Source organism: Haliotis rubra, unplaced genomic scaffold (assembly GCF_003918875.1).
Source record: "Haliotis rubra isolate DU_JTF1 unplaced genomic scaffold, ASM391887v1 Scf2, whole genome shotgun sequence".
Taxonomy (NCBI): domain Eukaryota; kingdom Metazoa; phylum Mollusca; class Gastropoda; order Lepetellida; family Haliotidae; genus Haliotis; species Haliotis rubra.
The window spans coordinates 4417702-4561880 of record NW_025766002.1 but is presented as its reverse complement, the minus strand read 5'-3'; the positions used below and the strand labels follow the sequence as shown (position 1 = coordinate 4561880).

The 144179-nt window shown below is 40.2% G+C and overlaps 5 protein-coding genes across 5 annotated transcripts; 4 read left to right on the top strand and 1 right to left on the bottom strand.

The window, feature by feature from the left end:
• Nucleotides 1-24590: 24590 nt before the first annotated feature.
• Nucleotides 24591-59114, top strand: LOC124275274 (2-oxoglutarate-Fe(II) type oxidoreductase hxnY-like). The gene is made up of 2 exons (XM_046710755.1): nucleotides 24591-24695; nucleotides 57622-59114. The coding sequence occupies exon 2, from the start codon at nucleotides 57655-57657 to the stop codon at nucleotides 58669-58671; it is 1017 nt and encodes a 338-aa protein (XP_046566711.1). The 5' UTR covers nucleotides 24591-24695; nucleotides 57622-57654; the 3' UTR covers nucleotides 58672-59114.
• Nucleotides 39943-43480, top strand: LOC124275386 (2-oxoglutarate-dependent dioxygenase 33-like). Its single transcript, XM_046710919.1, has 2 exons — nucleotides 39943-39996; nucleotides 42081-43480. The coding sequence occupies exon 2, from the start codon at nucleotides 42140-42142 to the stop codon at nucleotides 43172-43174; it is 1035 nt and encodes a 344-aa protein (XP_046566875.1). The 5' UTR covers nucleotides 39943-39996; nucleotides 42081-42139; the 3' UTR covers nucleotides 43175-43480.
• A 7348-nt stretch (nucleotides 59115-66462) lies between the features above and the next one.
• On the bottom strand, nucleotides 66463-66972 carry LOC124275272 (zinc finger protein with KRAB and SCAN domains 2-like). The gene has a single exon (XM_046710754.1). The coding sequence runs from the start codon at nucleotides 66970-66972 to the stop codon at nucleotides 66463-66465; it is 510 nt and encodes a 169-aa protein (XP_046566710.1).
• A 2486-nt stretch (nucleotides 66973-69458) lies between these two features.
• On the top strand, nucleotides 69459-73977 carry LOC124275385 (cytochrome c oxidase subunit 5B, mitochondrial-like). The gene is made up of 4 exons (XM_046710918.1): nucleotides 69459-69613; nucleotides 71560-71648; nucleotides 72359-72458; nucleotides 73618-73977. Exons 1-4 carry the CDS (start codon nucleotides 69496-69498, stop codon nucleotides 73731-73733), a joined length of 423 nt encoding a protein of 140 aa, XP_046566874.1. The 5' UTR covers nucleotides 69459-69495; the 3' UTR covers nucleotides 73734-73977.
• A 7893-nt stretch (nucleotides 73978-81870) lies between these two features.
• On the top strand, nucleotides 81871-143193 carry LOC124275383 (RB1-inducible coiled-coil protein 1-like). The gene is given in 28 exon segments (XM_046710917.1): nucleotides 81871-82013; nucleotides 91839-91982; nucleotides 93354-93480; nucleotides 95316-95397; nucleotides 98553-98573; nucleotides 102173-102258; nucleotides 102672-102787; nucleotides 103327-103413; nucleotides 103610-103775; nucleotides 104084-104140; nucleotides 105551-105721; nucleotides 107164-107348; nucleotides 107975-108161; nucleotides 111328-111409; nucleotides 112336-112394; nucleotides 113174-113274; nucleotides 113840-114898; nucleotides 114900-115761; nucleotides 124304-124420; nucleotides 125562-125649; nucleotides 131353-131446; nucleotides 131864-131983; nucleotides 133270-133315; nucleotides 133826-133873; nucleotides 134763-134824; nucleotides 135473-135600; nucleotides 135730-135800; nucleotides 136877-143193. Coding segments are annotated over 27 exon segments (4422 nt in total). The 5' UTR covers nucleotides 81871-82013; nucleotides 91839-91914; the 3' UTR covers nucleotides 137009-143193.
• The last annotated feature ends 986 nt before the right edge of the window (nucleotides 143194-144179 follow it).

Sequence of the window (144179 nt, the reverse complement as noted above, 5' to 3'; positions counted from 1 at the left end):
CGAGGTCAGATAACATAGGAAGGTCACGAGTTTTGTATAATTCGTATGTAATGAAACCGAGTGTGGTATTTTATTTATAACCCACGTCTTACATGCATTAAATTGACAAAATAGCGGTTTCAAACCGAAACCGGTTTCATAAAGAGGTTGCGGAAGAATATGGAATGTAGTACAATATCTGCATGACGTCACACTGTAATGACTTCGCTGCCTTGGTAACCGACGTCACGATTCATGACAGTTGTCATCGCCTCGTACAGCGCCCTACAGTAACCTACTCCGTAGCACCGCGTTTCTTGGTTTGCAGTTGCTTCATTCGGCTAACATCACTGGTGGAAACATTGCGCTTATGTTTTTCTACCGATGTAATGTCTCAGTTCAACTCACACTTAAACAGCCACACGGCAACGTTCGCAATGTTTACATTCCCACAATGCATGTAAGTTGTAGAATGAATGAATTGCGTGTTTGTTATGAATGAAAAAATAGTTACGTCTGAATGTGACCTAATTGAGAGGTCATCGGTTATCCAATCAAATCGTTAGAATATCAGGTCAAGTCGTTACGACACAGGTCAACGCGATACGACACTCAGATCAGACACGTACGAGATCAGTATGCATCAACCCATACGTTGACCACGTGGGAAATAAATCCTTATTATCACCTTTCAATGATTGGCCAATCAAAGACTCTATGAACTGCAACGGGTTCAGTAACGACTTCTGAAATCTCTCGAAGTTTCTCGTGTCGGCCATCTTGACGTCCTGTATTTGACAGCCTCTCTTGTGACACAGCTGAGTGTAACGTTTCGTACAGTAACCTCCAGTATCTTCAAATGATGGTAATTCAAGCGTTAAAAGTGCAAGTTAACGCTGCACATGACCTCAATCATTCGCGCAGAACGGGCATAATCCCTGCGTGCAATCCACCGCATATCGTCTTCGTTTCAGAAAGGGGAACTCAATGTGGTCGCAAAAGTACACCAAAATATTTTGAACGAGCCAACATATGCAAAGGTGAGTCTTTTACTTTTCTTTCTGTGATAGGACAAGATATATTCTTGCATTTCTGGCCGCGTGTAACGAAGATATTTCAGGAAAAAGGAGACGTGAAAAGGAGGCAAATGGTCAACAATTTACTCGGCATTATACCATATGATATGTTTGTGTTGTATAGGTTCAACCCACCTATTTCTAAGGAGTGCCATAGTGATTATTGTTTAATGCCGCATCAAAAGTTTTGTAACTATGATGATTCTGCATTTTAGTGAGTAAACTGAAGATGGGTTTCCCGTTACTGCAAACGTATTTGCAAACTGTTCTCTTTATTGTTACTTTCTTCAATTATCAATGTGGTAGGCGAAACGAGGAAAGCAGAAGTGTCTGTAGAAGGTGTTAATACATTCTTACATTACATTTTGAGTAAAATTACCGTTGTCCTTAACAAAGGGAGGTAACTCATCATGGCAGTGTATACGGTAACGAACACAAGTTGACTAATCCGGACTGCTTTAGAATCCAGACAAATGAGTCGGTCCCCGGGCCTGTCCGTAATAGACAGATTCCCCTGTACGTATGCAGACATCCAGATAAGCTGCGTATACGTATTTGCTGAAAATACACAAACCACATTTTGAAACAAGGTTAAATTCGAGTTACTTTCGCACAGATACCCATGAAAAGATTGAATAACCGAAAAGTTGAATACCAAAAGCCGGACTGAACACCATTGAAACACACCTTGCGTACGTTTACCGAGATTTCCTAACTTTGGTCGCTTATTTCACGTCCTTTGGCAGTTCGTTAGACAAATGTGAGTGGTAGAAAAGGGTTCCAGATTTTGAGCCCTTATATTAAGCGTTTGATAACGTATTGCCATTCACATTGGGGTTTTAACATAACGGAATGAATGCATTTTATGTTGATAGTATTATAAGGGGCTGAAACTAATGGAAATATAAATGACCATGCCTCAACTGTTTCAGAAGGGTTTGAAAAAGTGATCACACACATTCCAGACATGGTGAAATGGCAACGGAAATGTTTGTCTGTCATCAATCATCTCATCTTGAGTTTTAGAACGTAGAAACATATACTTTAATATTATTGGCAGTGTTATCTGTGTACATTGGAACCTGGTATCAAATCCCAGTGCTGAGTTATATCCTCATAAGGCAAGTGATTGTAGTGTACAGAAGGTTTTAATGAACAGGTGTTCTGTCTCTGATGTATGTGCCTATTAAAAGTCCCTGGACATAATAACATGTACATGTTTATCGGGAGCTCCTGTTACTTGCAGTATATGTCCTAAGCCGATTTGGATATATAGATCTACTATTTAACAACAACTTGGGGTGAAATATCTGTAGTTATCATGACTTAGGGTTTCGACAGGCGGTTGTGAGCATTCGGGACCTGAGTGGTGATTTCAAAATGTTTTATCTGGACTTGATGACGGTACTTCCAGATCTGACGTACCAATTACAAACATGACGCCCCATGCAATAACCACTGGTGATCTGTGCCAAGTGTCACCATGGTTATTGTCATGCCTTTCAATGTGTTTTACTGCGTGTCCCACCGGAGTGAGTGAGTGAGTTAGTTTAGTTTATTTACGCCGCTTTTAGCATTATTCCAGCAATATCACGGCGGGGGACACTAGAGATGGATTTCACACATTGCTTTAACCATTACGCCTCTGGTGCGGGTCATCACTGTTTTACTGTGATTAATTCCCGAAGTGCTGAACGCATGCAGTCGACCATGTCAGGTAGTTATTATAATTATGGAGAAGCTTCGTCCATTTTGTAAACTGCTGAACATTAGAGATACTTTCATTTTAACAACAGTCATTTGAATTTCATTGTACTGCTAACAAAGACTACTATGACAACCATATTCTATACGACCAGCTTCATAAACAAGAAAAAAGCCACAAAAAACATTGCATTAGATCTAAACTTGCTTTTATAAAAACATCGAAATACACATTTTATCGCCAACTTTATTATATTATTATTTAAATAAATCTGAAAAATAAGTCCAGGTAACATATCACTGCTGTATGGGTTAAAATAGGATCATCATAGTAATTGTGTAGGTATGTTTACGAAACGCACATACATTGTTGATTCATGCTTCAGCATCCAGATCTGAGAGGGGAGGTTGAAAAAATCTGATTGTTTATCAGATAGATAGATTGCACTTTTAACATTGCCAAAATTACACATATACATTATGATTGAAAAATGACTTATTTATTAGTAATTTTGATGTGATTGATAAAGTAAGCGAAATTAGCCTATATTCACGAGAAAATGCAACATGCATGTACACGTATATCACAGTCAAACGATGACTGTAACTGCCATCTATTTGATAAGCTCATATTGGTCATCGTACATTTCTGGCACACATTATTTTATTGGGAAATAAACCAGTGAAAAAAGACTCGAAACTTGCTGTATACTTGCTGTGGCAGTGAGTGGCCATTGCTGTGTACTGTCTATCGCCAGCTAACCTGAAACAGCGATCGCCTTGATGATCACAGCATTGCTACGACAACGACCTCGCTGTTTGTGTTACTGAGGTGAGGTGATTTGAAATTGGGTTTAACGTCGTACTTGAGAATATTTCGCTCATATGACGACGTGCATGCGTGTGTATGTGTATGTGCGGCTTCTTGTACTAGCCCAGGCTTAAGCTGGTTTTATAGTGCTAGCCCACTGAGATACCATGCCGCAGTGAAGCATGAATACCCAACTCAGACACATTATACTGACTCCGAGCCGACCAGTCCTTGTTGTACCCATTAATGCCGAGCGCCAGGCAGGGACCAACAAGTACCATATTTTAACGCGGTCGAGGATCGAACCCGCGATCTTCCGCTCTCCGGGCGGACGCTCTGCACCATGGAAGCGGTGACGTTTGTGATACTATTAGAGGCACTAAACAATGTTGTCTTACTCTCCATGAACATGTTTGTGACACAGTGTGAAACAGCGTTTCCTATAGGCAGCCTGTGTAAATGAATGAAAGCTGCGGTCGTCTTTGTTTGGTTTCCGAGACGTATATGTATATCCAACAATTCATTTACTACCCAAATTGTTGTGTGAAGAGAATAAAATAGGGGACATTGTGTTTCCTGCAGCTGCCTATATGTCACTGTACCTCCATAGTCGCTCATAACATCAACCAGTCATTCATTCATTGTATTTGAATTGAATGTTCATCATTGTGTTTCATGAACGTGCAATATATATGTGAAGATTCTAAACAGTCACACAACATTTACAGTTTCAGTGCGCTGTAATATGTTGGATATATTGATTTAAACTAGGAATCAGATTGGTAAACAAGCATAAACCTATATGAACTCCGCTCCGGGATACATTGGAAGAGTAAACATGTCATGATGAATGTACAATGTGAATGATACGCTCGTATATAAATGTTGCAAAAGCGAGAAATAACGCCAATCACTGTTACAAACTATATGTCATACAAACAAATTATTTTGATCAGATTTTGGATATACTAACAACATTATTATTGCTTAGTGTTAGCAACAGTTACTACAGTTGCAACATGCAACTGTGGTGGAGATTGACGTATCCACTAACAAGACTGTGTGTACTCCAGCACTCTCTTCATGATTAAATAGAATACATCTACAACACATCTTACTATTAGCTTTTGACAGAGCTCTCGACTACATCTCTTCCGTCGAAAAGGCATTCGTATCAATATTTGCATACTATTCACACGAATATTTGCATACTATTCACATGAATATTTGCATACTGTTCATATGAATATTTGCATACTATTCACATGAATATTTGCATACTATGAATGAATATATTTCGTCAGATATGGCTGAGATATTGCCAATGTGACGTTACATATTAACTCACTCACATGGATATTTGTATACTATTCTTATGAATACTTGCCTACTATTTAAATCAATATTTGCATACTATGCATGTCAATATTTGTATTATAATCATATCAATATCTGCACACTGTTCATAACAATATTTGCAAACTATTCACATCAATATTTGCATACTATTCATGTCAATATTTGCATACTATTCATATCAATATTTGCATACTATTCATATCAATATTTGCATACTGTTTATGTCAATATCCAGATTGTGAATACATGTACATTCAGAACTCGTGTGCGTTATTAACCTGAATCCTTCAGACGAAGCATTCCAACAAACAGCTGCATGTACGTCGTTTTCGCATCCTTCTGCCTTCGGAAGGCTTATTCGTCTTAAATGAATTTTGCGACATTTTATATTTGGGATTACACTTCCTCAGTAAAGTACAATACTAGTGCTTTTCCTTTCGGATTTCGAACCCACACTCTCAGTGTAAGGCACCGGGTCGCCAGCACACAATGTCAGCAGAGGCTGAATGGTGATAGATCGCTGACCTTTTCTGAGAGTGTGGGTTCGAATCCCGGATGGACTCAACCAAAACAGTCCTAGATTCTGTACATTGCTGAGAAAGTGTAACCCCAAACATAAAACATATTGTATTTGACCACTTTCTAAAAGGCGTATACGGAAACGAATTTTGTCTAATAAACATTTGGTAGTTCATTTGTATGCCATATGTTCACCTAAACATTATTGACTGAAATAGCAGCAAACACAGCCCGAAAACTGTCCATCCAAGGTATCCTCCTATCAATATAAGTTGAATCCTCGAAACAGAATACACGTATGTGCAAATTCTTCACTGACGCATTCTAAATTCTGTTCAAATTATCAGGTACTGGCAAAAGGTTCGTTGTTTCATATTACGTTAGCCTAATAGTATGTAAGTCAGCTAGATGTGTCTGGTTGTCAAGGCATGTTAGCTTAAGCGCCATGCTGTAGTCCTTACTTGGGTCTCTAAACTGAAAGAAATACAAGGAATCCCTTTGTGTGATTGAAGCCTGGAGTTTGTTTGTAGCTCAAGACATCTATACGTGATAAACTATTTTAGGTTTGCATTATAGGTATTTTTTTTCTCGTTCTATTTCCGGGTCTCTTTGACAGACAAATCAGTTCGGGTCATCGGCTACTGCTTCGTGACTAGTAACTGATAGTGATTACATGTAACTTGATGATGGCCAATTGTGTTATTTACAATTCCCGCTCTAAGATTCAGCGTATGCAGAGACCAGCTGTTATTGCCAACAAATGTAAATGTTAATTGTCTGTCATGAAATTTAACTACTGGGAAATAATCTACAATCCAACACGGACTTCTATACCATGGCATGTATTCACTAACCTATCTCTTAGGTTCTCTGTCAAAATACATGTAAATGTGAGCGCTTATCTCGATTCCGAGATAAACAAAATATGGCGCTCTCTTGAACCTTAGACCCAGTCCGATTTTAACTTTACTACATAGTATTTACCAAAATTGGACATTGCCTCATTACAAGTTTGGAGAAGCGCATCTCACCGTCTGATGTAGACTAACATTTGGTCTCCGAAATAAACATATTTTACAGACGAAAAACGGTTAATAATAATCGTATAATCAGGGAGACTCTATAAGGGGGAGTGGTCACTCCTCGGAAAGCTCCTAAGCTATGCCTCGGCTCGTCACGTGACCAGTGTAGCCAATATGGCGGCAGCGTGGTTTTTAAGATTGAGCCCGGTTTATTTTCAACAGCTGATTACATACGCTGAGTGTTGTGACAACTGAAAACCTACATGTAGAAGATAAGTTACCTATTCTGTCACTTCATTTCAAGTCAAATAATTGTTATTAGTGTCAGTATAAGTACAGTAGCTTTGTAGTAAAGTTTCAAGTGGGCATGTTGTAGTTCACTGGCTTCAATTCTCAGTACACAGCGAAGAAAGACTAAATTATATCGCTAAAAACTTCTTTCACATATTCGTTTAATTTTTAGAAGGGAAATATACCTTTAGTTGAAAGGTGTTTGCAAGTAATAGTGATAGTTTTATAACTAAAAAATTTGTTAGGGTGTATTTGAGGTGTGTGAAAAATATGACATATCGCCGATCTGCCATTGAAATACTACAGGGCGTTGTTTGAGTGTTTCTAGTTAGTGTTCAAAAACATCTTTCACATACACCTTCAATTTTTATGAGGGGAATATACCATCTGGTGAAAGGTGTTTGCAAGTAATAGTAATAGTTTTATAATTTTAAAAAAATTGTTAGTGTGTATTTGAGGTGTGTGAAAAATATGACATATCGCCGATCTGCCATTGAAATACTACAGGGCGTTGTTTGAGTGTTTCTAGTTATTGTTCTAAAACATCTTTCACATACACCTTTAATTTTTATGAGGGGTATATACCATCAGGTGAAAGGTTTTTGCAAGTAACATTGATACTTTTATTATTTTATTTTTTTGTTAGTGTGTATTTGAGGTGTGTGAAAAATATGACATATCGCCATTGGTGCTTGTGATGCTTGAGTGTTATAGTTCTAAAACTTCTTTCTTTCTTGTTGATCTTAGTATTTGACAAAACTGGAAAGGTGTTTACAGCGCTTTGTGATAGTTCTAAACTTTCTGTTCTTGAGGGGTCTGTGACAGTGTCAGTTAACATTCTGTCAATGCCCATGTCATTCCACACATGCAATAAGATATCTGAATTAGTTACTAATGTAAAAACATGTTTCAAAGTATTTGTTTTTTTAAAATGGACAGCTGATGTTAACATATGTGTTCTACCGATAGTTTTGTGTTCTTTAACATGTTTGGGGAGGGATGGCCGTGGTGTATCCTTTATTCTTTCATTCATTCACATATGTTCTTTTTCTTTTTTTCTTTTTCTTAATTTCTTTCATTCATTCACATAAAATTCTTGCTCTTAATTCATTCATTCATTCATTGTAAAATTCCGACTGATACAATACACTGGCTGAAGTACTGTTAAACGCAGCCGAAGTTGCGCTGGGACCGAACCAAGTCACTGTGTGCGTTGGAGCATGACGAGGCACACGTTAATTAGTACAAATGGTAAAGAAAGCAAGCGAGTGACCTATCCCTGTTGTAGAGTATCCCTGGTATAATATAATGAAAAGGAGACGAGAGACTTTCTGTATTTTCATGAAACTGGTCATCTCGACTTGCTACATATTCTAGACTTTCTTGTATATATTTGTTTCAGAGACTGTATGACAGACTCATACATGACAAATCTTATGGATAACAACTTCTTGATTTATTTTACACAGCGTTTCTGGGCTAGTTGTTGCCCCTTCGTCAGGTGGATAATGATCATAGTGAACAATACAGTATATATATATATATATATATATATATATATATATATAAAAGTTTCCTTTTCTTCGGGTTCTATATATATATATATATATATATATATATATATATATATTGATGTACAGGAAGCCAGATATGTAAATAAGTATATACAAGCGCAAGGGGGGAGGAGATATAATTGGGGTCTCCTCACTGTGCAGGCACCTTTTGTTCATAATTACTGAAGCACTCAGGCGTATTAAACAACTAAACAAAGGGATTACTGGGGGACCGTATCAGTATTTTCAGTCTGGCAGAAAAATAGTGATATAAATTTATTCTTCATACAGGCAATAGTGATACAAAGTTTAGTGATACAAAGTTAATCAAAAAATTTATTCTTCAACACGTCAGACTGGATCATATGCTTCAAATTGGCCAGAAATTTGTCCACTGTGATCTTGCTATGGTTTGCCGGACAGTTGTCTGTGTTTCAATATATCGTAATAAAATCATTGGCAGTGTTGATGTTGCGGGACAGCCTGTATTGCAACATCTCCAATGCTCACTGGTGTTGCTTCTCTTCTGTATTCTAAACTTATAACCTTGATAGACAAGGTTACGAACACCTTGCGTATTCGGAATGAACTCTAGAATTTACTTGAACATTAGCCATGGTGATGAATGATAGTGACTAAGCATTTTCCTGCGTAATATTTAGCTGTGAACAAGATGAATTTTATTCAGCGACATTAACCGAACATGGATAATTGGTGAGTTGATATCAGTCTGACAATCTGTCAGCTTGGAAACTGTTCCTTGATCATGAGTTAATTTCAGCTAAATCATGGGACGACCCCTTTCCTTAGAACAACATCACTATTCCTAATCCTCTGCAGGCTGCCTGCACAGTGAGGATAAACCATATAATTAAGTATGTACAAACAATGCAGCGAGATGAAAGAGAAGAATACAATGATAGGGTATGTTTTTACAATAAGAACAAGAGTATGTTTACACAGCTGAGTGGTTTGAAAGTCTATGATTTCTTGGTGATGCACCAGGCGCTCGGGAGGTAAACCCCTTGATCCCGGGTACTATTCTTCTGATGTTGATTGATTCAAGAAGTTTTCTTTTGCGCCACTTACTGATGTTGGAAGCCAGGATTTCAGTGTGTTGCCAGTTGATAGAGTGATTTGGATTTTTTGATTATGTGTTCTGAGAGGGCAGATTTGAGATCAGATTTTTCAACTGAAGTTTTATGTTCTTTTATCCTTATGTTGAACGGCCAGCAAGTTTCTCCAATATCACTGCTTCCACAATCACAACAAATTTTGTAGATACATCCTCTGGGATTGGGTTCCGTCTGGTTGCGGCCACCTCTTCCATTCGCTCCGTTAGTATGACAAACTACTTCTAATGGTAATGATCAATTTCCTAGTCATATCTAGTACCTAATGATCGAACATAGCAATTACATGATCGTGCAGTTTGAACCGCCTCTTCGCGTTGTATCAATAGTCAGATAATGGTGATTTTTTAGACGTATTCCAACACCATCATTTCATGAGATGATATTTTTCTTGAATGACTATTGTATCGTTAGATCGTATTGCTACGACAACGTCCTCACTGTATTTGGTTACTGAGGCAACTCAGACACATTACACTGACTCCGAGCCGACCAGTCCTTGTTGTACCCATTAATGCCGAGCGCCAGGCAGGGACCAACAAGTACCATATTTTAACGTCTTTTGGTATGACGCAGCCGGGGATTGAACCGACGACCTTCCGCTCTTCAGGCGGACGCTATAACCACTACACCACGGAGGCGGTTCATGTACAAGGAGATTGTTTAGTTAATGCACATACCTCCAGTCCTCCAGATAACCTACAGCGTTGCTGAAAATACTAAATCATAACATTTGAAAATACGCAAGGAAATTTGAAAAGTAAAACAACACTGTGTGAAAGTACCTGTGAGTAGTGCAGCTTTAAGCAGGTTTCGATCACAAGTATTTTTACTGATGTTTTGATGTTGTATTATAAATTGAATGTATGAATCATGAATCAAGAACTGCATTGCATAATGCATGGATACGAAACGTGTCGCAAATTGTAATGTTGTTTGTTAACACCCAGTAAACCAGGAGAGAGTAATAACATATTGCATAGGCTAAACAGCTATCAAACCTCAATGCGAATGACAACATTTAAGCCTGTAACATCTGTAGCCCTCTTCTCCCACTCACATTTGTCACAATGGGTTGAAGCGAAATGATTAAGCTGTGACCTAATGGAAACCTGTCCGCTTGCATACCAATGTTTTGCGTAGCCAGGCCTTCGGTATGAGCCTTGATTTCAAATACATGTACTTCACATGTGAATAACACAATGTGAATGTGAAGTCTCTCTGTGATCATTTTGTTTTAGTACTGGTAACATGAACATATAAAAAGTGTTCAAATGCATATCCTTGATATCCGGAATGATGCACAAGTTTTTAAGCCATGAAAACATTTGAAATTTACAAATGTTCCCCCACCATATATACAGTATTCATATTTCGAACCCAAGTAAAGTCAGAAATGAATCGGAAATTACATTACCTATTACAATCAAAAGGAATGTATTGGGAATACTGTGTATTTCAGAGGTATATGAGGGGTGTGTATATTTGGTGGTAAGATACAATGCGCCTTTCTGATCAGTGTGTTATATCTTTTACAATGTATTAAGGACTGCGGGTGTAAAATAGATCAAGAAAACCGAAACTCGTAATATTTCACATTGTAAACAGAAATGATGGCACACCACAATGTCACTTGCAAACCTTCCATTAGGATGCCAGTTTTTAACTAAGTTAACTTTTTTCTACAAGATGTACAACAACCAATTGCCCAAATATCTTTGTGACCTGATTCCAAACTCCGTCTACGGAACTACAAATAACCAAGACACAACGTTTTAAATTTTCTCAGGAAAATAATTAAATTTACTCAACAACCTTCTCATGATTGATTTATATTTCTACAATGGCTTGTGAGACACACAAAACTGTAACTCTCTAACTTATCCCTACTTAGAGAATAGTTGTATTTCATGTAATCTGTATATATTTATACATTTAAAAATATTATATTTATGCAATGGTCAGTATCGATGACGTCAAATCCTCCATTTTCATGTTGTATTATATGTTGCATGGGAGCGGTGTTAATATAAGCAGTAATGCTTGTTCACCAATCCCAATTCATCTTCATGAATAAAAATATGTTTAAATCATGTCAGTTTTTAGAGTTTCACAGCATGTCACTGCAGCTTGAGCGTGAAGTGACACAAATATCTCCTTCTGACATTAGCCGAATTGTTGTTTCTGCCAGAATGTCAATAAACGGACATCTGTATGATACTAGTAGTTCAACAGTATCTTCGACATATTTAGTATTGTTGATACTTTTGTAAAGCATGGAGCTGGAAATATCTTATACTTTGCTGATCTTAATACAGCAACTTCAGTAGCTGCTGTGTTCAGAAAACAAACGAACGGTTTCCATTCAAGCCGGCAATTTATGCCTGAAGGCATGCATGATGCACGTGCATTTCGATTTCAGTGTCGTGTTTCCGTGAACACTTCCCATTCCACAAACAAAAACATGTCATACCTCAATCTCAAGCAATACTTTATTAGGCAATATAGGCTATACGACCATGATTCAAACTTGACTTCGTGTGTATATTTATAAAAAAAATAAGTTAAAATACTCCATTGATACTTAAATGTCATTTCCAATATTACGACGTTTCGTTTGCCTTTCAGTATACTATTTGATCAAGCTGCCCATGATAAACCCAAAACTTACTTCTTATTGTCAAATGAGTGTTTTTTCATTTGTTTTAAAGTATTATATAAGAAATAATAATATGCACGCAAAATATTGGAATACATAAACTGAAACGGCCACATTCAAAGCCTCAGTAAAGATTCCCTGAGGCCTTTTATAAGATATCTCGAGGACGCATTGGTAACAAACATCGTGTCTGATGCAATTCCATTTTGGCTTCTACAAATATTTTCCGTTGCCTTATCATGTGCTGGTTTCCGACACCGATTTTCATTTCGTTTAGCCAGACAAAGTGATGGTAGGGATGAAGCAGGATAAAGTGGTGGTTGGGATGAAGCCTGACAAAGCGATGGTACGGATGAAGCTTGACAAAGTGGTGGTCGGGATGAAGCCTGACAAAGTGGTAGTTGGGATGAAGCCTGACAAAGTGGTGGTTGGGAAGAAGCCTGACAAAGTGCTGGTGGGGATGAAGCCTGACAAGGCGATGGTAGGGATGAAGCCTGAGAAAGTGATGGTAGAGGTGAAGCCTGACACAGTGATGTTAAGAATTAAGCTTTACAAAGTGGCAGTTGGAATGAAGCCTGACAAAGTGGTGGTAGGGATGAAGCCTGGCAAAGTGATGGTAGGAATGAAGCCTTAAAAAGTGGTGGTTGGAATGAAGCCTGACAAAGTGACGGTAGGGATGAAGTTTGACAAAGGGATGGTAGGGATGAAGCGTGACAAAGTGGTGGTAGGGATGAAGCCTGACAAAGGGATTGTAGGAATTAAGCCTTACAAAGTGCTGGTTGGAATGAAGCCTGAGAAAGTGATGTTAGGTATGAAGTCTGACAAAGTGAGGGTAGGGATGAAGCCTGACAAAGTGATGGTAGGGATGAAGCCTGACAAAGCGATGGTAGGGATGAAGCCTGACATGGTGATGATCGTGATGAAGCCTGTCAAGGTGATGGTAGGGTTTTAAGACAGGCAAAGTGATGGTAGGGATGAAACCTGACAAAGTGATAGTAGGGTTGAAGCCCAACAAAGTGATGGATGATAAGGTTGAAGATTGACATAGTCATGGTGGGGATGAAGCCTGACAAAGTGATGTTAGGTATGAAGCCTGACAAAGTGGGTTGAAGATTGACAAAAAGATGGTAGGGATAACGCCAGACAAAGTGATGGGGTGTTGAAGTCTGAGAAAGTGATGGTAGGGATGAAGCCTGACAATGTGGTGGTAAGGATGAAGCCTGACAAAGTGTTGGTAGTGATGAAGCCTGACAAAGTGATGTTAGGGTTTAAGATTGGCAAAGTGATGGTAGGGATGAAGCCTGACAAAGTGGTGGTTGGGATGAAGCCTGAGAACATGGTGGTTGGGATGAAGCCTAACAAGGCGATGGTAGGGATGTAGCCTGATAAAGTGATGGTAGGGATGAAGTCTGACAAAGTGATGGTAGGAATTAAGCTTTTTAAACTGGTGGTTGGAATGAAGAGTGACAAAGTGGTGGTTGGGATGAAGCCCGGGAAAGTGATAGTAGGAATTAAGCCTTACAAAGTGAGGGTAGGGATGAAGGTTGACAAAGTGATTGTAGAGTTGAAGTCTGACAAAGTGATGGTTGGGATGAAGCCTGACAATGTGATGGTAGAGTTGAAGTCTGGAAAAGTTGTGGGAGGGTTGAAGTCAGACAAAGTGATGGTAAGGTTGAAAAGTCATGGAAGCCTGCAAAGTCATGGTAGGGATGAATCCTAATACAGTGATGGTAGGGATGAATCCTGACAAAGTGATGGGAGGGTTGTAGCCTGACAAAGTGGTGGTTGGGATGGAGCCTGACAAAGTGATGGTAGGGTTGAAACTTGTCAAAGTGATGGCAGGGATGAAGCCTGACAAAGTGGTGATAGGGATGAAGCCTGGCAAAATGATGGTAGGGTTGAAGTCTGAGAAAGTAATTTTAGGGTTGAAACTTGACAAAGTGATGGTAGGGTTGAATCCTGACAAATTGACGGTAGGGATGAAGCTTGACAAAGTGATGGAAGGGATGAAGCCTGATAAAGCGATGGTAGGGTTGAAGCCTGACAAAGTGTTGGTAAGGTTGAAGCTTGACAAAGTGATGGTAGGGATGAAGCCTGACAACGTGATGTTAGGAATTAAGCCTGACAAAGTGATGGTAGGATTAAAGCCTGACAACGTGATGGTAGGGTTGAAGCCTGAGAAAGTGATGGTAGGAATGAGCTTGACAAGTGATGGTAGGGATGAAGCTTGACAAAATGATGGTAGGGATGAAGCCTCACAAAGTGGTGGTGGGGTGAAGCCTGACGAAGTGATGGAAGGGATGAATCCTGACAAAGTAATAGTAGAGTTGAAGCTTGACAAAGTGATGGTTGGGTTGAAGCTTGACAAAGTGATGGTATGGATGAAGCCTGACAAAGTGAGGGTAGGGGTGAAGCCTGACTAAGAGACGGAAGGGATGAAGCCTGACAAAGTGATGGTAGGGTTGAATCCTGATAAAGTGATGGTGGGGATGAAGTTTGACAAAGTGATGGTAGGGATGACGCCTGCTAAAGTGAGGGTAGGGATGAAGCTTGACAAGGTGATGGCAGGGATGAAGCCTGACAAAGTGAAGGTAGGGTTCAAGCCTGATAAAGTGAAGGTAGGGTTGAAACATGACAAAGTGATGGTAGGGTTGAAGCCTGAAAAAGTGACGGTAAGGTTGAAGTCTTACAAAGTGATGGTAGGGTTGAATACTGACAAAGTGATGGAAGGGGTGAAGTCTGACAAAGTGATGGTAGGTTTGAAGCCTTACAGAGTGAGGGTAAGGATGAAGCCTGAAAAAGTGGTGGGAGGGTAGAAACTTGACAAAGCGATGGTAGGGTTGAATACTGATAAAGTGATGGTAGGAATTAAGCCTTACAAATTGATGGATGGAATGAAGCCTGACAAAGTGGTGGTTGGGATAAAACCTGACAAAGCGATGGTAGGGATGAAGCCTGACATGGTGATGGTTGGGATGAAGCCTGGCAAAGTGATGGTAGGGTTGAAGCCTGACAGCGTGATGGTAGGTATGAAGCCTGACAAAGTAATGGTAGGGTTTTAAGACAGACAAAGTGATGGTAGTGATGAAACCTGACAAAGTGATAGTAGGGTTGAAGCCTGATTAATTGATGTCAGGGATGAAACCTGACAAAGTAATGACAGAATTGAAGATTCACAAAGTGATGGTAGGGATGAAGCCTGACAAAGTGATGGGAGGATTGAAGTCTGAGAAAGTGAAGGTGGGGATGAAGCTTGACAAAGTGATGGTAGGGATGAAGCTTTTGACAAAGTGATGGTTGGGTTGAAGCCTGACAAAGTGATGGTAGGGACGAAGCCTGGCAAAGTGATGGTAGGGATGAAGCCTGACAAAGTGATGGGGTGTTGAAGTCTGAGAAAGTGATGGTAGGGATGAAGCCTGACAATGTGGTGTAAGGATGAAGCCTGACAAAGTGTTGGTAGTGATGAAGCCTGACAAAGTGATGTTAGGGTTTAAGATTGGCAAAGTGATGGTAGGGATGAAGAGTGACAAATTGATGGTAGGGATTAAGCTTTATAAAGTGGTGGTTGGAATGAAGAGTGACAAAGTGGTGGTTGGGATGAAGCCCGGGAAAGTGATAGTAGGAATTAAGCCTTACAAAGTGAGGGTAGGATGAAGGTTGACAAAGTGATTGTAGAGTTGAAGTCTGACAAAGTGATGGTTGGGATGAAGCCTGACAATGTGATGGTAGAGTTGAAGTCTGGAAAAGCTGTGGGAGGGTTGAAGTCAGACAAAGTGATGGTAAGGTTGAAAGGTCATGGAAGCCAGGCAAAGACATGGTAGGGCTGAATCCTAATACAGTGATGGCAGGGATGAAGCCTGACAAAGTGATGGGAGGGTTGTAGCCTGACAAAGTGGTGGTTGGGATGAAGCCTGACAAAGTGGTGGTTGGGATGAAGCCTGACAAAGTGGTGATAGGGATGAAGCCTGACGAAATGAAGGTAGGGTTGAAGTCTGAGAAAGTAATTTTAGGTTTGAAACTAGACAAAGTGTTGGTAGGTTTGAATCCTGACAAATTGACGGTAGGGATGAAGCTTGACAAAGTGATGGAAGGGATGAAGCCTGATAAAACGATGGTAGGGTTGAAGTCTGACAAAGTGTTGGTAAGGTTGAAGCTTGACAAAGTGATGGTAGGGATGAAGCTTGACAAAATGATGGTAGGGATGAAGCCTTACAAAGTGGTGGTAGGGGTGAAGCCTGACAAAGTGATGGTAGGGATGAAGCCTGACGAAGTGATGGAGGGAAGAATCCTGACAAAGTAATAGTAGGGTTGAAGCTTGACAAAGTGATGGTTGGGTTGAAGCTTGACAAAGTGATGGTAAGGATGAAGCCTGACAAAGTGAGGGTAGTGGTGAAGCCTGACTAAGTGACGGAAGGGATGAAGCCTGACAAAGTGATGGTAGGGTTGAATACTGATAAAGTGATAGTAGGAATTAAGCGTTACAAATTGGTGGATGGAATGAAGAGTGACAAAGTGGTGGTTGGGATGAAGCCTGGGAAAGTGATAGTAGGAATTAAGCCTTACAAAGTGAGGGTAGGGATGAAGGTTGACAAAGTGATTGTATTGTTGAAGTCTGACAAAGTGATGGTAGGGATGAAGCCTGACAAAGTGATGGTAGAGTTGAAAAGTCATGGAAACCTGGCAAAGTCATGGTAGGGCTGAATCATAATACAGTGATGGTAGGGATGAATCCTGACAAAGTGATGGGAAGGTTGTAGCCTGAAAAAGTGGTGGTTGGGAAGAAGCCTGAAAAAGTGGTGATAGGGATGAAGCCTGACAAAATGAAGGTAGGGTTGAAGTATGATAAAGTTATTTTAGGGTTGAAACTTGACAAGGTGATGGTAGGGTTGAATCCTGACAAATTGACGGTAGGGATGATGCTTGACAAAGTGATGGTAGGGATGAAGCCTGACAAAGTGATGGTACAGTTAAAGCCTGACAACGTGATGGTAGGGTTGAAGCCTGAGAAAGTGATGGTAGGAATTAGCTTGACAAAGTGCTGGTAGGGATCAAGCCTGACAAAGTGCTGGTAGGGATCAAGCCTGATAAAGTGATGGAAGGGATGAATCCTGACAAAGTAATAGTAGGGTTGAAACTTGACAAAGTGATGGTTGGGTTGAAGCCTGACAAAGTGATGGTAGGGACGAAGCTTGACAAAGTGATGGTAGGGATGAAGCCTGACAAAGCGATGGTAGGGATGAAGCCTGAGAAAGTGATGGTAGTGATGAAGCCTGACAAAGTGATCGTGGGGATGAAGCCTGAAAAAGTGATGGTAGGTATGAAACCTGGCAAAGTGATTGTAGGGATGAAGCCTGACAAAGTGTTGCTAGGTATGAAGCCTGACAAAGTGATGGGAGTGTTGAAGACTGAGAAAGTGATTATAGGGGTGAAGCCTGAGAAAGTGATGACAGGAATTAAGCTTGACAAAGTGATGGTAGGGGTGAAGCCTGACAAAGTGATGGTAGGGATGAAGCCTGACGAAGTGATGGAAGGGATGAATCCTGACAAAGTAATAGTAGGGTTGAAGCTTGACAAAGTAATGGTTGGGATAAAGCCTAAGAAAGTGATGGTAGGGACGAAGCTTGACAAAGTGATGGTAGGGATGAAGCCTCACAAAGCGATGGTAGGGATGAAGCCTGAGAAAGTGATGGTAGGGATGAAGCCTGACAAAGTGATTGTAGGGATGAAGCCTGAAAAAGTGATGGTAGGTATGAAACCTGGCAAAGTGATTGTGGGGATGAAGCCTGACAAAGTGATGCTAGGTATGAAGTCTGACAAAGTGATGGGAGTATTGAAGTCTGAGAAAGTGATGGTAGGGATGAAGCCTGACAAAGTGGTGGTAGGGATGAAGCCTGGCAAAGCGTTGGTAGTGATGAAGCCTGACAAAGTGATGTTAGGTATGAAGCCTGACAAAGTGGGTTGAAGATTGACAAAATGATGGTAGGGATAACACCAGACAAAGTGATGGGGTGTTGAAGTCTAAGAAAGTGATGGTAGGGATGAAGCCTGACAATGTGGTGGTAAGGATGAAGCCTGAGAAAGTGTTGGTAGGGATGAAGCCTGACAAAGTGATGGTAGCAATTAAGCTTTATAATGTGGTGGTTGGAATGAAGATTGACATAGTGGTGGTTGGGATGAAGCCCGGGAAAGTGATAGTAGGAATTAAGCCTTACAAAGTGAGGGTAGGGATGAAGGTTGACAAAGTGATTGTAGAGTTGAAGTCTGACAAAGTGGTGATAGGGATGAAGCCTGACAAAGGGGTGTTGGGATGAAGCCTGACAAGGCGATGGTAGGGATGAAGCCTGATAAAGTGATGGTAGGGTTGAAGCCTGACAAAGTGATGGTAGGAATTAAGCCTGACAAAGTGGTGGTAGGGATGAAGCCTGACAAAGTGATGGTAGAGTTGAAGCCTGAAAAAGTTGTGGGAGGGTTGAAGTCAGACAAAGTGATGGTAAGGTTGAAAAGTCATGGAAGCCTGGCAAAGTCATGGTAGGGCTGAATCCTAATACAGTGATGGTAGGGATGAAGCCTGACAAAGTGATGGTAGGGTTGAAGCTTGATAAAGTGATGGCAGGGATGAAGCCTGAAAAAGTGGTGATAGGGATGAAGCCTGAGAAAATGAAGGTAAGGTTGAAGTCTGAGAAAGTAATTTTTGGGTTGAAACTTGACAAAGTGATGGTAGGGTTGAATCCTGACAAATTGACGGTAGGGATGAAGCTTGACAAAGTGATGGTAGGGATGAAGCCTGACAAAGTGATGGTAGGAATTAGGCCTGACAAAGTGATGGTAGGGTTAAGCCTGACAAAGTGATGGTAGGGATGAAGCCTGAGAAAGTTATGGTAGGCTTGAAGCTTTACAAAGTGATGGTAGGGATGAAGCCTGATAAAGTTATGGTAGGGATGAAGCCTGACAAAGTGATGGTAGGGTTGAAGCTTGACAAAGTGATGGTAGGGTTGAAGCTTGATAAAGTGGTCGTTGGGATGAAGCCTAACAAAGTGGTGGTTGAGATTAAGCCCGACAAAGTGGTGGTTGGGATGAAACCTGAGATAGTGGTGATTGGGATGAAGCCTGACAAGGCAATGGAAGGGATGAAGCCTCACAAAGAGATTGTAGGTATTAAGCATTATAAACTGGTCGTTGGAATGAAGCCTGAAAACGTGGTGGTAGGGATGAAGCCTTGCACAGTGAGCGTAAGAATCAAGCTTTACAATGTGGTATTTAGAATGAAGCCTGACAAAGTGATGGTAGGGATGAAGCGTGGCAAAGTGATGGTAGGGATGAAGCCTGATAAAGTGATGGTAGAGTTGAAGTTGGACAAAGTGATGGTAGGGATGAAGCGTGACATAGCGATGGTAGGGATGAAGCCTGACAAAGTGATGGAAGGGATGAAGCTTGACAAAATGGTGGTTGGGATGAAGCACGAGAAAGTGATGGTAGGGTTGAAGCCTGGCAAAGTGATGGTAGGGATCAAGCCTGACGAAGTGATCGTAGTAACGAAGTCTGACAACGTAGTGGTAGTGTTGAAGCCTGACAATCTGTTGGTAGGGTTGAAGCCTGACAAAGTGGTGGCTGGGTTGAAGCCTGACAAAGTGATGGTAGGGTTGGGTGAGTGAGTGAGTAAGTTAATATTTAACGTCACATTGGCAATATCTCTTCCATATCGTGACGAAAACCATAATTATATAATATAAAGAGAAAACATTTTGAAGATTAAAACCTGTCGACGATGGACAGTAAAAATACAAGAGAATCACAGATATGAATAAAAATAGCGAGCAAAGCTAAAACATTTCAATTAAAGAGGACAATACAGTATAAAACACGGGCTATAGATCGCCAACAACTGAAGGTAGATCACCATATATACTACGAAACATGGGGACTTACATTTCTTTTGCTACCTGCATGGACCCTAGCTGGGTTTACACTATCCCTTCAGTTGCTGGCGATTGTAGGAAAATGTAGCCGGCAGTTAAAAGAACAAAGATACTACGTTTAAAATATGGTAAATTTACATTTTACTTTGAAAGTTTTGGGACTTACGTACCCTCTCAGGAGGACAATAATTTTACAGTACTTTAAGGTTACAGCCACTAACAATCTAAGTTACTAATCTTAATTACCAATCTTTAAAATGTATCTATTTACAAAACGCATTAATCAGAATTCATCAAACGAATCAATTTCTTTTTAAAAACGAATAATTAAATGATAATTAACATTTGTAAAAATATCCTTCGTTGTTTTTACATTGAAATATTTATCCCTTATGATGGAGAATTCAACACAGTCAAGCAGGACATGCTTGACCGTGGTTCTCTCATCACAAGGATACAAAACGGAGGATCTTCACCTTTTAAAAGGTATTTGTGAGTATAACGCGTATGGCCAATGACCTCCTCAAATCTGGACTGACAACCCAAGTAGGTGTAACCAATATAAGGTTTTATTTCATGTAATTTGTTAATACCTACTTGGGTGTCCCACTTCTTTTGCATCAGATCACGGATGTAAGTTCTAATGCTAGCTTTGTAATCAGAGTATGGAATAAGAAGTGGTGTCACAGATTTATTGAGTGCTGCCTAGGCAGCAAGATCAGCCATTGTATTCCCAGAATGTGGCTGGGTAACCAACAAAAGACGATGTCGCGTTGGCTAGTAGCAAGCTCATTATACAATTCAATAATTTCTATTAAAAGTGGATGTTTACCAGAAAGATTTTTGATAGCCTGAAGACACGAAAGAGAATCTGAAAAGATTATGTATTGTTTATATTTGCGGTGTTTATTAATATATTTAAGAGCTGTTAATATGGCGTTAGCTTCTGCTGTGAAAATAGAGCTAGTATTTGGTAATCGGGAAGATATTGTTCTGGATCCAATGACAGTGGCACAAGCAACCGCGCCACCATCCTTGGACCCATCTGTAAATAAGCGTTTATTTGTATTATATTTACTGTTTAATTGATACTATTCTTATTTATATTGTAAGTCATTAGTTTCAGATTTTTTAAATTTACTGAGTGTTAGGTCGACTTGTGGCCTAGCGAATTGCCAAGGAGGAGAAGAAAGAAGACGGGAAGGAGATATATTTTCCAGCTCAATGCCGCAGCAGAAATGAATGATATAATTCTGAGCCCAAGAGGTGGAAAAAGAGAAGACTTTTTGTTGTATAAATCCTCATAAAGAGGATTGAAAACACAGTTAAATGCAGGATTAGACTCGTTAGAATAGAGTTTTGTTGTATACTGTAATGATAGTTTGATACGACGTTGGTTAAGGGATGGCTCATCAGCCTCAACATAGAGACTATCAATAGGAGAGGTTCTATAGGATCCAAGACAAAGTCTTAGGCCTTGGTGGTGGACAGAATCAAGTAGTTTAAGGTTGCTTTTGAAGGCCCCACCATATACGATGATTCGAGCGGACCAATGATCGATATAGGTGGAGGAGGGTAGCTTGATCCCCTCCCCACTTTGAGTTGGAAACAGCTTTCAACAAATCAAGGGCCTTCAGGCATTTAGTTTTTAGGGATTTAATATGCGGCAAAATAGTTAAATGGGAGTCGAAAATTAGACCCAAGAACTTGGCCTCTTTTACAACTTTGATCGTAGTGCCATTTAAAGATAATTCTGGATCTTTATGCGGCTTATATTTTCTACAAAAGTGTAGACAATTAGTTTTGGACTTAAAATTTAAAGCCGTTTTCAAGACACTATTTATTTATATTCAATAGTATGCATATTTTTACCACAACAAGAAATATTAAAATCATCCACAAAAAGTGATCCATCAATTGAATCGTTTAAAACCTTGGATAAACTGTTGATCTTGATGCTAAATAAAGTGACAGACAAAATACTGCCTTGAGGGACACCCTGATCCTGATGGTAATGATCAGACAGGGTAGAACCCACTCGGACTTGAAATTGCCTGCCTTTGAAAAACTGCGAAATATAAAGAGGCAAACGGCCTCTCAAACCAAAATCATGTAAATCCTTCCAAATGGCATGCTTCCAGGTCGTATCGTAAGCTTTCTCAAGATTAAAGAAAATTGATACAGCATGTTGTTTATTTACTATAGCATTTTTAACAAAGGATTCTAAACTTACCAAATGATCAATGGTACTACGATTTTTCCTGAAACCACATTGGATATTTGTTATAAGGTTATTGGTTTCAAGATACCAAGTTAATATATTGTTTACCATTCGTTCCATGGTTTTACAGACACAGCTGGTTAGAGATATAGGTCTGTAATTCGATGGATCCGTATGATCCCTGCCAGGTGTTTGAATTGGGGTTACAATGGCATTACGCTACGAAGGAGGAAAATTTCCAGACGTCCATATTTGGTCAAATATATCTAAAAGTGTCATCAGACATGGTTCAGGCAAGGGTTTCAGGAGCTGATAATGTATATTGTCATCACCCGCTGCAGTGCCATGAGCTTGCTCAAGAGCTGTATGTAGCTCATGTAATGAAAACACTTCATTGTAATCTTCACCGTTATCTGATTCGAAATTAAGTTTTGTCTTTTCCTGTTGTTTCTGATATCTCTGAAACTCGGGGACATAATTTGTCAATGAAGAGTGTTTGGCAAGAGTTTCGCCAAGTTTATTTGCAATTTTAGATTTGTCAGTTATTAAGTTATCAGCATCTTTAAGATGGTGAACAGCAGATTTTCAACCTTTGCCTTTTATTCTCTGAATCATGTTCCACACCTTAGACATAGGCGTGCGTGAATTAATTTTGGAGACATATTTCCTCCAAGACTGTCGTTTGTTTTGTTTGGAGGGACGATGTGCCTTCGCATTGAGTATTTTGAATTTATTTAAATTATTGACAGTTGGATGGTGGCGGAAATAATGTTTCGCTTTTCTGGCTTGTCAACAGTCTGTATTAAACCATGGTTTCCGTACGTGTGGAGTTGTAGAGGATTTCGGTATACACTCGTCGGCTATTTCCTTTAAAACGTCAGCAAAAATCTGAATGGGATCAGTTACGTTACTGAAGCATTCAGGTCGTAATTTCGATTTACATATAGTTTGAAATAAGGACCAGTTAGCCTTCGAAAAAATCCATCGTGTATATGATGGAGAATCAGATGGAGTTATTTCTGAAAGAATAGTTTGGAAGTGGTCACTTCCACAGAGGTCACTATGGACAGACCAATCAATTCATTTAGGAGGTTAGTGTCTGCAAGAGACAGATCTAGAGAAGAATAGGTTCCGGTTGAAGGTAAGTGCTTGAATCATCATTGTATATATACGATGTCCAGTTCTGACATTTCGGCCAACAAACGATCTCTGTCTCTTATAATGCCTTTACTGGTGTTCAGTGTTCTGTGCGCAGTAACTGAAACATGGATTCCAGCAAATGTTTCTGTAGTCAACAGGTTGGTGGCTTGTTGTTTCCTAATGCATTCGATCAATAATGATCCCGAACGCAAACGTTTTATGTTCTTCACTTCACCTGAAGCCTGACAAATGTGGTGGCTGGGATGAAGCCTGACAAGGCGATGGTAGGGATGAAACCTGACAAAGTGATAGTAGGGATGAATCCTGAGAAAGTGATAGTAGGGTTGAAGACTGAAAAAAGTGATTTTAGGGTTGAAGCCTGACAAAGTGAGGGTAGGGATGAAGCCTGGCAAAGTGGTGGTTGGGATGAAGCCTGAGAAAGTGATGGTAGGGTTGAAGCTTGACAAAGTGATGGTAGGGTTAAAGCCTGACAAAGTGATGGTAGGGTTGAAGCTTGACAAAGTGGTGGTAGGGATGAAGCCTGACAAAGTGGTGTTGGGATGAAGCCTGACAAGGCGATGGTAGGGATGAAGCCTGATAAAGTGATGGTAGGGTTGAAGCCTGACAAAGTGATGGTAGGAATTAAGCCTGACAAAGTGGTGGTAGGGATGAAGCCTGACAAAGTGGTGGTAGGGATGAAGCCTGACAAAGTGATGTTTGGGATGAAGCCTGACAAAGTGATGGTAGGGTTGAAGCCTGACAAAGTGATAGTAGGAATTAAGCCTTACAAACTGTCGGTTGGAATGAAGCCTGACAAAGTGGTGGTTGAGATGAAGCCTTAGATGCATTTGGACCAATGTGCCACAATTAATTTTCCTAACCTTTTGAAAAATGCACGATTCAAACCTGTAACAGCGTTTTTGCTTTTTATACAATTACGTTATAAGTGATCATTCCCTTTTGCCCGGGAAATCCTTAGTACGACTATTTTAAATGCAGAACGTTTGGTTTTTTGTACCGTTTAGGACTTTTAATCTTGGAATAGAGATTTTAGCATACATATGGACCAGTCAGAGACTTCAACCGCATGTCCTTTCAAAAATATGCAAGCTCAGACGGTTACACTGACAAGCGATGTGGATTCAAGCGTGCAAGTGAAAGCTGCACAGGACCTGCATTCGTTCATGCAAGAGCGGACATCATCCCTGCATGCAGTCCACTGTACATCGTCTCGTCTCCGTTTCAGAAAAGGGAATTCAATGTCATCACCAAAGTACACCAAAATATACTAAACAAGCCAACATAAGCAAACGTGAGTATTCTTTGTATTTTGATTATACAGGAAATAGAAGATGAAAAAGGAGACAATTTGCACGAGTGGCGCAAGACATTTTATCGTTCTGTGTGATGGGTATGTCCACCTGTAGATATATCGACAGGGTAACTTGTGTATTTATTTATCATGTATTGTATAGCCAGCTCAGACATAAATGAGGTGAACGGGGTTCCAGCTCAACTCAGGGCGTTTCCTACGAGCGGCTTTTTCCTGCTCGCTGTCGTCCCTCGGCATTTGGACGATAGCTGTCCTGAATTAGTCACTATGACAGGTATATGATATGTTGTACTACAGACACACTGCAAAAGACATTTACACGGCATTATAACATTTCATGCTTGTGTTGTATAGGTTCAACCCACCTATTTCTAAGGAATGACATAGTGATTATTGTTTAACGCCACACCAAAGTTTGGGTGTTTTTGAAGCACAGAGTGAAAAACTGTTAGCCTCAAGGGGCAAACCAAAGTTGTTCTGGAAACTGCTTAAGGACACTAAACAATTAACTATGCTGAACAGTTGACTAAACATTTGTCCCCTCTCTTTAGGCAACGTGTTGCACTCGATAGCAGTTTTTACCATATCCCTGACGGCAGTGTGCTGACATTAAACACCCCTATCTCAGAACAAAAAGTAACACGCCACATTAACCAGCTTGGGAATAAAGGTTCCTCTGGACTTGATGACATTGCTGCTGAATTTTTAAAGTCGGCTGAAAAGGAAATTACTCAAATTTTAATTATAATATCTTACGAGTGGTAACTTTCCAGTATATACATGGGGAAAGAGCATCGTTTGTCCTCTGTTTAAGTCTGATGATATAAATGATGCCAACAATTATAGAGGTATATCTCTCATCGACACTATATGCAAAGTGTTTACATCGATTCTTAACGCCAGACTACAGAGAAGGTGTGATATCATTGTTGAATCTCAAGCTGGATTTAGACCCACTTATTCCACAGTAGATAATATATAGATATATGCCATACAGATATTTCACTACTGGCTATTATCCAAACTTATGCTTGCAAAAAGAAAGGCAGGTTTTATTGTCTATTTCCAGATTTCTCAAAAGCTTTTGATAATGTTGATCATAATACAGTGTTTGGCTGATATTGGTGTCTGTTTGGAAGCTTTTGTCTATTATAACCTCAATGCTCTTGTGTCTGACTTAGAACACCTGATAGGTTATCAAAATAATCTACGTGCAATATAGGTATTCGTCAGAGATGCATCCTGAACCCACTGATGTTTTTAATATTCATACAAAGACTTGTGAATTCTTTGAAAAGGGTATGGAGGACAAACCATCTAGATATCTGAAGATTGTCCCGCAATATATGCACCAATGTTTGCTGATGACGTATCATTCCAAATTTGCAGAAGACGATTTCTGCATTACAACAGTTTTGTTTGAAAAACTAAAGTTCTGGTGTTCAGAAATGGTGGACCTCTTAAACATTATGAAAAGTGGAAATAAATTTGTGTGTATCTCGAAACTGTCTTTTCATAGATTTGGGGGTATTGTGTTCACACCTAAACTTAAATGGACTAAAGCACTAACTACTCTTGCTGCACAAAGCTATTACGATATTTTACAGGTATCAAAAGAAAGTTGACAACATACCATGACAAGATTTATTTAAGATATTTAATGATAGGTATGAGTGTACCTATTGTGTTTTATGGTTCAGTATGGAGCACCTCATATTGTAAAATTATTGAAGATGTACAGCATTCAATGTGTACATGGTTTCTCAAAATGGATAAAACAACAAACAATGCTATGGTTTTGAGAGAATCCGACAGGCCTTTCTCCAGCTTGTTTTTACCCCAAGGGCTATAAGGTACAGTTTGTAAGGTAACCTTACTACATCAAGAGTTATCTCCCCGAAAACGGCCCGAAAGATATTTGGATTTTCCAGCATGGAAACGACCCAAAACACACTGCGGGCTACACGAAACAGTGGTTGTCGGACGAAAATGTTAAAGTTTTAGACTGGCCCAGTTACAGCCCTGATCTTAACCCTATTAATGTGTGGGGACTAATGAAGGACGGAATAAATAAAAAAGGACTTAGAAGTATTGAGGATATGAAGACATTGGATACGCTGTCACACGATTTCCTACAAACTTTGATCGGTAGCGTACCTAGGCGCATTCAGTCGTGTATTGCATTGCAAGGAGATCTCACAAAGCACTGAAAAGACACGTAGACTGTAAGAGAATCATATCCCAACATATTATTCATTTAAGTAAAACTTGTATAGTTTCTATACATGTATTAGATATTTGCCGAAACAACCCTCTCAATAATTTATGTGAATGCTATATTGGCGCAGGCTACTGTATTTCGATGAACAAATTGCCTCGCAATGCTACCTAATACTCAAATCACTGGATGACTCTGGTCGTACCACATACTCATATTAAATGTCCCTGGACATAATTACAACACGTTTATCGGGATCTGCAGTAACTTGCTGTATATGTCCGAAGAGATTCACTCCGGTCTCACCATGAACGGATCCAACAAGATTTAAAGTCAAACAAACTGGAGATCGCGAGGCTGGAACATAGCAAAACCAATTTGCTTGAGGTTGACAGTGTTAATATGTAGAAACATGTAACGTAAAAACAGCTGCATTTTGTCATTTTTCTACATTTTGACCGCCCCTTGTAAGGATATTAAACTTAGATTTAGAAGGATATAAGTAATACGTTATATCATAGGTATGGGTATATAATTTTCACGTAACTGACTTTAAGACGGGCATATTAAGAGAAAGTGGGATACAACATAGTCTTTTATGTTTTTCAGTATTTATATCCCTTCTGGTCTCAATACTTAACTGATGTTAGAAATGTCGAAATGAGTTTTGATGTGTGTCCCACTTTCCTCAAGACCGGGTCATCACCGTTTGCGTCTTTGCTGAGGTTGAATGCATGCATTTCTGGGTATAGTTCTTATAATTAGGGCAGCATTTTCATTTTTTGTATTTCTCATCCCCCGACCGACCCTTTCTTATTTTATTTTGTTTCTATTCCAACACCGCCGACTCGAACCTAAAACGTACCGCCTCGTCATATAAAATGGTTATCTATCTAAACTGTTTTAATCAGTCGCTCCACAAGTCCAAAGAACGCGAGAAATTGTAATACGAATTACAATAAATGAGAATCAAGAACATTATTCGCATAATTTTGTCTTTTTTTAGTTTGGTTTTTTTTTTTAAAAACATTATTCCGGGACTGACCGGCCCATGTTCAGAATTTGGTGGTTACGTGAAACACATAAAAAAGTGATTCCCCTATGGAGAAGATTTTGTCGCTTTTGTAAACTAATGAACAGCAGAGATATTTCATTATAATAATAGTCATGTAACGTCAATTTATTATGGCAACTATATTCTTTACGGTTCCGCTTCATGCACAAAAGGAAAAGCGGCACAAACATCTTTTCAGAATACGCATTCTCGCTAACTTGGATATGATAATTATTAAAAGGCTGAAAAGGCCTATATGGTAGCAGAGATCGATTATGTGGTCTCTAATGGTAGGCTGATGTAGAGGGGCTTAAAATGGGATAGTAATTGTGTAGATATGTTTATGAAACGCACATACGTTGTTGATTCATGCTTCAGTACCCAGATATGAGAGGGTATGCAAAAAAAATCTGAATGATAGATTGAGATAGATTGCATTGTTAACATAATCACAGCATATATAACAACATCAAAGATATAAATCGTGATTGAAAACATATAAAAATGTAGCTTATTGAGGTTACTTGATTGACAAAAGCTTGTTTACAATATTGGTAATTTAAATGTGATTGTTAGTAAGATAATCGAACTTAGCCTATAAACACGAGAACTCAGAACATACATGTACATGTACATCGCAAGATAAACTGACTGTAACTGCCATCCGTTTGATAAGCTGATATTGGGCGTCGTGCAATTCTGGCATGCATTATATCATTCGGAAATAATCCACTGATGAAGGACGCGAAATCGTTAACTTGCCGTGTACATGCTTTGGAAATGTGTAGAAGGTGGAATATTGCTGAGTGAGGCGTTAAACAACAACATCAACTACAACAACAACCAACCAACCATCTCTAAATAACCTAAAACAGCGTGGGAACTGTTCAGCTATAACTGTATTAGTTTCATAATCAGACCAGTGAAATGAGAGCAGTGATAATACTTCCATGCATGATCCTAATTACATGAACAAAACAAGGTTAATAAGGGGTTCTAATGTATGGTTCAAAAACCAGTTTAGTCTTTTAAATGAAATGATATTTTTTTCTTTCGATTTAGGCCCATCCGGAAATCGAACCCACACTATCTGGTTTAAGCACCGAGTCGCCAACACAAAGTGAGCTTTGTCTGAGAGTGTGGGTTCGAATCCTGATGGCCTCAACCGAAAACAAAATCCTAGAATCTGTACATTACAGAGAACGTTTAACCCAAACATAGTATTTGTTGTATTTGATCACTTTCTAAAAGGTATTGTGTATTGTTAGACGAATTTTGTCTAATGAACATTTGGTAGTTTCTTGCTATGCCATTATTTCATCTAAACATTTTTTACTAATTATCATTAGTTGTAACTTCGAAACAGAAGATATGCAAATCCTTCTTTGCCTCTTCTTTGTCTCTTTCAAATTTCAGTTCAGATTGTCAGGTACTGTCAAAATGTGGGCGAACATTCATCGTTTCATGTGATGCTAGACTAATAGTATGGTTGCGTCATATGGGTCAGTCAATATTTATTCCGTACTGTAGAGACCACAGGCCTATAATACATAAAACATGCATGCATTTATATTCCCCCGAGTAGTAACATTTACGTTTTTTCAAATATTATTTTTGTCTTTGTAATGTTGCATGAAATATATACATTGATACATTCTAAAGCATTAAACTGTTTGTACTTGTTAGTATATGATGTAAATTTAATAGCGTTTGGATATCTATAGAAATGATTTGATAGATATTTTCTCCTAAGATCTGAGTACAGCGGACAAACAAGAACGAAATGGTACTGATAGTATTTAAATCACATAGTTGGCATAGTTGCTCTTGTCGATTAATATTAGTATAGCGTCCATTTTCTATAAATAAATCATGGGATGAACATCGAAAACGTGATAGTGCAACTCGGAACTTCTTTACTGTTGTCTTAGAGAGATACCAATCCAAATTTATTTGCGCTTTAAAAGGTTTGTCATTCAAACCATGTCTGCACATAAATATCCTTAAGTCCTTAAGTCAGTGACATGATAAAGTTAGGGTAGCAGCTAAAGTTTTGCTCATTTCATGCGTTACCAAAACCAGTTTTAAACAGCAATGTTTTTACATTCGTTACCCAAACATTTTTTCCATTATTGTCATAAACTATCGTCATATTGTAACACATATTTGGAAATCTATGTGCAGGCATGTTCAACAATCTTAACCAGTATTTGATAACTTGAGAAAATATAACGTTGGGAATCTATCACATTTACCATAAACCATAACAGTAGGTGTATTTACCTTACGCCCCAGATTTCAGATCCATACAGTAGTATAGGGCTTATTTTAACATCAAATATTTAAAAAAGCGACATTTCCTAAAACATTTAACTGCTTATAGATACAAATAGTGTATATATATTTAGTGTGTATATAAACAGGGTTCTGGTGACATAAACATCAGTATATTCTAAATATTTATAGAACGATGTTATTTCTAAAAGTTCACCTTTGAAAAAACATTTAATTTTACCTGATATTTTCCCACCTTTCTTAGAAACTGTAACTTTCGTTTTATCTTTGTTTGCACTTAGTTTCCAATTAATTCTCTAATTCTTCAATTTGTCTCTGTAGACCATTAACAGAACTGGAAAATAATATATCTTCTGCAAATAAAAGCAAAACAGCCTCGTAATATCGGAAAACACACACACACACACACACACACATTACACACATATTATACACACATACATACTGTGTGTATATACTGGTGTGTGTGTGTGTGTGTGTGTGTGTGTGTGTGTGTGTGTGTATTAATGTGGGTCAGTTACCACTGGAACTTAAAATAATGCAAGGAATCCCTTTGTGAGATTGAAGCCTGGAGTTGTTTGACGTAACTGGAGACATCTATTCTTGCTAAACTATTTTAGCCTTGCACTATAGGTATTCTTTTCGTCGTTTTGTTTCCAGGTCATTGGCTACTGCTGACAGTGATTACATGTAACATGATGACAGCCAATTGTTTTATTTACAATTCCCGCTCTAAGATTCAGCGTATGCAGAGACTAGCTGTTATTGACGACCATGACATGTATTCATTAACCTGTCTCTTAGGTTCTCTATCAAAATAAATGTAAATGTGAGCGCTTATCTGGATTTCGAGGTAAAAGTTAGCGCTGGCTAGAACCTTAGACCGGTCCGACTTTGGCTCAATTACATAGTACATGTATTTACCAAAGTTGGACAATGCCTCATAAAGATACAAGTTTGGAGAACTGCATTTAACCGTCTGATGTAGACTAACATTTTGTCTCTGAAATGAACGTATTTTTCATAACTGATAATCATAAAATATACTGAATAGGAGCCGAGAGACATTCTTCAGTTTCCTGAAACTGGTCATGTGGTCTTTCCCCATATTCTAGACATGCATTGGCTTTCTTGGATATATTTGTTTCAGGGTCTGTATGACAGACTACTTCTACTCATAATGATCAATTTCCTTGTCATATATGGCACCCAATCATCGAACATCGCTATATAACATCACGGTGCAATTTGAACCACCTGTTAACGTTGTATCAATAGTCAGATAATGGTGATTGTTTACCAACACAATTGTTTCATGAGATGGTAAATTTCTTGAATGCCTATCGTGTCGTTACATATTGCGCAACACATTGCCAGTGTCAACGACCAGTTCGGTATTGATGGATTGTACAATGACGTCTCTTACTTCAAACCATAACATCGATTCCCCACATGGGTACAATGTGTGAAATCCATTTCTGGTGTCCTCGCCGTCATATTGCTGGAATATTGCTAAAAACTAAATTCACTCACTCGCTCAAACTCGAACTCGAGCGAACAATCAGTCTCGATCATCTGCATACTGATATCTGTGAAGCTAAGCTAAGCTAAGCTACCCGAGAATCAATCCATAAAAGAACCAAGAAACAGTATTACACACGTTATATTTGGGATTACACTTTCTAAATAAAGTACAGATTTTTGTATTTTTGTTGGATTGAGTCCCATCCAGGATTCGAACCCACACCCTCAGAGTCAGGCACCTAATCGCCAGCACACAAAAACAGCCGCCTAACCCACTCACCCACAGCTTCCTCCATAATAAAATAATAAGATAATTTTTTAAAAATTTAAATTTAAGTAAGTTTACAAATTAATACAAATCCCTACAATAGTATTACAGTAATATTAATAGTATATGTCCGCTTATATGACGCTCATATCCAGCACATTGCCTGCTCACCAGGTCATAAGACACTATCGTACTTTCCGATACTTTTTCAACTCCCTGGGGATCATACAGCCATGCTGCCTGTTAGGTGCAAGGAACTAAACACTCACATTGCCAGCACATCCTCACGGGTACCCAGTTTTACAGCTTGGTGAACTGAGACAATGTGGTTCTAGTATCTTGTCCAAAGATACTACGCAAATGTGCCCACCTCGGGACCCGAACTTAGACGCCTCCACCGGGGATCGAACCCGGGCCTTCAGCGTGATAGGCAGACAGAGGCAATAGAAAATAGAGTGGCACTACAAAATCAAAGGTGGTAGAATACAAAGCAGTGATTATAAAAATGAATCCAATGATGGTACTATTTACTTCAATGTTACAATGGTTAAGTTGCATATCCAGGGTAAGAATAATTGCTGGTCTTATTGTAACTTGAGATGTTATGTGAAATAAGAGGCAAGATTTAACTCAATTTACATACCTAAGGAAAGGATTCCAGATTGTTCTATAATGTTCTCTACGTCACTGGACAGGCCTATAGGGTTGTAGTACATTCCAGAATTCTGTCTAAATATAGCACCCACTGCCTCAATGAATATCACAGATACAATGTTTTACACCTGGAAGAATGTTACAAAATGAATATAGCAACAGTACCGTTGAGCTGTCAGGTTGCCCTGGATCATCACCAAATTACTTCTCCTACGGTAGGTGATCTCTCCCCACATCATAACACTGTCCCGGCCGAATCTGTCCATCTGGGGAACGCAAGCGTCGGCGAAACGTTCACGTCGACGTCTGTACACCCGCATTCTTCCATCGCGTCGTTCCAATAGAAATCGTGATTCATCACTGAACCAGATTCTACGCCAAAACGGTAGGTTCCAGGCCTGAACGTTGGTGCACCATTGAACTCGATGTCGACGATGTTGTTGTCGAAGCATAGGGCCAAAATAAGGTCTTCTGGCACGTAAACCAGCCTCTCTCAACCTGTTCCTGACGGTCTGTGCAGAAAACCTCCTCAATCCGGGTATTTGTCGAGCGGTACTGGTCGCCGTAGCTGTTCGATGACGCAGGTGATGTACCCGGATGTAGCGATGCTGCGCCGCAGTGGTCACTCGAGGTCGCCCACTACGAGGGGCATCTGCTACCGAATTCTGCCGGCGATATCTCTCCCAGAGCCGTGAAATGGTGCTTTGGTGAACATTCATGCGTCGGACAACTGCTCGTTGAGACTGACCAGCTTCAAGCAAACCAATGGCGATATGACGGTTGGCTTCACTTAGACGTGGCATTTTGCGTTCGTCAACAATATTCCAAATACAGTGAATAATCGACAGACAGCAATCAAGCTTTCATACCCATCATTGAGACTATCTGATCCCCAACTTTCACGTGCATTGCATGTGAATTGTGAATTCTGTGACATTACACGCCGAAATTGAAAATCATGCTGTTAAATACGGGTATTTTACAGATGGTTGTGTTTTGTTGTGATGTTTCAAAACATAAACACCATAGGACTCATAAACAGAGCAAAACCTTTTGTAAATTGAATCACGTTTTAATTCATTGCTACATGAAATTGCTATTTTCATGATACGTTTCTTTTTGGGGAGGGTATATGTCCCATAGGTGGAATATCTAGTACAGTATTCATGCATTCAGATGGATTTTTATCTACAAATTGGCATGAACGCACCTGTGTTTAATAATACATCTAATCGAAATACATTTACACACATTGTATTGATCACACAGACAGCCGGTTAGTTAGTATGTGTCACGAAACTGTTTCGACACTAGACCTACAAGCAGCTCCGGGTGTCAGCGTAAGTACATTGTATTAGAACCCAGAGTACACGTTGCTTGGCTTCCGTTGCTTGTTGTTCATGTTCATTGTCCTACGGTCGGACAGCGTTAAACCTATCTATGTTTTTATGCGGTTTTCAGCGACGTGTCAGCTCACAAGAACATTCACTAGTATTTAACTTTAATTCTTGAAAACATTCGTCGCTCATGAAATTTGGATCATTTTATCTGAACTAGAAAAGTAATATTACAAACGCTCTGAAATCAAACGGTTCCACTCTACAACAGTCGTCGAGTTAAGGATGAATAACAATATACGGACAACCTCTTTATTACAACTGGAGTGACTTTTCGGTGTATGTATAACACGTTATGAAGCAAATGCTTAGGGCGCCAACTCGTAAATGTCTCTCTCTTATCGTGGAGTTCTCTTTACTGCGGAAAGCCTTCTTTTCTTGAAATTTCAAGATACTAAGTTGAACTTTTAAGACACACATTAAGTTGAAATATCAAGAAAAATTATCTTGAAATTTTAAGATATGAAGTTGAAATTTCAAGATCGGTGTATTGAGATTTCAACTTAATATCTTGAAATTTCAGCTTAGTACCTTGACATTTCAAACGAAATAAACCCCGAATGGCCCTAAAAGGCTTCTACGGTAGTACGGTGGCATAATAGGGCCATCTGTTTTGTTGTTTTTTTTCTTGAAATTTAAAGTGGTAAGTTGAAAATTTCAAGATGTCAATCATAAAATTTCAAGTTAATAAGTTGAAATGTCAAGATATTTTACTAGAAATTTCAACTTAATGATCGCGTAAAAATCTTGAAATTTCAAGATCTTACGCTGGTGGATGTTAAAATTTCAAGTTTTTAACTTGAAATTTCAACATAGCATCTTGAAATTTCAACATATTAACTTGACATTTCAACATAATATCTTGAAATTTCGACATAGTATCTTGAAATTTCAAGATTTTTTTACGCGATCATTAAGTTGAAATTTCAAATGAAATATCTTGAAATTTCAACTTATTAACTTTCAAGTATGACATGCGACAAATGGGCGAAATGTCGCGTTGTCGCGATGTCGCGTGTCCCGTTTTGGTTAATTTCGCCTCATTTTGCTTGTATTTGAGAGGGCGACAACGCGACAATTCGACAACACAACAATGTCCCTTCCAGGATTCCATAAATATCTCTTATCTGCAAGTTGTCAGTTTTATTTCCATCTACTTTCAGACTCTATTATGTTTCATGCATTGTCATTAAAATCGTATCTTGTTCTCGCTATAACTGAATACAGGTATGATAACATTTCACTACTTATCGGGGCGGTGCTTTTAACAGCCGCTTCCCCTTTTACTTCAGCTGGAATCTGTTCTGAGGGTAATAGGGACGGTGGGGTAGCCTAGTGGTTAAAGCGTTCGCTCCTCACGCCGAAGGCCCGGGTTCGATTCTCCACATGGGTACAATGTGTGAAGCCCATTTCTGGTGTCCCCAGCCGTGATATTGCTGGAATATTGCTAAAGGCGGAGTAAAACCATACTCACTCACTCACTACATATCACGTCCGAACGTCACTTGAGCGTCGTTATGAAGGAACGCTGATGACTGCGGCGTGAAACAACACTCACTCACCACAACAGCATACTAAAGCTCAATAGTCTCAAGTCGTCCGATGACATCGTTTGGACTTCTGGCATAATGATATGTCGTTTTGTATACATGGAGCAAACAGTGGTTGATAAATGCAAAGGGTCACAGCTCAATTCCCACAAAAATGTATAATATACTCTCCCAAAAAGAAACGCATATAGGAATTTCAACTGTATTTTTATGCTTATTTTGAAACATCTTGTAGGCTCTATGAGTCAATGAAATGTAGCGAAATTGCACACAGGGAATGCAGACTTATCCGTCTTTGGCACCAACTCGAGGAATGTCAGTTTGAGTGTCACATGGAGACGTGTGGTGGCCCTGAAGTCAATACCTCGTGTGACCACCGTGGGAATCCAGAACTGCACGGCATCGCCTCGGCATCGAACGAATAAGTCTCAGAATCTCGTGTTGCCCAATCGCAGCCCACTCTGCCTGTTGTGCCTGTGCGAGTTGCTGAAATGTTTGGGGCTGAGGGTTACGGCGTCGCACCCGTCTGTCCAGGGCATCCCACAGATGTTCGATCGGGTTTAAGTCCGGTGATCTTGAGGGCCAGGGGAGCACATTGATGTTGTGGTTCTGGAGGAAGTGTCTAGTGTGACGTGCTGTGTGGGGCCTGGCATTGTCCTGTTGAAACAACTCTCTCTGGCGATCAATGATTGGAAGGAGGTGTGGGCGTAGGATTTCGTCACAGTACCGTTGAGCTGTCAGGTTGCCCTGGATCATCACCAAATCACTTCTCCTACGGCAGGTGATCGCTCCCCACATCATAACACTATCGCGGCCGAATCTGTCCACCTGGAGAACGCAAGCGTCGGTGAAACGCTCACGTCGACGTCTGTACACCCGCATTCTTCCATCGCGTCGTTCCAATAGAAATCGTGATTCATCACTGAACCAGATTCTACGCCAATTCGGTAGGTTCCAGGCCTGAAACGTTGGTGCACCATTGAACTCGATGTCGACGATGTTGTTGTCGAAGCACAGGGCCAAAATAAGGTCTTCTGGCACGTAAACCAGCCTCTCTCAACCTGTTCCTGACGGTCTGTGCAGAAAGCCTCCTCAATCCGTGTATTTGTCGAGCGGTACTGGTCGCCGTAGCTGTTCGATGACGCAGGTGATGTACCCGGATGTAGCGATCCTGCGCCGCAGTGGTCGCTCGAGGTCGCCCACTACGAGGGGCATCTGCTACCGAATTCTGCCGGCGATATCTCTTCCAGAGCCGTGAAATGGTGCTTTGGTGAACATTCATGCGTCGGGCAACTGCACGTTGAGACTGGCCAGCTTCAAGCAAACCAATGGCCGGTTGGCTTCACTTAGACGTGGCATTTTGCGTTCGTCAACAATATTCCAAATACAGTGTATAATCGACAGACAGCGATCAACCTTTTATACCCATCATTGAGACTATCTGATCCCCAACTTTCACGTGCATTGCGTGTGAATTGTGTATTCTGTGACACTACACGCCGAAATTGAAAATCATGCTGTTAAATACGGGTATTTTATGGATGGTGCGTTTTGCTGTGTTGTTTCAAAACATAAACACCATAGGACTCATAAACAGAGCAAAACCTTTTGTAAAATGAATCACGTTTTAATTCATTGCTACATGAAATTGCTATTTTCATGATGCGTTTGTTTTTTGGGAGAGTATAGCTTAAACGGGAGCGATTCATACACAGATTCATTTCCATGACCATTCATGTTTGGGGATTCATGTCTGATGGATAAATGATACTGTATCTTTCCATGAAGAGACGCGATATTTTTGGTTAGACAAAATTACCATTCTATGTAGGGATGACAGCTGGTACGACAAAAGTATAATCTAACAGCCTAACATTTATAGAAAACTACTTATCAGACTAAATATATTAAAAGTAATGGTTATTTTTTCACCGAGATTACGTTACGGCTCTGTATATATGTCCAGTCAATATACACTGACTACATCACATTTGTGGGGTAGCCTAATGGTTAAAGCGTCCGCTCGTCACGCCGAAGGCCCGGGTTCGATTCCCCACATGAGTACCATGTGTAAAGCGTATTTCTGGTGTCCCCCGCCGTGATGTTGCTGGAATATTGCTAAATGCGACGTAAAACCACACTCACTCACATCACATTGATCGGTTCTGTGACTTCAAGCTGCCAGATATTGTTGAAATTCCTTCTTGTTGAACTCTTTATAGGAAGGAAAATGCTATATACATAAAAAATATGGTCCTCTTGTCTCATTACAAAATACTGATCTCATTTAAATTATTAATAGCCACTAAAAGTATAAAGCTTTCAGAAATAGTCCAAGCATTCCCACTGAGTGAGTGAGTTTAGTTTTACGTCGCTATTTGCAATATTCTAGCAACATCACGGCAGGGGACAGTCCAAGTATTGGCTTAGTTTAACAAGCACTAAGAGTGTAAGTGACCTGAATCGGGAACGGAGTAAATCCGACATAACATGTAACGTGGTCGTGAAGCGGCACTAGTTATGTAACTACTGACCTATTTTATTATGTAACAGATTTGTCAGTTCACCTCGTTCAAACCAAGATGTATATCTATCACAAACTCTCAAGTCCTCAACAAGGTCTCTCAGTCATTGGTTTTCCCTCCCAAATGTTTGATACGTAACTGACAGCATGATATAGCAATGCGGTGTAAAATAACATTCCACGCAGCTCGTATTGATATGGAATTTTGATATGAAACTTAAACTTCTTATCTTGTGGTTATGAAGGTCAAGGTCTTAAGTGGGTTATAAACATTCTTGTGGGATTGTGTCTTATCTGTCTGTGAATTCTCCTGCCGCTCGCATCATTGACACGTGTTCTAATGATCACGGTATGCTTGTAGAAAATAGACAGAAACCTTGCAGTCACCCGACCTCCTTCTCTGTCACCTCTGACATCCAATACACTCATTTCAATCGCATCTGTTACTAAATGTGGGAGGCCCGTGAAGATCCGGGGTAGAATAGGTCTTCAGCAACCCATGCTTGCCGTACAAGGCGACTATGCTTGTCGTAAGAGGCGACTAACGGGATCGGGTGGTCAGGCTCGCTGACTTGGTTGACACATGTCATCGGTTCCCAATTGCGCAGATCGATGCTCATGCTGTTGATCACTGGATTGTCTGGTCCAGACTCGATTATTTACAGACCGCCACCATATAGCTGGAATATTGCTGAGTGCGGCGTAAAACTAAACTCACTCACTCACTCACTAAATGTGGGACCACATACAGGTTAAATCGTTTCCCGCATGTTGAAGGTCAAGGTTCTACTCTTTACGTGGGCACAATCATTGTGTAACCCTGATCTTCACGGGTCTTGATAAAATGGACCTGTATTGGCAAATATTATGTAAAGATATCTTAACCCTGATACGACTTGAAAAGGCAGTCTCATGTTAAAAACTTACTCATTCACTTAATCAGTTCTATTTACTCGAGTTATCAAAGCATTCATATAATAATCAAAATACATAATGTCAATGCAAATGAATTACCAGTCTCGACTATCCTCAGAGTCAGTGGTTTTAAACCGCTTTTAGCAATATTCCAGCAATATCACGACAGCGGACACCAGAAATGGGCTTCACATATTGTACCTAAGTGGGGAATTGAATCCGGGTTTCGGCGTGACGAGCGAACGCTTTGGCCACTTAGCTACCCACCACCCCTCCTGACATACGTCTTATCAGTGAACTATTTCTCATGTTATTTTCTTTATTAGATTTTTAGTCTGAAGAAGTCTGTGTTCAGTCAACAACAATTTCCCTATTGACTATCAACAATTTGACATTTTATTGAGAAGAATGGTAAAAGATATATTTTTGTTTACTCTTCTTTTGTGTTTCTGCTATACATAGCATGAATCTTACCGAAATTTGTGACCTTGACCTAGTTCTTCGTTTTGTAAGTTGAGAATTAACAAGTTCATTTCCAGCCTCTGTATAATAGCTCCTTCACAAAGATACCCTCCGCATTGTGTCAAGGGTATGAAATTATTAAATATAAATATATATTTGTTTGACTCCTGATTCTCAAAGTCAACCACTACTGCACGTCCACGATTCAGGCTGCAGTCATTCACCAGCTTATCTACTACGATATAGTTCAAACATCGGTTTCTTCCCATGCCGATTAAATAACGTATTTACATTTGGTAAACTAGTTTCAACTGCTTGTATAAGACCAATATATATCTTGAAAACGGACTCATTCACCACGACAAAGCCGATCCAGCTGGAGGGTTGATCAGCAAGACAACTGGAACTCGCCTGGGAAGGTACATTCTTTACCTTTGTAACCAGCAAGCATTTCTTCTTCTTGAATCAATGTTCAAGTCATTGTGTGATGAGATTTTGTAAATGGAAACAGTAATTTCAATTGATAAGTGATACATAATGTTTGATCAGTGAGATATAATGTAATTCACCTCAACAGTATCTTAGCCATTTTGTGATTTAAAATGATAAGACTCGGGGCAGCAACCATTGGAGTTTTGCCGGTGTGTTTGTTTTTAAGATTAGCATATTAGCTTTTATTCTAATATATTTTCCTAAAGAATGTTAAGTATGTATGTAAAATTACTGAAGTAGGTCACGGTTATCAAAAGCAGCTGTAAATCAAAACTAGACATTTTAATTTACAAAACTTGCAGGAAATGTGACACGGGTAACTTTTCAAATTAACAGCTGTAAATTGTTAGCAGAAAACATCCCTCTTTTGTGCTCTCATCCCCATCATCTTATTGAATTGTTTTGGTGGGGTGGGGAGGACACGCGTTGGCCGAGTTGCAGCTGTTCGCTGTATGGATTTACGCACCCTTAGCACGTATGAAATCCTTGCCTGTGGGTTCGAATCCCGACTGCTCCCATCAAGTCGTCCCTATTCTCATGCCCGTGGGTTTCATCCAAGTGATAAATGTCTGAGACCTACATCCTTTCTGGACCAATGAAGATCCGGGTTAGAATTAGAACCCATGCTTGTCGTAAGAGGCAACTGACCCGAATCTGGTGGTCAGGCTCGCTGACTTGGTTGACACATGTCAACGCATGCTCGATGCTCATACTGTTGATCACTGGATTGTCTTGTCCAGACTCTTCCAGCTTTCGTCTCCCATACAGCTGGAATATTGCTGAGTGCGGCGTTAAAAACAAAAACAACCAGCCAACATCCAGACTCTTCCAGCTTTCCTCTCCCATTCAGTTAACATGTCGTGATATAATAATATTAAGTGTATTTATATAGCGCTGTATTCCATGCATCAGCATGCTCTAAGCGCACAGGAATAACACTAAATACAAAGTCTGGATGTACACAGTTCAGAGTTCAGGCACAGACTGCTTGTTGATATGACGATAATAAAGTGTGAATCGGCGTTAAAATAAAGTTACTGACATTTCATCAGTCTCGGCTATTAATATGGACAGGTTCCAAGGTCTCGTGGAAAAATTTTTTTTTTTTTTTTTTTCATGGTCAGTTTATCGCATATTTAAGGAAGAATGAAATATCTCATTTGTAGTGAGTGATTGAGTTGTAGTTTTACGCCGCTTTTAGCAATATACCAGCAATATCACGGCGAGGACACAAGAAATGGGCTTCAAACATTGTGCCCATGTGGGGAATCGAACCCGGGTCTTCGGCATGACGAGCGAACGCTTTAATCACTAGGCTACCCCACCGCCCCAAGATACAAATTATCTAAACTCAATCAGTAATAATGGAGGTAACAGTCAAGACATGCCCCAATGGTTGCTTTTTTGTTCAACGAATCAGTAAGGAATTAAGAGTGAGTGAGTGAGTGAGTTTAGTTTTACGCCGCACTCAGCAATATTCCAGCTATATGGTGGCGGTCTGTAAATAATCGAGTCTGGACCAGACAATCCAGAGATCAACAGCATGAGCATCGATCTGCGCAATTGGGAACCGATGACATGGGTCAACCAAGTCAGCGAAACTGACCACCCGATCCCGTTAGTCGCCTCTTACGACAAGATAGTCGCCTTTTTATGGCAAGCACATGGGTTGCTGAAGACCTATTCTACCCCGGATCTTCACGGGTCCTAAGGAATTAAGAGAAAAACACACAAATATTCTTATGGATATATTTGATTGTATTTGTCTCTGGGGAACATTTATGTTTGCGTCTCCAAAGTATTCAAACAATGAGAGTCCTCCGGGAGGATATATAATTCTTACAAGGAGATAAAGCTCTAGGTATGAACTAATTTCGTGCAAACTCTAGAATATTTGTAATCCATTGTGATAATGTTTAATGCGAACAGGTCAATCAACGTATACATAGTCAAGAATATATTGATAGGTTACCCTACTTGAATTTCACCTTTGAAACTCCGTATGTTGCAGATATCAAAAACATCTGTTCTATTACTCGAGGAAAAGCCATCCTCTGATACAGCGCCACAATGGAGGACCATTCAGAGCTACCAGTTGTAGATCTGAAGAAGGCTCGGGACAAGACACATAGACTACAAGTAGCTAGAGAGCTTGTTAGAGCTCTGGAGACAGTTGGTTTCCTTTACATCGATAACGCTCCAGGAGTAGATCTGGAGACACTTTTGAAAAACTGCGACACATTCTTTGCTCTTTCATCGGCAGAGAAACACATGATGGCTAAACACAAATGGAATCCACTGAATAAAAACAAGTACCGTGGCTATTTCCCTTTACAACCAGGTGAGTCATCGTACAAGGAAGGGTTTGAGATAGGAGTTGAGGACTGTCCATTCAATGATCCCGATATACATCCTATGTTCACTGAGCCTAATCTCTGGCCCCGCTACATGGATGGATTTGACGAGTTCCTGAGAGATATGCAACAGTACTACAAAGCTATCTTGAACACCGGGACAGAAATACTGCGATTGCTGGCTTTGGGATCAGGATTAGACGAGTATTGGTTTGAGTCGATGTTTCTTCCTGATACACTGTCAACTCTTCGTCTTCTTCACTACCCACTGCGGTCCTCCAACCCACCAGACACAGCAAAAGATGGTGACACTGTGCTCTGTTGTTCTGAACATTCTGATTCTGGCTTCGTGACCCTCTTGTCGACTTTCCACTATCGAGGGCTTCAGATACGCAACCAAAATGACAAATGGGTTGACGTGGAACCAAGGCCTAACTCTCTTGTCATGAACATAGGGGACATCTTATCCAAGACTAGTAATGGTCGTTTCAAGGCTACAAGACACAGGGTGGTTGAAACAAGTATGGACCGGTTCTCTGTGCCTTTCTTCTTTGAGCCGAGGTATGGTGCTGAGATTGGAGGTATGATTCCATTTGTACAAGACGTGGAGAAGAAACTGGCCGTAACATCCGCTGACATGTCGACGGTTGAACCAGGGACGAAATATGGACCCTGGCTCATTGGGAAGATGCAGCAGTTTCTCGAGTACCGACACATCCTTACATCGTTCCCTGTGACAACAGCTGCGTGAAACACTTCTGTATCTGATGTACTCATTGCTGCTAAATAGCTGCCATTTACATGTATGCATGACCAGGCGGTAATTTGATTGACGAATGTCAAGTGGTTTGTTCAACATGCCGATTATAGTTTTCTCGGTTTGTGCAATCTGGTTTTGATTCAAAAGAGGATCACTGTTTATGGATAAAGAAGTGGTTATGATTCAACGGTTGTGAGCAAAAAATGTCGAGAACTATTTAGGTGTGTTATTTTTCATTATGTAATACATATCTTTGTCAAGATTTAAATTATTGATAATGAATAAATCGTTTCTCGCGGAAGAAGTCAGCTCTATATGTTAATTGAAAATACATACATATCTGGTTTTGCAACTGTAGGTGAGTATCCAGTATACATATCCCAGACCCCTATGGAATCGTCGGTTTATGATATACAAGCTTACAGACCTACATCCGGTTTTAATTGAATCGTGTAATACCATCACAAGAACTGCCATTAGAAAATCTGTTTCCTTTCAAGCCCAAAGTTCTAAATCAAGATTTGCAGGGTTAAATATACAGTTAATTCAATTCCATCGTTTGGATATTGCTGGTTATGACGTTAAACAACACACACGCGCGCGCGCACACACATGGTAGTAACGGTTAAGAGAGTCATAAGAAAATCCACCTTTTAACAGTTGTCAAACTTCCAAAATAGGCTTAACCAGGCTGGATACCCAGGGTGAAAGCGGCTTGTTCGGATGTAATGTGAAATGCAGGAGGCATTCACTTACCCATTTATATAGTCTAAATACCTTCTAGAAAGTTCCATACAATGGTTCAGTGTTTATCTGTTACAGAATATTCAAGATTGCACTTGAGTCATAAAAAGGATAAAGATAAATTAACCTTTTATGCTCACATCATAATCCCTGATATGGTAAAATTGTAAAATTTCATTGACTCAAAACAAATAACAATATATTAGCTTCAGTATCACTGCTTTCATTCCACAGTCATCTATCCTTGACACCTAATTATTGTAAAATGACAATGTAAGGACCTTCTAATCAATCTTAACAGAAATAATACTCAACAATATATTACACTGCCATACAAAAGAGGGTACTACGATTTACTGAAAAGTCAATTTATTTTTAAAATTTCCTTTGTCACGGAACTGTGCTCCTATGATCCGGATTTCATTAGATAAGACTAAAGTAAGGAGTCGTGGTAAAAGTTCACCGTGATATTTTTCCTCACGTGAATCTTACGTATTTACTCTAGATTTAAGGTGACAAACCGATGCTTGGGACCCGATCCACAAAACGTTCGTAGCACTATGCCATTCGTAAGCTTGTGATAAGGTAAGGAGTTACGACTGGTCGTAACGTTACGAACGCTTTGTGGATTGGGGGACCTGATGAGATTGTAATAACGATACGATACAGCTGATCATGTATGGAATCCAGTCAGATAGGTGGCCTGCCAGGTCAACACACACTCACATGACTAACTGACTGACTTACTGACTGACTGAGTTTGGTTTTACGCCGCTTTTAGCAATATTCCAGCAACATCACGGCGGGGTACACCAGAAATGGGCTTCACACATTGTACCCATGTGGGGATTCGAACCCGGGTCTTCGGCGTGACGAGCCAACGCTTTAACCACTAGGCTACCCCACCGCCCCCCCTCACATGACAAGCTAATATGTGCTTGTCACCGCTCGTTGATCTAGATAACTAAAGACTAAACCCATCCATATTCATACACTATCTTGACCCTATTGAATTTACTAGTGGTCTGCAGTTCGGCTTGTTTCAGCGTTTTCTAACGTTTTGTTTTATTGATTGAAGATATACTGAGAACATTTATCACTACATAACGCAAAATGGGAATGATAGGTTAAGGTGTTCTAATAACTGTTTGCAGATATCGATCGATTTCCGAACTGATGTTCATATAATACAATGCAACCGTGTCTATTGAAGGTTCGCAGGAGTATTTTGTAGGTCGTCTCATAGTTCCTGATCTTATTCTTTACAGTGAGTGAGTATGGTTTTACGCCGCGTTTAGAATATTCCAGCAATACCATGGGGGACACAAGTGTGAGCTTCACACATTGTACCCATCTGTGGAATCGAACCCAGGTGTTCAGCGCGACGACGTACCCATTAGGCTACCCAACCGCCCCTATTCTTTAAAGCCCTTACCGTAATGCTATAGCCCTAGATGAAGAACGACCAGATTTTCCACAGGTTCGATTTCCCAAATTATTATATACACAGTGATCATATGATACCCGCCTCTCTCATGTTGTATGCTATGTGATGAATTGCAAAGCCAAGCGCTGACGCTGTCTGGTAAGTAGAATAATATATAGTGTTAGAATCATCATTGATAGTAATATGATACTTGCTCTCATTTCCTGTTATGCTTATGTCAACTCGTGTGGACATCGTGTGATGACCACACGTTACATACTAAACCAAAACAACTGCAGCCAGCTGTTGTCATGTCTTACAAATTAAATTACCATAATGTTACGTCGACCCACTGATGCCTTGAGAATATCGCACACACGCTTTCTCCCACACATTCTGTCACTGGTGGCACTGGCCAAGTCACGATAATTTGTAGACTGCTATGGTACCGTTTGAATACTGCTGAACATAGAGGTAAGGGACCTCTCATTAATTTTATATGATAATTTATATTTTTGTTTGGGCAAACACAAATGTCGTACTACTAATCTCCAATCTAGTATTTGTTTCTTGTAACCCCGTTCGGCCCATGATGCATTTACCGCGGTTAATTGTCTTGCTTGTCTGGCATCGTCATCTCCCCTGCTGGTACATTCTATTATGCGCAACATCCTTCTAAATACATCCGGTCATGCGCACTCCTGGTTTACATCCCACAATGCTCTCACTTCCTTCTTCCCCAAACGTCCGTCGTAAGCACAACACTCGCAAACGATATTCCAAACCCACCCTCCCACCTGTTATACAATTTAATTGGTTCCCCGTGTTCTCGTATTACCCAATATTTATTCTAAGATTATGGGTCCGCAGACCCACTTAAGCCGGAATCCGCAGGCTACAGGCAATATCCATACATATCCTTGCAAGTATCCTCCTTGTTACATTTTCATGTTTATGTCAATTTCCTTCATGCCATCATCTTCATAGTCCACTTAGTTTGTTGTACTTGGGGGTCCTCACACCCTTGGGACTTTCCTAAGTCCGCGAGGCCATGGTATACTCGTAACATATCAGAAGTACTTACATCTATTTTCCCTGTTATGTATGTCTTTCATTTTCATTCACTATTAGCATGTCCAATCCTAAATCCACAGCCTTCATGGGATCCTAGGTAACTTAGCTAATTACATTTTCATACATTATTAGCATTGCCATTCTGCGAATTCCTCTTCGTGGAGCTAGTTATATGGCATTTATTTTATTTCAGCATTAGCATTCCATTCTGGGGAATTATCCATTTCATAAGCTCATTTTCATGTAGATATTTTCTTCCTCCTACAATTTACTTTGTATTTCAACAGGGTCCGCGTAAGATTATGAGTCCCCCAGGGGTGCCAATCCCATGCTCAGTTTCATGTACGTCATTCATTTCCATTCATTATTAGCATTTCCAATCTTGAGTCCGCAGACTCTATGGGATGCTTGTAACATATCATATAACATATATTTACTTTCCACTTTCATGGATGTCATTCATTTTCATTCTGTATTAGCATGTCCTTTCTGTGAATTTATTCCTTTCATGGAGCTGATTGATATTGGCACTGGCCAAGTCACGATAATTTGTAGACTGCCATGATACCGCTTGAATACTGCTGAACATAGAGGTAAGGGACCTTTCATTAATTTAATATTATCTCTATGTACAAAACTCCTGACCCCCCTAGTACATGTGTACAAAACTGATGACCCTGCCTACCTCCCCAGATCAAAATGTGCCCCCTTAAAAAATTATCATCACCCTCGTCAATTCTTTAAAAAAAATACAAGTATGATTTTGAAATGTTGGAACAATGGCAATAATCTTAAAATCAATATGGACCAAAAACATTAATATCTTCATGCATAAAAACGTTGCAAAGCATTTTATGACATGTTCCCATATGGGAACATTGGCATGATAAAGGTTAAATTATAAACGGTGCGTAAACAGCATACATACTTAATGTAATCAGATTTCTGAAAGCAGGATCCACATGTTCGCTATATCGATGTTGTTTGCCGAATTCAACAAGGACTAGGCTTTCCTGTAGATATGGAGTTAGTAAAAATGGTCGATGTGACTTTGATCAGGTTGAAATCGACTATTCTATAAACCTAAAATGTATACAATAACTGTAAAAGAAGACAATTATGAAATAGAAATGTTAAGATTAGTCGTCAGAAGAAGGATCAGCTTTGAAAAATGAGTGCCATAGATGGAAGGGTATCAGTGGTTTACTGTAATTACACATGTTCCGTCATAATTGGGATAAACGTCAGCGTCACATTCACTCGCATGTAATGGTACTACTTCGCAGCAGCTGAACACAACAAAAGCAACAGCAGCTGTTGATGCTAAAATAGAAGCGACTACAGACTTAAGGTAGGCTAGTGACACCTATAGGAATCGTTCTTCGCCTCCATTACCCCAGCCAGCTTCCGGTTAAACGGAGTGAAGGAACAAGAATACACAGAAATTAAACACAAATATCATATTGCATAATTTTACCGTTAAACTGTTTGGGATAATTTTTCTTATCTGCCGTCGTTATTGTTAGAATTTTCGTAACACTTATTCTACAAAAAACACTTTTGGCGTAACGGGTAAATGAAATCATAATTAAAAAGTTAACTCCCCTGTTTCTTCACTCCGTTGAATCGGAAGCTTGCAGGGGTAATGGGGCCAAAAAACGATTTGACATGCCACGAGTGGCGCTTAAAATGTTGAATTAAATATATTGTACGTGAGTAATTATTAAATATGAGGTTGGAAATCTGAGAGCACAACTCTGTGAGGAAATGGGTGTCTACCTTTGATGATGGCGATATTTTATTTTGATATTAAAAATATTTTTCGAACGGAAGCGAGGGAAGCACGTTGCCAACCATTGCTCGCTTCGCTCGCATATGGGAAGACTGGTAATTTTCTCTTTGTTGCGCAACCCTATTTGTTAAGAACCCTATTTGTTAGTGGCGATTAGAAAAGGCATCATGATTCCAAGGTTGCGCTCACCTTTTCACACACACCTGCTATCATACGATTGTGGGGATTTAAAAACATACAACGTAACGTCACAACAAACCCAGTGTCGATTACCCGTCGAAACAGATTCCATTGGACATAAAAGACACATGTACATGCTTATGGTAAGTCGGACTCGAACCATGGACTTTTAGAAGGCATTTTCAGGATTAAGGAACCGTTTTTGTCGCTATCATTTACCTCCTAGTATTATTGATGGAGCTTATTTGGTTCATGTATGCATTGCTCTGCAGTACAGTTTCTAAAGTAGAGCGGTTCCCAGTCATTTTATATGCATACTTGTACCAGAAAGGGTTTTTGTAGCTTTAAGTTACATACTCAGACGTCAAAATCCTTAAATTAAATCAACCGTAAGATATATAATACTGAATATGATATTTATGTTAATGAGGTATTTGTTACATACATGGCTGCTTCTGGATATACAGTTTGGTAACCAAGTGGTACATATGCGATGGCTTGTCACGTTGGAGGACTGAATGCTAACCCTGCAAAACACGTTACTTGAGCAGCCATATAGAAGAAAAGGAAAACAATTCATCGTCTGGATAAAAATATTTATTTCTGGACAAAACCTATTCATTATGAACACATGATATCACTTTTTGATAGTGTTTGGTAAACATTTGCTCACGAACCAGTCGAAAAAGAACAATCGACTATCCTTACAGCATGGCTTTCTTGTGGTTATGATATAAATAATAGATGGAGAATTAGTCATGGGACATGCATGTGCGGTTATGCTGTATACTACAGTGCATCCGACAGCTGATACAGGTGTCGTATTTCGAGCATATTCATTTTGTTTGTTTTTAAAAATAATACGTAATAATTAAGTTCAGTGAGGACTAGATATCTGAGTGGCATATGGAGTCTGTAAAAGAGGTCGATATGGTTTTGATCAGGTTGAAAAAACTCCTGTAATCCCATAACTGTATATGTACTCTTTAAACAAGTACATTATGAAATATACTGGGTCAAAAAAGAAACTTCACATTCTTTCTTCAGGGCACTATAAAAGAACAAGAGATGGTAAAATATTTAAATTGTTATTATTTCATTGCTGAGATATGTGTGATGTACTCGATACACTGACAGTGCCATAATCAGTTCCATTAGGCTACACCGCCGTTCCAAAACATGGGTATACAGAATGTCAAGTCACGAGAATAAAAATGCGAAATTTCTCAGTTCAATATCGTGTATGGCCGCCCCGCGCATTCACCACTGCCAAACACCGTCTCCTCATCGACTGCCTGATGCTTGTGAACACGTGGTTGGGGATTCTGCGCCATTGCTCTTGCAAGGCAGCTCCAAGTTCCTACAAATTCTGAGGTTGGTTCCTAAGACCACGAAGCCTTCTCCCAAGTGCATCCCAAACGTGCTCTATTGGATTATGGTCAGGGGACCTCGATGGCCAGTCCATGACGTTGATTCCAGCGTTGTGAAGGAAATTTCGTGTCAACATCGCGGTATGCGGCCGAGCATTATCATGCTGGAACTGTAGACCTGGGCCATGAGCCGCCATGAAAGGAACGAGTTCAGGGGTGAGCACCTGGTCGCGGTAAGCAGCAGCTGTGAGGTTTCCACGGATGACCAGAAGTCGGGAACGGTTGTTCCCACAGAAAGCACCCCACACCATGCAACTTCCGCCCCCGAATCTGTCGGCTTCCTGTACACAACATTGGGCATACCGTTCACGACGTCGTCTCCAGACTCTATGGCTGCCGTCCGCGAATCTGAGGGTAAACCTGGATTCATCGCTAAAGACGACTCGATTCCAGTCTCTCTGGGTCCATCGGAGGTGACGTTGGGCCCACAGCAGACGTTGACGTTGATGAAACGGCGTCAATATTGGCCCACGATATGGACGTCGAGAATGGAGATTGGCAGCCCGCAATCGATTTCGAATGGTCTGTGAGGACAGTCGACCTCTAAACATCTCAGCCCTGGTTCCTGTAGCCGGCAGAAATCTGTCACGTAGGTGACGTAGGACGATTTGACGGTCTTCTGCTCGTGACGTCACACGTGGACGACCCGACCTTGGGCGATCAGAAGTGGTGCCAGTTTGTTGTAGACGACCTCGCAAGTCATACACAGTACGACGGCTGCATCCCATTGCTCTTGCGACGTCAATAACAGATCTTCCCGCTTTCAACATGCCAACGGCACGTTCACGTTGCACATTTGACAATCGTGGCATTTCAAGTACCGTTAGAACTGTGGTTTAAAAGTGTTTTTTCAATTCTTGAGGCCAATGCAAACACGTGCATATGAAGAAAACTTCGATGCGAAGATCACGTGATCGACTACACGTGCAAAACCTGATTTGGCACTAACGTCATTTGCACGACGAATGGGTGGGTTTGAGTGGGTTTTGCTAACGTTTTTCTAGAGTCGAAAGATAGGGATCCCATTTCGGATACATAGATGTATCATCAGAGAAACATTATTCATTATTTTTCAAATTACATTTTGTGAAGTTTCTTTTTTGACTCAGTATATTATGTTAAAAGAGGTCGTTGGAAGAAAAGCAGCCATAGGAAGGTTTCGGAAATCGAAACCAAACGCATTACCAGCCCCGAAAATTGCATACATACAATTCGTCTATGTCCGAGGATGGTGGTCATCCTTGATTTTGACACGTCAGTGAAAGGTCGTCACTGGATCAATTGTGTTGATAATATTTCATTGTCCACAGTAACCCGTAAACCTGCTTCAAGGGCGGTGGACTAGCCTAGTGGTTTAATCGTTCACTCAACACGCCGGAGACCCGGGTTCGATTTCTTACATGGGTACAGTGTGTGAATCCCATTTCTGTTGCCCTCTGCCATGATATTGCTGCAATATTACTAACAGAATGAAACTAAACTCACTTGCTCTTTCTTCAATTCAGTGTTAGTTGTGACCAGATTAGTAATGACAAGTACAATGTAATGAATGTCTGAGGGCTGTTGGTATGCTGGAAACTGCTAGGGTTCGGAAAGAGGTAGCCAGTACGTTCCATGTGTTTCAGTCTGCGAATTACAGACTTTGGGATAGGTTTCTTAAGACAACTCGCACAGGGCGCCCCAGAACATGATCACAGGTCCAGGATCGGTTAACAGGAAACCAAGCCGAAACAGCCAGGCAACCCGTTGTTGTGTTACATGCTCACCAGAGTTCAAGTTACGTTCTGCGGTTGTAAGCTATTCTGCCTGCCTGGCGACCTATCGTACCACCGTCAACAAACAATGGCGCGTTCATTGCGTCCAACCAAGGTGAATCGACGATGGTGTCTCGTTATGAGGAGTCTACATTCACATGGTCTTCAGTTGGAACACGGACGGGTCTGGAGGATTAATGCTGAGGCAGCATGACAGAGTTAGGGTCGGTTGTTAAACTAATCCCAATGACTGTCAAGTACTTCATCTTGCCCATGGAAAGGTCAGTGGACAGTACTACCGAGGCCACCTAGTTGTACCACATGCGTGTCATGATGGTCCTAGACAATAACACGTCCTCATACATATCATAACTGACTACCACCATCAGCAAAAATCCAGCAGAATGCAATGTCCAGCTATGTGTCCTGACCTTCCTAACGTCGACGTTAAAGGCCACGCGCAACTTTAGTCGAACTAGTGCAGGAGCAGAAAGAATAGTGGACTCCCACAAATTGAGATTGATGCTGTATTTTGATCAAACGTTATGACATGACTCTTCAGTGATCAGGTCATCTCAAACTTCCCTATCGTGTGTCTTATTAGTTGTTTACATTACATTACAATTAGTGAAGCGGGTACTGTCAAGATACCATTAAAAATGTGCATTTAATGATAAAAGCACAAAAGTTGGTCATCATTTTCAAGAACATTGCTGAAATAATTTCTGATATGGTGGCACTTATCTTTTTCTCCGTGTGCTTACATAGTCAGCATATGCAATCATTACAAACCATAATTTCACAATTAGAGAAATAGTTATTTTACATTAATTAAAAACATCCCCCAAAATATAAAAGCTCCTTCCATCCAAAATGGCAGATAGCAGATAGATTTTCGAATATGGAGCTCCATGACAAAAGATAAGTATGTTATGGTTTCATCTGATCAATACTGACTGAAAATGCACTTACTAATTTTGGCAAATGAACTCCAGGACAATAATTCATAACTTAAAGTTTTTGGATATTTTAAACAATAAAATCTTTTAAGAATCAAGAGCAAGTGTGGCAGATAATCCAGGTTTGTCTTTCGCAAGGGCGCAGTCATTATTTTATCATTATATTCCAGTGAACATCACTAAACCGCACTTTTATAATATTAATATTTTTTATAAAAACAATTAAATTATTGCAATTCAGTGACAATTCGTTTTTACAAATGTCACATGAAATATTTTCTGTAGATTTAGAAATGACCATTTCAGCATAATTAAGTTGTGAGGTTTTTTTTCAAGATTGTTGATGATAATACACTAAGTTTATGTTCATGAAATATTTTATTACAAATTGAAAACCCATGGTGACACATTAATCGTCTTCGCTTACAGGCCCCGTGGCAGTTACACTACAAATGACAAGTTACGATATTGAATTTGGACTTCATGCTCAAGGCAATAATGAAATATATCCACGAGCATTAATCATGCAATAACCACTTTATTAAGATGAGTACGAAGACACAAGTTGGTGCATATGCTTTGAAAACCAAAATTACACGGATACAAATGGTAACTGTAACACAAAACTGAAATTGAAACACGGTAACACATTACTGCAATCTGAGAAGAATACACATAAACGTCAACATCAACAATGCTGGAAAGTATGGTCACCACGACTACCCCAGAAATCGTACAGTTTAGACAGCGGTTGTTCTGATTGTATAATCAGAACTTCCTGTCGAAAACATTTACCCTTGTGTTTCCCAGGAACTATAATGAAATCCAACTGCCAGCCATACGAAACTCAACCCCATACCATCACTGATGGGGTCAGCTGTATAGATCATCTCCTGATGATACGACGTCTGTATAGTGACAACGGCCGTTGGCAACGTGTAGAAGAAAGCGACGTTCATGAGACCAATGAACCCTACGCCATTTCTTCAAGTTGCTTGGAGTTTACAGCACTGTTCCAGTCTGTGGGGTAGGGACGTCTGATCAGACGTCGTACCCTCAGACGTCGCAGCCTCCTTCTGATGGTACTGACGGATTGTCTGAGAGACTCCCACTGTCCATTGCAGCATGGTTTATAATAATGATATCTTGGCAAACGAATTTACACCCGTTCATCATGGTCATTCTAGGACTTGGACGAAACTTTACTTCACCGTCGGCCATGTGGTTCCTCGTAGGTCATAAGATTCTTCGTAAGTGGACTAACAGCCATGTGGTTAAAGCACCAATGTTACGACAGGACATCCCTGCATCATGCAAGCCAATAGCTTGTCATCATGTATTTTCTGAACGTCTACTTCTTGCCTTGTCAAGTACTGCCGTCTTTAAATCATTTCAGGAAATTGTAGCGCACATACTGCAATTGTGAAATGTATACACCACTTTGCTCGGGACCATCGCATCGTGGGAAAATGGGACCCATAGGAAAAGAGCAGTTTGAGACCTTTACAAAGGAAGGTTTGTGGACAGAACAAAGCCGAGTAACAGTACGTGTCTTGAACCTATTATTTTAACTTTGAATGATTTAAATAGCTTTAAAAGGGATAAAGAAGAGCTGGAAACAATGAAGAGTGACGTAGAACTCTTATCAGAGTGTATATTGGGCGACAGTCAGTGAGGACATTTGGATTTGCCACCATATCCCAACTGCGTAGATCGATACTCGTGCTGTCGATCACTTGATTGTCTTATCCAGATTCGATTATTTACAGACCTCTTCCATATAACAGGAGGAAGCAGGGATATTGCTGTTTGTTGACAGGCGCATGCGGAAAATGAAATAATTTTGAGTGCCACCATATCTGAAAATGTTCACTATGCATGAGTCAATTAATGCTTTTATCATTAAATGCACAATTTGTCTGTTTAGCCTCTCCACTAAATTACATTACATTAAATTTCTGTTGACGTCGTGTTACATCGACTCCTTCCTCTTCTTATCCGGGACAGCGGGGTGGCCTAGTGGTTAAGGCGTTCGCTCGTCACGCCGAAGACCCTGATTCGACTCCCCAGATGGGTACAATGTGTGAAGCCCATTCCTGGTGTCGTAAAACCATACTCTCTCACCCACCCTTTACCATAACTTGTTACTTCTTTGTACTTCTGTGATCATAATTTTTCAATAGTTTTGAAAAGGAATTCTTTGTTGGGCAAAATGGAATTTTCACGCTTTTGAACATCTTAGTGTGTTTTCAAAACTGCTTATATTTGTCTTTATCTTATCTTGTCTCCAAACAGGCTAATATCATCGAATTTCCTTTCACCTACCAAGTCTGCAGGAAATGAGCTACGCGTGTTTTTTTTAGAGGAAAGAACACAAATTTTCTAAATAGTATCGATTACATTGATTTCATAATTGTATTCTTACAGCCAGTCTCTTGAACTGGAGTTTAGTTTTACGCCGCACTCAATCAATATTCCAGCTATATGACAGCGGTCTATAAATAATCGAGTCTGGCCCAGACAATCCAGTGATCAACAGCATGCCCAGTCAGCGAGCGAGACCACTTGATCCCGTTGGTCGCCTCAGGCATGGGTTACTGAAGATAAATTCTAAACCGGATCTTCACGGGTTAGTTCCTGCAACAAGTTCCTGTTCCGATGAAATACCATTTTTATATAAGAGTATAAATAGTGTATTTATACTTTATTATGTACCCAAAATTGTCTTATATTTAACTATTATTCGGATGCCGATATAGACAGAGGCAGATACATAAGATACGCTAAATAAAGTGATTTATCATCTTGAAATAGTAAATGTCAAATTAAGAGACAACAACAACAGATTTTCTAATAAATGTTTACAGAACACAGTAAGGTCGGATGTGATTGACACAAAAACAAGCACGTTGACATATCACGTGTATCCATGTGCATGACTGGGATAATTTTTCATGAAATATACACATGCAGCACCTTTTAAAACAGGTAACAGCACATCCGAACAAATTTATATTTACTAGTATATCGATATCTACAAGGGACACATAGTTTCGTGAGTACTTAGTTTGCTAATTGACTAAATTTGCTCGTTATAGTTTATGATGAATCTGCACAGTAAAACAGGTATATAATAACTGCAGGGATAACGGACATGTTTGCTTATGTGCTCACTAGATAATCAATGACATTTCATTTTGGAAGGTTCTTTCGCTGTTGTAAGCCAACACTAAACGCCTACACACCTGTTAGTGAGCTGATTAGCAAACAAAGGGCGTTGACTTGTATTATGAGGAGAAACCGGACGTTTTGGAGGATGTTCTTGCACTTCGTCAGGTGAATGAAAGCTATGAAGAAGAGAGCGTGTATGTATACATGCGAGAACAACAACAGTGACAACAATAATCCAGAAATGTTCCTCCTTCATGTGGTATGGCAGGTATACTGCTGCACTGGGCCAAGTAACGGACACATACTGTTTGTGATCAGATCAGGACATCCTTATCCTTATTGGGAACACCTGGTGTCATCATGGATTTTAGTGATCAATTCGTATTATTCTCGTCAGATAATCGACAGTGGATAGTTTCTGACCTTGAGGTTCATATAAAAAGGAAATATCTTGAATCTACAATTTTTTTATTTGGAAATGATATTCTCCCTATTTCTTTTTTTAAAAAAACACACATACAGTTGATACAATGCACCGTAAAGCTGAAGAAAATGTTAGTATGTAAACATGTATTTGTACTTGTTATCTACCATTATACATGTTACCATTGTCATTGTAAGCAGCTATTGTGACGTCAGCACAACGTCGTGTCACAATGTTTGTGATCGGTACATAGTCATGTCATCATAAAGTTACTGCACAGTATAATCTGTAACCTGTATCAGTAACCTCTCCTTGGGTATGGAAACGCTTTTTGAGGGAAATTCGTGTTGTGTCATTATTTTGTGGATTTATATATGTACAGTACACTGCTGAACTTCACCTTCATTTGATTAACGACATGAATCTCAGCAGATTAGAGTTTAGGAGTCCATCTAACCTATTATTTAGTCCCACTGAGCTGTATATAGCAATGCAACCAATGTATGCATACCCAGCCAAGTTCAACATCGTTTCAACCTTGGTATATGATGTTGATTCAATTTATTTAAGCATTGAAATCCTGCCAGAAAGCAATGCCATTTCAGTTCATTGTATGTATTGCTGGGATATAAGAATAGCTGTGGACAACTCATGAAAAATATGTTGCATATCTGAACAACAGCCTTGAACATGACAAAATTCATTTTTAAACACTCACAGTGTCAGAGCCACCGAAACGTCTGTTACAAACATGAGCAGCCCCTCTTCCCTTGCCATGGTACAATGCCACGGTACAAATATTTTGGAATATTTGTCTGAGACGTTAACACTTCTGTGTAACATTCTAACGCAAGTATTGCGCTGGCAAACACAGAAACATAATTGGGGTTCTAATCCGCATTTACAGGTTTCTGGTGTGTCCAAGGGACGCAACTCTGCTCAGACAACTGGGCCACCCGCCCCCCTATATCAAAGAAACTGGTACAGCTGGTGCTGCATGTCCTGCTGGTATTTTGGCAGATTACAAATTCAATATTCTGGGCCCCGTTCCACAAAGCGATCGTAGCGCTAAGATGATCGTAACTCCCATACTTTAACATAGACTTACGACTGTAGTAGCGTTAAGATGATCGTAACCCTCATACTTTAACATAGACTTACGACTGTAGTAGCGCTACGATGATCGTAACTCCCATACTTTAACATAGACTTACGACTGTAGTAGCACTAAGATGATCGTAACTCCCATACTTTAACATAGACTTACGACTGTCGAACGCTAAGATGATCGTAACTCCCATACTTTAACATAGACTTACGACTGTCGAACGCTAAGATGATCGTAACTCCCATACTTTAGCATAGACTTACGACTGTCTGAGACGGAGCCCAGAACATTGTTATAATTAGCATTTATCAATTATATCCAACTTCAATGAATATTTTAGAGTGGTCATCTAAAAGCCTTCTTTAATATTTTTCAGGTATATTAAAAGGCATCTGTGAACTGGGAATACATGATGGAAACAAATGTACAGCTTCCAGTTATAGATCTGAAGAAGGCTCAGGACAACACACAGAGACTACAAGTTGCTGGAGAGCTGGTTACAGCTCTAGAGACAGTTGGTTTCCTTTATGTCGATAACGCTCCAGGAGTAGATCTGGAGACACTTCTGGAAAATACAAAAAGATTGTTTTCTCTCTCATCAGAAGAGAAACGCATGATCTCCAAACATAAATGGAATCCTATCAACAAAAACAGATACCGTGGCTACTTCCCTTTACAACCAGATGATATATCGTACAAGGAAGGGTTTGAGATAGGAGTTGAGAACTGCCCATTCAACGATCCTGATATACATCCTATGTTCACGGAGCCTAATCTCTGGCCCCGCTACATGGATGGATTTGACGAGTTCCTGAGAGATATGCAACAGTACTACAAAGCTGTCTTGAACACCGGGACAGAAATACTGCGATTGCTGGCTTTGGGATCAGGATTAGACGAGTATTGGTTTGAGTCGATGTTTCTTCCTGATACACTGTCAACTCTTCGTCTTCTTCACTACCCACTGAGGTCCTCCAACCCACCAGACACAGCAAAAGATGGTGACACTGTGCTCTGTTGTTCTGAACATTCTGATTCTGGCTTCGTGACCCTCTTGTCGACTTTTCACTATCGAGGTCTTCAGATATTCAACCAAAATGACAAATGGGTTGACGTGGAACCAAGGCCTAACTCTCTTGTCATGAACATAGGGGACATCTTATCCAAGACTAGTAATGGTCGTTTCAAGGCTACCAGACACAGAGTGGTTGAAACGGGTATGGACAGATACTCTGTACCTTTCTTCTTTGAGCCGAGGTATGGTGCTGAGATAGGGCGAATGATGCCGTTTAAGCAAGTTATGAATAACAACTACACAGAAACAAATGATCATGAATTTGCACCAGAAAATAGTACAAAGTACGGACCCTGGCTTATTGGGAAGATGCAGCAGTTTGCTGAATATAAAGACATCCTGAAGTCGTGAAGGTTTTATCTACTTGGCGATGGACTGACTAGCCGTCAGTCGGTTGACGGAATCTTGGTCATTGGGTCAATGAACAAAAGGACATTTAAGCCATCTCTGGTTGCGATGCTCAAGGGACTCAATATGGTGCAATATATACCTTTAACTTTTTTATTACTAACTAGTATATGCAGTTTTTTATTAAAATATTCTGCTTTTCCATATGCTGCTATCCGATAATCTGATGATGCTTTGCTCGAGGGACTGAATATGGAGCAATATATACATTTAGCATTACTATTTTACAGAATAACTAATATGCAGCAGAGAGAGATGGGCCAGACAATGTGAACTGAAAAGCTATCATGGCGCTCTCGTGAATGCATGACACGTTTGTGGCTAACAAATTATATTTTTATCTTCATCACCATTGTTATGTTTCACAGATTAAAATTAGTATGCAGTAGAGAGGGTTCGGGTAATTTCGGAATAGCCAGGCTCGTTACGCTCATCATTAGCTCAGGGCCCTTGCCCCCATCTCTACAAGCAGCTCAGACAGGACTTCTCCCAGGAAGCGCTGCCTTGTTGAAAATACCAAGACCTTTTCGGAGAATATGGAGACTCAACTTCTGCATCATCCTTACTGTCGGAAGGGCTCGGCGCCAGGAGGTGTCAAACTAAGGGAACAGAGAACAATGGGACGTCCGGCGACAGTGTACTTAGGATTCAATGTATATTGCTTTTCACATTGCTACGAAAGGACAGAAAATTTAATAACATAAATAATTTCATTGGCAAAAGGACTATATCAGGTTTGTTCTGGTTGTATCTGTATTTTGGCCTATTCCAAACAAGTCTTAAAGCATGAGTTGACGCCCTGGACATATTCCGGGTGTACTACCATAGGTGGACCTCAGGGTCAAAGCCACTACGACGGTTAAGATTCACGTTGGACGATTGCAAGAGGGAAGTCACTGGTTCTGGACAGCAAGTAGAAAGAACTCTGTTTGACTTCCACGACCTGTCGAATTCATCCAGGCAATAGTGTCGGTTGGATTGCCACTCCGTTCCACATACTGCATATATATATATATATATATGTATATATATATGTGTGTGTGTGTGTGTGTGCGCGTGCGTGCGTGCGTGCGAGTGCGAGTGAGAGAGAGAGAGGGGCAAGGGGTTGTCGTGGTTACATGACATCTGTCTCCTCTTTATTTAATACTATATTAAAAACTTCTTTGTAATAGTATCATTGCTGGAATTATCCCCACTCTAATAATTCAGACAGTTTCATCTCAGATAACATGATTGGTTTAGGATAGCGGTCAGAAGCAAGGTGTCATGTTTGTGTAATAATGTTTTGCAGCTAAATAGTGATCCATTCAAATGGTTGTAGTGAAGCGTGAGATCAACGGCGGTCTGCAACCTTAAATGGACCCCTTGTGCGGCCAGAAGACAGGCGGTGAGTTCTGATTGGCTAGACAGAAACACCTACTACATGGGCGGCAGTCCAAGACGTTTTCGAATATGTCTTGGCTCGATAATGATGGGAAAGGTTAATGGGATGAGATGGAGTAAGCTCGGGTGACATTATCACTTTACTGAGCATTCATTCGTATATAATGTTAGTTGTATTTAATAAACAGTCACAACTAGCGCGTTTTTCCTCACTCGTGTGGGGTCTGTGTTGTAGCCTTGTGGTTAAAGCGTTCACTCGACACGCCGGAGACCCGGTGTTGATTCCCCGCATGGTTACAATGTGTGAAGACCGTTTCTGGTGTCCCCTGCTGTTATATTGTTGGAATACTGCTAAAAGCGGCGTGAAACTAAACCCATTCACTCACTCGTGCAACATGTCTATATTTGTTTCATCTTTGGATTCTGAGAGGTCACTTTTTTACTGCAGAATCATCGTCACGCCGAAGACCCGGGTTCGATTCCCTACATGGGTACAATGTGTGAAGCCAATTCCTAGTGTCCCCTGCCATGATATTGCTGGAATACTTCTGAAAGTGGCGTAAAACTAAACTCAGTCTCTACTACACAATCGACGTCACACCTGCAGCGCTGGGCATTGCTGTTTAGTGTTTATCCTCTGGATACCATATGTGCATGAGAGTGAACTAACAAGTACCGAGCTGTCGACTCAATTATACCATATATTTTCATGCGATTCTTTTTCATCAACTTAGCGATGATTGGTTGTCCTGTAGATATTATCCTACAGATATTGTTTTGCTTATTAACACTTGTCACGACAGATATATCACCGTCCGTTAAAGACGGCAGGTGTTAGCGTCATAACATGGCAGATACATGCTGTGTAGATAATTGTGAATGCCAGAAAAAGACAGAGAACATAACTGTCAGATACGCCATAACGCTTAGACGAAAATAGATAAATACTAGAAACAGCGTGAATAGTATAGAGAGAATGTGAATGCTAGATATACCGTAGAGAGAATGTGAATAACAAACAAAGAGTAGATCAATACCAGATACGACAAAAGAACAGATAAATGCTAGATTCGACACAAAGAGTAGATCAATGCTAGATTCGAGTGAAAGTATGGAGTTACGCTGCTTTTAGCAATATCACGGCGGGGGACACCAGAAATGAGCTTCACACATTGTGCCCATGTGGGGAATCGAACCCGGGTCTTCGGCGTGACGAGCGAACGCTTTAATCACTAGGCTACCCCACAGCCCCACACAAAGAGTAGATACAGCGTAAAAAGTAGATCAGTGCTAGATACGACAAACAACAGATAAATGCTAGATTCGACATAAAGAGTAGATAAATGCCAGGTACGGTGTAAAGAGTAGATAAATGCCAGATACGGTGTAAAGAGTAGATAAATGCCAGGTTCGATGTAAAGAGTAGATAAATGCCAGATACGGTGTAAAGGTGTAAAGAGTAGATAAATGCCAGATACGGTGTAAAGAGTAGATAAATGCCAGGTACGGTGTAAAGAGTAGATAAATGCCAGGTACGGTGTAAAGAGTAGATAAATGCCAGATACGGTGTAAAGAGTAGATAAATGCCAGATACGACAAAGAACAGATACATGCTAGATAGTAACGGTGTAAAGCTTCAACAGTAAATAAATGATACGTGTGCCGTATGCATCGTTTACATTAAAGAGTAGCACGAAGGTGCTGAAACTACGGGTCAGGGTCTCACTACGTTAGACTGTGTTTGTGGAATCGGCAGCTAAGTATTGCTTCCGAAGTCAACAGACTTCGTCTATCACACTGGCATTGAAGACCTCTTCCTGATGGTGTGAAATGTCATCCACAACGGAGATGACGTCATCGTCATTTGTTTTATGCTTGTCAGACAGTTCTTCCTTCAAGTTTTGAAGCGCCATATATGGAGAATACGGAGGATTGTCAATGAGTTTAGAGCCAAAGCCATGCATTGCCGAGACTTGCAACAGACTGGTGCAACAACACACCTTTAGAGCGCTTTAGCGACATGTAACTTTGATATTCCACCACAGATGCCTATAGGGGCAGGCAAGCATATTATATAAATCAATAATAGTAAGTAGTCCACCAGTAGGTTTCTTTTGCAAGTTTACAAATGAATACAAATGTATGCAAAGGAATTACATTAACAGTGCAAAACAGAGTGACAGTACATATACAACGGCAAAACAATATAACACTTGTGGTTATAGCAATGATAAACTAGCGCACCACGGTCCTCTTCCGAGTCTTAACAGAAACAATGTAACATAATTGCAACATTGTTCTAAATGAATTATACTGTCAAATAACCAAATCCCTCAAAAACAACATCTGTGTCTGCATCTAAACGACATAACATATTAAAAGAGGGGATGAACCGTACTGACCAGATGTCGAAAGGGGAGTAATTTTGTCACGCTCAGTTCATTTCTCATGCTGCCCCTATCTGTCTCATGAGGGATGCCCACTGTAAGTAAAGAGTATAAATGTCATGTTATATATCAAGTAAAGAGTATATGTGGCAAGTTACATACCAAGCAAAGAGTATATGTGCAAGTTACATACAAAGTAAAGAGTATATGTGGCAAGTTACACACAAAGTAAAGAGTATAGTGGCAAGTTCCATACAAAGTAAAGAGTATATGTGGCAAGTTTCATACAAAGTAAAGAGTATATGTGGCAAGTTACATGCAAAGTAAAGAGTATATGTGGCAAGTTACACACAAAGTGAAGAGTATATGTGGCAAGTTACACACAAAGTAAAGATTATATGTGGCAAGTTACATACAAAGTAAAGAGTATACGTGGCAAGTTACATACAAAGTAAAGAGTATATGTGGCAGGTTACACACAAAGTAAAGGGTATATGTGGCAAGTTACATACAAAGTAAAGAGTATATGTGGCAAGTTACACACAAAGTGAAGTGTATATGTGGCAGGTCTCATACAAAGTAAAGAGTATAGTGGCAAGTTACACACAAAGTAAAGATTATATGTGGCAAGTTACATACAAAGTAAAGAGTATATGTGACAAGTTATATACAAAGTAAAGAGTAAATTGGCAAGTTATATTAAGTAAAGAGTATATGTGGCAAGTTACACACAAAGTAAAGAGTATATGCTGCAAGTTCAATAGGACCAGTGGAATCCCGAGCCAGGTTCGTTATTGACAGTAGTGTCATCAGGGCATGTAGGTGCAGCGAACCCGTCCTCATGATCATTATCAGACTGCAGTTGGTCAGCTGGCATACTTTGCACAATTTTCGTTGGTGAGGTTGACGGACGATCTTCTAATACTTCTAATAGTTCACTGTAGTATTTACACAGCAATCTCGACTGACCACTCCTTTCATCTTGTCCCTGAGGGTTCTATAGGTCCTTCGAAGTGTTTTCATTCGTTCTTTGCTCTGGTTAGCTGATTTAGCAAAATCGTTTTCCTTCATGGCATCTGAGACGTTCCGGTAAACCGCCATATCCGAGGATGATGCACAGTCAAGTTGAGCCTGTATGTGTAATTCATTCCAGATATCGAGAAGACACTTTGTTTCTTCGTCACCGCAGGCATTTCCACGGGATCGTTTAGATTTAGGGCCATTTTCGGTGACCTAAGCGCTTGCAAACAAATTGAATGTCTGAAAGTGGTTGCGTGAATTCTATAAATAAATTTCCTGGAACTGATGAGGTAAAGTATACTTTGATGCATAGGTCAGTTCTGACCAAAAACCCAACGCTGTATAGTGTTAAAAGCGCGTTTATATGCATCAAATACCCCTGGGGCAAATATACCCCTAATTGCCCTACCTCTGGATCTAGAGCTGCGTTTGCATGACACCTATTTGCCCCCGGGGCAAAGGGCAAAAGAATTTGCGTTTACATGGGTTTTAAGACAGGGGGGTATTCATCATTCTCATTTCAATCTGACCATCGACAGGTACAGGCGGCTGTCAAAGAAAAGGAGAAGAAACAGATTTTTGCAAGTTATGGTGTTATTACACATTACACAGTGAGCGAAGTGTATGGGAACGAGAAAGAAGACGACACTGGTAGGAAGTGACTGTACAGACATTTGATGATGATCGGTGGAGAGTGAACTTCCGGATGTCAAAAGCAATGTTCAATCTTCTCTGTCAAAAACTGCGACAACATCTTGAAAAACAATCCAGAATTGGCCAAGCTCTTTGTCTTGAACACAGAGTCGCAGTTGCAGTATTAGTCTGTCTCACAGTCCCTGAACCACATTAATGTCCCTACTGCCAAGCCCTCTCCGCAGTGCTAAAGCCCTAAATAAAGCAAGTCTAGATTTCCTCAGGTTCAGGAATCTCTGGTCTCCCTAGGGCCTCTTTTCAATATAAATGGGCTTGTTTGTTACTATCAAATTTAGATATATTCAGAGACTAAGCCTTAGTCTATTGCAGTATATTTTCTCGCTACAACAGGAGAATATCGCACCATCGCCAATCTTTTTGGAATACACAAGTCCACTGTGTGCTGCATTGTGCATGAGGTGTGTAATGCCATTTACACACACATATTCCCAGCTGTGGTCAAGTTCCCTCAAGATGAAGAACTTAAAAGAATTATTTCAGGGTTCCAACAGAAATGGAACTTTCCAAATTGTGGAGGTGCTATAGATGCAACACACATTCCAATTGTGGCCCCGCAGCAGTTCCACTCTGATTATGTGAATAGAAAAGGGTTCTATTCAATTATCATTGCGATGATAAGTACAGGTTCACTGATGTCTGCATAGGCTGGCCAGGTAGAGTTCACGATGCGCAGGTGTTCTCAAACTCTAATCTGAGGGCTTTGGCAGATAGTGGTGAGATATTACCGCAGACAGTAGAGATGATGGACAGTGTAGGCCCTGCTGATCACAAAGTGGATATGCCCATTGTCATCATCGCAGACCCTGCGTACCCTATATGTCCTTGGCTACTGAAACCATATAGCAACAGAGGGGCTCTGACAGAAGAACAATCTTACTTCAACTACAGACTGAGCAGTGCACGCATGACTATTGGAAACACATTTGGCCGCTTCAAGGGAAACGTTTCTCTAAGCGCATTGATGTGCATGTTGAGTTTGTGCCAGTACTTACTGCAGCTTCAGTTGCCTTGCACAACATGTGCGAAAATGAGCACGAGTTGTTTGACCCAGGCTGGCTGCAGGACGTAGATGTTGGAGCAGGAGTGTGTGGACAACAAGTTCATCCAGATCCAGTCACTGGATCAGCTCTTCGAACAGCACTCACTGCACAGTTTGCCAATGATAGACAGTGAAGCTTTTCTGACGAACATTTGAGACAGTGATTACTCTATTCTTGTTTATTCAATTAACAAATAGATGTCATCAAAACATTTCTTTATTTGAAGCTTTTAAATGAACAATACATGACTTGGGAACAAGAGTTTTGTTTTGGAAACATCATTAAATTTAAGAAATAAACTGCAACCTGCAAACAGAACACTGTTACTATTTGTTCTTAAACATTAAAGTAGGTGAAAAAGTCAGTCACAAATTATTATTAAAAAGCTGCTGCCATTAGTTATATATATAGTATTTTCCCAATTCAGTCAAACAATGGATAGGTAAAGACGACTTTCGCAGCTTGAAACATAAGAATTCCTTGTTTACCAGAATTCAATCTATAGCTAAATTAAGTTGTGATCCAAACATTACTTCAGCCTTCATTTGAAAACAAGAGTTAAGTTGCATTAGGAACAAACAGAAATAAAATCTAACGTGCATAAACACACTGCATTCTTAGCAGTTTTCTAAAAAATCACACTCAGTGAGCAAGTCAGTCCCAGGTTATAAAAACTGCTGCCATCAGTGTTGTGGGTAACATTACCTAGGACCTTGGATGGGGGTTATTTCTACCTCTCAGTAATCTGATATGCGGTCGCCTGGTAGAGTTGCAGTGATTGTGCTGGGCACTGTCTGCTTGTAGTCATCCGAACCCTGGCTGTAAGATGGCACTGGGTGGACTGAAGCTTGACCTGGAAGCATAGCTGTCTGCAGAAGAAACTGTGGTCTGCTACTCATGATCAGTTGGAGCATTCGCAGTTGGTGGTCTCTGTCTGCTGTTCGCTGTTTCTCCTCTCTGTCAAGTTTCTTCAGTTCAAACTCTCTCCTGTGAGCCTCGTCATGTATTTTCTTCATTTCAAGTTCAATCCTTTTCTTTTGTAATTCAACTTGACTTGCTTCAATACTTTCATTTGACTTAGTGCATCTGTCCATTACAGTCTCTAAAGATGCTTTAAAGCGGCTTTTTCTTTGTTTTCCCCTCTGCTTTGTTGTTTTAGTTTCGATTATTGCCTCTTCTTTTGTTTGTGGTTAAGCATATGATTTATCATCCTTGTTTTCGATTCCTGAGACATCTATGTCCAAATCCTCACCCTCGAGCAGAGGTATGACATCCTCAATCTCCTCAGAAGCAGGATCAACACCATCCGCAGCAGCATCAAAGTCTTCTGCATCTGATACTGGTGGTTTAAGACTCTGGATCACCTTTCCAGGAGAGGTGGCTGGCCTTATCTCCAGTATTTCATTCATTTCCTTGTAGAATTTAAACGTTCTGCGTGATTGTCCACTTTTGTTCAGTGCATCACGGTATTGTCTGTACGACTTCTTGAGCGTTTTCATCCTCTCCTTACACTGAAACCTCGTTCTCTCATAACCCATGTCATGTAAAGCATTGCTGATTTTGCTGTATACAGCATTGTCGGCTTTCGAGGGACTATTCAGTTGGGATTGTGCTTTCAAATCACTCCAAATACTTAGAAGGCACTTTGTGCTATCATCGCACCACGAATTACCCCGCGAGCACTTCTTCTTTGGTGGCATTTTCACTTCCTCAAAGTGCACAAGAGTGTTGGTAATGAAGCAACCTATTGCATAAGTGCTAAAAATAGATTTCCAAGAAAAAAAGAGTCCATTTTCTGTACAGGGGTGTTAGATATTTGTCATTTGCCCCCCGTGAAAAAATATAAAAAGCGTTTACATGACACGTTTACCTCCGGGGGTATATTTACCCCCAGGGGTAAACAGATTTGCCCTACCTTTTGACCTGGGGCAAATTTTGCCTCAATAACCCCCATAGTCTTTGGGGCATTGAAAGACGCACATTTCTCAGGAACAGCTGTTGGATGGTCTGCAGCCTCTGATGGTCTGTGGTCTGATCATGACACCACCCTATTTCAAAACGATCATGTTCAAGGACACGGTTTGGCGCAAGTCTTTCTCCTTTACGTCGATAAATCTGTGGACGTCCATCTGCAAAGGATAAGTTAAACCTGGATTCATCTGACAAAATGACATCTGACCATGTCCTGTTGCCAAGATTGGCCCCATTTGCTGCCCATCGCTGTCTGGCAAGTCTGTGGCGATGCAATAAGGTTGGACCACGGTACGGGTAACGACACCGGATGTTGAAGGCAGCAAGGCGTCCTTGCACCTTGAGGGCGCTGAAATGACGTTGACTTGTCCCAGTTGTCCTCCTTGCCTCATCATCAGTTGTTTGGAACCGATTTCGCAAGTGTGAAACTCGGATATTGCGGTCTTGTCGAGCTGTTATCACAGGTGGTAGCCCGAAAACGTTGTCTGAGTCGACTTACAGAGGATGGATGCACATTAAAGTGCCTGGCAATCATCACATCTGAAGCACCTTGGCTGACCATACGGATAACCTGATTCCTTTCGTCTTGTGTCAAGTGTGGCACTTTCTCAAAGTGATTGAGTTCCACAATTCCTTGTGCTTTTCCAGGGCCTGGGTGCAGGTAATGCATGTGCACAACGTGTTTCATGAATGTGGCTGTGTTTACGAGATATGTCAAAGGTTCAGTTTTAAGTATCAAAGTTCATGTGAGAGGAATGCTCCGGGACTCGAACTCGAAATGGGCCAGAATAACAGCCTTTAATCCCTACATCCTCTGTATCGCAGGCAAACATCTTCAATAGAACTTTTGTGAGTTTCAGGACAACAAATACCAGTTGCGTTTTTAATGGCTTAGAGTCATATGTATTCAATTGTATTGAAATACCTGTAGCACTTATAACTAAACGTTGACCGCCATATAGCCGGAATAGTGCTGAATGCGGCGTAAAAATAAACTCACTCACTCAGTAAACGTTTCATCGGTAACACTCCATCGTCATTTTGCGGCTTCATTTATATAATCTAGGTACGTGAAAGTACTTTTGGTGTTTTATTGGTTATTTTATGTACGCCTCATCAGGTGTGTCATTGTGGTGTCCTCAAGACGACACAATCTACGTTTAGTCAATGGTGCTATACCTACATTACAATCAGACAGCGAGAACAGACTTTTCATGAAACGGCTAAAGGTTTTAAAGTTGCTTTTCCCATACATACGGTAGATCTACATTGTGGCGCAGGTGACTCGATTAAATGTTTTAGTGAACAGAAACGACAGTGTTCAGTACACCATTGTTACGAAGAATGGTACCCTTAAAAGTACTTACGCCAGATGCCAATGCGACATTTGGCAACAGAACCTACGTACCGAGACATGAGCAAGAACACACGTATCTCACCTGTGAAGTTGTGCGCAGCCATCTATTTATAGTGGACATGAGAAAAGGATTTGTGGAAGCAGTGGCCATATCATATATGCCGTAGAATTGGGTGTATGTGCTACAGTGGCTATCAGGGCAAATAATCAGTCCGTGACACGATGCTGTCTAAATGTGAGAGTGTATTCATTATGCATTCATTTTCAAGGAGGAATAATACATCGCTGTATACCATCTTAATTAATGAGATAGTAAAAATGTAAATGAGATTTCTTGTTTTGTTCTTGTTTCTTCCTTATGGAATCTGTGTAGTCATTCCATTGCCTGTCTGGTGATAAATTTCAAGCATTTCATGAAATGACTAGAAAATCTCTTCCTGGAATTACAGACTTTACCAGTGTTTCATAAAATTAGTGGAATAATTTTGAATTGGACTGTGAGACATGCACTTGAGAGACTAGCAATGGTACGTGTAATTTACAAACATATCACATCGTCACATAAAGTGTTGAAACTGTGTGTAAAATATACGTATTCGGTATTTGAACAACTTTGCCATACAGAGAGCATTCAATGCTGAATACAGGGTCGATCGTGAGTCGTCAAAACTCACTCTCGAAGTAGACCTCACAACATAACCTTGAAAGAGTTATTTCCCTTGGAATAGTTATTTTTAATTTTTTAATATTTAGAAATAATTTCCTTTAAAATAGGGTTATATGTCGCCAATTAATCTCCATATCGATATGTGTATCATTCAACAAATATCTCAACTTGTCACACTTCATTATCTCGAGATTTCACGATACTTCGCTCTCGTGCACTCTATTCAACATGGCGTCGGCACTGTGTAGAACCGGGGCGGCGGTATTTCGCCGATCTGTGCTTTTTTCAGGTGCCAGGGCCTCATCTGGTGGCGGTCCAGCTCTTGACCAACAGAAAGGAAAGACTGGTTAGTGAGATTTTGTTTTTTAATGGCTGCTTGGCTGAACTGACAATGTTTCATGTGCGGCGTGCAAGGTGCCTGTCAAGAAATGGCGACAGCTTACATTCATTTAGTCAACATTACATTAACCAGTCAAACAAATCACTTGACAAGATTTGCATTAATGTTGATTATGTGGTAAGTGAACGTGTGTTGCTGTGACGTGCTGATATTGCTTTATGTTGTAAAATTCTATATATTTGCTGGTATTGACAAAGGACACGTGAAGGTTACAGCATTGATAAGACTACTGGTTGGGACGGGCTAAGTGCAGATTAGACAATAAGGCCTATTTGAAGATGCAAAATATAACCTAGCAAGTCGTTATATTGTCGCATTTCTTTACCTCAATCGTGCATGCCCTGCCATCATGCCCACTGGGGTTGTCATTGTGTAATCACTGGGGTTGAGTGTGATACTTTGCAAAGTATAATTCATAAACATTTCGACTGAGTTTGACGTCCTTTGGCACCGTAGACGTGGTCAGGGCAAACTTACGCAAGTGTCAACATTGTAACTTATGTAAGGTTTGATTTTGCACCACATTCATGTGAGTAACTTTTAACTTGGGAGTTACACCATGAACCCCTTTGACTTTGATACATCATTTCAAACACTGGAAGTTATGGGTACTACTTAGTACAAACCAGGTACTCGTCAGTACTGTATACCCAGCTAATATAAGGAGGCACCCATGTTTCCTGTTCAGTATATACCAAGCTGTATACCCAGCAAAAGAAATGTCTATTTGAAGCTCCAGCCAGGAACGATGACATATGAGCACTTACCTTCATGAATGTGCATGATCAATGAGACAAAGTGTCTTTGGCTTCTGATATCACATATTGCTGAGATCAACTTCATGGATTTGATCAATGGAATTGTATGATAAGTTGCCTCTTGATGTTAGGTACAACTGTTGTCATTATGTTTGGCTGAGATGGCCTTTAGTTTGATGATCAAAGACATATGTGATAGATTGAAATTGATAGTATTTTGTGTGAGGGGCATGGATGGTATATGCATCTCAAAGCGATAATATAATTTGCTGGGCATAGTTTGCTTGAAAATATTCAATGGTTATGATTTGAATCCCAGGTTAGCGGAGATCATTTACTTGGTATGTCAGACAATTGTATTGTAGGTTGCACTGAAATTGAAAATGTCTAAAACATGCATCACTGTGGCATCTCCTTCTACATCAAAATGACAAGCTTTGATATGACTGAAATACTGTTCAGAACAGCATTAAGCCAACCTATAGTGAAAATTTACATTCGTGTTATGTGAAAGTGGCACCATATTATTAATCTTAGTGCATCATAATCATTATTCAGTATTCTGTTGTCAAAGTTATTAGTAATCAAGGACCCTTGAGGTCTTACTCAGTGGTATTTCATTCTGGGCATCCTCATGTTCTGCTCTCTTGAGTTTCTTTTAATATTTACAAGAACCTTAGCCTGGTATGTTTGAACACTGGTACTTTTTATTTCTATAGGGATACGGCACAGTGACACTATCTACCTTTCTTCACATACCAATGTATGTGCTAGTCATGGGTTCCGAGTTTATCTGAATAATAATACCAGTACTAGGGCTGCACAATATAACCGGTTCAGATATGAACACGATACATATTGTGATACGCTGATAAAAAACGGTATTTTGACATGCATTCGGAAAACTTCGTAACACTCGGGATATTGCCTTGTTTCATTTGTGACCTTGAGGAATTCTCCAGTGCAGAAGTTATGCTGTGCTGAAACAGTTTTTCTTCAATATAGTACAGCATAAAGCACCTATGTGGAGCCAATATCATTGTTATGGATTTGGGAGTTGATTATATTCCCACATCCTTAACCTGTCTAACATTTGTGTTTCCTTGTTTCACAGGCTTGTGTTTAATGTTTCAGCATCTGATAAAGTCACCATGCCAGATGGACTTGGTCATGCTGTAGGCCCAGAGAGATTTGAGATGCTTGCCAAGTTGGCCGGAGTTGAGGTATGTTGTCAGGGAAATATCCGGCCATTCTGTGCTCGAGCCTTTCAGTCTACTGGCCCCCAATGGCTCTAAGCATCATTTTGATATGATTTAGTTTATCTTGTCAACTATTATAGCTGAAATTACAAGGTTGTAGGGTTGTTTGTTGGCAATGTATTGCAATTTGCAATGTGCTTTATGATCTATTGCACTATATATTGTGATATTTTGGGAGCTGAAATGTTCGGATTTGATGCTAATTTAGTGCACATCCTACATGTTCAGTTACTGCCATTTTGAATATATAGAAACATGGGAATACATTGCCGACATTTCGGCAATCAAATTTCGAAAGTTGAATTTCATTAGTGAATGAACTGCTGTGTACATTTAGGTTAAACATCACAGTAATAACAAAACTTGGTACATGTTTACCTAATACGCTGGAACACATATAAATAACTCAATATGTAATACAGTGCAGTCCTCCAAGACGCGATTCATTAGTAATGAGTAGACTGTGATATGTTGTATTGCAGTAGTTATTACCTCATGACAGGTGATGTTTTTAAGTCAGTTATTGTCACATGAAGTGGTGTTCAGCTTACTTAGGCTTATGTATAGTATGCTGTGATATTGTAGGAATATTGCCTCCTAAAGGTGAATGTAAAACAATATTCATTCACTTATTACCTGTGAAATATTTCAGGAAAAGACTGTCTTTGTTTCAGGATCCTTTCGAGATGAAGGTCAAGTCCAGGGCCAAGGGAACATTTGAAGAACCAACTTTAATTCCATCTTTGTATGAGAAACGACTAGTTGGATGCATATGTACGTACATCGGAATGTTGTCAAATAGAGAAGACAAACCATTAGCCATGAATGTTAACCGAGTTCAGCTATCATTTGGAAAATCATAATCAACAACAGGAGTCTATCTTCACCCGTTTAGAAGCTGAAGTTTGGTCGCATGTGTGAGGCAAATGTCAGTAAAAATTCTCAAATGGACAGACATTGATGTTTATATTAATGCATTTGCTTCAAATGAAATATTTACCTGTTAATGTAAACAATGTAAGGACTTTTAAGAAAATCCCAATAAAGTTTTAGCAAAAGCTCATTTGATGTCTAGTAAAACTCACCCATTCACAGAAGCGTAGCATGGTATCTCGGCACAAAATGTATTGCTAAGAGTGGCCTAAAGCCATACTCACTCACTGCTTATGGAGGCCAATTCCTTAAGGTACCACAATGCACAATCGCCTAAAGCCATACTCACTCACCTGGATTGTTACCCTGTTATTCGGGAGTAAGAGTATAAACAAGTACAAATTGGCTTTGAGGCTGTTTGCAGTGTCTAATATGGGTTTATCTCAGTGGGCTACACTGGACTAGAATAAAAGAAATCCAGACACAGATGCACAGAATGCATTCCACCCTTTCCACCTCACATCACCTTAACAGAACTCTCATTATGTTGGTTAGGTCCTTGAACCACAGACTAGTCAATTTTGTCTGATGATGCTGGGGGCGATGAGATAGCCTAGTGGTTAAAGCGTTCACTTGCCAAGCTGAAGACCCAGGTTCCATTCCCCACACGGGTACAATGTGTGAAGCCCTTTTCTGGAGTCCCAACACGATATTGCTGGAATACTGAATATAAGCGATGTAAAACTAAACTTCCTCTGATGCTACTGTTTCATGGATTGTCACCCGTGAAGGTCCGGGTTAGAAATATTGGACTTCAGTAACCCATGCTTGTTGTAAGAGGCGACTAACGGGATCAGGTGGTCAGGCTTCCTGATTTGGTTGACACATGTCATCGGTTCCCAATTACGCAGATCGATGCTCATTGTGTTGATCACTGGATTGTCTGGTCCGGACTGGATTATTTACAGACCATCGCCATATAGCTGGAATATTGCTGAGTGCGGCTTTAAACTAAACTCACTCTCTCACCCACTCACTCAGGATTGTCTTTTTGCTTCAGGTGAAGAAGATGACATCAGCATAAACTGGATGTTTTTACACAAGGGAGAAGCCAAGCGTTGCGAGTGTGGCTACTGGTTCAAACTGGACCCAATGAAAAGTCAGGACTACAGTTAATGATACAAATGGTTATGGGTGTTGTTGCATATAGTTCTAATGTTATGTCAGAAACAGTAGGAATCAGTCACTAAGAATCTTCTTTGAGTTGCATTACAAGTTCTGCCAATACAAGTGACCATGATCCGCATCAGCTCTAAACACCTACTTTATGAACAGTCAGCTCTTCAGGTTAACACTATTCACTGTTCACTGATGTCATGAGTGTGTGAGGAATATGATTAATAAACAATTATCAAGGTTACTGTCTTGCCTTATGTCATTTTTGCCTGGCCTGAAATCAAGTTGGAGAGAGTATTGAATGAACAAACTTGTCCAGCTATCCTGATTTGTTTCTTATTTCAGAATTTAAAGTCATTTGTACACACACAAGTAATTCAACATCTTATTTCTGAACATTCCTCATACTTATTACATACAAAACATGATGTGTGTGCACAAACTATCCAGAAAAAAATATCCCTGGTTACACATGATTGATTTGTCTGAGTAGTTTTACCTGTCATTGAAGAGATGTTTTAGTATAATTCAGCAGTCATGTGTATTGGTGGTAACTAAATTTTCTTGCCTTAGCCCAATCACAGACAATTTTGGTGGTGGTAAATCAAGAGTCGCATTATAGGAACCCGAGTAACCCATGCTTCTTGTAAGAGGCGATTAACGGGATCGGGTGGTCAGGCTTGCTGACTTGGTTGACACATGTCATTGGTTCCCAATTGCGTAGATCGATGCTTATGCTGCTGATCACTTGATTGTCTAGTCCAGACTCGATGTTTTAAGGACCGCCGCCATAAAGCTGGAATATTGCTGAGTGCAGCATAAAACTCAACTCACTCATACTATAGGGTTAAAGTCTGAACAAACAAGTTGGTGTTTAACTTGTTTGTCTTAGAAGCTGTTTACCAGAGATGTAGGGAACATGACTAGGTCCTGCTGATGGAGATGCTGCAATAGGTGGACAAAGGGAAAGAGGAGCTATTTAAATACAAGCAGAATGTGTCTTCATAGCTCTTTAGATCAAGCAAGGATTAATGTATTGTTTTAACACATTTTTCAAAGAAGGTTTTGGATCCTTTTCCAGAGGAGGAACCAACAAAACCTCTGTGAATTTGAATACTTTCTCCTGCTGAATGATTGTAATGCTGTTCAGGATGTGTAATACTGGGGGTTTCATGAGATGCATCCACTGCTAATGGTTTAGTTGTTCATGTTCTGAGGGGCGGTGGGGTAGTCTAGTGGTTAAAGCGTTGGCTCGTCACGCCGAAGACCCGGGTTCGAATCCCCTCATGGGTACAATGAGTGAAGCCCATTTCTGGTGTCCCCCGCCGTGATATTGCTGGAATATTGCTAAAAGCGGCGTAAAACCAAACTCAGTCAGTCAGTCATGTTCTGATGCCAATTCAAGCACCGATTAAAATGGATTATTGTTTAGACTCTGAAAATGTATAATTTGGGCTTCTCCATTTAAACTGGAAAGGAGAGTCGTGGGCTTGGAGATTCAGAATGGAAGCTGAGAATTGCTTCAATGTGGGGTTTTGCATTGATGAAAGGACTGCGGAAGAGAAAAGAGCATTATTCAGTTAATGTGAGACAACTATGGTCAGGATAATGTAAAGACTTTAGCACACATTAATTGATGGCTTGTGACACAAAGAAATTTAGATATCACTGTTTATGCATTTCAAATAAAACAATACCAACAGAATATCTTTAGAAGTTACACTATTTGGTTCAGTGGTGGGTAAATCTATTAGAAGTGTCTTAACTTGCATGATAATTTTCATATTTGAAGAAGACCTCAATTCACTCAGCATTTCATACACTGACTTAATAAAGTGAGGTGACTACTGCTATTGGGGAAGGAACACATGCCATTTGTTTGTGGAGTACAGATGCTTAGAGACCGTCCTCACCTCTCACCACCAGTGCACCTTCTAGACTCACACTTAGTCCCTGAATATATATACATGTATATAGTTGACTAACAAATAAACCCTTTTAACTTGAAAAGGAGCCCCAGTGAGATATGAGATTCAGCCTGAACCTGAGGACATCTAGACTTGCTTCATTTAGAGATTTAGCTTTGCAATGAGAGCTATGCAGTAAGGGAAATACATGTAACGAGGCTCAGCTTGTGAGACAGACAATGGGCCTTCCAAAGGTTGCCTTGAAGCCTAAGTTCCCGCGGGTGGTTTTGTTGGAGTTATCTCCCTTTTGACCACTGGACGCATTTTGACACACCGAATAATACACACTCCGGCACAGCGATGACTTAAAGGGGAAGTGTACACGAATAAATCACATTTATTCTTATGTGAATCAAAGTGAACTGTTTTAATTAGTTAATACCAATGTTTGAAAATATACACTCATTTTTCTTACAATGTAAGTATAACCCTCAAAATAAGTGCTGAAATGTTATGCCAATATGAGGTATTTGTTTGCCGAGCTAAACAGGCCAGAGTTACCGCCCTTTGATTATGACGTAATTGGTGCCACTTGATTTTAAACTGGTCTCCTGTCTATTCCCAAATCAAGTGATAATAATACTGATATTAATCACGTGAAAAAGAGTTTCTGAAAATACGAAAGAAGCATAAGAACAGAAAATGTAAGCAGCAGGACGGATTGAGCGTGTGTGTTTTCATTCATAACCTCGACTCAATGAAAATACCAAATATGTATAACAATGTTGACGTCCGTATGACATCACTATCGGGAAGCGACTTTTTCAAAATGGCGTGTACACTGACACGAGTAGGCCTGAGTTTTCGAAGGAAATTTTCGTTGTTTCAAGCAACGTATATGCATAAATGTGACATGTAAGTAGTCCGAAAATTCTGTCAGTCTGCTGGTTGTTATGTTCTTTTTGTTTTCATTGTGACCAAGGGAAATAGTCAGAAATTAAGAGAAGTACCGTCATCGTTGTGCGTGAGTTTGCGTCAGTTGTGGCGTCATGCTTTCAAAAACTATAATATGTTGTTATGAATCTAGAAAATCATTGGAATACACCTTTTTTATTTAACTATCGCTTTCTACGATACCTTTCCCATGCATGTTCTAAAACTAATGAGCAATTGTACACAACACGTAGGCGAACGGATACACTGAGTAAAATCTGAGATTGGCTTTGTATACATTTCAAACAAGTTTTCTTTCACAGCGCGGCATCTCATATCCTCGATATATTTCGTTAGATTTCTCTGAAACACTTCGTATTGGTGACAGAGTCCATTTGTCAGGTTTTTTTTTAACTGTATGAGGAATTCAGGGATTCGTGTAAGGAAGATGGTGTTGAATTATACAATTGATTTTATGGACGAAACATAACCGACATACATGTGACGTGATTTTATAAACACTATGTAATATGGCTGAAAATTCAGGGCAAGTGTACACGAAAATTAACCTTTTTGTCTTGCACTTTTTCATCATAAAAAGTGTTTATCAAGTAGTTTTATATCCAAACCTGTACATATATCAGAAGTAACTAACTAATTTATTATTTGCGTTATATCAATTCATATTTTCAACATTTACCAAGAGTTCTATGTCCACAAGAAACACACCATGGCTTATGTCCCTTGGAAATGACGTCATTGGTGCCCAAACGATAAACGAATGACGTCGTCAGACCTTATTAGACCCATTTCACGTGGTGCAGGTATAGGTGTGTTATGACAGTAAATTAACTGTTTATATCATTTCATTTGTCTATTTCACCACACGTTCTTCTTACCGAGACACTTTCTCAGTTCGATACTTAAAAGCAATGTCATTATTTAGCGTTGACAGAATTTCTAACTGTGATATAGCTATGTCGTTGTCACAGACAAAACTCAATGTCTTGTTTTATTGACACCTGTGTGTCTGCCTGCCTGTCTGCTAATGACAATATTCAATACACAACTGCAATCACTGACCACATGCAATTCGAACTTAACACCAATCAGGCTATACACCATAAACAAAACGCATTGATTTATGGCCCGAGTTCGGTCTCTGTCACATTATGTAATTACACAGACAGGCAGGTGTGATACTTGAACACATGACATGTTATGATGTCTGTTGATTGCAAAATGTTATACACAAAAAATGACCATGTATTTACAAAACCCAACATCTCTATATATACACACACAATGAGCCGTGAAGGTGGCATCTGCTAATGAACCAGCCGTTACACTTGAGTGCACACCCACCCTCTCTGACTGGGTTCGGTATCCCGGCTGCTTCGTTTCTTGGGAGGTAAACCCAAGTACAAAATATTGCACTTTTGATTTGCGATTATACGCTTATAATTTTGTTTATTTGTTTTTTCATAATCAGCAATGCATATTATATGTTATGAAGAAGTGATAATTGTGTTTTAATTATGTTTGCTTTTTTGGTTGCATGTGACCTTTAATTACTTCAAAAGAACAATTAGTTGTATCTGTTTGCGAGTATTAGCAAATCATGCTATCCACACACCTGATACTGAAAAGCTTTGATTCCAAGACCTAGAAAGATTTGGTTTCAGCAACTATTGATTTTCTATGCTTATTGTGAAAATTACTACTACCTGGCACTCCTGGGTCGAGTCTCTCGTATGAACGGTAGAGCACATGTATCAACGTTTACCCCCGTTCAAAATGTGTACCCCCGTTCAACTCTGACCCCTTCACGGCCCAGCCAACCTATATTCACACATTTGTCAACCCCATAAAATGAAAAGACTTGATGATTCTTTACAACTAGTCTTATTCAGCCTTATACAACATTTTATTCAGGGAATATGTTTTGGTCAAGACTCGCACCTTGCTCTGCCGGGGTCATCATTGTTGGTCCCTTGCCAGCATAGGCAGTCGCACTGGTCACCCCTACCTTCCCCTGTCGACAACTGCTTTGTGTAGGCGGGCCCTGAGACAATAAACTACGAAGCATGTGTGATCCACCATTCAGAGTTGATCACAGTTTCTATGTTCGAACCGGGCAGCAAATATTTCTGGCATCAAAATGACAGGGTGTTCTCTGCTGGAGGAAATGGACAAAGAAAATCCGGTAGCCACCATGCCGACATGTGGTATCAGACATATGCACATGCTCTTTCAGTTGGTAGTGTTCAGAGCCTCGAACATTGATTCAAGGGCAAGAGGACCTTCAGCTGCTACCGACAAGGAAGACCCGTGAAGATCCGGGTTAGAATGTGGTCTTCAGCAACACATGCTTGTCGTAAGAGGCGACTAACTGGATCAGGTAGTCAGGCTCGCTGACTTGATTGACACATATCATCGTATCCCATTTGCGTACATCGATGCTCATGCTGTTGATCACTGGATTGTCTGGTCCTGACTTGATTATTTACAGACCGCAGACATATTGCTGGACTATTGCTGAGTGCGGCGTTAAACAACCAACAAACCAAGGGGGAAAGAGTTGACTAGGTAGATCTACATATATATATATATGCTTATGGATTGTGTATTACAGATAACAGACGACTCTCGACAAGTCATATTTATATAACTACATAGTTTTTGTCTTCCATCTGACCCCAGACGAGAAGCTTGGGTTTATCATCTCTCGTGAGAATCTTTTGAAGCAGACCCAGCTGATTGTAACCGTGATGGCTAGTTGTAACCATGACGGAATCGTCTGTGACCATACCCTATCCACCCGACTGGTAAGACCAGTATTGGTGATATATATTAGTGCAACAAAACGTCTTTAGCTCTCTCTCCCCCCTCCCCAAAAAAATAATTAAAAAAATCTCTCTCTATGTGATAATCTGCCTCGGCAGATTGAGATGAAGAGCTTGAGATCAAGGCTAATTGTACTAATTGCAGTTTAAACTTCGCTGAAGGCGTTCTGCTCCACCAGATCATAATAATTAATGCACTCGTGTATAAGTCTACTGTCTTTATACTTATCGAACATTCTCCGTAAACAACCGGCTTAATTGGTAGGGCCTACAGTGGGATTTCAACTGTTTCTCAAACCTATATCAAGATATATGGGTCGAAACCTCGTTAGGAAACTTCCGTATGGAGAGGGGCGGTGGGGTAGCCTAGTGGTTAAAGCGTTGGCTCGTCACGCCGAAGACCCGGGTTCGATTCCCCACATGGGCACAATGTGTTAAGCCCATTTCTGGTGTCCCCCGCCGTGATATTGCTGGAATATTGCTAAAAGCGGCGTAAAACTAAACTCAGTCAGTCAGTCAGTCCGTATGGAGAGTGTACGCGTCTTCTGTGTACACGTGCTTGTCAGTTCCAGGAAAGAAGGGGCTTTTCGTGCTATCGGGGTTTCACAGTAAAACCGAAAACAGTCATCATTACTAAGTTTATCAAAACGTTTGACGAGCGAGCTGTATCCACGTGTACGTCATCTATTATAGGCTTGATCTTCAATGTATGTATTTACTGATACAATACCCTAAAAACACTCTATATGTCACTCGAGTGAAATAACACTATATTCCGGAACTACTGTCAAACTGCCTTAACGGGACGCTGCAGTTATTAGAAAATGGCCGTGAGTGAGTATGGTTTTAGGCCGATTTTATCAATATTCCAGAAATATCACGACATCAGAAAGGGGCTTCACACATTGTACCAGAGACCATATAATACTATTATATGGTCTCTGATTGTACCCATGTGGGAAATCGATCTTGGGTCATCGGCGTGACGAGCCAACGCTTTAACAACGAGGTTACCCCACCGCCCCATAAAATGACCGTGAAGGCCAGTATCTCTCTCTCTCACTCTCACTCTCTCTCTCACACGCATCAACACACACACGCATCAACGCACGCGCGCACACTCACACACATACATACATACAATACGTACATACTCGACAAACGTGCGCTAAGAATGATATATATCTCACAGGTTGAGAGTAACAATTTATGTGACAAGGCTGGTATGTATCCAGTGTATACGTGACAACATGTGATACCACCGTGGCGAAGTTGACGTGTAAATACTTCTACCATGGTCTGGCTGGAAGTGTAAGCGTGTCTGTTTCTGGGTGAATCTATACACTTGACCTGATTCCGGTATCTCGGCCGATCAGCAGTTACGACTCTGAAACGTAGTATACGGGATAGCCGGAACGGTGAGCGTTTTTAAAAGGGAAACTCCCATACATCACACGTTAAAGGACGCAAGCATCGTTATCAACTTCCTGATAGGTCTTTCGTCAGCTTTTTCATGGTGACATGTTCAGCTCGCGTTGTAGGTCACTCACTGTAGATTCCCCACATGGGTACAGTGTATGAAGTCCATTTCTGGTGTCCCCCGCCGTGATATTGCTAAAAGTAGCGTAAAGTAAGTCCAGTTGTAACGGTAATCACGAATGTTAAAGTTTCAGATTTTCCTCTGATAACAGCCACGATCTATTGATATAACATCAACAATAATTACACCTAATTAATGTATTTCGTAGGTAATTGTTTTGGTTAATCAACTCCAAATACAGGAAACTCACACACATACACAGACACACACAATATTTTATTTTTTAAGGCATGCTTGTGATTCATTGATGGGCATCTAGAAGTTGGATAACAAAAACAACTTGTTAATACTGCTAAGTTTCTGTATAGATCCTTAACTATACTCTTGTCAAGCATGACATGCGTCACTTTTATCCATGAGTATTCTGTTTTCTTGCTGAGTCAGTGTAAGGATCTTCACAGCTAAAATAGTATGTTAAAAAACTTGTGTTTGGTATCCACCATTGACATCATGATATCACATTGACGTAAAATATAACTAACATCAAATTTACATTTAACTGTCTAAAAACTTTAAACCTACTTCCCTAATTATGCACTTTTATGCATCTTTTAAGCACACACCCTTTACAAACAGCTGCACCCACGCATGCTCCTTCCAGATGGATCTATTTACATACAGCTGAATATAATTCATATATTTTTCTTTTAAAAAATAACAGGAAAGTATGATTTAACTGATAACCAGTTAATGCTTAGAGAATGGCACAATCTAATATAATATTGTAGTTTCCATTTTTTTTCGTTGAATGACTCTTTCACACACTAACGTTTTCTATGCATGACGAATCATTTCGGTCAGTCGCAAAATTTATTACATGGAGTTATCTCCCCTTCCACACTCTTCAGCACGAAGGCTGAAGAATATGTAAACACTTCCCTTATTATTGTTAGAAAACGCATTTTAACCAACTTTGGAGGCTTATTGTGAAGTATGGCATGGACAAAATGTAATGCAACAACAACGGAAAGATAGTTTAATCTATCTTATGCTGGTAAATATTGATTTGTGATGCTATTTTATTATAACTATTCAGTTTTCAACGTTGTCTAAATCACCATTCGATTTGTTATTGTTGAGCCAGCTGAGGTCAGTCTATTTCCGAGTCTATTTATATTTAGTAACAGAGTAACACTTCGAATTTTTGTTCAATAAACCACTATGGCAACGTTACGATAGTGCCAGATTCTAAAACTATCAATTGCAGTTATCAAAAAAGCATAGACGTACATAATCAACGATATATTTTTTCCTTCGTTTGATTATTCGTTCCCATGACCTCGTCAGCTGTTTCGTCAGTTACTCTGACACTTTGAAATACACATCGTCATGACAATGGATTCTGCCATTAACCCACTAACATACTTCAACTAACTACGACTATGGAGTGAAGGTTAGATACGTGTTATTTAAAGAAGATCTGTCTCTGGTTGACTTATTTTGGTATCAAGTACGGTTTTATTTTGATCGTATATGGACATTGTTCTATTTGAATACCCATTGAGTTTTAGGTTAAAAGGTCTGCCCAAAGTACATTGTTGGTAATTCACCAATTGATTTTTACACTGTTCCTGCTGTGTTTTGCTTGAATCCAGTGGATATTTATTCTGGGAGTCTTATTCTGTGTTAGTGTTTTCATGCAGATCCTTTGTTATAATTATTTTAATTATGACTCACATACATCATAGATTACATGATTTATAACCTCTTTGAGATAGATGATTACATGTAGCATCTGAAATAGGAATGATGTTTGACTTTGTTGAAGAGGTACATGTGAAACAAAAATAGGAAATATTCATTGATGTATGTAAAAATCATGAACATAATGTTATATGTGTTTGCATGTCATGAAGTTACTAAGTAGGATCATTATAAAAGCTTCTTATATCTCACTACTTGTGAAAGCTTTGTTGGTAATAAGACATATTACCCTATGCTTATCTGTCATATGTATTTGATGCTTTTAATATTGTGAAATGTTACAAAAAGTGAAGAGTGAAAATGAACAGAAAACTGAAACTGCATGCATTTGTATGTTTAAATATGATTCAAACTTTAGGTTAGTATTTAGAGAATCTCATAAACTTGGAACCATCCATATTTACATGAAATAAAAACGATTTGAAATTAGGGAATCCATATTGGCATATAGCTTTAGTTGTACATATTAGAGCCAAATGTCAAAAAAAACTTTTTCTCCTCTACTGTGGTAGTTGCACACCCATATCAAGTGTCTTGTATTACCCTACCAACTTCTAAATGCCTATCAAACAGGTGGTAACTTACTAAAGAATGTCTTACAAGTCAGTGTGTCTGGCTCTAGCCACTCAAATTCAAGCAATATTATCACTGCAGCCCAAAATCATTGATGGAAAACAGAGAAACTGTTACAACATTCATTTTGGAACTTGTGTGCATTCCTTGCCGAAATGTTGATATAAAGATGTTTTAAGTGCTGACATGATATTGTTTGATCAGGAATATGCAGACTCTTATGTTAGTTGAGGTTCTTGAGAGGCATATAGAAGTTGGTATTCAGCTTCAAGTATAAGACAAAATATTATGGATGTCAACTTCTTTTTATTGTATACACAACATGTTAGTCAACATTCACCTGATGAAGGGGCAAGGAAAAGCCCAGAAACGTTGTGTATACAATAAAAAGAAGTTGACATCCATAATATCTTTCTTATTCTTAAGTTTGTTGTTAGCCATATCACTGGACTTTTCTCAGCTGTAATATGAGGCACACACCAGTGGTCAAGAGCACCACATGTCGAGCAGTCAGGCACACACTAGTGGTCAAGAGCACCACATGTCGAGCAGTCAGGCACACACGTCGAAAGCAGTGGTCAAGAGCACCACATGTCGTGGTCAAGAGCACCACATGTCGAGCAGTAAGGCACACACTAGTGGTCAAGAGCACCACATGTCGAGCAGTCAGGCACACACCAGTGGTCAAGAGCACCACATGTCGAGCAGTAAGGCACACACTAGTGGTCAAGGGCACCACATGTCGAGCAGTAAGGCACACACTAGTGGTCTTGGGCACTTCACATTGAGCAGTCATTACAGTTTATTATAGATAAAATGCATGGAATTATCATGAAATGGCCCTCCTATTATCAGAAATTTGCGGGCCGCTGCAAATGATATTGGACCGCTCAACCTTAACGACGGGCCACTATCAGTTCTGTTGTCAAGTGACGTCATAGTGGGTGCGTCGGTTCATTCGACATTGGCTTTGGACTGGCAGATATTCTGGGTCAAACAAGTCAAAGCAACCCGAATTCCCGCTTTAAATAGCTGTAATATTGGCTTTCTTGCGGGTGCTAACCTTAACAATTGCACTATTAACGTTGTTGTTGGACCAAAACCGAACACTGACATAGTTTGACATGTTGCAGACTATGGTCTTATTAAAGGCCAAGGTCGAATATCGTCACTTTCTGTTGTGACGTCACTTGAATTGTTCGATGATGTAATTGCACTCGGGCATTCAACCCCGTCAGAAGTTGGTTTTTAGTAAACTTACAGTCAAATTCCTTCATTGTTTCCTTTTCCTTTTCACCACAAATTCCATGTATTTTAGCAATAATATCGGTAATGCTATTTTTGAGGGCATTATCATTTGCAGAAGTCCTTGGTCTTTTTCAACTGCCCTCCTTCGTCGGGCAGTTAATGGAAGACCGTAGGCTCCTGCAAATGATAATGCCCTCAAAAATAGCATAACCCTTATAGTAGTTGCAATCCATTGCTGTGGGAAAGGTTTTGCAAGAAGCCTTAGAGTTGAACCTTTTGCTGAATGTCTGTAGCAACCAATGAAATTAAGTCCGAAAAAGTAGAGATGTATCACAGATCTGATTGTTGATGTTGATAATAAGTCGATATAAGTTATCCAGTATTAACAACATTCAGCTTCTGAAAAAATAGTAGTGATGCATTGTAGGTCTGATTGTCAATATAAACAACATAAAGTATGTAGATAAAGTAGATTTAAGTTATCCAGTATTTAAAATGAAAGGTCTACACCTTGTGATACCCTCTGCTATAGGGATAGAACTGGACTGCATGTCTCTGAAGACAATGAGGTAATACTGGTGTGGCACAACCAGAGACCGAAAAGGAGATCAGCTTACTGTGATAGTTTTGCAACTTGTCATGATCACAGATTACACATCAAACGTGAAGAATGAGACACGACTTCAGGCTTTGCGCCATCATTAGAAGAAACTTTTGTTGGTCCATGCTGGTGAGGCCAGCATTGTCGAGAAGGCCATGCTTTAATCTTGTTAATCCTAATATTATTGCTTTACATATGTTTCCTATAGATAGGTATATTTCCTCTATGGAGAGGTTGCCAGTATCTCTGTCATGTAATACTAGATAATCAATCGATCAATCAATCAATCTTTATTCAGAACTCAACACTACAGGCCCATAGTACAAGTATGTACAATGTTTAACAGCAGAGTCGATTTCTCTTCATAATAGCATGATAGATATAAAAAAGCAATGTTTTCAATTAATATACAGTTAGCAGTTGACAATAGCTGGATAAATAAGTGTTTTGATGATTGTTTCATAAATTACTGGGTATATATTTGCTGCTAATGTTACTATAATGATCACAGAGTAGCTAATACTAGACAATACGATGGTGTGTATTCCGACTGATACTGAGTTGTTGCATGTGCTATTAAATGCAAAAGAAATTAATGTCTGGTCACACAAGATATGCAGATGATGTTAAATAATTATGGTAAGCCAGCCTTTGGACCATTTTTCATGCCTTCTGATCACTTCACACGCTGTACATTATATTGTGGTTGCCATGTATAGTATTTGTATGCAAGATTGCCAGTGTATTTGCAAGCCATGGATTGTTGTGATAAGTCTGTAACTGGATATGTTTAAGAAGGTATCATATACGTTATTGGCAGTTGGCATGGTTAGGTACGAGTTGATTTAGGACAGCAAAATAACTGATTGCAAAATACAGCCAATGCATGATCTATCATTTTTCATTTTTCTTTTCCTTACTTATGATCAGTTAATGTGCAATGTGTAAAACTTGAAGGAAACTTATGTGATAAAGATGTTATAAATTCTCTGTTATTTAATATTGAGCAGTTATAAATGTCTCTTATTTCTGTGATTATTATTCTTTGTTTTGACTCAGTGTCAGTGGTTATTGACCACATGATTCTCCAATCACTGACTCATCTGTATTGGACTAATGCTTGTAGACCATGTGACTCTTGAAACTGATTCAGCTGTTGATGCTTTGTGATGGTGGACCACATGGAGCATGTCTTGTCACCGGTTCAGCTGTTGATGCTTTGTGATGGTGGACCACATGGAGCATGTCTTGTCACCGGTTCAGCTGTTGTTGCTTTGTGATGGTGGACCACATGGAGCATGTCTTGTCACCGGTTCAGCTGTTGTTGCTTTGTGATGGTGGACCACATGGAGCATGTCTTGTCACCGGTCCAGCTGTTGTTGCTTTGTGATGGTGGACCACATGGAGCATGTCTTGTCACCGGTTCAGCTGTTGATGCTTTGTGATGGTGGACCACATGGAGCATGTCTTGTCACCGGTCCAGCTGTTGTTGCTTTGTGATGGTGGACCACATGGAGCATGTCTTGTCACCGGTTCAGCTGTTGTTGCTTTGTGATGGTGGACCACATGGAGCATGTCTTGTCACCATGGTTCAGCTGTTGTTGCTTTGTGATGGTGGACCACATGGAGCATGTCTTGTCACCGGTTCAGCTGTTGTTGCTTTGTGATGGTGGACCACATGGAGCATGTCTTGTCACCGGTTCAGCTGTTGATGCTTTGTGATGGTGGACCACATGGAGCATGTCTTGTCACCGTTCAGCTTCTGTTGTTGCTTTGTGATGGTGGACCACATGGAGCATGTCTTGTCACCGGGTTCAGCTGTTGTTGCTTTGTGATGGTGGACCACATGGAGCATGTCTTGTCACCGGTTCAGCTGTTGATGCTTTGTGATGGTGGACCACATGGAGCATGTCTTGTCACCGGTTCAGCTGTTGTTGCTTTGTGATGGTGGACCACATGGAGCATGTCTTGTCACCGGTTCAGCTGTTGTTGCTTTGTGATGGTGGACCACATGGAGCATGTCTTGTCACCGGTTCAGCTGTTGTTGCTTTGTGATGGTGGACCACATGGAGCATGTCTTGTCACCGGTTCAGCTGTTGTTGCTTTGTGATGGTGGACCACATGGAGCATGTCTTGTCACCGGTTCAGCTGTTGATGCTTTGTGATGGTGGACCACATGGAGCATGTCTTGTCACCGGTTCAGCTGTTGTTGCTTTGTGATGGTGGACCACATGGAGCATGTCTTGTCACCGGTTCAGCTGTTGTTGCTTTGTGATGGTGGACCACATGGAGCATGTCTTGTCACCGGTTCAGCTGTTGATGCTTTGTGATGGTGGACCACATGGAGCATGTCTTGTCACCGGTTCAGCTGTTGTTGCTTTGTGATTGCTGACATGGAGCATGTCTTGTCACCGGTTCAGCTTTTGTTGCTTTGTGATTGCTGACATGGAGCATGTCATGTCACTGGTCCAGCTGTTGTTGCTTTGTGATTGCTGACATGGAGCATGTCATGTCACTGGTCCAGCTGTTGTTGCTATGTGATTGCTGACATGGAGCATGTCATGTCACTGGTCCAGCTGTTGTTGCTTTGTGATTGCTGACATGGAGCATGTCATGTCACTGCTCCAGCTATTGTTGCTTTGTGATTGCTGACATGGAGCATGTCATGTCACTGGTCCAGCTTTTGTTGCTATGTGATGGCTGACATCGAGCCAGGTCATGTCACTATTCCAGCTGTTGTTGCTTTGTGATTGCTGACATTGAGCATGTCATGTCACTGGTCCAACTGTTGTTGCTCTGTGATTGCTGACATGGAACATGTCATGTCACTTATTCAACCGTTGTTGCTATCTGATTGCTGATCACAGGAACTTTATTGCTGATCACATGACTACCATGTAACTGATTCAACATTTGTGTTGTAATAGCTGACCACATGTCATATCACTAATTCATATGTTGTTGTTTATTGGTTGCTGGCAATTTGACTGATGTTGAACAAATGATTCAACTGTTATTGCTTTGTAATTTCTTACCCCATGTCATTGTGGGCGAGCTGGCCATGGTGCCAGGCTAGTGATCCAGTGAGCTTGAGGTGACGGGATCGAGCCCATCTGTGACCGGGTGTAAAAACCTTGGAGTCAACTTTGCATGCGGACTCTCTCAGTGTTGTCACGACCCCTAGTGTACAGTACACAACCCTGTGCACTTAAAAGAACCCACAAATCCATTGGTATATGACCAGATGGTGACCACATGAATACGTGCAAACAACTAGTTGCAGGTACAGCAACGTGCAGTAAACTTGGACAAAGTACTGTTACTATGTGTCCCAGTCCACCCAGCTGTGAATGGGTACCTCGTAAGGATGGGAAAGCCACATTAGCTCGGTGCGCCTAGTGGCTGCAAGAGTTGTATGACATCTAATGATCGAGGGAAAAACAAAGCGTCTTTGAGCAGGTGACCTGGATATTGGCTCTATATAAATATACATAAATAAAAAAAAAAAAAAATGTGATTTCACTTATTCAGCTGTTGTCCTCATTGCTGACATATCATTTCACTTATTCAACTGTTGTCCTCATTGCTGACCTCATCATTTCACTTATTCAGCTGTTGTCCTCATTGCCGACAACATATCATTTCACTTATTCAACTGTTGTCCTCATTGCTGACAACATATCATTTCACTTATTCAGCTGTTGTCCTCATTGCCGACAACATATCATTTCACTTATTCAGCTGTTGTCCTCATTGCTGACCACATCATTTCACTTATTCAGCTGTTGTCCTCATCGCTGACCACATCATTTCACTTATTCAGCTGTTGTCCTCATTGCCGACAACATATCATTTCACTTATTCAACTGTTGTCCTCATTGCTGACCACATCATTTCACTTATTCAGCTGTTGTCCTTATTGCCGACAACATATCATTTCACTTATTCAACTGTTGTCCTCATTGCCAACAACATATCATTTCACTTATTCAACTGTTGTCCTCATTGCTGACCACATCATTTCACTTACTCAGCTGTTGTCCTTATTGCTGACAACATATCATTTCACTTATTCAACTGTTGTCCTCACTGCTGACCACATCATTTCACTTATTCAGCTGTTGTCCTCATTGCCGACAATATGTCATTTCACTTATTCAACTGTTGTCCTCATTGCTGACCACATCATTTCACTTATTCAACTGTTGTCCTCATTGCTGACCACATCATTTCACTTATTCAACTGTTGTCCTTATTGCCAACAACATATCATTTCACTTATTCAACTGTTGTCCTCATTGCTGACCACATCATTTCACTTATTCAACTGTTGTCCTCATTGCTGACCACATCATTTCACTTATTCAACTGTTGTCCTCATTGCTGACCACATCATTTCACTTATTCAACTGTTGTCCTCATTGCTGACCACATCATTTCACTTATTCAGCTGTTGTCCTCATTGCTGACCACATCATATCATTTCACTTGTACAGCTGTTGCCTTGATCGCTGACCACGTCATTTCACTTGTTCAGCTGTTGTCCTCATTGCTGACCACATCATTTCACTTATTCAACTGTTGTCCTCATTGCTGACCACATCATTTCACTTATTCAACTGTTGTCCTCATTGCTGACCACATCATTTCACTTATTCAACTGTTGTCCTCATTGCTGACCACATCATTTCACTTATTCAACTGTTGTCCTCATTGCTGACCACATCATTTCACTTATTCAACTGTTGTCCTCATTGCTGACCACATCATTTCACTTATTCAACTGTTGTCCTCATTGCTGACCACATCATTTCACTTATTCAACTGTTGTCCTCATTGCTGACCACATCATTTCACTTATTCAACTGTTGTCCTCATTGCTGACCACATCATTTCACTTATTCAACTGTTGTCCTCATTGCCAACAACATATCATTTCACTTATTCATCTGTTGTCCTCATTGCTGACCACATCATTTCACTTGTACAGCTGTTGCTTTGATCACTGACCACGTCATTTCACTTGTACAGCTGTTGCCTTGATCGCTGACCATGTCATTTCACTTGTACAGCTGTTGATTATTGGCCACCTGACTCACATCATGTCACTGTTTCAAGCAGATCAGCTGTTTCACCATCATAAATACTTCAAGGATTTACATGATGTACACACCATGATCTTCCATCACCCATGAATGTGAAGCAGGGCATGGAGTCAGCTTGCTGACAGGGTGAACGTCTTTGGTCATGTGGACATGGCATCTGACTTGAATAATAAAGTCCATGGTTCGAATCCCAGAACGGGACTCACAAATTGTATGGCAGCCACAAATGCATATGGTTGATGCAATAGACACACCACTGAATGCTCTGGCCTCACATTTATTCTTGCAATATGTGCCACATTCTTATACTATATAGTTATTGTTTGATCGTCATTATAGAAGTTGGTGAGTCAAAAATGAAGCATACAACTAAATAAATGCAATAAACAAGAAGTTGTCATCCATAAATTTGTATGCTTCATTTTTGTACAATATTTATTGCTTCAATATCGACATGATCAGGAGACAGTAGGGTTGGACCAAAAGTAATAATAATAATAATAATAATAATCGTAATAATGTGTCCATTTATACAGCGCCAAACTCCACACCAGGTATGCTCATAGCGCTAAACCATGTAGTTCAGTTGGACCGATCCTTGAAGATCCGGGTTAGAATTGATCTTCAGTAACCCATTCTTGTCGTAAGAGGCGACTAACAGGATTGGGTGGTCAGGCTTGCTGACTTGGTTGAGACATGTCATCGAATCCCAATTGTGTAGATTGATGCTCATGCTGTTAATCACTGGATTGTCTGGTCGACTTTTTACTGACCATTGCTATAGAGCTGGAATATTGCTGAGTGTGGCGTAAAATTTCACACTCACTCACTCACTCACTCAGTTGGGCCAACTGTATCCTTTGATTTTTACACAGCCTTGGTTCATGAGTTCACATCACCATTACACTGTATATCAAGCCTGTGTAATCACCTAGTGTCTACAGACTTGTATGGTCTTGATGACCCTAATTAGAGTAATAATCACATGTTTATTGTTATAAGTGAAATCGGTAAGAGCTTTTCATAAAGATCATTGTTTCCATTTTCATACATGTTTAGTGATTATTCATAGATGAATGATCAGAAAAGTTTGGTTATCTTTGATCACACCCTTTGGCATGTAGTGCTGACAGCATTCACTCATCAAGAAAGGCTGAAAGGCTTGACTGACCATATGTGCACAGTGGGATATTTACTGCTGTGGGCATGGTGAGAGAGATGGAAAGAGGAATTGTTTTTACAATTCTACAACCTTCAATATTAGAATTAAATATTTCTCTGTTTCCATTATTTTTCAAGGAAGGAAGACTACTGCTGTGTGATGCAAATAAGAAAGGAACTGGTTTAACATACTGTCAGTTTATGTCTGAATAGTCTGTTTCCTGTGTGTGTAGAGAAAATGACTGCTGTTTTGCAGTACAAATTAGAAAGGACCATATTTATATAGATGAAAACGGTTAGTTTAAACATACTTGTTCGTTTTCAGTGTTGTAGTGGTGGAATGACTGCTGCTTTGCAAAACAAAAAAGAAAGAACCTGATTTGAAAATATGACCACTGTTAGCTTAAACGTACTTGTCTATTTTCAGCGTTGTAGAGGTGAAGTGTCTACTGCCATGTGATACAAGTGAGAAAGGAGCTGGTTTGACAATATAACAACCAGCCATGTTGTACATCTTCCACGTGGATACTGGCACCATGATGACCTTTGACATGAACCTGGCCATGGAAAAGTAAGTATTATTATCTTGTCTGATGCTGTTTAGATATTAGTATAACCATTTTAATATTCTCAAATTAAAACTGCAGTTACCATGGACACACCAACTGAGGATACCATGAATACTGCTTTTTGTAAGAAGACGAGAGACTTTTGTTGTCTGGACATTTTTTGTTCAGTAATATTGTGTGTTGTAGCCCTGAACATAGTTCACGTATGTACTGTAAGGGCACTGGTTACAGGATATTGTTCCAGCATGGTATCAAGGCTCCAGATAAGGGCCGTATCGGCGTATGTACGGATATGAAATAAACACGATACAGTAGGAAATAATTTAGGAAACGTAGCAGATACGCACCACAGCAATGGTGTACGGTCTTAAAATCATTTACAGACGTATTTATCTGAAAAGGTATTGCTTTATTGTTTATTGACCTGTTTACACAAGAGTAGCAATGTTGTGGTGCATATATGAAATGAAACATAAGATTACTGATATTCCATTCAGTACTCTAAATGTACTCTTATTGTTTTCCAGTACTCCTATATTGAAAAAATAAGGAGTACGTACTCCTGATCATGAAAAATTATCTGGAGCCCTGTGGTATAATATTCTGATGGAAAGATATTCCTGGAGATCAGTTATGCACAAATGTTGTAATGATTCATCCACCATGTTGATGCCAAGTTTTGAGTCTTTGAACAGCATTTAGAAATAATACACCCAACTTCTTTATTATGAAGGAAATGATGCTTAGGAGTACATAATCTTATCCCTTCATCAGGTGAAGGAGTAAGAATATACTTCAAAACGTCGAGTCCCTCAAAAGAAGGAAGTTGGCGTCCATAAATTCTTGCCTTTTTTACATCAAGTTGGTTTACATCCTGTTCATGTCTATAATATACTGAGGGAAAAAAATAAGGGATCACATGAGAGCACAAGTGTTCCTTTATTTTTATCCAGGTTTCTTCACAAGCATTGTATCGCATAGCTTGTGAAGAAACCTGGAAACAAGCTTTCATGTGATCCCTTATTTATTTCCCTCAGTATATATACAATATAATGACATAAAAAGTGTAGAGTGTATAGACTGTTTAATTTGGTAATGTTAATGTCGATAAGCATCTAACCTAGAATTGTCCAATCAAAACCAACATATCAGGTCTTTGAATGGCAACCAAAGTACATGTGATATGGCATGAAATCATGTTCCAAGCTGCTAATCATGCATGTGATTGATTTACTGGTTAGAAATGTGAAGTTTAATGTTCATAATGATTTTTTGAGTGAGACCAATGTTGTTTAGAACCATGTTGTTTGGAAACATCTTGTCCACGTGATCCAGCAGTTGTTTATTCTGTACGGGAGACTGTTGTGTTACAGTGTGTCGGTTCTGCAGACGGTCATCTCCAGCATGTGCCACATCTCCGAGGACAAGCAGGTGCTTCTGATCAGTGGCGGGGACAGTCTCGACCCCACCCAGAGGGTGGCCAAGTACAGCGCTGGCACGGTAGAACTCATTCACTATCTCTATGATTCATAACTGTTCATTTCATTGGATATTCACTAATTCCACAATGTCTTATTTATAGTCACAACTGGTATTGATGTGGAACTGGAAGAATTTAAACTCATGTTGATGAAATCATGGAAGGCTTTAGAATATGCTCATGCCATTTTTGTTTAATAAAATCACTGTCTTATCCTTTGATTTCTCCTGTGGATTTTTTTCAAATTGTCATCCTCGCTGGCTTTGGTAATTTGGTAGCTGTACCTGTAGCCTTGAGAGGTGAGGTAAGGTGAAATTGAGTTTAACGTCGTGCTTGAGAATATTTCCATATGAGCCATTGTGTATGTGTAAGTGCCTTACTAGCCTGAAGCTGGTTTTATAGTGCTAGCCCATTGAGATACCATGCCGCAGTGAAGCATGAATACCCCACTCAGACACATTATACTGACTCCGAGCCGACCAGTCCTTGTTGTACCCATTAATGCCGAGCGCCAGGCAGGGACCAACAAGTACCATATTTTAACGTCTTTTGGTATGACGCGGTCGGGGAGTAGCCTTGGGAATGTTAACCTGATTCTACTCCAGCGAGGTGCAACCATGATGTTGAACAGTACTCCAGCAATTGTTGAAGCTGCTATCATGTATAGCATTCTTAGTTTTGATTGTTTGCTAATGTTAAAGTTATGGTCATGTTTAAAGGGGTTGTTGCATGGTGGCGTGCATTTGTTCCTTGATCTGTTAATAGAGATTCTGCGCTGACAGAAGGGTGTATGTGGTTCTATCCTTGGCCACCTCAAAATACCTAAAGGAAAAGAAAAGAAAGTTTAAAGATGATACTTGTTAACATGACTGGTTTAATATAGGGGGATGAAAGTGGTTAAATTGGAGTCTGAAAATTATGTTCCAAACTACAGCATATCTTCTCAGTGGGCTACCACTATAAAAGTGGCATTAGGAGTAGTACGAGAAGAAACTGTGTGCTTGCAGATAGCTTTATAGGTGAAATAATCTTGAATGTTACGTTTTATGCTTTTAATCCATTTTTTCTGTTGAAGAAAAATTATTCATTTATGACAGCCATTAACATCTGTGAATTTGAATGGCCGATTTAATCCACACGCTCAAAGTAGATTGATGTACACATGGTAGATCTCAAAGTAGATTGATGTACACAAGGTAGATCAACATTCTCAAGGTAGATCGTTGTACTCTCGGTAGTAGATCCAGACTCTCAAAGTAAATTAATATACTCCAGGTGGATCCACACTCTTAAGGTAGACTGATGTCCTCTAGGCTGAATCAGTAGGAAATTTGCTTTCAGGTGTGTCAGTATCAAGTCAGTATGCCATTCATTCAAACTGGATATCAACCGCCTCCGTGGTGTAGTGGTTAGAGCGTCCGCCCGGAGAGCAGAAGGTCGCGGGTTCAATCCCCGGCCGCGTCATACCAAAAGACGTTAAAATATGGTACTTGTTGGTCCCTGCCTGGCGCTCGGCATTAATGGGTACAACAAGGACTGGTCGGCTCGTAGTCAGTATAATGTGTCTGAGTGGGGTATTCATGCTTCACTGCGGCATGGTATCTCAATGGGCTAGCACTATAAAACCAGCTTAAGTCTGGGCTAGTACAAGCAGCCGCACATACACATACACACGCATGCACGTCGTCATATGAGCGAAATATTCTCAAGCACGACGTTAAACCCAATTTCACCTCACCTCACCCGATCAAACTGGATATCATTTAATCAATTGAAACAGGAGTGTTAAGGGTCATGGTGTTCTTCTGTGTTTGACGTATTTATTAACATGTTCTTCTTCTATCACTCTTGACAGGACACCAACCCAATCTTCCTGTTCAGCAAAACCACCATCGAGGCTGCCACGCCCCCCTCCCCCAGCATACACTACGGATCAGGTGAGTGTAGTCCCCATCCAGCATTGATGTGACTGTCCATGACCTACAAAACTGACTGGTACCCAGGACATGGACAACCCATTGTGAAGGATAGTTTGTGTTATTGATGTATTCCAGATCAAACAAGGTTTCCAATTCCCCATCCTTGACAGAAATTATGCAGTTGGGGATTGCGTGGTTATGACGTGTGATGTTGCTGTTACTCATTCTGTCAATCACTGGTCTGTTTGGTCCATAGGGTGTCATGTAGCATTACTGACTACAGTGAACATAATGTCAACTCGCATAACTCTTTCATTTATGTTTTTTTTTAACATTTTTCTCCTGCTGTTCGAAATTTTAACATTTAACCACTCTGTATAGCCAGACTGTAAAAACATGTGTCCTCTTTGATCAGGTTGTTATTTTTCATTTCTAAGTGTCAAGAAACCTGTTCTTTATGTTTTTTAAATGTCAGGTACCAGTATAGCAATATATGATGTTTCAAGAAAGGGATAAACTATGTATTAATACAGTGAATGACAAGCACTAATCTAGCAACCATGCCCCATAATTGAAAATGTACGAATCACAAAATATCTATTCATATTCTTTGAACATAGCAGTCCATATTGTGAATGATTTATAGTTTCAGTTATATAGTGAGTTGAATCTATGAAAGGTTTAGGTTCCTTTGTGTGGTTATTATTTCCATTCTTTAAGAATCTGATTAACTTCAGTGACGACTGAAGCACACTGTTTGTGGATGTAGATACAGGCAATCTGGATTGCTATGGTTACAATCATTGATGTATATATGGAAATATAAGGCTGGATGCCTTGCTTATCTAGGTCAGATTACTGTTATGTGTAATGTTCCTGGCCAGGTCACGTTACATATATAATCCAATTTTAACATAAGCCAGGATAAATAATGATTAATTAAATACAAGTTACTTAAGGAATTGACTTCGAGACTTTCGGAGTTTCTGGATGTATATACTGTGCATAATGTGCTCACAGTGTTTACATTAAAATCCACTGAAGCATCTGCACCTTAAGTCAGTTTCTGGATTAAGGATTCATTACGAGTGATTATACATCTGGGAGCTATCTATCAAGTCTTAGTAATTGGTATTTGGTTAATCCTGATTGACAGGACAAGGGCGATATTTCTCATATTATCACTTATGATGAATACATACTTTTTTATCTAATTCCCTTTTAAGAAAAGAATGCATCAACATTTACGTCAGAATCTTGTCAAAATCTTGCATGTATAACATGCATAGTGATACGTTATCCTTTGTTATATGAACCAAAATAAACAACTCCTTCTATGCATATTCATTTGCTGAGAAAAAGTAATGCTGGTATAATTTCACTGATATTTAGCTCTGGAATCAATCTATGCTCTCACACTAAAAATGTCCAAATTCCGCTTTTCTAATCTGCACATCTAGTTTGCATAGTTATGTTTTTATGTTTTAAGTTTTTGTCACTAAAAATCATAGTTTGTTAGTGTCCGTGAAGATCCGGGTTAGAATTGGTCTTCAGCAACTCATGCTTGTCGTAAGAGGCGACTAAAGGAACTGGGTGGTCAGGCTCGCTGACTTGGTTGACACATGTCATCGTATCCCAATTGCATAGATTGATGCTCATGCTGTTGATCACTTAATTGTCTGATCCATACTCGATTATTTACAGACCGCCACCATATAGTTGGAATATGAGTGCAGTGTTAAACAACAAACCAGCCAACCAACCTATTTTCTTTGGTTTACAGAAACATTAACACAGTTTTGTTTGGCTAATCAAATGCCATTGTATCACTTGCAATATATTTATATTCATTATTAAATATTTATATTTATAGACTATATCTGTAGTTATACAGTATGTAGGGTGATTTATATGCATAAAGATGTAGGGTGGAAGGGTCTTAAGACCTTCTCTCCTATATGCTTGATTGGCATTTTAGAAGACGATATTTGATGAACATAGAGATTTTTTCTGGGTTACATCTTCTTTTTATTCTCGAGTACAACGTTTCAGAGTTAACAGTTACTGTTCAGTTTTACCTGATGATGGGGCCAGAACAAGCCCTGAAACGTTGTACTCGAGAATAAAAAGAAGATGTAACCCAGAAAAATCTCTATGTTCTCTCCTATAGTATTTGAATCTGGAGGCTCTTAGTTCTTTTAGACTTAACATTAGTGTTGCCTCTTGATGTTCATTATATTCATGCTTACTTTCAATGCCAGAGTGATCTTTACATATGTTAATACTAAATGCTTGGACTCTTACTAGCATGAAACATTTGACATAGAAGTAGCAGAATTAATATACTAATGTCTGTGATATCTACAAATTGTTCTCTTTCAAAGTACCGAAATTTGTTTTCATAAGCAGAATACAAGCTTAGTTTTGGATTTGCAGGTGAAATTCAAAGCTATTGTTGAAATTAGAGTATGGGAACTATGTCAAACATCAACATGGTGATTGAGAAGTTAGGAGACTGAAAACTGATGTTGCAGATGTCTTTCAGTTATTTTTATTTTTTTGCATTTCAGTTTTTTTATTCTTTGCATTCTTAAAACAATTTTAAATTAAGGCCTCAAGACAACAGTCTCAGTCTTTAGATTCAAATAATTTTGCAATGTCATTACCATAGGTATTTTTATAGTCACATCCGATAATCATAATCATAATCATATACTAATTCCTATCAAAACAGGAAGTAGGTTTGCAATTGTAAATCATTTCTAGTAATCTGGCTTTGCTAATTCAATTTTGCATGGACCAAATTGGATATCTTCTGTTCATTTAACAGAAGTGATGCAATCTATTTTTTGACCTTGCATTTTATATAGAAACAGTTTTCCAGAAACATGTACCCAAGAATGACGAGAGTTTGGATTGACTTAAACTCAAGTGTTCATTGTATAAACTAAAACACACTTTATTTAAAGCTGTTCATTTTTCTGTATTAAAAGATGGCTGTCAACATGCACCATGTTGTCAACAGTTTTTTCCGAGTTTCTTATGCTGTGTACGATGGGTCAATCATAAGTAACAACATCACTGTATTAGCAACAGTGCAGCCTTTATTAGAGTAACATGAGTAACAAGGTAACTAGAAGACAGTAACCTAACTGTATATCTATCACCTGTAGGTACTCGCTCTGAGAGACCAGGTAAGTGTGCTATTGTTCTTGTCATGGTGACTCACCGGTGATAAGCTATCCACGTCCTAATCAGAGTGTTTCAAAACCAACTTGTAAACCAAGACCCGAAGATGTTTGAGTCAAATCTTCGTACTACCGACATGTATAATGCTTTGTTTCTGTCATACTTCATTTTCCCCTATTTTTTTAGATTTGTAAGGAGTTGTTTCTTTTGTCTGTTTTCCAAATCTTTATGACCTATGTCATATACTCATACATGTATATATGTCCTGTTCTTTTCTTTTTTTTGTGGCAAAAAATAAGCAGAAAACCCAATTTTAGTCTGAAAATTAGTTAATGGAATCAAAACCGATCATGAATTGTTGTTGTAAATGTGTATAGATAGCCATAAGTAATTTCAATTCTTCCTTTCTCTGTTTCTTGATTTGGAACACTTTGGTTAATGGGATAACCATGGTTGGAACTGTTCTCTGTGTTGCCATGTTTATTTGTAGCATATGTTTAGACCTTCAGAAGTCTGACTCTTTGTCCTTGACCTTGCATAAATGTCTGGAACTCATATTTTCATCTGCGTATGTCACTTGGTATCTGAATGAGGGTTTTTCAGATTTTTATCTTCATTATTATTAATGCTTGGGCATTGCAGAGGCTCTTACCATGCTTTCTCATGGCTCCCACGAAAAAGTAGGGAAAAATATATCCATCACTGAATTTCCGGAAAATTGAAAAATGAAAATAAAACCCATTGTGACCTGACATTGCCTGAAGAACTTCTTCAGTGAATCGCAGGAATGTAAACTTTGTAGATAAATAGCCACAACATGCATCCAAGTTTGGGTGAATCTGGAAGTATCTGGAATTGGTTAAAGTGGTGTTAAGTGGGAACCATGTCACTGCTTGCTGTTTACATGTTTCTCTCTTCATTTCATCAGACTAATCAAACATTGCCAATCTTCTTGTTGAAGTAATATAATCCCCCATCGTCAAATTGGAGAGGTGAGGTCTTCAAAAGGGGACTTTTCATCGTGATAGTGATGAGAGGGGACAGCCTTTTAGGTGAAAGCTGAATAACATTAAACTACTTTCTTTCAGATGATTTTCTTAAGGTACAAATTACATTGTATCAGTTGGTGACTTTAACCACGGTTCTGAAATATGAGCCTATAAAAATTATTTCAATCTGATAAGGTCTGTATTTTCAAATATTATCCTCCGAAAGGTCAAATTTTCCTCATTGATTTGAATTGTTTGGGCACAGATTGATAAAAGACACAGCACAAGTATGTATTGTAGGGAAATATAACAGATGCAATACAAGGTTATATCCCACCCATTCTGCAGATCCAGTAAAATCCAGTTAAATCTATACCGTAATATGTTGACCAGGACATGATATCGGAGCAACATTTTTAAAAATTCTTGTATAATTTTGGAGGAGAGCTGCAGCACATGCTGTCGAAATCCGCTGATTCAGGGTTTTTTTTGGGTGGCCACAATATGTACAATGTCTGGATGAGAGTCAGGATACTCTCGGATATTGATGACTGCAGTGCGGCATCACTGACTCTCAGTTATGAGTTGTGTGGCCTGAAGTTGATAGAAAAGTAATGGGTGCTATGATGCTGACCTGTCGACTTACTAAAAGAAATCCTCTAAGATCAAGCAAATTGACATGCAACAGTTTTGAATAACTACCTACAGATTAGAGTGCTATAAGTTTGTTTTGATATTGCCTAGTAACAAGTTTGCTTACCAGTTTTTGAAAAGAAATTCCTGGAGTTTTAAAATCTTTGCCCGTTTTGCTTGCCATTAGTTTCTTCTGTTTTTTGTCATGGATGATACATGAACTTACAATAAACCTCATCTTCTAGTAATATTTTGCATGGATTATAACTTGAGATGACCCTATTCAAAAAGAAAACTTGACTCTTTCTCTTGTAATGTAAGCATGTCATATCACATCTTTAAAAAACTATGTCTAGCTACTGATTGGTTATGATATACCAGGGACAGTGGGGTAGCCTAGTGGTTAAAGCGTTGGCTCGTCAATGAAGCCCCCGGGTTCGAATCCACACATGGTTACATCGTGTAAAGCCCATTTCTGGTGTCCCCCGCCGTGATGTTGCTGGAATATTGCTAAAAGCGGCGTAAAACCAAACTCAGTCAGTCAGTATGATATACCACAGCAAAGTATCAGCACTCAGCAATGGCATCATGCAATGGTCTTGATGAACACCATCCTGTATATTACATTCTAGCCTCAGCATGCTGAAAACATTCTAATACATTTTCCAAATGAGTTGTTTCTCCTCAACTTCAAATTTGTTTTGGTAGAAAGCATGATTTCCCTCAGAACCAAAAGTTTAAAACTATGCCAACCCACCCAGCCTCATCTCATCCTCAGACTGATTTCACTTGAGTCAGTAACTGTTGTTTGTATGTACACCTCTGAAACCTTGTGTGTTAATTTTCTCAGATTTGGATATCATGTAGATCATAACATACAGGATATATGTGATGTATAACTATCACGATATCACAAAATACAAATATGTGTAATAAATAAAATAGTACCTTCTGTACAGTGTGTATATTCTTATACTAAATTGTTTTAAAATAGTCAGCTTGGGGAAATCTCATCCAGTATTTATGTGTATCTACATTTAGGGCTATAAAATAAGTGGGAATGTTATAAGTGTTATAAGCAACCATGGCAGTCTTTAGTTAAAACCTTCCACATTTTTGGATTAAAAAAAGATATATTAATATCGCTGTAAAGTATTTCAATAAAATGGTCCATTATATATTGTTATAACTTGCAAAATGTGGAAACAATTTGATAACCTTTCACAGCTATTTTAGGCAAAAACTGAAGTGGTGACGTCAGAGTGTGTGATAAAGATGTAGGTCTGCAGTCTCCCTCCCACCAGCACCTGTACTGATGTTGTAGCCCTACTGTAGGTAAAAACTAAGTGGTAAAGGCTGAGTTTGTGATAAAGATGTAGGTCTGTGGTCTCCCTCCCACCAGCACCTGTACTGATGTTGTAGCCCTACTGTAGGTAAAAACTAGGGTGTAGGGCTAAGTGGTAAAGGCTGAGTGTGTGATAGAGATGTAGGTCTGCAGTCTCCCTCCCACCAGCACCTGTACTGATGTTGTAGCCTAATGTAGGTAAAAACTAAGTGGTAAAGGCTGAGTGTGTGATAGAGATGTAGGTCTGCAGTCTCCCTCTCACCAACACCTGTACTGATGTTGTAGCCCTTCTGTTGGTAAAAACTAAGTGGTAAAGGCTGAGTATGTGATAGAGATGTAGGTCTGCAGTCTCCCTCTCACCAACACCTGTACTGATGTTGTAACCCTACTGTAGGTAAAAACTAAGTGGTAAAGGCTGAGTGTGTGATAGAGATGTAGGTCTGCAGTCTCCATCCCACCAGCACCTGTACTGATGTTGTAGCCTAATGTAGGTAAAAATTCAGTGGTAAAGGCTGAGTATTTGATAGAGATGTAGGTCTGCAGCCTCCCTCTCACCAACACCTGTACTGATGTTGTAGCTGTGTGGACACTACCTATCTCTGCTGTTATCAGACTAATCCTGGTGTTTCTGTTGCAGATATTGATCTTCAGGGTCAAGTTGAAGGGTCACTCATCATGCCTCCAGCCTATGAGACAGTAGTGTCTCGGACCCAACTCTCTGTGGTGTGTAACCCTTGATGTGTTGATATGAAAACAATACTAACAACATTAAATGATGCTGGACATCAGACTACAAATGTACTTTAATGTTAATATTACAACAGTGTCATTCTTTTTAATTTGAAATAGTTAGTGTTATTTCAGAAATACTTGCATAATGTTATAGAATACGGTATTATTCAGAACAAGTTTTGGACTGTATCATGGTGACGTTTGTAAATACACTAGGGAAGTTAAGTGTTTCAGTTCCGAGTAGGTTCTGTTAATACTCATACCTACTGAACTATGACAGAGGCCTGTATAAATATGGTTGCACTCAGATATTTGAAGAAACAATTGATGAATGCTAATTTGTATTAATGTGGTTCTTCCATGGCACCAAGAACTCAATTTTAATGGGACTGATTGTCTTGTAGCAATTCCGTGATGTTGATGAGGAAGAGCTGAAGGCCTGTGAGCGTCTCGTCCACGATCAGCATCTACAACAGCAGGGATGGGCCGCCGTTGTTGCAAACCTTGAGGACATCACCAGGTACACAATTGTCTCCCTTATGTCACTGACCGTGTCAGATAGTGGGCCATAAACAAGCAACAGTTTGACTATTTGCAAAGAGCACACAAAGAGTGGGTGTTCTGAGTTGTTATTACTTGTATCCAGTCCTTTCCACTTTCATGGCAGTAATATTGTACAATGGATTGTTCACTGGTTCATATAATTTACACAGTTATGATGGCACCTTGATATTTTAGTGATGCACTTGCAGTTAGTGCAGCCACTGTAAAAACATTTTGCATCGACTTTAAGAGGTTTTAACTCAGAGAAGACAACCAATCTGTTGATTTCAGAAGTGGAATCATCTCCTGGAATCCACACATTTTTTTGATTTCTCCATAATGTTAGAAGTCCTCTCCAGCATCAGACAATATATTTGTAAAGTCCTAAAGTCCTATTACTTCACTTTTTATTTAATTTTCCTTTGTATTGTTTCAACATGGTTAAACATTCAGCTCAGTTCAAAAAGATGTACTTAAATCATGTTTCTGTTATTAATAACCTCTGTTTGCCTGCAGTGCCCTGAGACAGAGATGGGAGTTGTTTCAGGAGGCTTATGACAACTACCTCACAGACCGACAGGGTTATCTCAACACACTCGCCAGGTCAGTACCAGGGGTGAATAGCAGCGTGTGTAGAGCCATAATGGGGGTGTAGAATCATGACAGGACTGTAGTACCATGGTGGTAGTACAGAATTATGACAGGTGTATAGAACCTTGAGGGTAGTGGGCGAATATAGCCATGGAAGACAGAATTATGACAGGTGTTTTGGGCCAACTGACCTCTTGTGTTGTTACAGTATCGGGCAGTCCCTGGAGCTCCTGTCCAAGATCCCCCTGTTGACCTGCCTCAGCAGCCCCCTAGGTATGGCCATGTCCTACCCTCGTGATGCCAGCAACACAGTCACACCTGATGACATGGAGTTGGCACAGTGTAAAACTCTCTTTGAGTGGATCAGCTCTCAGGTGAGTTATTCATAAATATACAGTTGTTCCATCTCTTTCAGCCTTGGGTATAGTTGGTTCACCTCGCTTGCTCCAATTAATCAGTCAATATTTAGGTTATAATATTTGTTGTCTGAAATTAAGGAAAGTGAATGAACAAATATGGGTCCCTACTCTACTCACTATATATTGACAGTTGTATTAAAAAATACATTAATTACTAAGTTATCCAATATCATATATATGATATTGCTTGAATATTGCTAAAAGCAGCATAAAACTAATCTCACTCACTCACTTGTGTTTGACAAGCTGTGTGTATGTTACAGGACCCTCAACACAGTCTGCATGACATGGTGGAGCAGTGCCTCAAGGCTGCAGAACAGGTCAGTTACAGAGTCTGTAAGGCATTGAGTAAGAACAGCATCTATAGGGATAACTTGCTGATGACTTGCAAATATACAGTAACGAGCAGAAAAAATGCGACTTTTCTGAACGTAGTTTCAAAATTTAGTTACATCTACTCTGGATACTGAAGTTTACATTTATGCAAGTCAATAGTCTGTTAGTCCTTTTCTCTCGATGCCCTGCTGAATACGGCGTCCCATGCTGTCAATCAAATTGTCTATGTAGTCCTGGGGTAGGTCCCCCCATATTTGACTGATGAGATTAGACCACTCAACGACACTCTTCGGTTCCAACTTTTCTAATTTGTCCTTCATAATCTGCCACACATTATTAATTGGGTTTAGGTCTGGTGATGCCGCTTGAATTTTCTGTAAGGTCACGTGACTCGTTTCAAACCAGTTACAGGTGTGTCTTGACTTGTGTACAGGTGCATTGTCCTGTAAAAGTTTGAAAGGTATTCCACTCTGTCCTATATGGGATTCCACTATGCCTTCTTGTATAAGTTGACAGTACTTGCGTGAATCCATCCTTCCTGTAATAGTTAGCAGGGGCGTTACCCCGAGTTTGCCTATACCACCCCAAACTATGACACTGGGTGAGAACTTCGGAACCATTTTGCAGCTACGTCCACCTTTTGACCACCTTTCTTGTGATCCTATAAAACTTAAACTTTGATTCGTCCGTAAAAATCACATTTGAAAAGTATGTACCCTGCACCACTCGAGCCTTTTCTCCATATGTGCTGTTGTCATCAATGGAACTTTCTTCGGCTCTCGCTTGACATATCCAGATTGCTTTAAAGATCTTCTGATTGTCCATTCTGATACCTTAGGGGTTCCTTGACATGACACCTTCACAGCAAGCTGTTTTGCAGACCAGTTTGGGTACGCCGCCGCGAGATGCGCGATACGTCGTCTGTCATTTGCCCCAAGAGTAGCATGACGTCCCGACCCAGCCTGTCACTCTGTCCCTAACCCTGCGTCAAATTTCTTCAAATTTCAGTAAACAGAGGCCCGATGCAGTCCCGTTAGTTTCACAAGTCTAGTTACTGATGTAATACCTGCTTCATAATATGCCAAGAGTCGATTTCTGTTGTTTTATAACGTCATGGAAAAGCTTTCGGTATCGTCTGCTAGCAACGAGGTCACGTGATCAATCCATCCCTGAACTCAAGGGAGACAATTCCATACCAACGAGGCAAGCTACTGGCGGCTAGAAACAATGTATTTCGGCCTTTTTTATAGTAGGATCGAGTCTACAGAATAAAGTTTTTTGTTGCATTTTTTCTGCTCGTTACTATACACATGATATAAGACTGCATTAAATGTTGACAATGACACAAAGGTTAAATGTAGATGCCTTTGTATCTGTTTGTTGTGTGTGGCCAGTTTGACGAGAAGATCCTCGACTCTCTGCACGCCGAGGTGCAGCAGACGATGGAGGCTGTGGATAACTGCAGCATGAAGGAGGTCAAGGGGCTTGAGGACCGACTGTACGGACTTGACCAGTTCATGTCCGGGGCCAGGAAGATCGTGCAGGAACAGGCAGACATGGCAAAGGTGCTGGTTCCAGAGCTTCACATTCATGTGAACACTCAACTGTGTAACTGTCGACATTATGGGTCAGAAATGTTAAGAGTCATTTTAGTCAGGTGCAAGTAACAATAACTCCCTTGCAGTCTAAATCATGGTATTGTCTAAATATATTGCAAAGGCATGGCTAAAATAATCTGTGTTATGACCAAATATATGACCAAATAGTGATTGCAACATTGGGATTCTTTTCCCTGCTTAAAGGTCACATGCAACGTAAAACACAACTTTGCAGATTCTGATACCTTTCGGTATGGACTTACCGAAACAAAGCGTCAAAAATTCAAATTCAACTTATAAAGTTGAAAAATAACGCGATGAAAAAAAACGCGCGAAATCGGAGTTCAAACGTTTCACTAATTTTCCCCAGACTTTTCTGGGGAATACGGGTTTCAACAGCTGGGCTGCGCTCATAGCACGTGCGCAGTGAAATAGGTTCGCGGAACTTGGAAGCGGGCTGTCTGGTGAATACTCGGTGAAGGCTTTGGTGTGAGCTATTTTCATAATTGTTTTTGATATCTCACAGGCGCGAGCTTTTTATATGTTATGACAGTAAATAAATTGTTTATATAATTTCATTTGTCTATTTCACCACACGTTCTTCTTACCGAGTCACTTTCTCAGTTCGATACTTAAAAGCAATGTCATTATTTAGCGTTGACACAATTTCTAACTGTGATATAGATATGTCGTTGTCACAGACAAAACTCAATGTCTTGTTTTATTGACACCTATGTGTCTGCCTGCCTGTCTGCTAATGACAATATTCAATACACAACTGCGATCACTGACCACATGCAATTTGAACTTAACACCAATCAGGCTATACACCATAAACAAAACGCATTGATTTATGGCCCGAGTTCGGTCTCTGTCACGTTATGTAATTACACAGACAGGCAGGTGTGATACTTGAACACATGACATGTTATGATGTCTGTTGATTGCAAAATGTTATACACAAAAAATGAGCATGTATTTACAAAACCCAACATCTCTATATATACACACACAATGACCCGTGAAGGCGGCATCTGCTAATGAACCAGCCGTTACACTTGAGTGCACACCCACCCACTCTGACTGGGTTCGGTATCCCGGCTGCTTCGTTTCGAGGGAGGTAAACCCAAGTACAAAATATTGCACTTTTGATTTGCGATTATACGCTTATAATTTTGTTTATTTGTTTTTTCATAATCAGCAATGCATATTATATGTCATGAAGAAGTGATAATTGTGTTTTAATTATGTTTGATTTTTTGGTTGCATGTGACCTTTAATATAATGGTAAGCGTCCAAATCTATGTGTTTTGAGCTCCCTGCTCTCAATAAGCTGATGTGCCATGGTATGCACATCTCCAAGTGGTGTTAAACCCTCCATCACGATAGCTGTGATCTGTTCTGTGCAGGGGTTTGTCCAGAACCAGAACCGAGTGAGCAATCTGCGGGACAACTCCATCCTGCCCGACCTGTGTGCCAGTCACAAGAAGCAGCTGGTGGTGATGCTCAACAACCACAAGAAACTCCGCGACATCAAGAAGAAGTGTCGCATGGCCAAGGAGGAGCTCTCCATCAACCTCCACACCAGACTAAGGTACAGGCAGTGTACATGGGATGACATGGGAACTTGCATTTAGTCTGTAATATTTTCAGCTGTCCTCAAAGTTCGTATCACTATTAGCTTAAAGTGTACCTTTGGAATCCACTAAACTCAACATATCTTTTGGCATTGTTAGCTAGTCATAATCTGAACTATGAGCTACATTTATCAGAAGAAATGCATATTGATAGAACAAGTATATGGATGTTCTATCTGACTTCCAACTTCTAAGACCGCCTCCGTGGTGTAGTGGTTAGAGCGTCCGACCGGGAGAGCGGAAGGTCGCGGGTTCAATCCCCTACCGCTTCATACCAAAAGACGTTAAAATATGGTACTTGTTGGTCCCTGCCTGGCGCTCGGCATTAATGGGTACAACAAAGACTGGTCGGCTCGGAGTCAGTATAATGTGTCTGAGTGGGGTATTCATGCTTCACTGTGGCATGGTATCTCAGTGGGCTAGCACTATAAAACCAGCTTAAGTCTGGGCTAGTACAAGCAGCCGCACATACACATACACACGCATGCACGTCGTCATATGAGCAAAAAATATTCTCAAGTACGACGTAAAACCCAATTTCACCTCACCATCACTACTAATAACAAGCCTTGTGTGTGTCCAGGTGGGTGATGTTTGTGGAGAAGAAGATTTGTGATGTTGATGGGAAACTGATGATATACCGTGAGAATCTGAAACGGCTCCAGAAACGTCTGGACATCCTACACCAGATTCATGACGCACCCCGAGTCTATGCGGAGCTAGTGGTCGAGGTCGTCAGAAGGAGGAAATTCTCCACACAATTCCTGGAGGTCAGTTTGGAGACCTGAAAGGCAATGTCTGGATAGGTGATAGGCAACAAATGAACTTGAGAGAAATCTTTTTATGAAAGGTTGACCATAAGGAGATACAAGAATCTCCTTCCACCTAAAGTATACCAAGTCTGTACTGAGGCTTGTCAATAGGATTTCACTTTTTGGATTTCCGTACCTTGAATTTCTCCATAAGGATTTCAGGGTAGAAATGTTCCCCTACACCTTATTTGAGGTATAATAATAATAATAATAATTCATTTATATAGCATCTAGTATCCATCTGACTAGTTGCTCACAGGATGCTGTCTGGTATGCAAAGAGATCAAAAATAGTTATAAGTGGGCAAAAGATGGCTGCGTGAAAGCTTTGTGTGAATATATAAATAATGATCTCTTAGATTCTTTATCAGAAGAAGTCCTCCTTGGGGTACATATAAGCATTAAAATGTTCATTTTAAAACCTACGACAGTTGTAATTATATTTTAATAAAAAATATTTACAAAACAAAAAACACGTTTTTGTCTTGTGAGACCACCCCTACAGGGCTGCTCAGGGCCCCCTACAAACAAGAGCAGGTAACTCTAGCCGTCAACCTCACACCTCACTTTTCATGCTGTCGTTCATTGCGAAAGACATGTGTGTGTTCATCGAAGTATAGAAACTTCTACCTATAGAAATGAGTGGTAAAGAGTCACCGGCTGTATGTATGGTTCCATTTCTTTCGCATGGGCGCTAGATGGAATTTATAGTTTGAACTTTTCATTCATAAATTGTTGTAACTTTGCCAGTTGGGTTCCCATTTCCAGCCATGTGGCAGGCAAGATGGCAGATTGGATGGCTTACATTTGTTCCTTGTTGTGTGGCGCTTGGCGTTCACAAAACCGGACGGCTGTATATATGTTTACCATATGCTAGGCTTGCCTAATTAATTTCGCTTTCAGTGAATTTGGTAATTTAGCATTTACGTTTGTATTTGCTGTATATTACGCTGTATATATATGTAAACACAGGCAGCTTGCATTTTCTCTACTTGTTCATGTATACATGTTAAGCAGGTTAAAATTGCTTTAGCTTTTGGCAAACTTTTATCGCCCCTGCGTTTCTCTTTGCTATTGCTTGTGTAATTATATATGTGTATATATGTTTACTGTACAACAGCTACCATTACCTGGTTCTGTTTGTTACAGTTTCGGCCTTGCATTTCATGCGGCACTCTAAACTTACTGGCCCAAGATACTCACGAAGTTTGCCTTTGCTGTCTTGCGGAAGAGCATCACGATGATCAGGGGTGTGAGAAATGTCAAGCTTTCTCCCCCAGGGCTATCAAGCGTCGGTCTGCCGGCGACATATTGTCCTCCATATTGCAGCAGCAGATGACTTCGGGTTCGCTCACTTATCTCGGCCCGGAGGCACCCCTACCTCCGGCTTAGGCTCCGGGACGGGTTCTGCCTCCGGGGGTGTGCCTAATCCGAGCTTCGGCTCCGGTGACTGCCTCTCTGCCGGTGTAGTTGTGTCTGACCTGAGCCTTGGCTCTGGTACAGTCGAGCTCACTGGTGCCGGTCCTTCGGGTCTTGTACCGTTGGCAACCGGCACCCAAGCTGTGGGTACTCGAGCGCCGTCACTGCCGGTTACCTCTGTGCCTTCCAGTTTTCCGGGCTATCCTGTTACGGCAGGCACTTCCCTGGGTCCTCAATGGGCACATAGATCAGCAGCGGCACCTCAGCTCTTCTTGATCCATTGTCCTTGTCTGTGGATCCTGCTTCCGTGACTTCGGAGGTGACTCTTGACACCGAGAGCTCATTTCTGGGGGAGCGGGAGGAGGAAGCCATGGATGAGGACGGGGGTCAGGAATAGTCGGGGGAAGGTAGCTTCTCACTTGGCCCGTCCCTGCGGCAGGTACGTGATCATATCGCTACTGTGTTGCCGCAGGTGAGACCCATTTGTGCATTTTGCCTTTGCTCGTTAGCGAGGTAATCAATCCTCTCTTGTTGGGTAGTCAGTCATGGTTTGATCTCCCGGAGCTCAACCGTTGCTACTTGATGGGAGAGGAGGCTCTGTTTGACCCTCAGGTGGTTGACGAGTGCATTTATGCCTCGGTCGCTCTAGGGGGGTCATCTGGCCACAGTCAGGGGTTGGCTCGGCAGGGCCGGCGCTTTTGTAGTTGGTGCTACTACACAAACCTTATTGAGATGGATTGTGTCAGCAATTTGTATGGCTTACATACATAAAGGCCTCTCGACTTCCGGTTTTTCACTTGGTGTCGGGTTTTATTCCTTCTCCCTTTTTATCGATGATGGTATCTGGGGGTGGCTTTTATTCCCGCTCTACTTTGGTATATCGGTGCCTTGCTTATACTCTCCATTTTCCCATGCTTGGCTAGCTGTGTGCTATGGACAGTAGTTTGTGTTGGCGAGTCCCCCGTATTTACACACCTCCAACCCTTGGGTTGGGGGTGGGGTTTGTTACTGTGGGTGTGACACTGATAAGCCAATCGGCATATAGGCTATGACAGTCCGGGTCCTCGCCCTAGCTACGCCCCCCGCCTTGATTGACATCGGCGGTCAGGTGACTAGGTAAGTGTAATTCTCTATGTCTGTGTGATTGTAGATTGTTACTGCGATTGGATCACTATGTCAGACAGAATACCACTCCCGGCTCAATTGTCTTTGGGAGTCTGTTTTATGCTTATATGTATCCCAAAGAGGGCTTCTTCTGAAAAAGAATTCTACAAACCTGTAGAGGTTATGAATTCTTTGAAGAAAGTCCTCCTTGGGGTACGGCCACCCGCCTCCACTCATTTTGTCTGATCCGTTCAGCATGAAAAGTGAGGTGCGAGGTTGACGGCTAGAGTTACCTGCTCTTGTTTGTAGGGGGCCCCTCAGGGGGTGGTCTCACAAGACAAAAACATGTTTTTTGTTTTGTACATACTTGTATTAAAATATAGTTACAACTGTCGTAGGTTTTAAAATGGACATTTTAATGCTTATATGTACCCCAAGGAGGACTTTCTTCAAAGAATTCATAGCCTCTTCAGGTTTGTATAAATTAATTGAGTTAGTTTCAGTCAAATTCAAAGATGTTCTTCAGTGTCTCTCATGTCTAAATCTGCTTATATTATAGGGTACTGCTGTGTATGTGATGTGATGATTGTCTCTGTTCTTAGTGGGCAGGCAACCTGGCTCTGGAATCTAGTCAGCTTCAGACAGATGAAGTCAACAGGAGACAGGCATTCCTCTCAGAGCTGGGTAGGCATCGTCTTCTCGAATTTTCCAAATAGAATTTTCTGTTCTGTATATTCAGAGCTCATCTGGGAAAGAATTTAGGATTCAGGCAATGCCTTTGTATCCACCAGTAAGCATTGCATGTTTAGATATGTTGGTATTGGCGATAACTGTGTAAAAAAATACTCATGTCATACCATTTAGGCCAGACCAAATGTTTTCCTTTTAAGATGAGTTCTCTGCCCAAAATAAGCCAAGAGCAATAAACATATGCCTGTATGTGCCTACAGCAAGAAGTGTTTCGGGGTGGTGGGGTAGACTAGTGGTTAAAGCGTTCGCTTGTCACCCCGAAGACCCGGGTTGATTCCCCACCTGGGTACACTGAGTGTGTGAAGCCCATTTCTGGTGTCCCCGCCGTGATATTGCTGGAATATTGCTAAAAGCGGCGTAAAACTAAACTCACTCACTCAGTCAAGGAAGTGTTTCCATTGATAGATGAGGTAGGTAGGTATGTAAGGTTTTAGGGCGACCTTGGGCCTTAAAAGGCCTATATGCGCCCGATAGATGAGGTAGACTGGTAGAAGAGTTGCTTCCCTTTCATTGAGAAAATTAATCCGTATCTAAGTGTAGTCAGTTAAGTATTTGTATATACCGAAAATGATCCCTTTTCATTTATTCTTTTTAAAAATCTGAGAAAAATATTTGTTCAACTGATTCAGAATTCAGGAAAACACCCATTGACCTTTGCCAAGTAGGTAAATGTACAGTCAACAAGCACAACTGAGATATCATACCAGAGAAAGCCAACTCCAAATATCCTGGACAAATTCTAGTACTTTTTCATTGGGAGTGTGATCTGGAATTTGAACCAACGCCCTCAAAGTTGATAATGTTGTGCACAATGAACATTGATCCTAATGAAATCACTAACAATGTGCTTTCTGTTATAGGCAAACACTTCCTGCAGTCCTTGTTCCAAGGGTTTGAGGATATTCCCCCAGTGTTCGCTGTGAGTATGTCAGTCAGGTGTCTGGGCTGTCAGTTAAATGTTGTCATATGTAACAACTTGGGTGTGTTTTTGTTAACATTGTGTTATGGAAAGAAACTGGTCTGGGTGAGATCAGGCTAATGGGGGACTCTCTTTCATCAATGAAATACACAATGCCATTTTAGAAAGTGGTCAAATGTAACATATGTTGTATTTGGGATTACACTTTCTTATGGTGGAAGCTGCGGTGGCTGAGCGATTTAGGCGTCTGACTTTGTGTGCTGGCGATTACTAGAATTACTGAAAAGTACTAGAATCTGTACTTTATTAAGAAAGTTTATTCCCAAATATAACATATGTTACTCTTTCATCAAGTCTGGTCCCACATTCAGTTTCTGTCTAGAGGTTGGTTTTTGGGTCTAGTGTGATACAGACATTTTCTTAATGTATTTTTTTTATGTGTGAAAAGGCAACGTGGTTAATGGACAGCGTAAAAATCAATTCCTAAGACTGCCAATTAACTTGAACATTATTCCCATTTTAGGTCTGTGATTCCTGTTTGTATGACATAATGGCCTATATATCATTGTTACGACAATAATTATGACAGTAATACTTATGACACTACAGTAGGTGTGTAGCTACGATTTCATCATGCTGATAGGCCTCAGGCATTACTTCTTTAAAGTGGAAACTATATGGATCAGTCACTAACCCCTCCTCTGATCCAGATTATAATAAATATTGTTACAGTGTAAGCTGTTCTACAGTAATTGTTTTGTTCTGACTGCCAATACCAGGCCGAAGCCCCTGAAGAGTTTGACCAGAGGCTTCCTCCCATCACAGACGATGACATTAAGATGCTGCGAGACTCAGTTCCTGAACTTGCAGACAGACTCAGGTAAAACATTTTAAAAATAAGCCAGTCTGAGCCAAAAACATTTGAGTCTACTTGCATGTTTATTACTCTAAGAATTCCATTCAGTAGAATTTAGAGCTCAGAATAGTTGAGCTTATTAGTCTTAACAAAAGTTGGCTAGTCTCGGGCTTTGGATAAGTGACTAAAGTCGTCATCTGTATTGCTTGTGGAATGAGCCCTTCTCTGTACATTAACTATTGAAGAAGTGTGCACAGCCTGTAATGTTGTGTCACGTGTGAGAAATATTGCCGATGTAATCAGACGATTTATTGTTCTGAACCCTCACTTTCTTCTCTCTGGAACCAGGCTTTAGATTGATCCTTTGCTTTGGGTATATGTAGTCATGGTGATGGAGGAACATAGCGTGTACAGACTCATGACATACTGTCAAGGGTCATAGATTGTAACCACATGATGTAGAATTGTCTCATGGGAAAAGTGCTATTCACCACCAGGGTAACTCAAATGGACAAGATAATTCATGGTACCAATGGATCTCTCTTGATAATAATGTATGTCCTACAGTTGAAGATGATTTATATTTCAGCATCCCGTCATCAGTAGCTGTGGGTGAGAGGATGACTCTGCACACGATGATGTCATCGGTCAGTGACTCCACAGTACAGTGTGATGCTATGGTGTGTCGCAGCCTCCCAGGCATTGGGTCATCGACAGCAACATCGGACATTGCCATCATACAGAGTCAGGGAGACCACCAGTTTGTGCATATAGAGAACAGTAACCTGAGTCTCAAGGACCAGGTAGCAGCATGTGAGCCCCATACTGACATTAAGATTAAACCCCAGATTACTGTGATCGCTGACAGACCGACTTTCCCGGTGCCACAGAGTCTTTCAGAAACATTGACCCAGGAGATGAGGGCAGAGGTGAAGGCCAAAGGGGACCTTGCTGGGAAGGCGAATGTTATGAAAAGTGCGAAAGGTTCTCAAAGTGTGGATGGAATTAAATATGTGAAAATGTCAGACAGTGCTGATGGACTTCAGTCTTCTGGAGAACCGACCAAATCTTCAGATAGTGAGGTAGGAAGTGCTGACAGGAGCCGGGAGAGTCTGCCAGGCAAGAAGTATCATGGGAAGGGTCACCTGACAGCTGACACATCACCAGAAGTGGAAACCTCCCAGGAATTCACGACTGCCGATTTCTATATAGATGAATCGATGCCTTCTTCCATGACAGACTCTCCACCCAATAAACACGCAAGTACTGGTGAGAAGGTCACCATCTCTCAACAATTGGTGGAAAAAACGCAGTCAGTAGCCAAATTGGAAATGGAGTTGGTTGAAAATCAGGAAAAGCTCACAAATTCACAGAAACAAATACTTTCCTTCAAGGAAATAATATCTAGAGATATACCAAAGCTACGAGATTTACATTCAGATTTGCGTAAAACTGTGTTGTCAGACAAAGAAAGTATGAGTAAGTATATTGATACATCTGTGAAAAGCACAGTGACTACATTAACATGTTTTCATGACAATGTTAAAAAAAGGCACGATTTGGCTATGAATATGTCAACAGCTGAACACGCAAAGGCCGTGAGTGATTTTGAGAACAAAATTGATGAACTATCTACAAGTAAAAAATGAATTGCAGAAGAAAGTCAGTAACCTTCAAAGCAAGCTTCAGACAGGTGCCACTGATCTGGAGAAGCTGAAATTAGATTATGGTAAAGAGAGTAAAGAGATGAAAGAGAAATTTGAGGAGGAGAAGGATGACTTAATACGGAAGCACACCCTGGAACAAGAAGTAGAACTGGACAAGGTCCAGTCAGAGTACAAGGCCGATTTGGACCAGTATGAAGGACAGGTTCGGGAACTGACCGATAAACTGACTGAAGCTGAACAGAAGATTCACCTGAGTACAGCTCAAATTGAGAAGGAAGTGAACCAGCTTAATGAGAAGTTTGAGAAAGAGAAGGCAGCTTTGAGGAGTTCTCTGGAAGAGCGGTTCAGAAAGCAAGAAAGGGAGAAAGTTGAGGAAGTTCGGAATGAAATTGGAAAGGCCAGCGACGAAAAGATTGAGAAACTCATGTTGGAACATGAAAGAAAGCTCACTCAAGAAATGGGGAAACTATGTCGAGAGAAGGAGCAAGCATTGCTGGACCAGAAGGTTGAGCTGGAGAAGATAAGTAAAGCAAATGTTAGTGATATTAGGGAAAAACTGAACAGTGAAAAGGCTGCAGAAAGACAACAGATTCAAGAGCAAATGGAGAAGGGTTTTAACGAAAGACTTTATGCTCTTGAAAGGGAACATGGTGAGAAGGTGTCAGGACTTAAGCAAGCATTTAACATTGAGCGAACAGAGCTTGAGCAGCAGCTTAAGCAGCTGGAGCGGAGCGCCATGAGCAGCACAGAGAGTCAGACTGAAGGGCAGGAGGTAATGACACTCAGTCAACATGAACTGAAGATGGAAGAAGTGCAGATGCAGTTGAAGGAGGAGATGGATGAGGTGAGGCATTGGAGAATATATCAAATTTTTAACTTACCTTACCATAGGTCTTATGCATATTACCTCAAGCTCCGTTTAAAAGAGATCAGACAGACGTTGATTCGCCATTCGACTAGAATTGCTGCCTCATGTATTGACGAGTGTACAGGAATGGAACTAACGTGATCTCCCCTCCCGGCCAAGCGCAGTCTATCCAAAAATCACTTTTACTTCAAGCGTACTGCGAGTCAGACATTTTTGGTTTCGCTACGTGCATCTTACTGATGCTTTTTCACATTTGTATTTGGTATGTATGTTTTTTTATGTCCTATCTTCTACTATGTGTGGGTGAAGAGGAATTAAAATAAGTTTCACCTACCTTGCTACCTTGTGTCTCTCACTTCGATGTGGGGTGTATTCCCACGTCACGAGTGTCCCTTCGCTTGGCATGTTTGGTGTATTGTATACTCCTATGGCTCTTTCACCATAATATTTCATGTTTGGTTTTGCGTATAGTGCTAGTAATTCCTAATTCTTGCTTTTTTCACACTCTTCTCGGCACAGTGGGGCAGCCATTTTGTTTTGGTTGTTTACTCTCCACTGTCCTGCCTGCTTGGGCGTTGCCGATTTTTTTCTGCAGGGGTGTTTCCACTTTTCTGCAGTTTTTTTTTTCCTGCTGCTTACGTATGTTTAACGTTTCTCCCTTTTGTGTGTTACAGCTTTCGTGTGCATGACCCGTCAGTGCAGAAGGTGCAAGGTGCAGAAGTCAGCTAAGGATCCACACCCTTGGTGCCCAGACTGCGCTACCGTCTCCTGTTCGCTCGCTGAGCGTTGTCATTTCTGCACCCCTTTGTCCGTCGCCGACTTTAAGGCTTATATGTCGCTAAGAAGAAACGTTTTTCGCAAATGCAGAAGGAAGATGTCTTCGCCTGCTTCTTCTGTTGGTTCCCAAATGTCTCTTCCACGGACGCCAGACGGACGCCCTTCTCTGATGACAGAACAGACGTACAATCTGCGCCTTGTACGCTGATGCCGGAGGTTCAACGCCCGTCTGATGCCTTCGTTGATCTGTCTCAGCTGGACGCCTTATCTCACCCGGAGGTGCAGAAACTTCTATGGACGCTTCTCTTGCCTGCAGCAGCCAGTGCCAGCGTTCAGATTGAAGCCCAAGCTAGCGCCGTTCGAGTGCCGACGCCCTCATTGCCCAGCGCCATTCCAGTGCCTTCATCTGCGTTGCCTAGTGCAGTTCCAGCGCCGACGCCCTTGACGTCTAGTACTGACGCTGCTGTTCAATTGCATCAGCCAGCATCGACGCTGACGCCAACGCTGATGCTGTTATCAGATTACTGGAGGATTGATGGAGGAGCTTTCCCGACGCCTGGAAGCCGAGCGATCCCGTCGTTCTAAACGATCTCGCTCCCGGACTCCGAGACAATGCCACCATGCTAGGAGCCCCCGGCGTAGTTCCAATGCCAGTCGTAGCCATCGCCGGTCTTGTTCCAGATCTCGCTCTCCTAGACGTTCCAATGAGAGGCGTTCAAGATCACCGACTCGTACCTCAGGGAGGCGCTAACCTCGTTCTCGTTCGAGGTCACCTATTTTTCGCCGGTCGCCGCGACAACCACGTTCTCGTTCCCGAGAAGTTACCTTCAGTTCTTTCCCTAGGCCGTCGTCTGCCCCTCAGCGTTCGACTCCTACCACTTCTGGCCAATGGTACGATGCACCTACCGTATCCTGGGACAATACGGAAGAACGTTATTTTTCTCCTGATTATAATGAGGAGTTGTTACGAGAGGAAGATCATGGGGGTACAAACCTTCCCCCATCAGCGTTTTTTGATTGGATCGCCGACAGGCTGCCAGATTGTCCTTCCCCTTCTACAGGCACTGACGACCCGAGGGCCATTAGGTTTTCACCTGAGCTACTCCTTCCGCCGCACCCGATGGTGGCCGATGCAGTGGCCTCCTTGGACGCCGATTTTGCTAACACCACTGTTAAGGCCCCAAAGTCGCGCAAAGGGGACTACATGATCGATAGTTTGGACTTTGCTGATGGTGGTGCGACCCATGATGAATCCCTGAAACGTTTGTCGGGCTTTCCTCAGTCTTCTTACAGAGTGCAAGACTCTAAGATGTTGGCTATTGACGCCAGTGGCAGTGTAAGGTGTTGCACAACTTATTGGCTCACCTCCAGGCGGCTTTGGCCATGACTACAGTGGTTCGTCGGACTGGATTTCTTGAACATTGTTCGTGCAGGAAGTGTTCAAGAGGAAGTTGCTAAGAGCTCCGTTCGCGTCTAGTGTCCTGTTCAATGACCGGATTCTGGAGGTTTACAAGGAGCATGCTGAGCTTACTAACACCGAAAAGTGTTTCTGTCTACCTTCGAGGCTCTGAGTTCGGCCTTTCCTGGCAAGACGTCTACGAGATGAAGGGGGAAGCGCTGTTACGTCCCAAGGAGAGATGCCGTCCGTAGCGCCTTCGGTAGAGGAAGTGGCCGTGGCAGGCCCGACCCCGATTTTCAGCACCCGGGAGCTCCCTTCGACGCCCGGCAGGGGTAGGGGGAGGCACCCTTACTCAGGACGCTGAAGCTTTGAACCAACATGACTGGGACCTCCCGCCTCCAGCCGTGCTGGTTCATCCTACTCCAGTAGGAGGGAGACTAGGGATCTTCTGGCCCAATTGGACAGTTCTAGAGGATCCTTTTGTGACCAACATCCTCAAGACCGGTTACAAGCTGCCAATCGCCGTGTTGTCGCCTCTGACTACAATGCCCCAGTCACGAGTGTATACCCTCAGTGATCGAAATAACGGCCTGCCCGACTGCCCGTGGCCGGTAAACGTTGAGTCGGGCTGCCTGGAAATTCTCTCCACCAGCCCGATGGTCTGGCTGGAATTTTTTTATGGTTGACATTTTTCAGTTCGCACTCAGGACGATCATTCCATTTTAACTGTCATGTCATATTTAGATTTAAGAAAGATGAATGGAAGCCACGAGTATACATGGACAACTCTTCTGCCAGTGAAGATAGTAATAGGACACTAAAACTGGCTGGTTTAGTAAGCTACGCTATGATTGGATATCAGTAGGCACATGGTTAAAAAAAGAACCAATCAAAGAGAGCGTTACTTACTCGTTTGTATTGGTTACAAAATGGCGGCGTGAGGGAGACCACGATGTCGCAGTCAAAAATATTCAGTTTTTTGACTAATTGTAAAGATTTTCATACCAAAACACAAGAAGAAAAGGATATTGAGAAGAAAGAAAAGAGTAAGGAGTATGAAACAACCCAACGAACACGTAAATACCAGAGTAAGTGGAGCGGTGAATTTCCCTGGTTGATAACCGACCAACAATCTCTGTTTTGTAAAGTATGCAGATCGTGTTACGGCCCGCTGTCGCAAACAAGGATTCCTTCCTCTTATGATAGATATAAACGTGGACCTTTTGTGCTTGGTTGTCTCAATTTGAAACACGATGCTTTAAAAACCCATCATCTGTCATTTGGTCATACTAGGGCCGTGGAATTTCACAAAGCGAAGGAAATGAGACCCGGGGAATCTCCAGCGGAGCAATCGATGGAAAAAACTGAATGCAAAAGCTTTCAAAACCCTGAATACACTGTTTAGCAACTGTCATGCCCTAGCTAAAAATTCAAGACCATTTATGGATTACGTTTGGCAACGAAAACTTGATGCCAGAAAAGGAATTGAAACTGGTAAAGCATATGCATCAGATAAATCTGCTGCTTCGTTTACACAAGCTATTGCAGAAACTGAGAATTTGAAAATTGAACAACAGATTAAAGATGCCAATTTCTTTTCAATATTGAGTGACGGCTCCACAGATGTTAGCACACAAGAAAATGAAATTGTCTACCTCAGATGTGCTATCAGAGGAAAAATCTTTGTATTTTTCGTCAAGTTAATCCATGTCAAAAGAGCAGATTCTCTTGGCATTTATCAAGCATTGCTCAAAGCAATGAACACTTTCACAGATATTCCAGTCAAGAATAGGCTGATTGCCTTTGGTTGTGATGGTGCATCTGTTAACACTGGGAAAAAGAATGGTGTCATCGTCCATCTTCAGAAAAACATTTCTTCTGCCATTGTCATGATTCACTGCATGGCCCACAGATTGAATTGTGCTTCAAGGCAGCTTTCAAAACATCAAAACAGTATGCAGACGCGTTATGAAAATGCTTCATCTTCTCTACTCTTTCTACAAAGGTTATCTCCAAAGGTAAGTTAACTTTTTAATGTCAATCCTTTCTTTTTTTGTTATTAAAGATAAGATACCGCTTAAGTAATTCAAATTTGTGAAAATGATTATTATAATTAAATGTTTCAATTGCTCTTGTAAATAACTAAAAACATGGTGTTTAATTTTACCCAACAAACTGAAAGGTATTAAAATCTGAAGGACTTGGCAGTTAGCATACACATTTTAAAACTGTAATGACAGTTAAGAATTAAGGCTTCAGTTCTTCACATTCATTGTTGGTTTAATTTACCCTTATTTATTCATAAATTTTAATTTGACTATGTAATTTTTTTAGTTTTGTAAACTTCTGTTTCATGAAGTACATAATTTTATTGTCTTTTGCTTTTTATAATTGTTTTGTAATTTATAATTTGTACACCAATTTTATTTTGTTTAATTTCAGTAAATTGTACAGCCATGAAACTTCATAATTTCATTAGCTTACTTGCAAGTTCAAGGTTGAAGGTTTGTTTATTTTTAGTTTTGCTTCAGTATTGAGTTCAATCAATTTAGTACTGTTTAAAATATCATACAATCAGATTATAATGGCTTCTTTGAGCATAAGTTTGGCAAATGTTCTTTTTTCTAAATTTTCTGCTTGTCAGTGACAGTCAGTGTTTGACAGTTATAAAAGAATTAGATGTTGAGCTTACTGTTGTTTGAATTTGTCAAACTTATTATGTGTTTTATTAATGATAAAAATTTTGATTCAGATCAATGCTAAAGGGATCTTTTGAATCACTTGGTGTTGCACCAGTGATGCCTACGAGGATTGGGGGCACCAGATGGGTTGGGCATACTGTCACAGCTCTGCAGCAGTTGTGGAAAGGCTATAAAGCTTTTGTTCACCATACTGGCCAGGTAATATTTCTGTAACATAAGTAATGATATTTGTGAAACATCAAACTTCTCTGGCATCTTTTAAAGATATTAATAAAATATCAAACTTTTCTTTGCCGGTTCGGCACTGACTAAACGAAAAAAACTAAAATTCAAAACTAAACAAGCAGCTCACCTGTTTAAAACCATCTTGCACAATATTGAGTTACTGCTATAAATTATCAAGTTCCAATGTTACTAATTTCAGTGTTCATGTTACAGACAGCAGGGCCTGGCAGTGGTGCAGACAGTTCTGCTCAGATCAAAGCAAAGTCCCTCTTCAAGCTCCTAACACAGAGATCACTTATAGTGTATGCTCATTTCCTTCATGACGTCCTGAACACATTGAGCAAACTATCAGCAGAACTACAACGAAAGGATGTGACCATCCATGAGTGCCACGAACAGTTAAAGGCTACTATTGCTACTCTGGAACAGATGAAAGAAAAGTAAGTCATTTTGTTGAGAAAGTTTTTGTTTTATTTTTTTAATATTGCAAATTCATCTATGTTTTGATTTTGCATATTACATTATTAACAGTTTGCACTGTGTTTAATTTTAGACCTGGATTTCATCTACGCAGCAGTAGAGAATAAGAACACTTTCCATGGCCAGTCACTGTCTGGAGAGGCTGTTTCATCGTCCACTCTGAAAAAGGTGCTCAATGAAGTCATCATATCCATGTCAAGTCAAGTCTCCGACATAACTGATTCTCTACTTTCTGCATCCTCCCTTGCAGATTTGAAGTCATGGCCAGATACATTTGATTCAGGTGTGTTGTATATTATGCAAAACTCCTAATTTATTGAGTATTTATGTCATGGATGAACTTTTGAGAGGCATTCTAGTATGTGAGGCATTTTTACGCCATTAATATGTTAACAGATGATGATTTCATAATACAATTCATGAAACATGTCAGTTGCAATCATGAAACAACAAATGCTCCATATGGCATTTATTTTTGCAAATGTGATCTTTTTCAAAGAGTTTGGAGCAGACAAACTTACAGCCATCACAGACCACTACAGAGAGTTCCTCACCGAATCGCACTGACATTGAGCTTGATCTGATTGACCAGGAGTGGATGAGTCTAAAAACTAAGATCTACAATAGGTAAAGAAAAACAATTGCAGGCCATGATTTATCTTCTTCTTATTGTATAGACATCAGCAATTACAGTGCACTTGTGTTTTATAGTCTCTATAGACAAATACAAGATGCATGCTGTGGAAAGTATCATTCAGGGTTATCACTCACTCTATGAATGCAAAGGCTTATATACACTTGGTGATGTACATTGCATTTCATATCTACAGTTTAGGTATGTTCAAAAGGGAACTGTCAAGTATGGATGCTTGTAACTAACATGGGAAATAAACATCAGCTATGTTGAATTACTAAAGAAAGTAAAGAAGAAATGTTTATGTTAGTAAGGTTTTGAATATAGTCTGCCTAAAGTAAAATGATAACCTTCATTCAGTTATAAAATGTGATATCGTTATTTTCAGTCACAAGCCTTCAGAACTGTCCTGGAATGTTGTGTGGGAAACCTATGGAGAGACACACAAGAATTGTCTGCACATGATTGACCTTCTGTTGACTTTACCTGGCTCCACAGCAGAATGTGAACGGGATTTTCTCAGCTAAAAATTATCAAAACGGAAATCAGAAACAAACTGAGCAGCTCCACAGTGTCAAATCTCTTGACAGTCCAACTAAATTCTGAAGAGGTGGAAGATTACGATGCAACTCAGGCCATCCATCATTGGTTGCGCGAGTAAAACCTCGCAGAACACGACACCTAGAAAGAAAACTCACCACTCTCACAGCTAAAGATGACAATGATACTGTTTATGTTGAGAATGAAACAGAACTGCAAGATCCAGCTCTCAAGGCAACAGTAGAGGACTCTGACAGTTCTGATGATAGTTGTTATGATTCTGAAGAATCTGTTGTCTCGAGTGACTACTCTGACTGTGACATTGATATCTAGCTCAAAGTTGTATAAGCACACAGTGCACAGGTTGTAAATATTTAATGGTTCATTAAGTTATTGTTCATAATAAGTTGCTTTCCAGGCTCGATTATTTACAGACCGCCTCCATATAGTTGGAATATTGCTGAGTGTGGAATAAAAATGAACTCACTCACTCATAATATGTTGCCTAATCAATACAAATTTGATTTATGAATGATATGTGTTTGTTTTTGTCAGTTATTGCAAAAATGTAAATTAAAAAAGTGGGCAGGCAACTTTCAAGTTGGGCAGGCAACATTTATGGGCCACCAGCCCGGCTGTCAGGTTGAGTTGAAAAATTATTTCAATCACTGTTATACCCTAGATGAGCGGTTACTGTTAGCAGACAACATTCAGACTCTGCTAGACAAACAGGCCATAGAGACAGTGCTAGACACTCACCCACATTCTCAGCACCAACAAGTCTCACATGGAGCCGTCCCAGGAGTTGACCTTCATAGGAGGCTTGTTTCTGACTCACTGCGATCTTGTCAGGATTCCCCAGGATCCGTGGAGGAAAATTGTCAACTTTGCCAACCGAGGTCTGTCCCAGCCGCCCCTCAGCCCAGGTCTTGACGCTCAGAGGTCGCCTGATGCTCCGGCCGTTACAGCGTTTCCTCCTGCCATACATTCAGGCGGACGACCTACAGTCGAGGTTCTACCTCTGCATCTCCACGCTTACTGTAGACTGTAGAGTCGAACGTCTGCGTAGGAGTCTCCTTGCCAGAGTTTGTTCACAATCGCGAACTTTTCATAGACGCGTCTCTTCAGGGTTGGGGGCACACCTCAATGACCAGACCACCTTGGGGCTGTGGTCCGACGCCAAGCTAGGGCTCTCTGGGCTCTTCAGACCTGGTCAGTTAAAGTGATTTTTGGATAGACCGCACTTGTGCGGGAGGGAAGATCACGTCACTTCCGTTCCTGTACACTTGTCGATACATGAGGCAGCCATTCTAGTAGAATGTGATTCAACGACTGTCTGATCTCTTTTAAGCAGAGCTTGAGGTAATATGCATAAGACCTATGGTAAGGTAAGTATTTAAATATCTAAAATGTTTAGATTGTAATAATATTATGATGCAGTTGTGACTAGTTTAGTGTTACGTGATTGGCTGTGATCCTCAAGAATTGAAATCATGTCTTCATGTTATATGATTCTTATGACACTTGCTGCTAACTTTGTCTCCCTGAATTCCGAAACGTCGTGTCCATCACAATAAAGAAGTTGACATTCATTAAATTCTTGCCCGAGTCATGTATCCATGCAGTATTTCATGATATGTGACCTCCTACTTACTTATTGCACTGACAGACTCTGCAGGAAAAGAATATGCCATTACTAAATCCTTTATTGGTACAATTTTTAATGTAATCTGACCTCCTCCTCACTGGGTCTGCCTGCAGGCTCTACAGGAGCAGAAGAAGGTGCATCAGAAGGAGATTCAGGAGCTGGTCCAGAAGCTGGACAAGGAGAAGGACGACTCACTCAGCATGAAGACCAGCATGGCTGGAGAGAGACAGGTAGGACACACAGGCCTATCCCAGGTTTACCCGCTCTGTCCATCAAGGCTTATTTTAATAGGTGACCCTGCAGAGACCAAAGCCACATACAGTTGATGTATGAATGGATACTTTTTGATGTAGTGGTGCAAAATGTGAGTGAGTTTAGTTTTACGCCGCTTTTAGCAATATTCCATCAATATCACGGCAGGGGACATCTGAGATGGGCTTCACACATTGTACCCATGTGGGAAATTGAACCCGGGTCTTCGGCTTTAACCACTAGGCTACATCACCATCCCATAAAATGTACAAGTGATGATGCAATGTATCAGTGTCAAGATCCATACTTATCTTATCTTTAATTTCATTGGTCAATGACGCTTTAACAAGTTTCCGTGTCACCCCTCCAAGGAGGGTGACAACTGGAAGAAATATTACCCGCTGCCGAGAAGCTGTATCGCTAACAATCGTATGACGTCATAATATGACGCATGCAGTGTCCAGAGTTCGAAAACCGTTTGATTATCTGTTTTTGAGTTCACTCTGTACAGATTTATTTTGCCGACTTTCACTGATTTATTTAAACTATTTTATACATTAAGTCATTTGCACACTCAACTTAAACATAAGTTTAACATTTTTATAGTAGTTTTAAGCTTGTCAGAATATGTTTCACTGGTTTAAAAAATCAAGTCGAGAGGCAGACGCCATTTTGTTTACATGTGATATAGTCGGTAGCGATGTTTAAAATAAAATGAAATTATATTTTGTACATTTAACATGGCTGTAAGATAAATACATTGTATGCTTCTCCTTCGGGTAATACGGTCTGATGTACGCATCTTTGTAGCAGTGCCATCCCTCGCTTGCCGGCTCTGGTGACACTGCTACAAAGAGGCATACATCAGACCGTATTACCCTCGAGAGAAGCAGACAACTTATAAAGTATATAGATCTGGAACTTATTACCCATGTGGTGAAACATAACCCGCTCTCTCTCTCGGGCAATACAAAGTCGTATGACACACTTGCTTGTGTAATAATCTCTATGTCTTGCCAGATATTGAGATAAATTCCATGATTGTATCCAAATTCTAAATACCATAGATACACACATTGTATTGTTAGTTCTGTCGTTTAACTGAAGCTTTGTCTGCAGGTCCAGTTCAATGAGGCTGTGAGTCGTGTGGGGCAGGAGAAGGACAAGGTGATCGATGAGGTGAAACAGCAGCTACATGAACAGACAGGTAGGTGTTCACATGACACAGACCCACGAAGATCAGGGTTAGAATTGGTCTTCAGCAACCCATGCTTGTCGTAAGAGGCAACTAACAGGATCGGTTGGTCAGGCTTGCAGACTTGGTTGACTCATGTCAATATTATCCCAATTGTGTAGGTCGATGCTCATGATGTTAATCACTGGATTCTCTGGTAAAGACTTGATTATGTACAGACTGCTGCCATATATCTGGAATATTACTGACTGCGGCATTAAAAAACAAACACATGACACTTGGGATTTATATTTGGTCTGTCAGCACCATCACTCTTTGAACCATAGCAGACACTCAGGTCATATTGGAACCATGATTATCATCTTTTCTCACATTGCTGCAGATGTCTGGAACTGTTGCTAAATGATATGGTCACATTAAATATACTGCTCCCGTGCTACACAGAGCGATGGTTATGTTGTGTGAATTGCAAAGATCTGTAGTTTCTTGAGGAACTCTTTTGAAGAAAATATTCAGGATAACACATCTTCCTGGTTTATGAAAATCATCAATTTTTCCTTATCCTGACTCATGATCTTTTGCTTATCTCCTTTTATGCGAATTTTAGTGGAACACTTGAATCGCTTGTAGTTCCCTAAAGCGGACATAAAAGTTCACTCACCCAAGAGTTACCTCCCTTTTCCCACGCAAACAGTCATGTGACCAGCCATACTTGCCACTCTCTCCTTCATCGCCCAAGCGGATGGTTGTGCGAGCACTGGAGTCCCGTATACGGCATTATATCCTTTACATTTAGATCCTTTTATCAAAATTATGCTGTGTATGGTTTTCGGCTATAACTAGCTTGCATTATATGTAAATAAATTGAAGAAATTATTTGTAATTTGTAACTTATTTCATCGTTATGTAATTGTTTACCTTTGATGAAATCTTGCAGTGTTTGCAGGTTCCGGGCTATCAGTGGCTGATCCTCACCCCAATGCCCGTCGTGCATTAATCCATGTTCTTCCACCTTGCGTTGTAGATATTGCATTGAGTTATCAAATTTGCAATTTAATCAATATTTGTCTTACATCTATAGACGTGCGATGGATCAGGTGAGGAAGTCATCACAAGTCACTGTTGATAAATCTGGAGATCAAGCCGGTGACCGGATGTTGTTTGCTACTGCCGAAATACATAATTCAGGTGTTTTGTCGAGTACGTTGCAGGGGCAGTCGTCTGTTACTGGCTCTAAGAAGAGGTCTGCTACGACCGAGTTGATGACATAAGAAGAAGACGTCTTCATCATCTGCGACGCAGAAGAAGTCATCTGCAACTAGATCGTCGTTGAAATCAACTCGTCCCAGTAAGACAACACATCAGAGGTCGTTTAATGAAGAGATTGTCATGCCTGACGAAGCAGACGTGTTTGCTGACCTCCGATACTTTTACCTGAAGTACCTATTAGACCTGCCAAAACGGCAACGCAATCGACCTCCACGATGACACGATCGTCTCTTGCAACTACGACAGCTGCTCAGCTGTTCGATGACCAACCACCAGCTACGCAGATGGCAGTCATCAGAGACAACATCAGCGAAGTAGACGCACACAACACCTCAGCGTTCGCAAACGCTTCGTCCACTCCGGGGTCGGTGGGGTAGCCTAGTGGTTAAAGCGTTGGCTCGTCACGCCGAAGACCCGGGTTCGAATCCCCACATGGGTACAATGTGTGAATCCCCTTTCTGGTGACCCCCCGCCGTGATGTTGCTGGAATATTGCTAAAAGCGGCGTAAAACCAAACTCAGTCAGTCAGTCAGTCAGTCGTCCACTCCGCATCAGTTCCAGACAACGCAGAACTTCGATCCGGGCGACTTTATGAGACAGTTTACTACGAAGATGATGGCCATGATGAAGCGTCGGTTCGCCGAGGAAACAGAGGCATGGCAGAACCCTACGAGGGCAAGCTACATTCGCAGACCCCTGGACCTTCACGAAACTGATAGACCTACATCTACGCCTAACAGGTCTACAACTGAAGATAACGTTTGCGAACGTTCAAATTTGCGAAGATCCTCACACTCAGACGAACCTTCAACGTTCGAGAACGTCTAGGAAGCCCTCTCCGAGATCCAGCCGTTCCACATCTAGATCCCGCAGCCCTCACATATGTTCGGAGGATTATCTACTCAAACAAGACAGGTTCAAAATGATCCACCTACCTCAACTCAGACAACTCGTCCGTCCAGCAGATTAAATGGCCAGCATAGACCTTCAGGATGCATATCTGCACATCCCAATACATCTGGAATCAAGAACATATCTAAGATTCCTATTCAGAGGTCAGCACTTCCAATGGAACGTCCTACCGTTTGGAATATCGTCGGCTCCGTGGTTATTCACACGAGTGACCAAGCCTATCATCACCTATCATCGAGGTCTACGCAGTGTCTTTTATCTGGAGGACAGGATACAGGTTCATCAAAATGCCATTCAACTCAGACAGCAGCTGAACTTCACAATCAAATTGCTCACACAACTGGGAGGCTAGTGAACCTGATGAAATCAGAGTTGGAACCAAAACAAGATCTTCAATTTCTGGGAATAAGATTTATCACAACACAGAATCGAAATGTGGTCCCAGAAGATCATTGGGTCAAGATACAAGCCATGATTCCAGAAGCAGTCATCTCTCCGTTACCACTACGAACATGGCAGTGCCTACTCGGTCTAAACTAACCTCAGCGCAGGACTTGACTCGCACAGGAAGATTACAACTACGCCCTTTGCAGCATTTCCTGGCAAAACATCTGGACAGCGTCGACCTGATCTCGCTACCAGACAATCTCAAGACGTACCTGCTATGGTGGACTCACAGATCGAATGTCTGCGGAGGGACCTATTTACAAGAGCTTGTGTTTGACACACACCTTTACGTAGATGCATCACTGCAAGGATTGGGTGCACATCTCAACAACCAAGTAGCACCAGGAAAGTGGTCGAAACTAGAACAGCATCTTTACATCAATCTGCTGGAAATGAAAGCTGTGATCAACGCCTTAGAACTTTGGTCAAGCTCACTGATCAACAGAATGCTCAACAGTGGCATTCTCCATAAATCGGCAGGGATCAACGAGATCACCAAGCCTACTTCAGCTCACATTCCAGTTGTTCAACATCACGGAGGAAGCAAACATCTGGTTAAAGGCGTGTCACATACCAGGAGCCAAGAGCGTACTAGCAGACGCTCTATCTCGTCCACTTCATCTGTCACCCACAGAATGTATGCTCCACCCAGAGGCATTTCGGCTCATCATAAGGGAGTGAGTGAGTGAGTTTGGTTTTACGCCGCTTTTAGCAATCTTCCAGCAACATCACAGCGGCATAGGGGAAATAGGATCCCCATGCATAGACCTGTTCGCCACGAGGTTCAACAAACAACTACAGACATTCGTCTCACCAATACCAGATCCTCAAGCCTGGGCAACAGATGCACTGAGCATATCATGGGAAGGACTAAACGCTTACGCGTTTCCGCTTCCGATCTTACTACCGAAAGCACTATTAAAGATCAAACAGACCCAAGAGCTACAACTGACTTTGGTCGCGCCCTTTTGGCCAGCGAGAGTCTGGTTGCTAGATCTAGTACAAGAACTTGGAAGTCCAACCCTCAAACTACCAGAATGGCCGAACCTACTCATACATCTGCACACCAAGCAAGTCCACGGGAACCCACTAATGTTCCAGTTACACGTGTGGACCGTATCAAAACTTGTCTGAAGAAAAGAGGATACTCCGCCAGAGCAGCGAAAGCAGTAACCAACGCGTTAAGCAGATCAACTCGCAATTTGTACGACGACAAATGGCAGAAATTTGAACAATATGCAAAGCGGAAAGGCTTCACAGCTATGAAAGCATCTCATCCTCAAGTGGCGGAATATCTATGTTACCTTAGACATACAAGGCATTTGAAAGGTTCAACATTATCTACATATCTGGCAGCGATTAGTACAGTCATCACTATGAAGACAGGCATCAACTTGACGAAAGTACCTGAATTACTTGCTCTGCTACGCTGTTTTAAACTGGAAGACCAGCAAAAGAAATTCAGAGCACCAGCTTGGAATCTGAACGTAATTCTACGACATCTCATGAGTGATGCCTACGAACCTCTAGAGCATACTACCTTCCAGCTACTTACACAGAAAACTCTGTTCCTCCTTGCCCTAGCCACGGCAGCTCGAATGTCAGAGATACATGCGCTGGATTTTGGACGAACTATATTCGACACGGGGCACCATGCTGCAGTACATCTAGGACTTAGATGGGATTTTATTGCAAAGAATCAACTACCTGGTCAACCAGATAGACAGTTCCATGTGCTAGCGCTATCTACGATCCTCGGTCCCGAGGACACCCAGGACTTATCCTTGTGTCCTGTCAGAGCCTTGAAGATATATCTTCAAAAGACTGAAACAAGGAGAAGAAAATTCAAGCGCCTTTTCATCCCTTTGTTGACGGAGACATCGGTGGAGGTCTCAAGAACAACCATATTGTTTTGGATGAGAGCTGTTATACTAGGAGCCTATAAAGCAGCAGGATTAGAACCTCCAAGAGCTTCCAACCCACATGAAGTCAGAGCACTGGCATCTACACTCGCTCTGCAAGGAAATTGCTCAATATCATCAATAAAGGAGGGCTGCTTTTGGAAGTTGCCAACCACTACCTCAGAGACATAGACACCGAAGACGTCTCAGGCATTCACCAGTTTGGGCCTCTTGTTGTAGCACAACAACTAACGGTTCCACAAAGGCACTGAGTTGGAAATCTCACTCTTTATCACGTTGACTTGTTGATAACTTTTACTACGAAAAAGTATTGGTTTGAAAGTCCATGCGCACAGTCTAGACTAGACTAGCATGAGTGATTAAGACTCTGGACAGGTAACAATCTTACCTGTATGTTAAGGGGTCGCAACTCATTTATGATAACGATCTTATCATAATCTATGGGTTGTTATAGATAACTAGTAAAAAGAAGATACTAGTATATCTAAAATCCACATGAATCTAGAAGATTCACTTGTCTGGGAGAGAAGTAAGACAAGATTGTGGTCCCCCTGAGTTACAACGGAAGTTGGAAGAATAGGATCTAGGAAATGCCGTTATGCAGTTCCCATGGGGGATACAGGACGTATCTAAGGACAGCTGATGAATCCATGAAGTGGCTTGACCCACCACCAATCCGTCGGATTCTATAAGCAAAAGATCATGAGTCAGGATAAGGAAATATATGTAATTTTTTAAGTAAAATTGATATTTTATACTTATCCTGACTCATAAGGTCAAGCCCTCCCGACCTCCCCGCTGAAGACACTTCGGATTTCACAGTAGATCCAAGTGCATGGGCTATATTCAGGAAAGAGTGGCAAGTATGGCTGGTCACATGACTGTTTGCGCGGGAATAGGGAGGTAACTCGTGGGTGAGTGAACTTTTACGTTCGCTTCAGGGACCTACAAGGGATTCAAGTGTTCCACTAACATTCGCATAGAAGAAGGAGATAAGCAAAAGATCATGAGTCAGGATAAGTATAAAATATCAATTTTACTTTAAAAAATTACATTTTTCTACACTGAATGTAGTGATTCTGTCATTTTATTTACCGGTATATGATGAAAATCCAGTGAATGTTCACATGATCTTCACCAATCTGTGCTGTACTTTCTGTTTCAGAAAAGCTGGAGTCAGTTTCCAGTGAGAAGCTGTTGGTGGAGAAGGAACTGGAGCAGATCCGGGACAAGCTTGAGGAAAATGACAACCAGCATAGGTAAGGACTGGGAACACTGGAAGTGTGTGATGGTTGGGAGAAGAGAGATAAGTGTCTGGATCATGATGGTAAGTGAAGCTGCGGGGGAACATCTAGATATAGGGAGAAAGGATTATGAAATGTTTGTTGTTTGTGTTGATATTGTTCAGTAACCGGTCATATTGAGTGATAGAAGTAAGGATGCTGACTATTTGTGTTGATATTGTTCAGAATTTGCCATGTTGGCTGTTCCCTGGTTTGAGGAACTTAGGATGAAATGGTATTTCCCCTGAACAATGCAATGGTATTTGTTTATGATTTTGGTACAGCTACTGTTCTCAGGGGTACAAAGGCTCAGCTCAAGGATGAGATGGTGTTTCTGCTGGACTATTTGTGTTCATATTGTTTCGTAATCTGTCATTTCGACTGTTTTCCCAGGAGTACGGAAGCTCAGCTCCAGGATGAGATGTCGCTCCTCCAACAGAAGCTGACACAGCTACAGCAGCAGATTCTCACCAAGTCCGAGATCGCTGTTACACCACCAGACGTCAAGGAGGGGTATGTCTTATGTTGTCAAAGATTTTTAAATGTGCAATATACCCGAGAATTTATTTTTGTTAGCAGTTTCATTTTAACATTTCTTCATTTAAACACCAGTGTGCTCATTTATATCTGTTGTCATTTGAGCCTTACGATAGTCATTTTCTTTTGGCCTATTTACTTTTTTTTTCAAAGAATCATGAGAAGTGAAGAATATTCCTTCTCTATGTTTTCTTCAGTGTACATTCTAGCATGACATTGTGTGATACTCGATTCTGATTGGCTGAGAGCTCATCAAAACCGTATTTAAATGGCAGTTTAAGACCGCTAATTAAAGTGACAGATTCACCTCATATGAATACAACGAACTTGTTGACCCTATTGTTTGTAAACAAACATGTCGGACATTGGCAATTTCTATCTCGGCAGCATCTTTGGGTTTTTTTTAAAGTAAAAAGCGAATGGTTTGAAGGAGAATTTCTTGAACCTAATCCCAGTGAAGAAACTACGAAGCTGGAAAATCCGTCAGCAGCGCAAAAGCGGCAGTATATTCAAACCGGGTCCAGATCTACGTGTGTTGACGTCGACAACACACGCCGGCCCACACATCCTAACCTGACCGCTTCCATCCCGGACATAATGCCAAGTCCTTCCACTTCCACTGTCCATGTATCCCACATAAAACGTGGCATGTCAGTTTTTTCCAAATTGGGAATAGTGGGGTGGTTATCAACAGTTATTAAAAAATTCTGTGAATAAAGTTAGCGGCGACTAAACTTAGCGACTTCACAGCTTGAATTGGGACGAGTCAATTGTCATACAGTAGGGGAGATCAATAATTTGCTTGAGAAAAATCAAATAATTGTACTTGCTCACAGTATAAACTGTATTTTTTATATTTATGTATGCTACTTGTTACAAATACAAGCATTCTGGTTCCTGAAATAAAGCATTTATGTTGTTGAAAATGTCTCATTTTGTTCATAACACAACCTGTCCCTCAACGGGACAATTCCAAGCGATTTCCAGGAAAAGGCCCCTTTGCGCCTTGTGTTCTTGCGCGCCAAACAGTTCGGTTTTAAAATGCTTATCAGTCATGCTAGAATGAAGATAAAGCTTAAATCAATTATTGATTTAAGACCGCTAAATGTAATTTAGTTCGGTTTTTAAATTACATTTAGCGGTCTTAAATCAATAATAAAGGACCGCAAAATTGAAAGCAAAGTAGCTTTATCTTCTAATTCTGAATAGCTAACTATGTGTTGAGAAAGTCCAGATTTTCGAATATGCTTTTTTTTTTGCAGTGCGTCAGTGGTTTCTATTGAGTCTAAAGCCTCTGAGTTAGAATTTGTAAGTATATATGAGTCTGGATACGTTGATAGTAATATATAGGACTAACTTTAACTTGAACGATTCTGTGTGAACACACACAGTCTTAATGACTTGAAACATTTTCAAATAATGGTGCTGACCATAGCTATGATCTTGTGTGAAAGTATTTTCTACAGGTGTTCAGGGAGACTGCTAGTATGCAAGTAGCAGTAATTACACTTGTAACTCTGTTAATCAAACCATATCCCTTCATGAATTCAGTTTGTTATTCGGAATCACTAGAATTGAATATTCATGAATTTTTTAAAATAAGAGTTTATTTACTGGCATTTTTGGTTTTATTTATTAAAGTAAGGTTTAAAAATACATACATCAAATTTAGGCAGGATAGTAATGAACACTCAGTTTGACAGTAATGTGGTCTTGCTGTGATCAATTAGCTGTCAATGCACTGTTATTGTTTCACTGAATATAATTAATGAAACATCAACTCTTCAACCTTCACTCTGATACATTCTAACATTTTAGGCCCTAAAGAACAAGGAGGAGGAGATCAACAAGCTTCAGGAGAGAGTGGTGAGTTATGTGTTCTCCTCAGACAGAAAGAAATCTACATTACAGTCAATCCCTACATTACAGTCTGTCCCTACATTACAGTCTATTGCAACATTAGAGTCTGTCCATACATTACAGTATATTCCAACATTAGAGTCTGTCCATACATTACAGTATATTCCAACATTAGAGTCTGTCCATACATTACAGTATATTCCAACATTAGAGTCTGTCCATACATTACAGTATATTCCAACATTAGAGTCTGTCCATACATTACAGTATATTCCAACATTAGAATCTGTCCATACATTACAGTCTATTCCAACATTAGAGTCTGTCCATACATTACAGTATATTCCAACATTTGAGTCTGTCCATACATTACAGTCTATTCCAACATTAGAGTCTGTCCATACATTACAGTCTATTCCAACATTAGAGTCTGTCCATACATTACAGTATATTCCAACATTAGAGTCTGTCCATACATTACAGTATATTCCAACATATTCCAACATTAGAGTCTGTCCATACATTACAGTATATTCCAACATTAGAGTCTGTCCATACATTACAGTATATTCCAACATTAGAGTCTGTCCATACATTACAGTCTATTCCAACATTATAGTCTGTCCTTACATTAGTCTTTTCCTATGTTACAGTCCAACCCCAAATTAGTCTTTCCCTAAATTACAGTCTATTCCAACATTAGAGTCTGTCCATACATTAGAGTCAGTTCCTCCATTACAGTATATCCCTCCATTACAGGCTTTTCCCTACATTACAGTATATTCCAACATTAGTCAGTCCCTGCATTACAGTATATTCCAACATTACAGTCAGTCCCTACTTTGCCACTTATCCCTACAATACAGTCAGTTATGATGAGGTGTTCGTGTTCCAGATGGAGCTCTCTATGACAGCCAGCATCAGGACACTCGCACAGGACAAGGTCTCCATCACAAGGTAGCAACATCTGTATATTCAGACATGGAATAATAACAATGCTCAATTCAAGTATGAAATGATCATGTTTTTCATCAATTTAAAAATTGTTTTATAACAGTAAATACAGAGTTATCTCCCTTTTATTGATCATTTGGATCAGTCCGAGTTGAATAAACGCATATCTGTAGCAAAGGAAATTGAAAGGGGATGAAGGGTACCATGTTGTCACGGCAGCTGCCAATGGTTTAATAAGTGATCTTCCACTTAACTCATCTCATGTTTGCATGTTGGAAATAAGCAGTAAGTCCAAGCCAGGATGTGTTTAGTGTCATGTTGCCAACAGCTGCTTCAAATGGATCAAAAGCTGTTTGAACCAGCACAGTTTGGGAATAGGCAGTGACACAAATCTGTCAGCTTGCAACAGGACCACACCTTGTTCAACATAATCAGGTCTAAAGCATAATCCCATTTTTCATCTGTTATTAAAGTATACTTTTTTGTTAATAGATTAAAAAATTCATGAAATTTCCAGCAGTAATGTCCCTGCAAATGTATAGATATACAAGAAAACAATATGGTGAAACAGAGTCCAGATGGATGGGTTTCAATGTAAAGAAGATCTGTGATGGAAGTCTGAAATGAGATAGTTGTTCTTCTTTGCTTTAGCTGCATGGTGGGGGACCTGGTGCTGCTCTGCCTTGACGAGCGACATGACCAGTATGTTGTGTTCACCATCACCTCCACGCTGCACTTCCTCCACACTGAGTGCCTGGAGAGTCTGGGACTCAAGACAGGTAAACATTACAGACTCCTGCCTTTGTTGTAGTGATGAACTGTGAGACAGGAAAAAGGCTAATATCATGTCTTGGTTGAAGTGATATTTAGTTTAGGAGTTTGTATAACCAAGTGTTTTATGGTTTCAGGTCCGAGTGAAGCTAAGAAATCCTGGGTACTTGCTGAGATAGTTGATAAAGAATATTGTCAGGCAAAGAAGGTTAGTGCAGTGGTGGACTATTACACCTTATTATGGAAAGGATCAGACAGTGATCATTTCTTTAGTCAAACATTATTGATATGACACAAGCATGATGAGTCACAAGAGCAAACCATTTTGTTTTGGAGGCACCAGTTCTTTATTGTGACACAGCAAGATCTGTAGGGTTATGTCCTCAGTTCTCAGTATATGATGTTCCCTGGTTATTATCCAAGGGTCTTAATAATAATAATAAGTGCATTTGTTATGCGCTATTTTCCATCCGTTGCAGTTGCTCAAAGCGCAGACAATCTGATTTTTATTACCTCGGATAACCCAAGCTGCCTGTGAGGTGCTAGAAGGTTATAGTCACATGACTTATCCCACTAGGTACTCATTGTCTGCTGGGTGAACAGAGGCAATTTTGTACAAACTCACTTTCCTAAGGTGAGACCACATGTATCACATGTGCTTGCTGAGATTCTGTGAAGAAGAAGGTGCAAACATCTTTGGTCAGTTTTGAGGCCTGATTGGTTAGCATGCCCTGGAACTTATCACCACACATTGATCTGGCCGTGTTACATATTTTGAGGTTAGAATCATCACAAGAGGAAACCAGTATGAATCGTGAGGTCAGGCCTGGTGACCAGCCCTTGTACCACTACAGTGTGGATTGTATAGCAATCACTGAATTGCCTGGTTCACACTCAATAATTTCCAGGCCACTGTATATCTCTAGAATACTAGGATTAACACACATGTAAACACACACATCTGTCCGGTCCAAAGTCAATTCCAAGGGGGGTGTAATATTGATGACTGCACTCTATAAACAACATTCATTCACTAACTCATTTGCTCTAATCTCCGATTTGGCTGTGCACGCAGGTTTCTCCAAAGTGTTAAATGTCTGTGTATGAGACAAATTCGGTGCACATGCCTTGTTGTTTGTAACTCAAAATACTGTTCAAATCAGTATTTAAAAAACTCACCTGCTGACTTTGATGTATGTTATTAACTATATGATGATGATGATGATGATAATGAAAACTAAGTCATGTATTTTCTAAAATACCTAATAATTTCATGTTACACAGCCCCAGAACAGATTCAAGGTCCCGGTGGGAACAAAGTTCTATCGCGTCAAAGCCAAACCATGGGCAAGGGAGACAACTCGGAAAGACTCTGCATCTTCCAGCAAAACCTCCCAGGCTGGTGCAGCAGTATAACCTAGCCTCCTCCATCTCGTGCAATCTAGACGATATATCACACCTCACCTTCAGTCAACAACATGTACATAGGATATTTATGTATTTTCTGCTTGTGATTTTGGTAATTAATTATTAATAAGACAGATGTAATATAATTATGACGTGAATAATACGGGAACTGTGTGTTTATTATTATACCAAGTAAAGAACTTTCATGTTAACCATGGAGAACTGCAGTCATTTCTTGTCGCTGGAGGTGTAGTAGAGTGTCTGTGAAGCTGTGCGGGATTGTAATGGCTTAATGTATGCTCATTTTAATAGAATATATCCGTTGCAAAATGCACATATCAAGCAAGACTTTATGTTGCAATAAGATGTGTCCTTATGTGAGAGGTCTAATATGTCAACATTGATTACCTTTGGTACAGTTGTATGAAGATTAGTCACAATGTGTTCATAATATACTCATTACTGCAACAAGTTGATTCTTGAAATGCGATGTGTCATAATTGTACATTGTATATAAGTATGGTTTATGTGCAGGTGTGGGGAGTACTTGTACATATTTTGTAAGTCCCTCTATAAGCAATGTCGTACCTTGACATACCCTCACCTGTCTTTTAAGAATTCGGCATCAGTAGCTGATGCTGGTACTTGTCTGGCTCATAATGCTCCCTTTATCGGGCAGTGGTTAAGGTGTTCCCTTGTCATTCCAAAGTCCTAGGTTTGTTTCCCAACATAGGTACACAGTTTGGAAATGAACTGTTTTTTACTAGTCCTGAGAAACAGCGTTTGTAGCTAGTCTTGCTTGAACAAAATAAAAAGGTATGCTATGTTTACATTTTCAGTTGAATTTGTACTAAAATTGAAGCATTGTGAACTGGTTCAGAATTATAGCTTTCAGACACATAAAGTAATTTCTTTGAGTGGCATTTTGGAAGCTGGGATTTACAATATAGACAAATTTTGTGGATAACAACTTCTTTATTTTGTGAGTGCGACGTTTCCCTTGACAATGGTACAAGAATCTGTATCAAAATATTGCACTCACGAAATAAAGAAGTTGTTATCCACAAAGTTTGTCTATATTGTACTAAAAGTAATGATGACAGTTATCACGGTCTTTTACTTGTGCACAATTTATTAGTCCTATTTCAGATGTCCCCTGCCATCATATTGCTAAAAGCAATGTTAAACTAAACTCACTCTGTGTGTAATCATTGCTGAGTGTTTACTAATGCAGAGGAAGCTGATTATAGTACACCTGTATATCTGGTTCAGGCTGGTACCGATAACAGGTACAACTTACTTTAGTGAGATACTTAATTCATGTTAATTACCCACCTTACTTAGTACTAAGTATGATGATAGGAACCCTCAATATTATATCAAATCGTTGACATGCCTTGAATTAAATACTATTATATTCTATGAGAGAAAACATTTAATTAAAATGAAAATTTAGCTAAGAAATATCAGTATAGCAAGCAGTTTATTAAGAATTTCAAGATATCACTTTCTTAGTTAGAAGTACTATATGCACAATGTCCTCTTTCTAAAATGTATGTTCTACTCTGAGACAGGAATGATTTAGGATATTTAGACATAATATATGTCCTTGACCATTGCCTGAACCATATGCTCCAGAATGTATGCTAACTGTACTGTGATTTTAGATAGAGAAACCTTATTTTACCTGGAAATTATCAAATGTTTTTCTTCTTTTATGCATCTACTGGTGATATGGTTTAATGTGTGATGTTTTATATGCAGTTAGCATGAGAGAATAATCTACATGTCTACGGTAATGTGTTTGGGAACAATTTTGGTTTTAGTTGAACTTCAGCTAATGTTTCTACCTATTTGTTGTGTTATTTTTCCTCTTGTTATATATGTTTTATTGACTTTCCAGAGGTCACTATGAGATGGTCACACTTAGGGACTGTGGTTCCAGGACTGGACTGATGTATCCAGATCCTTATCTGTGGTATATAGCTGTTAATAGAAACAAATAACATAAATGCCTGTTACTCAAAGTTTTATTTTACCTTTTTTTTCATTTACATCATTTTATTATTTAGTTTAGAGATAACATCAATAAACTCTGACAGTTGATATGGAAGTGACTGAAATAATAACTGTGCTATTTTTGTGCTGTCAGTGTAAAACCTTTATATAATTCTGATCCTCTGGTTGGTGCTGTGATTTCCAGGATGGCTCTGTAAGGTCATTCTGTAAAGTTAGTTCGGAAATTCACTAGTCTCACATCACAATCCATCAGACCATACCTGTTCATGTCACAGCACCAAACTATTTCCATCAGTTATGAAAGACTTTCTATATTACTGTTAATAAACATTGGGACACATGCAACAGATACGAGGAATCGGGTTCTACCTGTTGAGTAATAGAATGTATGCCATAGAATTTGCGGGCGATGGGGTAGCCTAGTGGTTAAAGCGTTCAGTCATCACTCAGAGACCCCGGGTTCAATTCCCCACATTGGTAAAATGTGTGAAGCCCATTTCTGGTGTTCCCCGCTGTGATATTGTTGGAATATCGCTAAAATCTGCGTAAAACTATACTCACTCACTCAATATGTTACTGTTAATAAAACTTTAGGACACAGATACAAGAGGAATGAGGTTCTACCTGTTCAGAAATAGAGAGTATGCCACAGCATTTGCATTCTGTAGTTTCTGAACAGGTTATTCTAAACAGTTCTGGTACTGTAGCACATAATTATTGAATTGTGGTCGATATTCAATATTGGATACATTAAGGGTTTTCAGTTTACATTCAGAGTTAAAATATGTTCAATTTATTTTATTTCCAAAAAAGAAATGTTCACACAGTCATAACACCTGTCAAATAATTGGGTTTGTTTGTTTTGGGGTCCTGTGTTTATAGGTGTTCTTGATATTGTTAATATGTGACAGTATGGTGTTATTTTATTTATAGTGTTCATATTCTGAGGATGAATGTGATCTTTTTTGTACATATTCCTCAATATTCAATATCCTCACTGTAAATCTGGTAAGTATTGCAAGAAAGAACCTCAACAACTGTGCCATATCCTCGTCATCACTTCAGATGTTGTAAAAGAAACACTTCAAATTGTAATCATTACAACCGATATTGCCTTTGTTTTGATTTTAAGCAATGGATCAGAATTACATAGATCCAGTCACCATTGACTCACTTAGTGTAACCTAGCTAGTTTCAACAGAAGCAATGGGACACAACCAGTTGTATGTCTTTGTTTTCAACCAACTGGTCAGAGGGGTCACAAGAGCTTCTTGACACCTCCTGGCAAATCCTCTTGTGTTTGATCTCAATCATCTCAACAACAGTGAGCTGCAGTACTTTATGTAGTTCAGGTTCAACACTATATTTACCTAATACCAGACACTCCAGGTTTACAGTATACTGATTATTCCCATGTATGTGAGCATGTTGAAGAGAATGGCAATATACATAGTGATAAAGCTTCTTGTGGTGGAGTGTACATTAACATATTAACATATGGGATACATTACAAGTGTGGTCATGAATGGCAAAGTAGTTAGTATATATATATATGTATTGTAGAATGTCTTCACCGTGTATTTGTCTACTCTAAATTGAGATTATTTTGAAAGTAAGATGGTGAATAATGATGTACCTCAATTTGATCACTGGTGTTTTGATTGTCAAAAGAAACAATATTCAGTCTATCGATATCTCATATTTTATTCAATAAGCTCTTAATGTGTACCTTAGTGATTTGTGGACACATCATATACCAGTATGCCTTTTCAACTGTTCATCTGTATATCACAAGAGGGAAGCTTTCAAATAGGTGTTTCTTCTCATTCACTAAATTCCCAATAAAGTTTGTGTCTCAGATCCTCATAGTTGTAGAGTGGTAGTCTAGGTGTTAATATGTTCGCTTGTCATGCCAAAGACCAAGGTTGAATTCCAACATTGGTACAGTCATGATGTTGCTGCAACACCGTTAAAAGTCCAAATGCCTGCTGTATTTTATCACCAACCATTTATGGCTTAACACATTAAATCATTTTCATATTTGGGTCTTTGTCACTGAATTGTCAGTGATGCGTAGTCTTCTGATTGTATGGCAAGGAAGTGTATTTTGTTGTAATTTACTGGTGATTCAGTGAACTACACGTACCGTCATGTCAGTAAGTTGTGTCTCACATTGAGGCCAGCCTGGCCATTTACAGTGATATTTATATTTTTATTGATCACTTTGACGTTAGTACGCTGAATACACATGCTTGTTGCAGGGAATAAATATCTGAATATTGTAATGTCTGGCTGAGCTGCCTTCCATGAGCATCAAGCTCGTGAAATTTTAAGATATACTGTGTGGTATGTATAGAGAGATTCTGTGTAACATAATGATTTACAAAATAATCTTTCTGTGTCAACTGACCTGCAGTGCAATAGTTTTTACTAAGAACTAGGATTGGCCGAGATCTCTGCTTCTTCTTTTGGTGTTAGTAATGATCTTTTGTCAAACTGTGTCACTGTAACAAAATATCATGTCATAGTGAAAGGATTGTACTTCTGTTTGTTGTGCCCGAGGGCTCTTGTGGACCTGTGCCAAAGGTTGTAGGGCACAGTTGCCTCTCATTTCTGTGTACAGATATCTGAAGGAAGTTGTGTGTAAGTGCCTCTGGCCTATGTCTTACATGTGCCACTAGTGGGGTGTGTGATTTACGAACAGAATTGGCTTGTACACCAAAGGACGTTACGGGTGTACATGAACGTTCAGCTCGTAATGGCCCATACAACCAGGTGACACATGTAACAAATTTATCACTACCAGTTCAAAACTATTTTCAGTGAAAAGGTTAGCTGAGATGTAACAGACGTAAAGGGACTTCACATCGGACATTATTATACCTTGATATCCAACACTACCTTCACTTCACAGATGTTGGCTTGTACATGTTGGCAACTGTGCAGTTACAAAGCTAGATTATTTAACAAAAAATGATAATGGTGTTTAATGCACCTCTATGCACAAGGATATGTGGACTTGTGTACAAGTGCCTGTGGACTATTGCGTACCATCGTCCATGGACTGTTGTATACCACTCCCTCAGGACCTGTGTACAAGTGCTTGTGGATTATCGTATACCACTGCCTCAGGACTTGTATACAAGTGCCTTTGGACTAATGTATACCATCATCCATGGACTGTTTACAACAGGTATCTGTGGACTGTTGTGTGTCAGTGCCACTACACATCTGTTCACATTTGCCTATGGTCTTTTGAAGCACAAAAACCAGTAAAGACAATATGTATTTTGTAAATTTAAAAGTTTGACTTTTTGTGGGGACCTTCCTCCCAGTGGGCATAGTTTGATTTAAAATCTTTGTAAAATGATCATTCACTGACATCTCAGTGTGACAGACCACTATTTAATACTGTACATACTTATTGGCACATACAATTCTAGATTCTATATTGTTGTTCCTGGATGTAGCTGTGTTGAAGTTTACAGGTCAGTTCTTGGTGGAAAGGTTTAATGCTGTTGACAGTTGGATGGTTGTGGATACGTAGGTCTGTGATGAGCTGAAAGTCAAAAGATTTTGTTTGACCATGATGTGTGAACTTCAACACAGCTGATACTTGTCAAATATACATGTGAATGAACTTTAGGTAGCCCTTAGATGCAAGATATTATCTTTTGTACATAGGTAGGTTAACAAATTTTGGGTGTTTTTTTTATGACTTAGTTTGAGGATATTTCTTTCAGAAAATCAGTCGGCTGTGGGGAAAAAAACACATGATTTTTGCAGTTGTGCTCAATAGGTCTAAATTCAACGAAAGTATGAAATAAAGTGCTGCTTCAGATATTTCTTCAACAAACAGGGGCTAATTATCTTTACATATGAAAGTAAATGTGATTCTTCTTTCACTTCTGAAATTGTGTGATCTCAGTTCTCTGATGTTATATCCCTTCTACAAGAACACACACCACTGTATGTCTGTGCGTGTGCCTGTTGCCATGGTGATATCTAGAGCTTATTGTTAGTACCTTGTGAACGCCAGTCAGGTAGCAGTGTTGTGATAATTTGTCTTATATTGAGTGATAGCTGTCTGCATGGTTCTGGATGAAAGAAGGAAAGATTCTTTTCAGTGTATATAAACTTCTATGATCCAAGTTCAAAATAAATTTATTAATTTATCTGCTTTTGTGTTTTGTAAATTGAAATATACCACATGGCTTTACAGTCAGATGTTACAAAGAATTCAGATGAAACAACGATGCATTATCCCATTAATGACCTATAGGACAGTGGAACCTGGGAAACCTCAGGAATGCAACTGCTCACAGAAAGCTCTGGCTCTTTATGATGCTGTACTGATGCAGGACACAGGATGACAAAGTATACATCATGCAACTTTAAAACACGAAATAACAATACTATTAAACACATGCAGTCAAACAGTGTTGTGTCAATGTTGAAAGGACCTTCATGTATTCTTTCAGTTATCTGAGGTTTGACACAAATGCAAAATGAATGAAGAAGAAATATGCTGGGACCAAGCTTAAACTATGAGTCAGCTGTAAATTCGACACATTGTTTCACAGTAGTTGACCAATGCACAAGCACAGGAGAGATGCATAGTGTCAACTGTATTGTTGTCCGTGGTATTTCAAATGTACACTATGGCAGATTAGTTATCCACTTGGCCTTGGTGCTTTTACATGGCGAGTCAAATTAAAGATGGAGACTGACACCACTTATCTTACAACTCTTTGCTCTTTGGGTGAGATGTTATCAAAGACTTGACTTGATTAATTTTGCAACGTTGTCACATGTCCTTGCACACAACACCTGCAACAATTAATTCGGATTGACCTCTGATGTCAATCACCACATATCCTAGAAAAGGTTACAGAATTACATTTCCATGTAAATAACAAAAGCTGTATGTAACAATACACAGTTCAGCTTCGTTGCAAGCCTTCAAGTGGCGCATTGCATGGACAGTTAAACTCTGTCCTTGACCGACGTTCCAGTATTGTGATCCATACATTTGGGTAACCCCTTTTTTAGTGGTTCAGGTAATATTGCCAAAATATGGCTAAAATGGCCTATAAAACCTAGTTAAGAATTCCAAATCGAAAATTGCGCATAACTTGTACAGTCAATGACTGTGTTGACT

What these genes read in the sequence shown, in the direction of transcription:
- LOC124275385 (XM_046710918.1), top strand. Translation starts at nt 69,496, where the DNA reads ATGGCGTCGGCACTGTGTAGAACCGGGGCGGCGGTATTTCGCCGATCT. An exon ending in CCAAGTTGGCCGGAGTTGAG is followed by an intron (nt 71,649 to 72,358) that starts GTATGTTGTCAG and finishes TCTTTGTTTCAG; the next exon opens with GATCCTTTCGAGATGAAGGT. An exon ending in ACGACTAGTTGGATGCATAT is followed by an intron (nt 72,459 to 73,617) that starts GTACGTACATCG and finishes TTTTTGCTTCAG; the next exon opens with GTGAAGAAGATGACATCAGC.
- LOC124275272 (XM_046710754.1), bottom strand. Translation starts at nt 66,972, where the DNA reads ATGCCACCAAAGAAGAAGTGCTCGCGGGGTAATTCGTGGTGCGATGAT.
- LOC124275274 (XM_046710755.1), top strand. Translation starts at nt 57,655, where the DNA reads ATGATGGAAACAAATGTACAGCTTCCAGTTATAGATCTGAAGAAGGCT.
- LOC124275386 (XM_046710919.1), top strand. Translation starts at nt 42,140, where the DNA reads ATGGAGGACCATTCAGAGCTACCAGTTGTAGATCTGAAGAAGGCTCGG.